The 104,306-nt window shown below is 45.2% G+C and overlaps 3 protein-coding genes across 3 annotated transcripts; 1 reads left to right on the top strand and 2 right to left on the bottom strand.

Annotated features, from left to right (window-relative positions):
• Positions 1–9,050: 9,050 nt before the first annotated feature.
• On the bottom strand, positions 9,051–42,360 carry LOC145351326 (SLAM family member 8-like). The gene is made up of 7 exons (XM_080200947.1): positions 42,205–42,360; positions 41,947–42,085; positions 35,574–35,681; positions 32,408–32,728; positions 16,434–16,718; positions 10,880–10,986; positions 9,051–9,089 (listed from the first exon to the last, which is right to left on the bottom strand). The coding sequence occupies exons 1-7, from the start codon at positions 42,358–42,360 to the stop codon at positions 9,051–9,053; spliced, it is 1,155 nt and encodes a 384-aa protein (XP_080057073.1).
• A 1,509-nt stretch (positions 42,361–43,869) lies between these two features.
• Positions 43,870–47,588, top strand: LOC145351325 (SLAM family member 8-like). The gene is made up of 4 exons (XM_080200946.1): positions 43,870–43,940; positions 44,622–44,942; positions 46,593–46,877; positions 47,479–47,588. Exons 1-4 carry the CDS (start codon positions 43,886–43,888, stop codon positions 47,586–47,588), a joined length of 771 nt encoding a protein of 256 aa, XP_080057072.1. The 5' UTR covers positions 43,870–43,885.
• A 14,097-nt stretch (positions 47,589–61,685) lies between these two features.
• Positions 61,686–93,626, bottom strand: LOC145351324 (SLAM family member 5-like). Its single transcript, XM_080200945.1, has 5 exons — positions 93,529–93,626; positions 88,109–88,429; positions 70,475–70,759; positions 63,596–63,702; positions 61,686–61,790 (listed from the first exon to the last, which is right to left on the bottom strand). Exons 1-5 carry the CDS (start codon positions 93,593–93,595, stop codon positions 61,686–61,688), a joined length of 885 nt encoding a protein of 294 aa, XP_080057071.1. The 5' UTR covers positions 93,596–93,626.
• Between the last annotated feature and the right edge of the window lie 10,680 nt (positions 93,627–104,306).

Genomic DNA, 104,306 nt, shown 5'->3' with positions numbered 1-104,306 from the left:
TCGCCAGTGACAGCCAGCATGAGGAGAGCCACCACACCCGAGAAGAAAGGAAGACCAGAGCCAGAGTGCCAGACCAGACAAAGGACCAGACGACGCAGAGGACGACCGAGACCAGTGCACAGGTAAAGGCCAATATCTGTTTGGGTATTTGCCAGTCATGCAAAGTTAAGTCAAGGTCTTGTATTGGACTTGAGCTCTTGTATTTTCTGTAAAGATAACTTATTGTTGGTTGGGTGGGTGATAATCGTGTGTCTTCAATAAATATTGGTTGTACTAACAAGACATCTACTCGTAGTTATTTGTCCACCCCATAAGGATTAAAGCAAACTGTGCGGCACGTACAACAGATACCTTGTTTGGCTCCTCAGACAGGTATTTTAACGGGACTAAACTAACTTGTTTTTATTGTGTGTTCTGTTCTTCATGCTCAGTTTTGCACCGTGCCTGTAAATGATCCCTCCTTTTTCAATGGAAACATACATAATTTCTACATTGTTTCCTGGGAGAGCTCTCTCCCCGACACCAATAACAAACATCCACCCCCAGTGCTGTACTACACCTCTCAGGCTCTGCTGCAACCTTACACGGGCTGTTCCTCACAGCAACCATTTCATGACACAGACAGTTCACTTCATTAGGCATGCCTTGTACTTCACTTGTGCCCTACTCAGCACATTCAGTCACCAAGGCCATTTCTATGGCATTTTCCAAAGAGATTTTAGTCTCAGCCAGCAGCTTGTTTTTTGTACTGTGAGGTTGTTAATCCCACAGACCAATTGGTCTCTTAACATTTCCCCAAAAGTTGGATTGAATTCACAGTGCTCTGCTACCCTTTCAATCTAGCCATGAACTCAGAGACTGTCTTCCACAAGACCCTCACTGCAGAGTGAAACACCTACCTCAACATGATGATTGAAAGTTGGGGGTTAAAATTATCTTTGACCAATTTTTGACCATCTGGTCAAAAGACTTTGCCAGAATTTTGCACCAGCCCAATAGAATCCAACCCTGTCTGGAGTGTCATGTGGTGTTAGACTTCTCACTAGGCTGTAGCTTCATGGGCTACAGACTGAGGGTAGTTTCAGCTTTTGTTTTTCCTCTGCTGTGATCTCATTGATTGCAAAGAAATAACATCACCTTTCAATATACTGCCTCTAGTTCTCAAAGTCTGGGTAATCCAGGTCAATTTTCTTCATTAAAGGCATTTTAAGGCCTTTTGGACCTGCTTTCTCTGAGCTTTGACAATCACTTCCCCTTCACCCCACAACTGTAAACTGTGATCTCCCAATAACTGATCTAGTTTTCCCTCATTGCCAGTGTAGTAAATTCAAAGCAAGATCCTGATTGTAACTGAGAATCCCTCACCCTGTTTGTTCCATAATTAAATGAGCCATATTGTTCCCCAGTGATACTCAAATCTCTCCCAATGAGGCATTGGCTTGGAATCTGTGAGGCGTTTGATACTTTCAGAGTGAGGTAAATGAAGAGTGCACAATTTGAAAAACTGTTTTGCTAATATTTCTTATACAACTTGAATAAGGATTAAATTTGCTTTTGTTAAACGTGTTCCCCCTTCTTTTAAATAACAGATTACCAACTGTAATGTGTCCAAAAGTAAGTCACATTTATTAATAATTTGTGACTAAAAATTATAAAACATTCTCAAAAAACAGCCAAAGCAATTCATGAGCTTTTGGACGTTGACATAACAAACTTTCCAGGAATGGGGGATGATCCTCTCTCCCGGTTGTTACTAAAAGGAAGTTGAGTTTTTCTTTTTAATACTGATTGACTCCACATTCAAAAGAAGCACACACTGTCTTAACTGAGCTGTGTGTTGCCTGTTCATCAGACAGCTCGACACACACATAATCACACGCAGAGTTTTCGGGGTGAATCCTGCTGATTCTCCCACTCCACTGTTTATTCCCTCAACTTCATCCTCATTAAAAGGAGAGGATTTTCCAATTCATGGTTTAAACTGACCCTGATCTGATCAAGTGGTTTCACCTAATTTTGCATATTGGTTCATAGGAAATAGGCACCATTGTCTCGGCCAGCATTTATTGCCCATTCCTAATTGCCCCCTGACAAGGTGGTGATGAGCTGCCTCCTTGACCTGCTGCAGTCCCTGTGGTGTAGGTACATGCACAGTGCTGTTAGGGAGGGAGTTGCAGGGTTTTGACCCAGCGACAGTGATGGGAAGGCGATATATTTCCAAGTCAAGTTGGCGAGTGGCTTGGAGGGGAACCTCCAGGTGATGGTAAAGGGTACCTGTTGCCCTAGTTCTTCTAGATGGAAGTGGTTGTGATTTGGAAGGTGCTGCCGAAGGAACCTTAGCGCGTTCCTGCAGTGCATTTTGTAGATGGTACACATGGCAGTTAGTGTGCATCGGTGGTGGAAGGAGTGAGTCTTTAAGGTGGTGGATGAGGTACCAATTAAGTGTGCTGCTTTGACCAGAATGGAGGCAAATGATACAATCTCAGTTGAATTTACTACTGGACAGGTCAGGTCCCAGGATAGGATCCCTGATCAATCCTAAATTTTTAATTGGACAAGTGGAAGAACAGGGTTACAGGACTGGCAATGAACTTTTAACAAAAGGATAAAACATTCAGTAATCAAAAAAGGTTTACTATGACACACTACCGTCTCATTCAACTTTACTTTTATGGATATATACAGATTTGTAAGGATAATACAAGTTACAAAATCTATCCGATACTCTAATGATCTCAGTAAATACACAGGCCACTTAAACAAATCGAAGAAATGTGGTCTCTCTGAAATCAACCACATATAGATTCTGTGGATTACTTATCAGTTTCAGCAGACCCCACCCACACCTTCACCCTCCTCCCCCAAGTCCACTCCATCCAAATAGCCGTCACACTGTGAATCAACTGGCCTCATTGAAACTCTTCGTCTTCCAATCTCTGCTCTTGAAGAACACAGTTTGGAATCTTCTTCAACACAACACAACTCCAGGGTTTTCAGCCTCCCCTTTTAGCTTCCCTTTTACATAGATCACCATTTGCTTTCCACAAACTCTCTCAGGGATTCAGTCTTGCCAACAAAAAGCCACTGCCTCACAGCTCCGTGAGGAACCACCAACATTTTGAGCCTGTCAGATATCTGGTTTCTCACATTGTCAACTTTAAATCTGCTTCTTTCAGCTGGGTCATTAGTTCAGAGCCCTCTCTCTCTCCTTTAATTTCACTGAACTGGATCTTGCTCAGATTCCTGTTCTTTGTTCCTTTTATTAGAGACTTTCCTTTTTCTCATTCTTTGGTTTCTGGAGCTTTATTTTGTTCTTTTGGCAAATCTGCCATCTGCAATAGCCTGTCTTGTACTTAGTTGCTCCTGGCACTAGATCACAATTAACTCAAAAGCTCTTGTGGTCTCAGTGTGGCCTCTGGTTGCTAAGCAACAACCTACATTTTCTTAGCTTTAACATCATAAAACAATCAATATTACAATGCAGGCATCTGAACAAAACTACAGATTGGCTTTCTTAGCACATAATTAAACACAAATTAAGCTGAAAATCTATGCCTTACTTCTGATATCTACAAACAAATAAAAATTATGTAAATCTACCTCGACTTCCTGACACACACTTGTTGAGTATTGTTGGAGTTGCACTCAACCAGACAAGTGGAGAGTGTTCCATCACACTCCTGACTTGTGGACAACTCAGCACTTCTGGATGAAGATGGTAGCAAGCGCCCTGCCTTTTGCACTGAAGTACTCTTTTGCTTTCAAACTTTCTCAGTCTCGAGGAAGTGGTCTTACTCTGCTACAGAAGAAGAAGCTAGTTATTGGCAACAAAACAGACTAAGATTCAATCTATTCCTATGGTTCAAAATAGTCCAGGGACTGGTGGTAAGGTTAATAAATGATATAAATTCAAAGTAAAATATATAATTAAATAAAGATAATTTAACAGTGAATTTACATACATTATGGATGGCAGTACACATGAGGTGTCACAGTTACAGCATGTAGGACTTACTGGATGCCAGTGAGGAAGAAAACATACAAGGGTTGGGCAACCATCCATGGTTAACCAGAAAGGTTAAAGTTCAAAATTAAAGAAAAACATATCATTGTGCAATTGCTCAGAAGATTGGACAGAATATAAAGAACAGCAAAAGATGACTAACAAATTATCAATGATGGAAAAATTGTATTACCAGAGAAAGCTAACCCGAAATATAAAAAACAGCTGGTAGGACTACTTACAAACATTTTAAAATTAAGGAGTTAACAAAGTGAATATTAGATGCATAGAAAGTGAGTCTGGGCATTTGATATTGGGAAACAAGGAAATAGCAGATGAATTGAACAGGTATTTTTCATCAGTCTTCATTATAGAGAATACAAGTAACATCCCATAAGCAGCAATAAACCAGGAAATAGGAGGGAGGGAGGAACTCAGGAACATTCTAATCACCAGAGAAGTGGCACTGAGTGAATTGTTGGGTCTGTGGGCTGACAAGAGCTCAGGTCCTGAACAAATTTATCCTAGGGTCTGACAGGAAGTGTCTGTTACGATAGTTGATGCACTGGTTTTAATTTTCCAAAACTCCCGAGATTCGGGGAAGGTCCCATTAGATTTGAAGACAGCAAATGTAACTCCATTGTTCAAAGAGGAAGCAGTCAGAAAGCAGGAAACTATAGGCCTGTTAGCCTAAAATCTATCACAGAGTAAACATTAGAAGTTAATATTAAAGATGTTACAGCAGGGCACATGGATAAGTTCAGATAATCAGGCAGAGTCAACATGGTTTTGTGGAAGGGAAATCCTGTTTAACCCATTTATTTGAAGAAGTAATGTGCTGTAGATAAAGGAGAATTGCTGTATTTAGATTTCCAGAAGACATTTGATAAAATGTCACATCAAAGGTTATGGTACAGTGATTAGCATTACTGCTCACAGCACCAGGGACCTGAGTTCGATTGCTGGCTTGGGTTACTGTCTGTGCTGGGTTTGCGTCGATTGCGTGGTTTCTGCCGGTGTTCCTGTTTCCTCCCACTGTCCAAAGATAAGCAGATTAGGTTGATTGACCATGCTAAATTGCCCCTTAGTGTCAGGGGGATTGGCACGGTATATATGTGTAGTCATAGGGATAGGACCTGGGTGAGATTGTTGTTGGTGCAGACTCAATTACATGAATCTAGCAAAGGGATTCTATGATTCTAGTATACAGGTATGGCAAGTTATTAGGAAAGCTAATTTTATCATTTATTGTGAGAAAAAATATAAATGCATTAGAAACAATTCAGAAAAAAGACTATTACCTGAAATGGGTGGGTGGTTTGATGAGAAAAGTTTGGAGAGCTCAGGTTATATCCATTGGAGTTTATAAGAGTAAGAGGCAACTCAATCGGAACCTTTAAGATCCTGAAGGCTAATGACAGGGTGGATGTGGAAAGGATTCACAACTGGAGTGAAAGGACTGCAGGGTTTAGATCAGATCCGTTACTTGTTAGATCATTTAGTTCTGCCTGTCACTGTTTGGCAGGTAGTCCCGTGTTGTAGCTTCACCAGCTTGAAGCTTCATTTTTATCTAAGCCTGGTGTTGTTCCTGACATGCCCTCCTGCACTCTTCATTGAACCAGAATTGATCATCTGGCTTGGTGATAGTGGTAGAGTGGGGAATATACTGGGCCCTGAGGTTACAGATTGTGGTTGAGGACAATTCTGCTGCAGCTAAAGGATCACAGCGCCTCATGGATGCCCAACCTTGAGTTGCTAGATCTGTTTGAAGTCTATCCCATTTAGCAAAGTGGTCATGCCACACAATGCAGTGGAGGGCATCCTCAATGTGAAGACGTGATTTTGTCTCCAGAAGGACTGTGCACTGGTCAATCCGACCGATACTGTTATCTGCAGCAGACAGGTTGGTGAGGATAAGGTCAAGTATGTTTTTCCACCATTGGTCACTTCATCACCTGCCGCAGTCCCAGCCGAGAAGCTCTGTCCTTCAGGACCCGGCCAGCTATGTCTGTGGTGGTATGATCATGACACAATTGGTGGTGGATATTGAAGTCCCCACCTCGAGTACATTCTGCAGTCCTACCACGCTCAATGCTTCCAAGTAGTTTTCAACATGGAGAAGTACTGGTTCATTAGCTGAGGAGGGACAGTATACAGTAATCAGCAGGAATTTCCCTTGCCCATGTTGAAGCTTCATGGGTCTCATAGTTCATGCTGAGAACTCCCAGGGCAACTCCTTCACCACTCTATACCATCGTGTCACCACCTGTGCTTGGCCTGTCCTTCTGGTGGGATAGGACATAGTGAGGAATGGTGATGGTGGTGTCTGGGATATTATTTGTAAGGTATAATTCCCTGAGCATGACTGTGTCAGACTGTTGCTTGATTAGTCTGTGAGACAGCTCCCCCAGCGTTGATATAAATGTTAGTAAGGAGGAATTTGCAGGGTGGACAGACCTGTGTTTGCTTTTCTCATTTTGATTCATCTGGTTTCATTCCTTTTTGACTACGTAGCAGTTTGGAATTATGGAGTGGGAAGGGCAAAATTTGTTGCCTATCCATAATTGCCCTTAACACAAGTGGCTTGAGGGCATTTCAGGGGAATTTAAGAGTCAACTACATTCCTGTGGATCTGATGTCGGCCAGACCAAGTAAGGATGGCAGATTTCCTTCCCTAACTGGACATTAGGGCTTATACAACAATCGGCAAGGTTTTGTGTGATCACAATTAGACTAACTTTTAATCCCAGGGTTTCATTAATTTAATCTAAATTCAGCAGTCACTGTGGTGGGACTTGAACTCAGATTCCCAGTACATTAGTCTGGGCCCCTGGATTATTAATCCAGTGACAATACCATTCATTCTGAAATTCTGAAGGGGTTTGACAGGTTAAATACTGAGAGGCTGTTTCCCACTGGCTGGAGAATCAAGAACATAGTTCCTACAGATTGGAGGGGGACTAATGTAAACTCATTATTTGAAAAGAGAGATAAATTCAGTGAACTGTAGGTCAGTGAGCCTGACGTCAGTACTGGGGAAGTTTCTAGAGTCTATTATCAAGGATTTCATAGCTCGGTATTTGAAAGGCAGAGGTATCATCAGACAACGCCAGCAAACATTTACACAAGGGAAATCATGCTTGATTAATCTATTGGAATTCTTTGAGGATGTAATTTGAAGAGTTGATGGAGGATTTGGTTTATTTAGATTTTCAGAGGCTTTCGAAAAGGTTTCATATTTCATATAAAGGTTAGGGGTAAGTTTTTCACTCAGAGTGAGTGGTGAGTGAACGGAATCGGCTGCCGTCGGTGGTGGTGGAGGCGAACTCGCTGGGGTCTTTTAAAAGACTTCTGGATGAGTATATGGGATCTAATGGGATTGGGGGTTATAGATAGGTCTATGGCTTAGTAGGTATAGATGTGATCGGCGCAACTTGTGGGCCGAAGGGCCTGTTTGTGCTGTAGTGTTCTATGTTCTATATAATAGGTCACTCTGTAAAGTTAAAGCACATGGGATTGCAGGTAATGTCTTGAAATAGATATAAAGCTGGTTAGCGGATAGGAAGCAAAGAGTTGGTATAAATGAGTCTTTTTCTGATTGGCAGTGAGTAACTAGTTGGGTTCCGCAGGGATCTGTGCTAGGATCCCAACTGTTCACATTATATATTTATGATTTGGAAGAGGGAATTGAATGTGCATGTATCATAGGTCATAGAATCCATACAGTGCAGAAGGAGGCCATTCGGCCCATCGAGTCTGCACCAACCACAATCTCATCCAGGCCCTATTCCCATAACCCCATGTATTTACCCTACTAATCCCCCGACACTATGCAGCAATTTAGCATGGTCAATCAAACTAACCCGCACATCTTTGGAGTGTGGGAGGAAACCCAGGGGGAGAACGTGCAAACTCCATACAGCCACCTGAATTGGAATCAAACCCGGGTCCCTGGCGCTGTGAGGCAGCAGGGCTAACCAATTTGATCTCCAAAATTATCTCCAAATTTGCAGATGATGCAAAGTTGAGTGGAGGGTGAGCTGTGAAGAGGATGCAGAGATGCTTCACTATGATTTAGACAGGCTGAGTGTGTGGGCATATGCATGGCAGATGCAGTATAATGTGGATAAATGTAAGATAATCTACTTTGGCAGCAATAATAGGAAGACAGATTATTACTTGAATGGGTGTAAATTGAGAGCGAGACCTTGGTGTCCTCGTGCATCAGTTGCTGAAAGTAAGCACGCAGGTGCAGCAGGCATTAAGGAAAGCAAATGGTATGTTCACCTTCATAGCAAGAGGAATTAAGTATAGGAATAGGGATGTTTTGCTGCAATTGCATAGGACATTGGTGAGGCCATCCCTGGAGCCTTGTGTGCAGTTTTGGCGTCCTTATCTGAGGAAGGATGTCCTTGCTGTAGAGGGAGTACAGTGAAGATTTACCAGGCTGATTCCTGGGATGGCAGGTCTGTCATATCAGGAGAGACCAAGTTGCTTCGGATTATATTCACTGGAGTTTAGAAGAGTGAGGGGGGGTCTTATAGAAACTTAGAAAATTCTAACAGGGTTGGACAGGGCAGATTCAGAAAGAATGTTCCCAATGATGAGGGAGTAACGAACTAGGGGCTCATACTTTGAGGATAAGGGATAAACATTTTAGAACTGGGGTGGGGAGAAATTTCATCACCCAGAGGGTGGTGAATGTGTGGAATTCATACAGAATGTAGCTGAGGCCAAAATATTGTCTGATTTCAAGAAGAAATTATATATAGCTCTCAGGGGATAAAGGGATCATGGGATAGGGAGGAACGGGGGAGGGTGTGGGAAACAGAATATCGAACTCGATGATCAATCATGATCAAAATGAATGGTGGAAGAGGCTCAAAGGGCTGAATGGCCTCTTCCTGCTTCTAGTTTCTATGTAACATAATGAGATGGTCTCAAAGGAGATTGTCATTAGGACTGAGATGAGGAGCAATTTTGTCACTCAGAAGGTTGTGAATCTTTGGAATACTGTACCCCAGGGGTTCTTGGATTGTATTGTAGATCATGAGTGGTATTCCGAGCTCTCTGCCGGCTTTGGAACCTAAGGAGAAAGCAGAAAAGTCTTTTTGAAAGAAGTAGTGAGCAAAATCAAATGGCCCCGTTATTCATGTGCACTAATGGCCGTTAAATCTCAGCGGGAGGTCAAAAACGGGATTTATGCCAGTGAGATCTCAGAGTGAGATCTTACCTCATCCTCTCTAATGGCACGATCAAGTTCACGCCTCGGAAGGGTGTGAGCCTCATTAGCATATATTATAGTACATTATAATATAACTTGTGGGCCTATTGCTGCTATTTCTGTCCTCATTGTAACTTCCCACCCAACTGGTGTGACGACATGTCAGCGCTAATCACTGCTGGTTTTCAAAATCAAAAAACAGTCGTGATGACCAGGCCCTGGTCCTTGTCAGTTCATCATTTATCCAAAGTTAACTAGTGCCCCCAGGTGGTAAGAGTGGCACGGGGGCTGGGATGGGAGCACACTGACACCTTGTGGGGAGGGCAGAGGGGGGAGGGTACTGCGGTGTGTCCTGATGGTTGTGGAGGAAGGGGGAGGAGGAGTGTGACATTGCTTGTCCTAGGGGTGGGTGGGTCACTCTGATCTCAGTGGGGAGGAGCTCCTTTTACTTTAACCAGTGATCGGAGATCTCGATATTCTTGGCCTTGCCATTTTCTTTTGCACCCAACTCCCCTCCAGGTGACTGCCTGGTTCTTGCTTCCCCTTTGATATTGCTGTGTTGTTCAATACAATGAGGAAAGCCAGCTGTGTAATTACAAGTTTCACACCAGCTTTCTCCCACTTTTGGGCAGATTCTGATTACAGATTTTTAACAATTGTTCATAGGGTGTGGGCTAGGCCAGCATTCATTGCCCATCCCTAATTACCCCTTGAGAAGGTGGTGGTGAACTGCTTTCTTGAACCACTTTAGTCCCTGAGGTGTAGGTACATTGTTAGGGAGGGTGTTCCAGGATATTGATCCAGCAACAATGAAGGGGTGGTGATATATTTCACGGTGAGTGACTTGGAGGGGAATCTCCAGGTGCTGGTGTTCCCAGGTATCTGCTGCTCTTGTCCTTCTCAAAGGTAGTGGTTGTGGGTTTGGAAGGTGCTGCCTAAGGAACCGTGGTGAGTTCCTGCAGTGCACTTTGTAGATGGTACACACGGCTGCCACTGTGTCTCGGCAGTGGACGGAGTGGACTTTTGTGGAAGGGATAGCAATCAAGTGGGGTTGCTTTATCCTGGATGGTGTCGAGCTTCTTGAGTGTTGTTGGAGCTGCATTATCCAGGCAAGTGGGGAGTATTCCATCACACTCCTGACTTGTAGATGGTGGACAGGTTTTAAGGAGTCAGAGGTGAGTTACTGCCGCAGGAATCTAAGTCTCCAGCCTGTTCTTGTAGCCTTAGTACCTTTACGGCTAGCTCAGTTCAGTTTCGGGTCAATGATAATCCCCAGGATGTTGGTAGTGGGAGATTCAGTGATGTAAATGCCATTGAACACCCCCCAGTGCTGTTTAGGAGGGAATTTGACTTAGTGACATTGAAGGAATTGTCGAATGCTATTCTGATCAGAATGATGTGTGTGTGCCTGAGAGATTTGGGATGGGATTTGGAGGTTTTGATATCCCCATGAAACCACCACCCTCACTATTATCAGTGGTGGAGGTTATTTTGAAAAATGAGGCAGCTGGTGTCCTCATTGAACACTGGGATCTTGCTGTGTGTGTATTTGAGTTCAGCAGGTGGGGTAATGTCAGGAGATGTAGTGAGAATCAGGGATCCAGGGAATGGTCAGGCTCTGGGGGTGGAACCTCTGCCCTATTTTCCATTACCATCTCATTTCCTTCTGGTGAAGGGCGTTTCTCTTGAGGTCTATTCACTCTCTGCACTTCAGAATAAATAGTCCGTGGATTATCCGTGTAATCCTGCCCATTCGAACCTTTGAAAGGGAAGAATGGACAACAGTGAGTGACGTGGGGATTTATCAATGCAACCTCATCATACATGTTCCTCTGATCAGCCTCTCCTCCCAAACGCCTCCTCTTGTCCATCCTCCCCCCGGCCACTCCTCCCTGGGCTCCACGTGAACCTCCTCCGCAGCTCTTCCTTTCTCCCCCCCTCCTCCTCACCTTCACCTCTCCTCCGTGACCCTCCTGCTTCCCACCTCCTCTCCGGCCACTCCTTCATTCGCCCAGCCCTCCTTGCCCCCCCCCCGCCCCTCCTACTGGCCCCTCCTCCCTGACCCTCTCTCCTCTCTGCTGACCCTCCTCCCCCTCCCAACCCTTCACCCCCTGCCCCTTCCCCCCTTTCCTTCTGAGTTGCCCCTTCCTTTCCTGTCCTCTCCTGTCCTGCCCCACAATTCATGCAGCGCATCACCTTCTCCTTTCTTCATGGCATCGAATCGAGAAATGTCCAGCCGCCTCTTGCCTCCTCTCTTGCCTCTCCTTCCTGGCCCCCTCCAGGGATGTCCACTTCTTCCCTCCCTTCCCAAGCTTCCACCTACCCTTCCTCCTTTGTCCCTTGCTTCCATGCTTACTGCTCCCTTGCCCCCTCATGCCCTACCTTCTCCTCCCCTGCCCCTCCCCTTTGCACCTTGTCTCTTGCCTTTCCTCACAATCCTTTCACTACCTCTGTATTCAGCCATGTTCACTCTTTCACTTCCCTATCACACCATCCCCCTCCTCCTGTCCCTGCCCTCTGCCTGCGTGGGTCTCCTCCAGGTGCTCCGGTTTCCTCCCACAATATAAAGATGTGTGGGTTCGGTTGATTGGCCATGCTAAATTGACCCTTAGTGTTGGGGGATTAACGGGGTAAATACATGGGGTTATGGGTTTTGGGCCTGGGTGGGATTCTTGTCAGTGCTGTCACTGCATTGTAGGGATTCTCTGATTCTTTCCCTCAATTCTGCTCCCAAACCAGACCCTTCCCCTCACTCCACCTTCACAGTTCCATCCATTTCAGTTAGCTCTGCCCCTTTACCTACATTCCACCTGATCCACACACACATGTATTATTTAATTATTTATTAGTGTCGCCAGTCGGCTTACATTAACACTGCAGTGAAGTTACTGTGAAAATCCCCAGTTGCCACGCTCCGGCACTTGTTTGGCTACACTGAGGGACAATTTAGCATGGCCAATGCACCCAACCAGCATGTCTTTCAGACTATAGGAGGAAACAGAGCACCGGAGGAAGCCCACGCAGACACGGGGAGAACGTGTAAACTCCACACAGACAGTGACCCAAGTCAGTGATCAAACACAGGTCTCTGATGCTGTGAGACAGCGATGCTAACCACTGTGCCATGAGTACCATGAGCTCCTTATACACATGCACGTGTTTGTGCAACTTGCCTACATTTGCCACGCGCTTTTTCCTTTTATTAATTATCCATATAATCAGCGCACAGATGATCATGAAGAGGATCATGATTCCAGCCCGTAAATATGTTAAATGGTTCTTTGCTGTTCTTTGCTCTGCAAAGTAGAAAGATAGATTTTCCAACAGCATCAAAACAATCATCTTTCAAACACAGCAGCACATGTTCCACTCTTCAGCCATATCCCTCATACTGTCACTCAGTAACAACTCTCCCAAAAACCCTGTGTTCCAGACTGTGTCTCTACTGATATGAATCCAGCTCCCTCACACTGTCACTCAGTCACCCCTCTCCACCAATACACTGTTTTAGTGACAGTATCTTTACTGATGTTGATCCAACTCATGTACACCATCGGTCACCACTCCCTCTGTATGTCTGATGGTATCCTTATTGATATTAATGCAGATCCCTCACTGGCACTCAATAACCACTATGCTCCAGTACTCTGTGTTGTTGACTGTATCTTTACTAATGGTAATCTAGCTCACTCACACTGTCATGCAGTAACCACTCTCCCCCAATACACAGTCTCACTCACTGCATCTGTACTGATGCTTATCAAGTTCCTTCACACTATCACTCAGAAACCCCTCTCCCCCAGCACCATGTTACTGACTGTATCACTACTGATGCTAACAAAAACAGACAATGCTGGAAAATCTCAGCAATCTGACAGCATCTTTGGAGAGAGAATAGAGCCAATGTTTCACGTCTGGATGACCCTTCATCAGAACAAAGAGCAAAGAAAGTCAGAAGAGATTTATACTATGAGGGTCAAGGGGATCTCTAATTGGACAAAGGAAATGTAAATGATGATGAAGAAGGCTGGGAAGGTATTGAAAGTGTCCATTAAGCAATCAGAATGTGTGAAAGGCAGTACAGAAGTGAGAGGGAAGGATGATAAAAATGGATGAGTGAGGCAAAAATAAAAATTTAATAAAATAATTGGAAACAGGGTGAAAGTGAAGGGGAGAGTTCATGCCGTCAATGTTGAACCTAATGTTCAGTCTGGAAGGCTGTCAAGTGCCCAATCGGATGTGCCGTTCCTCCAGTCTGCATTGAACTCACTAGAACATTGCAAAAGGCCAAGAACGGACATGTGGACAGGACAGCAGGGTGGTGTGTTCACGTGACAAGCACAGTAAAAAGTCTGACAACACCAGGTTTTAGTCCAACCGATTTATTTGACAGTAAACTCACAAGCTTTCGAGGGGACTCCCTCTTCGTCAGGTGAATGGAGAGTTCTGGTCTTGGACAGAGCATATAAAGCACAGACAGATGAGGCCAGAACTCTCCATTCACCTGACGAAGAGGGAGTCCCCTCGAAAGCTTGTGAGTTTACTGTCAAATAAATCGGTTGGACTAAAACCTGGTGTTGTCAGACTTTTTACTGTGTTTACCCCAGTCCAACACCGGCACATCCACATCACGGAGTGACAAGCTACAGGAAGGTCTCAGTCCTGCTTGTGGACAGGCTGAATGTGTTCAGCAGAGTAGTCACCCAGTCTATGTATTGTCTCTCTGATGTAGAGTAGACCACATTGGAGCAGTGAATGCAATAGCTCAGACTGAAGGAGATGCTTGTGAAGTGTTGCTGCATCTGAAAGGAGCGTTTAGGTCCTGGGTGATGAGCAGGGGGAAGGTAAACGGGCAGGTGTTACACCTTCTACGCTTGCATAGGAAGATGCCGTGGGCAGGGGGTGAGGTTAGGACATGATGAAGGAGTGGATCGATGTGTCCCGGAGAGAACGGATCCCTGTGGAAAGCTGACAGGGGGAGTGAGAAGATGTATTGAGTGGTGGCATCATGCTGGAGTTAGTGGAAGTGGCAGAGGATGATCCTTTGAATGTGAAGGCTGGTGGGGTGCAAACTGAGGACAAGAGGTACCCTATCTTGGTTCTGGATGGGGAGGGAGTGGCAGCAGTGGCCTAGGGGATGGTTCAGGCACAGGTGAGAGCCTTGTCAACCAGGGTGGGTGTTAATTCAGTTCCCTCAAAATGTCTGTAACCCCTCTACCTCTGCTTTCAGTGTTACTGACTGTATCTTTACTGATATGAATCCAGATCCCTCACACTGTCACTCAGTAACCCCTCTTCCCCCAGTGCCCTGTGTTACTGACTGTATCTCTACTGATGTTAATCCAGCTCCCTCACACTGTCACTCAGTAACCCCTCTCCCCCAGCAACTTGTGTCACTGACTGGATCTCTGCTGATGTTAATCCACCTCCCTCAGACTGTCATTCAGTAACCCCTCTCCCCCAGCACCCTGTGATACTGATTGTACTTCTGATGATAATGTAGCTCACTTACAATGTCACTCAAGAACCCTCATGCAGCAACTTGTACAAGAACAGATCTATCATTTTAATGATATCATTCTACTTTGTCCAACCAAACATTGCCGGGATACGAAAAGTAGAGTGTGTGATACAGAGTAAAGCTCCCTCTACCCTATTCCCATCAAACACTATCAGGACACGTACAGCACGAGGTTAGATACAGAGTAAAGCTCCCTCTACACTGTCCCCATCAAACACTCTCAGGACAGGTACAGCACGGGGTTAGATACAGAGTAAAGCTCCCTCTACACTGTCCCCATCAAACCCCCCCAGGACAGGTTCAGCACGGGGTTAGATACAGAGTAAAGCTCCCTCTACACTGTCCCCATCAAACACGATGTGGAGTTGCCGATATTGGACTGAGTAAAAGCTGAAAGTCTCACAACACCAGCTTAAAGTCCAACAGGTTTCTTTGTAGCAAATGCCACAAGCTTTTGGAACACACTATTCCTTCATCAGGTGGATGGAAGTTCTGATCACAAACAGGACACAAAGGCACTAACTCAATTTACATGAGTAATGATTGGAATATGAGTCTTTGCAGCTAATCAATTCTTAAAAGTACAGATAATGTGAGTGGAGAGAGCTTTAACACAGGTTAAAAGGATGTGTATTGTTTCCAGGCAGGAAAGTTAGTGAGATTTTGCAAGTCCAGGCAAGGTGTGGGGGTTACAAATAGTGTGACATGAACCCAAGATCCCGATTGAGGCCATCCTCATGTGTGCGGAACTTAGCTATCAGTCTCTGCTCAGCGACTCTGCGCTGTAGTGTGTCGTGAAGGCCGCCTTGGAGAATGCTTACCCAAAGATCAGAGGCCGAATGCCCGTGACCGCTGAGGTGTTACCCAACAGAAAGAACATAAGAACATAAGAAATAGGAGCAGGAGTAGGCCATCTAGCCCTTCGAGCCTGCCCCGACATTCAATAAGATCATGGCTGATCTGTCGTAGCTCAGTTCCACTTTCCCGCCCTCTCCCCATAACCCTTAATCCCCTCGCTTATCAAAAACCCATCAACCCGCGTCTTAAAAATATTTAGCGAGGCAGCCTCCACCACTTCAACGGGCAGAGAATTCCAGTGATTCACCACCCTTTGAGTGAAGAAGTTCCTCCTCAACTCCGTTCTAAACCGCCCCCCTTTTATCTTGAGGCTGTGCCCCCTAGTCCTATTCCTAGCCCCCTAGTCCCCCTAGAACAGTCTTGCCTGGTGATTGTCGAGCGGTGTTCATTCATCCGTTGTCGTAATGTCTGCATGGTCTCCCCAATGTATCAAGCCTCAGGACACTCCCAGGACAGGTACAGCACGGGGTTAGATACAGAATAAATCTCCCTCTACACTGTTCCCATCAAACACTCCCAGGACAGGTACAGCACGGGGTTAGACACAGAGTAAAGCTCCCTCTACACTGTTCTCATCAAACACTCCCAGGACAGCATAGCACGGGGTTATTACAGATTAAAGCTCCCTCTCACTGTTCCATCAAACACTCCCAGAAGAGGTAAAACATGGAGTCAGATACAAAGTATAATTCCTTGATATTATCCCCTTCAAACTTTCCCAAAGAGATCTAGCATCGTTTAGAAACAGAGTAAATCTTTCTCTACATTGTCCACATCAAACACTTGACTGTGTAATAACTAATTGCCAGTTTATTTGTGACACTCACCGTGTTTAGTTACATTACAGACATCACTCAGGTTGATGTGTGCAGTGTCTTCACTGACTGGGTTCCTGGTCTCACACTTGTACACATTGTCCTCGATCTGTGCTGTGAAATGAAGCTGTAACTCCTGTCCATTTTCAGAGAGATGATGGGTGCTGTCATTCCTCAATGCTTCTTGTCCCCTCCACCAACTGAAGCTGGTGTTGTCGCCTGTGTTCACTGAGCAGCTCAGGGTGATGTTACAGTTTTCCATGATCTGATAGCTGATCTTTGTTCCTGTCACAGGCTCTGACATTCAGATTGAAAGACAAAAGATACATGAGGAAGGAATATCGGCCCTTGTGAGTCACCTCAATATCCAGCACCCTCACAACCGCTTCAGAACCTCACAAGACAACTCTGAACCCCACTCAACCCTCCATCTGCCAGTTTAACCATTTGCCTCATCCCTCTGGGATCAAACAGGTCACATGTGTCAATATGACGGTGGATGGAACGCATGTAGATTGTAACACGGTCTTTCACGACAATCATAAACATTATTTATAGAATCTCTACCGTGCAGAAAGGTGCCACTTAGCCCATCGAGCCTGTTCTGACAACAATCCCATCCAGAGCCTATCCCCGTAACCACATGTATTTACCTGCTAATCCCCCAGACATTAAGGGGCAATTTAGCATGGCCAATCAACCTAACCTGCACATCATTGGAATGTGGGAGGAAATCGGAGCATCTGGAGGAAACCCACGCAGACATGGGGAGAATGTACAAACTCCACAAAGACAGTGAGCTGAGGTCGGAATTGAACCGGCAGCAGGGCTAACCACTGTGACTGTTCAGGCTTTGGAATTGTAGCCTGGGAATTCTCATTGGTGACTCTAGTAAGTGGACCTTTATTATCTGCAGCCTCTGTCTCTATTCTGTGTTTAGTTAATGTTTGTGGAGCCTCCGACATTGGGATAGACCTAGAATTACATTGACATTGTTTGTGGTGTTTCAGCATGTGTGTGTGTGAATGTGGGGAACATTGCTGTAAATCTCCAGTCACTCACAAAGTAGTGGATGAATAAGCGGAATGGGTGTGTAATTGAAATGAAAAGTTTAACTTTAATCAGAGGGAGCTGGTAGAAAGGAATGGTAGAAGAGAGACTGATACAGTTTTATATGCACCGGTGCTTGTTAGTAAGGCTGTGAACTTTTCAAACACAACAGGTGGGATTCTCCCAACAAAATTCTAAGTGCCGAATTTGTGTAAAAACAGAGTAAATTCCACTGGTTATTTCAGCAGGATTTTCAAAATTAATCTCCCACAATGTGCATCACAGAGAGACCCAGCATTAATCCCATTAGAAATCTGTGGGTGGGACTTCTTCCTGCTGGAGAGACCGACAGCATAGCACTGAGTGGGTCACTGTGCATGCACTGGTCTGTCAGTGCCAGGATCAGTGCATGCACAGGAGCCCCACACAGTCAGTCTCTGGTCAGCTCGATCACTGGTCAGACCCGTGGCCTGCTCCCCACCCCACCTCCCTCCCACTCCCCATCAAACCCCCCACCTCCCTCCCCCTCCCAATTCCCCCCTCCCCATCAATACCCCCCACCTCCCTCCCCCTCCCCATTCCCCCCTCCACATCAATACCCCCCACCTCACTCTCCCTCCCCATCCCCCCCTCCACATCAAAAGCCCCATCCCCCCCCACCTCCCTCCCCTCCCCATTCCCATCCCCGCCTCCACATCAATACCCGCCCTCCCCCCACCCTGGTCTCACAGACCTCCCTGACGTCTCTGGGCCAGCTCCAACACCCACCCCTACCTGGGCCGCCTTGGTCTCCCCTCCTTTCACCTTCCCTCTCCCCGATCCTAAACCCAACGGCCTCCCCACTGGTGGGGAGCTGGTATAAACCCCATTGGAGTGAAACACTTCTGGCTGGGGGTGGCGGTGGAGAGGATTACGGCCCAGAGACTTCAGTCCTGGGCCCGATAATGAAATGTAAATTATCATTTGCATCATTTATACACCACCCCACCGATTTCTGGTGCAGAGCTGACAATGCCTGAAATCCAGTGGTCGGAGACACTCGGAGGTCATGGTGCCCAGCAGGAAGCCTGCTACACACCCTCCGCGAAAGCAGTACAGCGAGCTGGGAGAATCGCCCCACATTGGAGTTTACTTGTTGAAATGTAATTGAAAATGAAAGAAGTTATGTTGAACTTTTATGAAACATTGCTTATTTTTATTATTATTATTATTGCAACTTTTATGAAACATTTGGAACACTGTGTACAATTCTGATCTCCATATCCCTCAGTTGTACCACATTTGGAGTGCAATTCACAGTGTTTAATAGGGTGGACAAACAGAAAATGTTTCCACTTATGGGTGAGACTAGAATCGGAACACAGGAATATAGGAATTAGGAGCAGAAGTAAGCAATTCAATTAGATTATAGCTGATCTCTCCCTGGTCTCAAATCCATCTCTTTGCCTGTCCATTTAACCTGTTGTTTCACAGAAACATATTTATCTCTTCTTGAAACCATTTAATAATTCAGACTCCGTGCTTTGGGGCAACGAGTTCCACAAATTCATCATCCTCTGCAAGGAGCAGTTCGTCCTCATCTCAGTTTTAAATCTACCACCTCTCAATCTATACCTGTGACCTTTTGATTTAGATTACCCCTACAAGGGGAAACATTTGGTCCATGCTTACTTTATCAGCCCCTTTTAGCATTACCTTGATCAGATCCCCTCTCAGCCTTCTAAACTCCAGTGAGTATGAATCCAAACTGTTTAATCTCTCCTCATATGTCAATCCTTTCATGCCTGGAATAGGGACTATAAATATAAGATTGTCACTGATTACTCCATTTGAGAATTCAGCGAGCTGTTGTTGTAAAAAATCCACGGAGATGAGTGTCCTGTCACCAAAAGTTTCTTTATTTGCAAGATATACTACACAACAGAGTGTTCCCTGTATACTTTCTGCTTCAGCAGGCAGAGAGGCTGACACCCCTGCTTTAAATAGGGAACATGAGACTCCATGATTGAGACCTAATTAATGGCCCAGAGAGTTCATGCTCTAGTAAGCCAACCTCATTAGCCTGACTGAACTCATCACACTCCTTCCCCCCCAAACTCTGAGGAATCCTCTCGGTTAACTTTCTTCAGGGGTCTTTTTCTCCACTGCAGTGCTGTGTTGGATCCTCCAGTTCAGCCTTTGATATCAGCGGGCTGTGTCAGTTGGGCACCCGTCTCTTCTGCAGCGAACGCCAGAGGGCTGGTTCCTCTTCCACTTCTGATAGTAAGGGAACTGCTGCAGCTTCGATCCCTGTTTCCATCTCTGATCAGATCCTCACTACTAGAGTGAAGGTACTGGCCTGTCCAGAAGGACTCTGCTAGTCCCTGGGACTGCAAGGCTGACTCAGCTCAGGAACGGGTGATGAGTTTGAGGCACGGACCCTCCAGGTGTTTCCTTAAGATGGTCTCGCCCACCAGTAGGATACTGATCCCAACCTGAACTCGACTTTTCCCATTATCCATGCGGGTCAATTTGCATAATTTCTTACCCAGACTTTGTCGCTGGATTCTAAGTGCCTCTCTTGGTGAGTGTTGTCATGGCTCCTGCAATGGGCTTCTTGGTGTTTTTCCACTTTCCCTCCCAGGTGTGGAAATAGCAGGCTCAGTCTGGTGTGGGATCGTCTGCCCATCAGTAATTCTGCTGAAGTTATTCCCATGGTGGTGTGTGGAGTTGTTCTATAGTCGAATAGCCAGCACGAGAGTTTAGTCTCTAATGAGGTCACTGGCTGTTTTTTCAACCCGGCTTTTAAGGTCTGCACTGATCTCTCCGCTCGCACAATTTGATGCCGGGTGATGAGGTGCCGTGCTGATGTGCTGAAACCCATTCCAATTCATGAATTTTGTGAACACTAGGCTGGTGAAAACTGATTCATTGTCGGAAACTAATACCTCTGGGATCCCATGCCTTGCAAACAAGGTGCACGGTTTCTCAACGGTTAGCGTTATGTTTTCCGAGTTCAGTTTATAGAAGTATAACCATTTGAATGGGCATCTACTATTACCAAAAACATGGACCCCATAAAAGGTTCTGCAATATCGACATGGAGTCGCGACCATGGTTGACACGGCCATTCCCACAGGTGTATCGGGTTACTGGTGGCGCCTTCTGCCCCTGTTGTCACTTCTGGCACTATCCCACCAATTCTGCTATGTCAGTATCCAGACCTGACCACCAGACATAAATCCTGGCCAGCATCTTCATTTTGAACATTCTGGGGTGCCCATGGTGGAGTTGAGCCAAGACAGCCTGACGGCTCTGACTTGGGACTATGACCCTTGCTCTCCCTAGCAGTATCTTGTCTTTCACAGTGATCTTAGAATCATAGAACCCCACAGTGCAGAAAGAGGCCCTTCGGCCCATCGAGTCTGCACTGACCAGAAACCCACCCAGGCCCTACACCTATATCCCTACACATTTTACCCACTAATCCCTCTAACCTAAGCATCCCAGGACACTAAGGGGCAATTTTAGCATGGCCAATCAACCTAACCCACACATCTTTGCACTGTGGGAGGAAACCAGAGCACCCAGAGAAAACCCAGTCAGACACGAGGAGAATGTGCAAACTCCACACAGACAGTGACCTCAGCTGGGAATCGAACCCAGGTCCCTGAAGCTGTGAAGCAGCAGTGCTAACCGCTGTGCTACCGTGCTGCCCATAAGACGGCCTGCTCTTTTCTGCTCCAATCGGCGTGGAACTATGGCTGGACTGGTGTTTCCAACTTCTCTGTTAGCAGCAGGTGCTTTACCTTTGCTAATACAGGGTCTTTTTGTGTCCACTGGCGTATGCTGTGTGCAGCCACCGGGAGGGTATCCAAGAGGTTTAGTGTCATCACCATTTCCTCTACTCTGGGTGCCAATGGCAGGGTGTCCGGTAATGGTAGTGTGCTTAGGGCATCGGTGTTTGCCACTCAAGTCCGCGGCCAGTATTGATATGCTGCCAGTAATAATGCCCAGTGCTGGATCCGGGCTGAAGCTATGAACTTTGTCCTCCTTGAGTAGGCTCAGCAAAGGTTTGTGATCAGTGATGATCGTGAATTTTCACCGATATAGGTCCTGGTGGGATTTTTTTACTGCGAAGATTACAGCCAGATCTTCTTTTCCACTTTGGGCGTATCTTTGCTCTGCTATTGCCAGGGTCCTGGAGGCAGACGCTATTGGCCACTCCTGTCTGTTTTGCCATCCACGTGCCAGGAATACGCCAACCCCATATGGGGACACATTGCAGGTGAGCACCAATTCTTTCTTGGGGTGATAATGCGCTAAAACATTTTCTGATGAGATGATAATTTTCTTGAAGGCCCAGTCTTGGAGGGCCAACCATTGCCAGGCTTGCCCCTTTTAAGGTAACTGGTGAAGGGGATCCTGTATGAATTTCTCGTAATATGTTACCAGCCCTAAAAATGACCGTAACTCCTGGATTGTGGTGAAGGCCAAAGCTTCTTTTATTGCTTGCACCCAATCCTCCACAGGATGTAAGCCTGACCTTTCTACTTTTTAACCCAGGTAAGTTACTTGCAACGCTAAAAAGACACATTTCTCTCTTTTCAAACACACACCCAAGGCTGCAAATCTCCTAAGGACTTCCTCCAGGCTCTGCAGGTGTTCCACCCTTGTTTTTCCGATAATGAGGACATTGTCCAGGTAAATGGCAACCTGTGGCAATCCCTGTAGTACACTCTTCATGGTTCTCTGGAATATGGCACAAGTTGATGATATCCCGAAAGGTAATTTTTTATACTGAGAAAGGTCTTTTGGTCTGTTTATTACTGCAAATTTTTGTGAATCTCTGTCCAGCTGCAGGTATGCGTGACTCATATCCAGTTTTCTCAATAAGAGACCTCCTGCCAGCTTTGGGTAAAGATCCTCGATCCGGGAATTAGGCTTTTATCCAGCTGAGAGTAACGATTTACCATCTGTTTGAAATCAAACAGACACAATGACACACTGAGCTTTCTGGCTTTAAGGTAGGAACTACTGATGCTGCCCATTCTGAAAACTGGACCCGTTTTATTATTCCTTCGTGCTCCAATCTTTTCATTTCCGCATCGATGTTTTCCCTTAAAGCAAATGGTCCGCTGGGCCTTGTAAAATTTTGGGACTGCCTCCAGGTCAACATGTAATTTCACTTTAGCTCCTTTAATTGTTCCTAGCCATTCCCGAGAAACCTCCGGGTATTTGCTCAGAACTTCACTCAGGCAACCATTTTCCAGCTGATAAATATTTGCCCAATCTAACTGGATCTCCTTCAGCTAATTTCATCCCAATAGGCTCGGTTCCAAGCCTTCCACTAACATCAATGGTAGCCTAACAAATCATTTTCCATAATTAACTGGCACATGGGTTGTATGATGTGGAGATGCCAGCATTGGATTGGGGAAAGCACGGTAAGAACTCTCACAGGACCAGGTTAAAGTCCAACGGGTTTATTTGGTAGCACAAGACACAAGCACTGCCCCTTCATCAGGGAAGTGGGAATCGTGTTCACAAACAGGGCATATAGACACAAACTCAATTTACAAGATAAATGGTTGGAATGTGAGTCTTTACAGGTAATCAAGTCTTAAAGGTACAGACAATGTGAGTGGAGAGATGTGTATTGTCTCCAGCCAGGAGTTAGTGAGATTTTGCAAACCCAGGCAAGTTGTGGGGGTTACAGATAGTGTGACATGAACCCAAGATCCCGATTAATGCCGTCCTCATGTATGCGTAACTTGGCTGTCAGTTTCTGCTTAGCAATTCAGCATTGTCGTATGTTGTGAAGGCTGCCTTGGAGAATGCTTACCCAAGATCAGAAGCCGAATGCACGTGACTGCTGAAGGGTTCCCCAACAGGAAGAGAACACTACTGTCTGATGACTGTTGAGCGGTGTTCACTCATCTGTTGTCGTAGTGTCTGCATGGTCTCCCCAATGTACCATGCTTCGGGACATCCTTTCCTGCAGTGTATCAGGTAGACAACGTTGGCCAAGTTGCAAGAGTATGTACCGTGTACCTGGTGGATGGTAGATCTCACGTGATGTGATGGCATCCATGTCGATGATCCAGCATGTCTTGCAGAGGTTGCTGTGACAGGGTTGTGTGGTGTTGTGGTCACTGTTCTCCTGAAGGCTGGGTAGTTTGCTGCGAACAATGGTCTGTTTGAGGTTGTGCGGTTGTTTGAAGGCAAGAAGTGGGAGCGTGAGGATGGTCTTGGCAAGATGTTTGTCTTCATCGATGACATGTTAAGGCGCCGAAGAAGATGTCGTAGCTTCTCCACTCCAGGGAAGTACTGGACAGTGAAGGGTAATCTGTACGCTGTGCGCCGTTTTTGTCTTCTGAGGAGGTCGGGGCGGTTTTTCGCTGTGGCGCGTTGAACTGTCAATCGATGAGCCGAATGCCATATCCTATTCTTATGAGGGCATCTTTCAGCGTCTGGAGGTGTCTGTTGTGATCCCTCTCATCTGAGCAGACCCTGTGTAAACGAAAGGCTTGTCCATAGGGGATGGCTTCTTTAATGTGATTAGGAATTTGGAGAAGTGGAGCACTGTGAGGTTATCTATGGACTTGCGGTACAGTGAAGTGCTGAGGTGACCGTCCCTAATGGAGATGCATGTGTCCAAGAATGCAACCAATTCTGGAGAGTAGTCCACGGTGAGTCTGATGGTGGCATGGAATTTGTTGATATCATCATATCGTTGTTTCAGTGATTGTTTGCCATGAGTCCAAAGGATCAAATGTATAGCATCAATTGAAGGTCCTGTGTGGTGAAGAGGTTTTTTTCAAACCTGTGCGTAAAGATGTTGGCCTACTGAGGTACAAATTTGGTCCCTGTGGTTGTTCTGTGTGTCTGGATGAAGAGCTGGTTGTTGAAGGTGAAGACATTGTGGTCCAGGATGAAGTGGATGAGTTGTAAAATTGCATCTAGACATTGGCAGTTGTCAGTATTGAGTGCTGAGGCAGTTGCAGCAGTGCCATTGTCATGGGGGATGTTGGTGTAGAGGGCCGAGACATCCATTGTGACGAGGAGTGCTCCTGGTTCAACTGCTCCATGTGTGCTGAGTTTCTGTAGGCAGTCTGTAGTGTTGCAACAAAAGCTGGGGTTCTTTGTACAATGGGTTTCAGGATGCCCTTGACGTAGCTGGAGAGGTTCAGTGGTCACGAGCTTCAGCCTCTAACCTTTGGATCTGTTCTCCAAGGAGGCCTTCATGACTCACGACAACGCAGAATCGCTCAGTAGAAACTGATAACCAAGTTCTGCACACATGAGGATGGCACACTATCTGTAACCCCACGACTTGCCTTGGCTTGCAAATTCTCACTTACTGTCCCGGCTGGAGACAGTACACATCTCCTTAACCTGTGCTTAACCCTTTCTCCAATCACATTGTCTGTACCTTTAAGACTTGATTACCTGTAAAGAATCTCATTCCAACCAATATTTTGTAAATTGAGTTTGTGCTTTATATGCCCTGTTTGTCAACAGAACTCCGAAAATTAGTGGCTTTTGCTACCAAATAAACCTGTTGGACATTAACCTGGTGTTGTGAGACTCTTTACATGGGTTGTACCCATCATTTTCATTGGTTCCCCTGTATAGGTCCTGAGCCTTGCCGATGTTTTGATCAGGGTTAAAGGTTGGAGTCCAGTGAGTATCTTGTTAAACACTGTTTCCCCTATGACTGATACAGCTGCGCCTGTGTCAACCTCCATTAAAATTGGATGTCCATTTAGTCTTGCTGACGATTTGATAGGTTCTGATTTTGTCATCGCTATGCACAGTAGCTGTTCCTCGTCAGGGGTAGGTAGAGCTTCCAGGTTATGCATTCTCCTGTCCCTCGGCCTATGTGTTCTTTTCAGAAATGTCAGTTTTGGAACCTTGCTTTTCTTTTGAGCCTCCTGACATTGGCATTCATTGCAATGTCGTGTCGGGTGGGGCTCTGCAGTGACTTCTGTTGTTCTGGGCTTAATTCGGTCTGAAGGGCTGTTCTGTAGGCGGACCTGGACTCCCTTGTATCCGAATGTTTCCTGAGGACTGCTATGTAGTGGCCAGCCCCATAGTGGTAGTCCCCTAATCCAGTTGCAGTGGTGTTGGTGTCTACATCCATCGGAATATCCTGTAGCTCATGCACTCCGCTTGCCAGTTTTTCTAAAGACAAAGTCAGCTGTAATACCTGTTTACAGTCCAGCTTGCCTCCGCCAGCAGATGTTTCTGTATGACCATATTATTTATTCCTCACGCCAATCGGTCTTGGAACGTCTCACTTAATGTCACCCCAAATTTGTAAGCCTCTGCTAATTGCCTTATTCTTGTCAGGAAACTAGTGACTCCCCTGTCTCGGAATGCCGAATAAAACCAGGGCCTTTGCAGGGTCAGAGGTGGCTTAGAGTCAGAAAAGCTTTTACTAAGTCCATCTACTCCTGGGAGGATTTTGTGTCCAATGCCTCTGGGAAAATTAAACTGTGCATAATAGTGAAAGCTGCTGGTCCACAAGCAGTCAGCAGAATAACCTGTTGCTTTTCATCTGAGACCATATCATTAGCTCTGAAGAAATACTTCATCTGTTCGGCAGACTGGGCCTAACTACCTGCACTAAATTTGCCTGTTTAAATCTGAAAAATCAAATGAAGACTCAGATTATGGTATTGAAAAGGAGGTGTCAAATATTTACAATTGTGCAAAATGTTGGTTGTTCCTAACTCCAGAATGAGAGGATCCTGAGGCCAGAATTACTTGTTGCTCAGGTGGGTGCGCACCCGATACAGAAGTGTGTGAAATCACAGAGAAGGAGACAGGCGTGCGTCCCAACATCGTTGTGCACTCGAGCAATATTTCAGTGGCTGGGCACACGTGAGGGTCGGAAGTGTCCCCATTGACAATCCAGCAGGTACTTTCGTTCATTGAGGGGTCAACGGAACAGAGTTTTATGTGGTCTACCTGCTTGTGGATGGACTAACTGAGCAGGCGGCCTTGACATTTTAGCTTCAATCCTGATCCGGGGAGAAATGTGCCAGAGCTGAAATAAAATTCAAATACGTCTGGGGATTGAGGTTTGTGTTTGATTGTGCTATCCAGACACTCTTTGCAGCTTTTGTCATCACTATTTGTTTTTCACAGGATCAGCAGCTCACTGAAAGTTTGCGGCTACGCCCAAGTAGCACATTGGAAATGCCAACCTCACATTCTCCCTTTTATCAGTGCCCGCCCTCTCGGTCTGTATTCAGCTTTTCACAGAGCATATTTCACGCTGGCTGCCTGTTAATTTGCCACCGAATGTGAAATTACGCTCCAGGGACATCTGCAGTGGGAACATGTTTCATCCCTGTTTCTGGGACTGCCAAATACATGCATCCGACATGTAAAAAACACATGCCTAAATCTCCTAAGACCCATATAGGTGCTGTCAATATCAGGTTATAAACTGTTGTGCTGGGATCTTTGTTCTAAGGTAAAAGCAGTGGTTATCAGAGATAACTGATTAACGTTTCTACTTGAATACACTGCGTTTCCCATTGCTATGGAAAGGAGGGTTGAGAAGCTAATTTTTACATCAGGTTACAGGCTTCCCTTTAAACCCAGACAAATCACAGACAGAAGTACAGTTGTAGTTTTGGTTTTGTCTAGTCTGCAACCATTTGGCAGTTGGAGCTCAAAACGGAGACAGATGTTAATCAAGGCTGCACCTTAATCAGGGAAAATATTGTTAATCTCCTTATGGAGCTTACACTCAATTTGTGAGGAGTTTAAACAAGGTTGGAAGGTTCACCTAACTGAAGCTAGAGCAAAAAGGGGACACGAGATTCTTTTGGCAAATAAGGCAAAGGAGAATCCAAAGAGATTCTACACATACATAAAGGGCAAAAGAGTAACAACGGAGAGAGTAGGGCCTCTTAGGGATTAACAAGGTACCTATGTGTGCATCCACAAGACATGGGTGAAATCCTAAATGAACATTTCTCATCAATGTTTACTGTTGAGAAAGGCATGGATGTTAGGGAACTTGGGGAATTAAGTAGTGATGTCTTGAGGAGTGTACATATTACACAGAAGGAAGTGCTGGAAGTCTTAAAGTGCATCAAGGTGGATTAATCCCCGGGACCTGATGAAGTGTATCCCAGGACATTGTGGGAGATTAGGGAGGAAATTGCAGGTTCCTAGCAGAGATATCATTGATAGCCACAGGTGTTAACTGGAGGGTGGCCTTTGTTTAAGAAGAGGGAAAAGCCTGAGAACTACAAGCCGGTGAGCCTAACATCTGTAGTGGGCAAGGTGCACTCACCAGCCTCCCATCCATTGACCCTGTCTATACTTCCCACTGTCTTGGCATAATTAAGGACTCCACCCATCCCGGACATTCTCTTCTACCTTCTTCAGTAAGGAAAAAGATACAGAAGTCTGAGGTCACATACCAACCAATTCAAGAACAGCTTCATCCCTGCTGCCATCAGACATTTAAATGGACCCATCTTGCATTAAGTTGATCTTTCCCTGCACCCTAAGGATGATTGTTGTACTACATTCTGCAGTCTCTCCGTTCCTTCTCTATGAACAGTATGCTTTGTCTGTATAGCATGCAAGAAACAATACTTTTCACTCTATACTAACACATGTGACAATAATAAATCAAATCAAATCAAAGCACACCAAAAAGTTGTGAGAAAGTATTCTGAGAGATAGAATCGACAGGCATTTAGACAGACAAGGACTGATTAGGGACAGTCAGCGGGACTTAGTGAGTGGAAGATCATATCTCAAATTTGATTGAGGTTTTTGAAGGGATAATCAAGAAGGTAGAACAGGACAATGCAGTTGATGTTGTCTACATGGACTTGAGAAAGATCTTTGACAAGATACTGTATGAAAGGTTGTTGCATGAAGTTAAATCTCTCGGAATCCAGGGTGAAGTAGCCAAATCGCTACAAAATTGGCTTCTTGACAGAAGGACGGTGGTTGTAGGGGTTTTTCAAACGAGAGGTCTGTGACCAGCAGTGGGTTTCAGACATCAGTGCTCGTTCCACTGTTATTTGTCATTTATATTAATGATTTGGATGAGAATTTAGGAGGCATGGTTAGTAAGTTTGTAAATGACATCAAGATTGGTGGCATAGTGGACAGTGAAGATTGTTATCTAGGATTGCACTGGAATCTTGATCAATTGAACCACTGGGTTGATGAATAGCAGATGGAGTTTAATTCAGATAAATGCAAGGTGATACATTTTTGTAGATCGAACCAGGGCAGGATTTATTCAGTTAACGGCAGCGCGTTGGGGAGAGTACAAAAAGATCTAGTGTACAGGTTCATAGCTCCTTGAAAGTGGAGTCACAGGTGAACAGGATGATGAAGAAGGCATTCAGCATGCTTTGTTTCATTGGTCAGAACACTGAATACAGGATTTGGGCCATCTTGTTGAAGTTGCACAAAACATTGGTAAGGTCACACTTGGAATATTGTGTACATTTCTGGTCACCCTATTATTGGATATTATTACTATAAAGGATATTATTGAACTAGAAAGAGTGCAGAAAAGATTTACCAGGATGCTACCTGGGCTTAAATCATTGGGAACTGTGAAACACATAGGATTAGTTCCATGAGATTGAATGTCCACTTATGAGACTGAATAAAAAAACAAAATTGGACTCTTCAATTGCAGTTCAAAGTTGAAAGGGCAAAACTGTTTGGTTTTCAAGTATGAACTCCCAATGAGATGGAAATAGTGTTTAATTCATGAAACATTTTTTTTAGCAGAGGGGTAGTGGCATAGTGATGTTGATAAACTAGTAATTCAGCGATTCATGATAATGCTCTGGGGACCTGGGTTGAAATCCCACCATGGCAGAAGGGGGAACTGAAATTAATAAAAAAAACCTGGAATTAAAATTCTAATGATGACAATGAAACCATTGTTGATTGCAGTAAAAACACATTTGGTTTAGGGACATGAGATACATGGTCCCTTAGAGACCATGCTGGTCCTCTCCTGGTCTGGCCTACATGTGACTCTTAATTGGCCTAGCCAGTGTTACAACACAGAGATTAACCCTCTTTACCTTGTGTCATAATCTGCTACAATTATTTGGGAAGCTGTTAACTGTTCTTAATTAACATTTAGAGGTTCATTGACATAAAGGCCTGACACTCGCTTTAAGTGAATAATTAGCTAGATAGTTTATTTAAATAACCAGGAACTTTAACTAAACAAGGAACATATTAATTAAGTTACGGTTCAACTGAAATGCTGTTCGAATAATATCGAAACATTCCTAACCAAAAACATAATAATGGAATTTTAGTCACTCTCAAATAAAACATGCAACCAGGCTTGATGGAATTTGGAAGTTTTTGGAGTTTTTCTGTAGTTGTCCACTGTCTGTCAGGTCTTTCTGACTTTGTTAGATAGCTGGTTAATTCTCTTCAGAGATATTTAAACCAGCACAGTGGAGAGCTGTTCTTAGAGATAAATGCTGGCTTTTATGACTGATTGCCCTGGCCTCTGGGGATGTTCTCCTTAGGAATGGCTGTTGCTTTGACCTTTATACCTATGAATGCCTCACAATTTTCTCACACCAGGATAGGCTAGATGCTGGCAACAATATCAGATTCAAATCTGATAGGCTCTTAATAGTTGGTCCTTTTTAAACAGATAAGCTGGCAGAATGCAAAAGCCTGTTAACAACTCAATCCTGATGCTTGGTCCTTTTGAAATAAATGTCGCCACCTGCAGTCTGTGTGTACTCTGAGTTTTCGCACAGAACCCAAAAACAGCTTTTAAAGGGGCCATGCACTGTTTTATTTCTCGCTGTCATTTTTTTTACAATATTTTTATACCTTTACAAACATTCTTTATATCTTACAACCTCAAATTCACTGACCTTCCTCATCGAGACAATTTGGGATGGGCAATAGATGTTGCCAGTGATGCCTACATCCCATGAACTAAAAATAATAATGTTTGAGTCAAGAAAAGTTGCTTGAAAATGTAAAATCTTGCAGGCCAGTCAACTGGAAATTATTATTTTTTAAACAATAATTGGTCTCTCCAGGGATGCATTTAAAAGAGGAGATGTAAAAACACACAGGGCTGGATTTTATGGCCTTGCTCGGGCAAGACTGGAAATTCCCGCCCGAGGTCAATGGAGAATTCCATACTGGATCCTCGCCCGCTCCTATTCTGTGGGGGGGTGAGGTGGGAGAAAGCAATAGTAAAGATATGTGAGTGGTAATGAGCTGGAACTTACTGAACACGAGGCTGGTGGAAGTGGAGACAGTGAATAATTTCAAAAAGAAACTGAATATGGACACTTGAGGGATTTAAACTGGCAGAGATATGGAGATAGAGTGGGGGAAATAGGACTGATTAGATTGCTGTATATGGAGCGGGCATGCTCTCAATGGGCTGAATGGCCTCCTGTGGTGGAAAGCCAATGTATGTCAACAGTCCATGGACTGGGATTGAGACAAGCATACTGCTGCTGTGTGTAACCAAACTGAACATTGACACACCAAGACATTGGAATGCTATCCTTTATTACAAGAGGAATTGAATATAAAAGTAAGGATGTTATGTTTCAGTTATGCAGAGTATTGGTGAGACCATGGGTCCAATTTTACCATTGTGTTGCGCTGGATTTAGGGTGCAAAAACTTGGTAAAGTCGAGCATGGGGTGACTACCCCAATCCAACCCGCCTCCTTGCTGGTTCCTTCTTTACCAAGGCCCGAAAACAGTTGTGGTTGGGACCGTGCCCAAAACAGACACGACGACCATTTAAATGCATGTGCATGCATTTAAATTGACTTAATGGGCGGTGCACCCAACTTTATTGGCACTTCTCCCTTTACCACTGCTTTCACCCATCCAGAGCCAGCGTGAAGCAGACATATTCCATAGAAGTCCGATTTGGGTGCTCCAGTTAGTGAGGAGATGGGTGCCTAATGTCCAACAGCTCTCTGCCGGAGATTGGTGGTGGTGGGGAGCAGGTGGTGGGGTGGTGGAGGTGGAAGGGAGGGTCCACTTCCGCTCTGACTGAGATCAGTGAGGGGAAGGTCATGGGAATGGGGGTAATATATTAGCATGGATAGAAGATTGGCTAATGCACAGGCGGCAGAGAGCGGGGATAAACCGGGCTTTTTCAGGTTGACAGGCTGTGACTCATAGAGAGCTGCAAGGATCAGTGTTCGGGCCTCAGCTATTAACTATCTACATTGATGACAACGAAACAGGGAACAATGTATCTAAGTTTGCTAATATGAAGGTAAGCTGTGGGGAGAATACAGAGAGGCTGCAAAGAGATAGAGACAAGTTAGATGAATGGGCAATAAGTTTGCAGATGGGGATTAATGTGGGGAACTGTGAGGTTGTTTAGGTCTGGAGAAATAGAAAAACTGAATGATTTTTTCAATGTTGAAAAGGATTCAGACACAGGATATATATGTATTTGTCTGTGAAACATATAAATTTAATATACAGGCCGCAGCCAACAAATTGGAATGCAAATGGTATTTTTCCCCTTCAAGACAAAGTGATTGGAGTATTCGAGTTGGGAAATCTTGCTGGAATTGTAAAGGAATTTGATAAAACCACCTGGAGTACAATATATAGTTTTGGTCTTTTTACCTAAGGGACTTTATAATGGCCAAGGAGTTGCAATGTATGTTTAACTGACTGATCCCTGGTATGAGGCAGAATTTAAATGAATGTGACATAATCTAATTGAAATATGAGATTCTGAGAGAGCTGTGGCAGCATTGATTCTGACAGATTGATTTCACTTTGCTGTCTATCCCAAACACAAGGGACATTGTATCAGGATAAGGAGGTCTGTTCTTTCGGACTGGTGAAGGTACATTTCTTCAATAATGACAGATCTTTCAGGATCTTTTGAAAACCAAGCACATCCAATGAGATCTCACTTACCGTACACATCCAGTTTGAATTCCGTTGCAATTTCCTTTCCTGAATTTCCTATTACAACCACTTCATAATCCCCAGTGTCCATTCTCTGTAAGTCACTGATATGCAGGCTGAAGTTTCCAGGATGAAGTTTTACCCGTTTCTTGTAATCCTCAGCACCAAAATAAACAACATGGCCCTCCATGTATCTTGCTATTCTAAGTCTGAGTGAAGGTCGTTTCCACATAACCTCTTTAATCTTCGATACATTTGGATTCTCCAGAGACAGGAAGACTGACTGATGCAGGGTTCCATTCACAGGGAGACGGGCAGCCTGATTCTGAACTGAGGTAACAAGAGGAAACAGTCAGTCTGTGTGGAACGAGATCAGCTCAGTGACTGGAGGGAGTATCACAAAGACAGAGAACACAGGATCAAGCCTGCAGAACAAGGCAACTAAAAGACAAACATTACTTTAGAAATTAAGTTATTTATAAGTGTAGGGAAGTATGAAAGGAAATTTCTGTTAGATTAAGATCCAGAATAAATCCCCCTCTACACTCCCCCATCAAACACTCTGTTATGATGGCTATAGGAGATTGTGAATTGACCTTCCTGTGGGCCTGGCCAAATGAATTCCTTATTGAGCAAGTGGACGCTGACCAATGGGAAAGGAGCAGCAGGAGTTTAAAATAAACTGTGCATTCCCAGACTGGGGACGGTAGGTCTCCGGACTTTGATTTGTGTACTGCAACCGCAGAAGTGGTGCTTTATTCACTGTATAAAGGAAGGATATTGGTGACAGAAGATTGGCCTCAGCGAGAGTTTCACATTGGCGATGAGGAGTAAAACAAGTTTTTCTTCCCTCTGGACAACCATTATTGTCCAAGACAAGTAAATCTCCTCTGGTAAGAGAAAATGTCTCTCTTTGATAAACTTGAAGCCTATGATGTAAGCATGGAAGACTGAGTCCCAACATTCAGCATGATAAAAATGTTGACATATCCAGATGCCCCTGACTCCAAAACCTTTAACGAGTTAGTTGACTTGGAAAAAGGCTACTCTGACCCAAAGCCCTCTATTATACCCCAGTGACCCTGCTTTAAAACAGCAGGGGGAGAGCCCTGGGAAATACGTCACTGAACTCTTGACCAGCTCATGCACATTTATAATGCATTGTCAATTTGGGCCATCCCTGAATGACATGTTGCGAGACAGATTGTTATGTGGAATTAATAAGGTGACAGCTGAAAAAAATTGGCAGAACCCAACCTGGATCTAAAACAAGTCCATTGAGATAGCTCTAGTACTCAAGAGAATGCAGAGCAAAGAGCTCTGGCAGACAAACAGCAGTGACCTCCGATTATAGGGGAGGAACCTTGTGCAATGTTCATTCCTCAACTGAGAGCATTTGTGTAAGTATCAGAGAATCCATTACAATGTTAGAGCCCAAGTTGTATCACTATGCAGCCAAAGAAAGGCAGGGACTGTCCTATGACTACTAGATGTTCCAGAAGATTGTAAATGCCAGAAAATGGACTGTTGCAAACACTGCAAAAGACATAACAAAAGCAAATTTATAGGGACAGGCAAAATGCATGCAGTTTATGAAAGAGGCCAAGGCCACTACAAGACCATACCTTGCAGGTATGTCCAGTCCCAGGAGATGGGCTGATGTAATTAAACCGCATCTCCACAGGGCTGTGGTCTCCTTTATCAGGCAGCAGACATATGATCGTCTGCAAATTGGTGTCAGCTTCTGAGCTTAGATGACACAAAGGCCAAGGAAACCCACATTTACAGGGGAACCATTACAAATGAGTGCCTCATGGTGACCCCAGTGACTTACAGGCAGCAGTCAGCTCGAGTTCCTCCCATTACTTTATGGAGACAAGGGCAAAACCTCATGGGGAGAGATTGGCTTCAGTACATCAGACTGAACTGGCTGGAAATCTTCAGGCTGGCCGTGGAGGAACTGTATGAAATTATTAACAAGCCTTGCAAAGTTTTCCAGGAAGGAGTCAGAAGAATAAGGGGATCCAAAGCCAAAATCCACGTCGACTATGATGCTACACCGAAGTATTTTAGGGCAATACCAGTTCCATACTCTTTGTTGGAAAATATGGAGATGGAATTTGAATGCCTGAAAAAGCTGGACATAATAAAGCCTATACAACTTGCAGAGTCTGCCGTAACTGTCATCCCTGTTCTTAACATCAAACAGAGAGAGATCGAATAGGTTAGGACTTTATTCCCTGGAGCGTAGAAGAATGAGGGGAGATTTGATAGAGGGTATTGATAGAGTGAATGCAAGCAGGCTTTTTCCACGAGGCTAGGGCACAAAAAATCCAGAGGGCATGGGTTAAGGGTGAAAGGAGAAAAGTTTAAAGGGAATATTAGGGGGGGCTTCTTCACGTAGAGTGGTGGGAGTGTGGAATGAGCTGCCAGATAAAGTGGTAAATGCGGGGTCACTTTTAACATTGAAGAAAAACTTGGACAGGTTCATGGATGTGAGGGGTGTGGAGGGATATGGTTCAAGTGCAAGTCAGTGGGATTAGGCAAAAAATTGGATCGGCAAAGACAAGAAGGGCCAAAAGGCCTGTTTCTGAGCTGTAATTTTCTATGGTTTTCTATGGTTCTATGTTCGAACAGCACCCGAACACCCAACATTGAAAGGGTTGGTTAACAGGCAGTGCAAACTTTTAAGCTCAGCATCAAGAAACAACTTACAGCATCCATGAAGACCAAATTGGCATGGTTTCTTTTTGACTACATGCCTACCCTTCACACAACAACAGGAATCCCTCCCCAGCAGAATTGGGGAGTGGCGGGGGGGGGGTTGTCATTAATGGCACAGGGGCTTCGAACAACGTTAATCCTACTGTTCACAAACCTGGCAGGTAGGGTGGAGTCCCAGCAGGAGAACCAGAGGAAGAACGGCAAAGGAAGAAAGAGTGTTCAAAATGGGTGGCCCAGTTCACATAAGGAAATTCCAAGATGGTCTCAGCTGCTCCCTGTGATCACAATGGAGAAAATGGGGCCTGTATCTTAAGTAAAAGGTGCAGGTTGAATTTATGAAGAAGCACTGATTCAGGAGTGGGGAGCCCATGCCAGTGTAGGTCTCATTACCAGCCATGGAGATAGCCACTGATTAAGTTGTGCCCTGACTTAAAGCTGACCTGATGCCTACTCATCCCTTTGATGAGGACACGGATTCCAAAGTGGAGGATGAAGACGCTGGTGCCCCAACTGAAGCAGAGGCCCAGGAGAACCTGCATCAGTGGCTTTACAATGTTCTCTTCAAGATCAAAAGTCTCCAATTCAGTTCACACAAACAGATCCAGTTCTGCCTTTGACCATCCCAGGTTGATCGTCAAGTAGGGGAAAGGCCTTCATGTAGTTGGGTGTTGGGGGACACACGGAACTAAGGGGAATTATGATGGATCCTGGGGATTGTCAGTCAATCTCCCTGTGAGCCTCAAGGAATAGGAATCTGACTAATGAGCAAGCGGCGCCTCGCCCAGTAGGAGTTTAAAACCAGCTGTGTCTACCTGGACCAGTGAATGCAGATCTCGGGGCCTTGACTTGTGTGCTGTAGCTGCAGAAGCGGTTTTTATTCACCATGTAAATAAAAGGTGTAAATGATCGAAGATTGGTCTTGGAGAGATTAACAAACACTCCCAGGACAGGTACAGCACGGGGTTAGATACAGAGTAAATCTCCCTCTACACTGTCCCCATCAAACACTCCCAGGACAGGTACAGCATGGGGTTAGATACAGAGTAAATCTCCCTCTACACTGTCCCCTTCAAACACTCCCAGGACAGGTACAGCACGGGGTTAGATACAGAGTAAATCTCCCTCTACACTGTCCCCATCAAACACTCCCAGGACAGGTACAGCACGGGGTTAGATACAGAGTAAATCTCCCTTTACACTGTCCCCATCAAACACTCCCAGGACAGGTACAGCATGGGGTTAGATACAGAGTAAAGCTCCCTCTACACTGTCCCCATCAAACACTCCCAGGACAGGTACAGCATGGGGTTAGATACAGAGTAAACCTCCCCTTCGACTGTCCCCATCAAACACTCCCAGAACAGGTACAGCACGGGGTTAGATACACAGTAAACCTCCCCTTACACTGTCCCCATCAAACACTCCCAGGACAGGTACAGCACGGGGTTAGATACAGAGTAAATCTCCCTCTACTCTGTCCTCATCAAACACTCCCAGGACAGGTACAGCATGGAGTTAGATACAGAGTAAAGCTCCCTCTACACTGTCCCCATCAAACACTCCCAGGACAGGTACATAAGAACATAAGAAATAGTAGCAGGAGTAGACCATCCAGCCCTTCGAGCCTGCCCCGCCATTCAATAAGATCATGGCTGATCTGTTGTGGCTCAGTTCCACATTCCCGCCCTCTCCCCATAACCCTTAATCCCTTCTCTTATCAAAAACCCATCAACCCGCGTCGTAAAAATATTTAGCGAGGCACCCTCCACCACTTCAACGGGCAGAGAATTCCAGAGATTCACCACCCTTTGAGTGAAGAAGTTCCTCCTCAACTCCGTTCGAAACCGCCCCCCCTTTATCTTGAGGCTGTGCCCCCTCGTCCTACTGTCCTTTCTGAGCGGGAAGAGCCTCTCCACCTCTATCCTATCCATTCCATTCATCATCTTATACGTCTCAATGAGATCTCCCCTCATTCTTCTAAACTCTAATGAGTACAAGCCTAGTTTATTCAGCCTCTCCTTATAGTTCAACCCCCTCAACTCATGTCTCAGCCTAGGTAAAGCACAGTGTTAGACACAGAGTAAAGCTCCTTCTACACTGTCCCCATCAAACACTCCCAGGACAGGTACAGCACGGGGTTAGATACAGAGTAAATCTCCCTCTACACTGTCCCCATCAAACATTCCCAGGACAGGTACAGCACGGGGTTAGACACAGAGTAAATCTCCCTCTGCACTGTCCCCATCAAACACTCCCAGGACAGGTACAGCACAGGGTTAGATAGAGAGTAAAGCTCCCTTTACACTGTCCCCATCAAACACTCCCAGGACAGGTACAGCATGAGGTTAGATACAGAGTAAATCTCCCTCTACACTGTCCCCTTCAATCACTCCCAGGACAGGTACAGCACGGGGTTCGATACAGAGTAAATCTCCCTCTACACTGTCCCCATCAAACACTCCCAGGACAGGTACAGCACGAGGTTAGATACAGCGTAAAGCTCCTTCTACACTGTCCCCATCAAACACTCCCAGGACAGGTACAGCACAGTGTTAGACACAGGATATTTATTTTGTGCATACAAACTTGATCAGCTTAATGGTCAAACAGAATCGGTTCTGATTTTACTGGTGTCGTTAAGTTTAACTATTAAGTACCAAAATGATCTGAACCAATGCGTGGTGCGGCGTTTAATCGTGGAACAAGAAATGACTAAGTCTGTCTGTAATGGCGGCACATTTTACAAAAGTTTCAGCAGTAAATGGAGGCAGGATATGGTCGAGACACGAGAATGTCTTGTAAAGGAGAAGTAGAGAATAACGCTTTGTCTAAAAAGAGAGGTGAGGGGAGAGAGGGAGAGAAAGAGAGAGAAAAACAGAGTGAGGGGGACACAGCGGATAGGGACAGAGAGAGAAAGAGACAGAGAGACTCGGATGAATGTGGCTCGTTTCAGGGTGCGGTCTAGTAGATTCTGTACTCAAGGCTGAATGTCCTTCACACACACTGGACACATTCACTGGTCCTACACTCTGCTCACTGCATTTAAAAATAGAATACAGTATAAAAGATATTTCTTACCCACACACAAAACAGAGATCAAGAGACAGAACAGGCTGAAGCCCCTTTTCACAGCAAAATTAAACATCTTGTTTTAGGCTGAAACGAATCAATTTGGCATGGTCAAAGTCAGGAAGCAGATACAAATGGAACTAAAACCTCAAATGTAGGACATCTGTGGGACATGTGCTAATAGGATGTATGACTCAGAATAGGCTGAGGTCAGCTGAAAATTTGCTGGAATTGTAATTCATAAAATCCCTACGTGCAGAAAGAGGCCATTCAGCCCATCAAGGCTAAAACCAACAACACCACCCAAGCCCTATCCCTGTGATTCCACATATTTACTCTGTTAATCCACTGACACCAAGGGGCAATTTAGCATGGCCAATCATCTAACCTTTTGGAGCGTGGGAGGAAACTGGACCACCCAGAGAAACCCACGCAGACATGGGGAGAATGTGTGAACTCCACACATTCATCCAAGCCGGGAATTGAACGCAGGTCCCTAAGTGCTGTGAGGCAGCAGTGCTAACCTCTGTGCCACCGTGCCACCCAGTAATTCCTCCTTCCCCAACTGGCAAATGAACCAGGGCCATTGTGGTGAGAAATGCTGAATCCCAACCACTAGACCATCAAGGAAGACACATCCAGAGGGTCAAATTCATGCTGTGAGGACAGGGGTTCAAATGTCATTGCAATTGGTAGAATTTAAATTCAATTAGTTATTCCAGAATATAAAGTAGTCTCAGTAATGAGGACCATCGATTACTGGAAAACCCAATCTGATTCACTAATGCCCTTTCAGGAAGGAAATCTCACATCCTTACAAAGTCTGGGCTACATGTGACTCCAGATCAACAGTCATCTGATGGTGACTATCCTCTGAAATGGCCAGGTAAGTGATTCAACTCAAGAAGGGATGAGCAATGAACATTGGCATTCTTAGTGTCAATAACCTCTGTAATAAGTCCTTGGAGGCACTTCATCAAAATCCCTTTGTTTACAAACCTAACAACAGAGTATAAAGCAGGGTTCAAAAATTCTTCAGTTTAAGTTATCTGGATGTTTCTGACCTAAGTTATTTGCAGATTTGGTCTTGTTGAAATGAATTTGTAATTCATGAGGGGAAAAGGAGCTGAAAGAATGGGAATAGGGGAGGAATTGCAAGTAACCCTCAGTGAAAGACTTTGTGGCAGGAAGCAGTTAGTCGAATAGTTACCTTAAAAGGAGCAGTAGAGATGCTATGGGAGTAGACTGGGGAAAACCAGTCTAACAGTCCATAGTCAGGGCAATGGAATCCTTGCTGGAAGAAGCTGCTTTGGATGTCTAAGTGTCAGAGTGTGAAACTGATGAGAAATCAAAGTGAATTCTGGAGGGTTGTGGCATACATTTGAGTTGCTTGGAGAAGAAATGAATTCATCTTCAGAATTTTGTGAGCTATCTCAGTACAAAGTAAAAATGTAGATTTGCAGCATGATTATAAAATATACAATGTCAAGTTTGTAGAACTTCCGTTATAAATTAAGGTTTGCTTTGCTTCAAAAAAGAGTAATCACGTGGGGTAGTTCTTAAATCCATGCCCCCGGATAATTGACTCCTCTGCTATGGAAAACAGGTCTTTCCTGTCCACTCTGTCTGGGTTCTTCTTAATTTGTTGACTTCAATTAGCCTCTACTGTTATAAGGATAACAATCTGAGCCTATCCAACCCTATCTCATAGCTACAATATTCAAACCCTGGTCACATTTTTGTGGATCTTCTTTGCACTCGCTCCAGAGCAATTATATCCTTCTTGCAATGTGTTGACCATAGCTGTACATAAAACTTCAGCTGTGGCCTAATCAGTGATATTTATAGTTTTCTGTCCTCCCAGGGTAGATACAAAATGGTGTTAAATACACAGTAAAGATCCTTCTACAAATCACACATCAAACACAGGTCAGGTACAGTCAGATACAGAGGAAATCTCCCCCTACACTGTCCTCATCAAACACTCCCAGGACAGGTACAGCACGGGGTTAGATACAGAGTAAATCTCCCTCTACACTGTCCCCATCAAACACTCCCAGGACAGGGACAGCACGGGGTTAGATACAGAATAAATCTCCCTCTACACTGTCCTCATCAAACACTCCCAGGACAGGTACAGCACGGGGTTAGATACAGAGTAAAGCTCCCTCTACACTGTCCCCATCAAACACTCCCAGGACAGGTACAGCACGGGGTTAGATACAGAGTAAATCTCCCTCTACACTGTCCCCATCAAACACTCCCAGGACAGGTACAGCATGGGATTAGATACAAAGTAAAGCTCCCTCTACACTGTCCCCATCAAACACTCCCAGGACAGGTACAGCACGGGGTTAGATACAGAGTAAATCTCCCTCTACACTGTCCCCATCAAACACTCCCAAGATAGGTACAGCACGGGATTAGATAGAGTAAATCTCCCTCTACACTGTCCCCATCAAACACTCCCAGGACAAGTACAGCACGGGGTTAGATACAGAGTAAAGCTCCCTCTACACTGTCCCCATCAAACACTCCCAGGATAGGTACAGCACGGGATTAGATACAGAGTAAATCTCCCTCTACACTGTCCCCATCAAACACTCCCAGGACAGGTACAGCATGGGGTTAGATGCAGAGTAAAGTTTATACAATCTGAAGAGAAAACACAAAAAGGTCCATTTACAGGACCCTCATTTTGGTCAGGAGACACATGACCTCCAGGATTGTTACAGAAATATTGATATTGAAAACTCAAAATGAGGAAGTCCACTTTAAACTGAGCCGGACTCAGCAATTTTCAAACTGCAGACAAACTGGAACAAATAGTCTTCATGCAGTCAAGGTATCAAATTCCCATTGAAACCAGACTGACCTGGTCAGATGCTAAAGGCCACCTGATTTCAGAATGAATGGCTCAGTAGCACAGTGGTTAGCACTGCTGCTTCACAGCTCCAGGGACCTGGGTCCGATTCCCGGCTTGGGATGCTCTCTGTGTCAAATTTGCACATTCTCCTCATGTCTGCGTGGGTTTCCTCCGGGTGCTCCGGTTTCCTCTCACAGTCCAAATATGTGCGGCTTAGGTTGATTGGCCATGCTAAAATTGTCCCTTATGGTCCTGAGATGCGTATGTTAGAGGGATTAGTGGGTAAATATGTTGGGATATGGGGGTAGGGCCTGGGTGGGATGGCCTGAATGGCCTCTTGCTGTACGATAGGATTTCTATGATTCCAAGGCTCAGCCCTGACACATCACATCCTGGACCACCCCAATCTCCAGTCCCCTTGCCCCAGCAGTGGAGATTTCCCCCACCCTCCCGCAGGCAGACCCCCCACCACCACTCCCCCTCCCATGGCTGACCCCCCAGCAGACTCCGCACCCCCTTAGCTGACTACCCCACCCAAGCCCACCCCAATCACTGACCACTCTCCAGCCCCCAATGATCCCTTTGTAGAGTGGCAGCGGGACCCCCCACCCCCCCCACGATAACTCCCTCGGCCCCATCCCCAATAGGCTCTGTCCACCTGGCACTGCATGCCCGATGGGCAGTGCCAAATGCCCCCAGGAATGTGCACTTTCTGCCTTGGGCAGTGCCAGGGGCCACAGGCTGCACGGCCAGGGTGATCATGCCTAGGGAGCACCACCCTCACAATAGAGCAACCCCCAGGGGGGACTCGATTATCCCCCGTTCACTCCAGCAGAATCAGGCCATTAACTCCCAGTGAGCTAGTCTGAACCCCACTGCAGTGAAATACTCCTGGTGGGGTGGGAGGTGATCGCGGGCGAAGAGGATTCAGTCCCGGGCCCACTAATAGCATTTAAATCGTAAAATACTGCTCGCCCTTTCTCCCGGCCAATTTCCAGTGCAGTGCAGATGCTGCCGGAAATATGGGCCTGGGAGATGCAAGTGCGATACAAATGGTCACAGGAATCCTGCAAATTGGCCAACGCCTGATTCTCCCGGCCTGCTGTGCATAAAGATTAGTGGAGCAGAAAGGGACAATCAAACCCACTGAGTTTATCGGGGGCTGGCAGTTTCGTAGAGATTGTTTCCTTGTTTCAGGAACCTTTTCCAGAGTAGTCTCCCGGGATTCTGGAAGATCCTGCTGTTCAGCATGAGGGTCCCCTTTCTGACGTTCCCCGGGTGGCTGGTGCCACAGATGCTGCATCCTCCCTTGGGCTAATCAACTCTGACTCTGAAATACTCGGCCTGGGCAAACCCTCTGGGGCCAATGTGGACGGTTCCATCATTTGTGGGACTTCCCACCTCTGATGCAGTGCTGTGACTAACAGATCCGCATGTCCTCCCCAAACCAATTCATCCCTGGTCTGTATGTTGAAGTGGAAATTTTCCTGCTTCTTGACTGTGATAGAGAGTCTCAACAAAATTCATTCCGACCAAATAACTAGTCTTTATTTACGAAAGACTGCATGCAGTATTGGCAGTAACTTGAGTTTGGAGAGCAGTTGTTACCACTTACTAATTCCTCCTCAAGCCCGTACTTATATAAAGAATCGGTTCAGTATTTATACATAATCATTATCAGTTTGCGTGACCAGAGCTTATTCAGGAATTTGATCAATAAGCAATGTCATCAATAATGGGACAACTTGCTGACCTCCTAAAACTCCTTGCTGACCTTCTAGAACTCTTTGTCTCATCATTCATAACTTTATCTTGTCCTTTTGATAGAACAAAAGAAGGCCGATGACTTCATCATCTCTGACCTTATCTTGTCTCACTCATACAGCCCTAGATCATGCAGAGTCAGCCTTGTCAGGTCATACAGAGATTAGGCACAGCTTGACCTTCTCTGCTCTTATTCATGTCTTAAGTTATGTGGAGTCAGCCTTATCAAGTCTTACAGGGTCTGGCATTTTGGAATAGCTTGATCAGCTTTCCTTATTTTGTACCAAATACTTGGCCAGTTTTCCCATAATGCCACTACTTGATTCGTACAACTTCACATTCCCTCCTTTTGACATATCATGGCAACTAGTTAAATAGGGAAATCCATGACTCGATTAAAAATGCATTTACACAAGCAACCAAGCAATCCTGTCCCCAGTAGCAAAATGAAGGCCTTAAAGATCCAATCAAATAATCCGTGACCCAGCCATCCTAACCAACCCGGTGGGTAGTAGTCACGAAATTCACGACCAACCTTTTGAATTTGATCAGCCTGTCCCTTAATATGGTCGGCCAGTTTGGTGATATTTTCAGAGACATCTGGGATATAAGTACAGCATTGCTGACCCACAATGGTACATGTTCCTCCCTGTGAGGCTAACAGATAATCCAAAGCTAATCACTTTCTTACTCAACAACTCTGACCAGTATGTACGGCTATCTAATTTTAGAATTACTTCCTCCCAGCCTGGCTTCCTGTCTTCGCCTAGTGTCTATCGTCTGCTTTACCCCATCTAATGACCGGACTGCTCTCCAATACTGACTGGATAGTGAGACCCTGTCAGATCTGAGTGCAGCCTCCCCTAGCACACCATCCAACCAAATCCCACTCCAACTATCGACCTCACTGTTAGCAGTCCAGCAGGGAGTAAAGGGAAAGTGGTGACTGGGCTGTTGGGTTCTGATCTGTCTCTCCTGTCCCATCGTCACATCCAAAACCCCCCTTCTCCCAAGATCGTCTCCAATCTCTCAGTGCCACCCCTCACTCCTGTTACTGAAGGAAGATGGAGTTCGGGAAATGGTTAATCTGCTGTTCGCTGGCTCTCTCCATATCAGTCTGTGAGTTTTATTCAGTGTTTGTGATTCTCTCTCTCTCTCTCAGTTCTGTTTTGCTTCCTCATTTGGGATTTTAATGTTGAAATTCCCCTGAGAACACTCTGAATACCTCGGAGAGGATGTGGAAAATTTACTGTAACAGGTCGAGGAAATCAGGGGCTTCAGTCAATGCAGAGAGACTGGGAGAAACTGGGATTATTCTCCTTAGAGCACAGAAGGTTAAGGGAAGATTGAATTGAGGTGTTCAAAATCAGGAAGTGTTTGGATGGAGTGAATGAGGAGAAAGTGTTTCCAGTGACAGGAGGGTCAGTAAAGACCCTCAGTAAAGAGACACAGATTGAAGAGAATCAGTAAAAGGAGCAGAGAGGAGGGTGAGGAGGAATGTTTTTACACAGCAAGTTCCTGTGATCTGGAAGGTGCTGCCTGAAAGGCAGTGGAAGCAGATTCAATAACAACTTTCAAATGGGGAATTGAAGAAAAATTTTGACGGGGGTAAATTTACAGGGAGATGGGAGAAGGAGAAGGGAATGAGATTAATAAGATCACTGTCATAGGACTAGCATGGGCACGATGGGTTGAATGGCCTCTTCCTGAACTGTGTTGTGCTCTGAATTGAAATATCCTCCAGGCACTGAGCTGGTCTCATTCTGCACTCACTGACTGTCTGCTCTTGTTAAACTTCAGTTCAGAATCAGGCTGCCCGTCTCCCTGTGAATGGATCCCTGGGTCAGTCAGTCTATCTGTCTCCGGAGAATCCACATGGATCGAAGATTGAAGAGGTTTTCTGGAAACGATCTTCACCCAGATTCAGAATAGCAAGATACATGAAGGGCGATGTTGAATATTTTGGTGCTGAGGATTACAGGAAACGGATAAAACTTCATCCTGGGAACTTCAGCCTGCAAATCAGTGACTTACAGAGAGCGGACACCGGGGATTATGAGATGGTTGTAACAGGAAATTCAGGAGAGGAAACTATGGAGAGATTCAAACTGGATGTGTACGGTGAGTGAGATTCTATTGGATGGACTGAGCTTCACTGCTCACTGAAAGATAGGAATAAGAAGAGGACATTCACCTCCTTGAGCCTGTTCCACCATTCAATAAGATCCTATAGGATCAGCTACATCAACTCCATCATCCCACCCAATTCCCAAATCCCTCAATCTCACTTCTGTCAAAACATCTCTCCATCTTGGTCTTGAATATCCTCATCGAGTGAGGAGCCCGAGCTCCCGAGGGGAGAGAATTCCGAATTTTCCAAACCCTGTGAGAAATCACTCCCTCCTCTTCTCAGTCTGGAATAGGCTGACCACAAGACCATGAGAAATAGCAACAGGAGTCAGTCGTTCAGCCCTTCAAGCCTGTTCCATCATCCACTGCAACATCGGTGACCTGATATTCCTCACAGCCACTTTCCTGTCCTTTTCTCATAACCCTCGATTCGCTTAATCAAGAATCGGTCTATTGCAGCGTTAGATATACACAAGGAATCTTTCCCCACAGCTCTCTGTGGCAAGGAGCTCCAAACACTCACAACCTTCTGAGAGCAGAAATTCCTCCTCACCTCAGTCTTAAATCGGTGATCCTTTATTCTGAGACGATGCCCTCTGGTCCTAGACTCTCCCATGAAGGGAAACGTACTCTCAGCATTTATCCTGTCAAGCCCCTTAAGTATCCTATAACACCCCTTACCCTGAAATTGTGACCCCCTCTAATTCTACTGTCTCCAAGCGGGGCAGGGAAGGGGAAACAGCCTCTCAGTATCTACCATATCAAACACACTAATGATTTTAACCGTCATGTATAATCCTTCCCCTGCCCCACGTAAATAAATGAATTGTTGCTTCAACCACCATCTCCTAGTCCAGATGTTACTGAGATCAGAGAGGACAGCCTCTAATATATTCCATTCGTCAGGAATATTTTATTCTTTCATGGGATGTGGGTGTCGTTGACAAGGCCAGACTATATTTCCCATCTTTCATTGCCCTTGAACTGTGCAGCTTGTTTGACAATTTCAGAGGGCAGTTAAAAGTCACCCACATTGCTTTGGATCTGGAGTCACATGTAGGTAAGGACAGCAGATTTCCTTCCCTAAAGGACATTATGAACTTGATGGGTTTTCGCAACAATCAATGGCAGTTTCATGTTCACCATTGCTGAGATAAGTTTTCAATTCCAGATTTTATAAATTGCATTTAATTTCTATTAGCTGCCATGGTGGGATTTGAACCAACATCAGCAGAGTTTTATTCTGGGTCTCTGGATTACTGATCCAGTGACATTACCACAATATCACTATCTCCCTGAACAGGGTTCACAGTGACAACTCTATCATAATTCTAGAGTCTCTCTATTGTGAGCCCAGACTGATCTTCTTTAACCAATTCCCCAGCAGATCCAGAGGGTGCCCTCCAGATAATAAGGATCACAGGGACTACATACTGGAGTCACCAATGAGACTGATCCAGAGAGAATTCCCAGGATACAATCCCACACTCTGAGCGGAATGGTTAAAATGGAGGGTTGAGTGGGGTTCAGAGTTGTCTTGTGACGTTCTGAAGCAGGCGTGAGGATGCTGGATATTGAGGTGACTCACAAGGGCCGACATTCCTTCCTCATGTATCTTTTGTCTTTCAATCTGAATGTCAGAGCCTGTGACAGGGACAAAGATCTGCCTTCAGATCACAGAGAACTGTAACATCACCCTGAGCTGCTCAGTGAACACAGGCGACAACACCAGCTTCAGTTGGTGGAGGGGACAAGAAGCATTGAGGAATGACAGCATCCATCATCTCTCTGAAAATGGACAGGAGTTACAGCTTCATTTCACAGCACAGATCGAGGACAATGTGTACAAATGTGAGACCAGGAACCCAGTCAGTGAAGACACTGCACACATCAACCTGAGTGATGTCTGCAATGGAAACAAACCTGGTGAGTCAGAGAAAGAGAAGAATGTAACTGTACTCAGTGAGTATCACAGCAAGAGAAAGAAGCAACTTCATTCAAATGTTAAATGGCTCGATTTTGTAACGTCCTGTGTGTGTTTGATGTGGACAGGATAGAGGGAGCTTTACTTTAAAATTCATTCATTAGTGTCACAAATAGGCTTACATTAACACTGCGATGAAGTTACTGTGAAAATTCCTTAGTCGCCACACTCCGACGCCTGTTTGGGTACACTGTGGGAATATTCAGTGTGGCCAATACACCTAATCAGTATATCTTTCAGACTGTGGGAGGAAACCGGAGCACCCGGAGTAAACTCACGCAGACATGGGGAAAATGTGCAAACTCCACCAAGTCATCTTAGCCGGGAATCAAACCCGGCTCCCTGGCACTGTGAGGCAGCAGTGGTAACCACTGTGCCACCATGCACCCACTGCTCTGTATCTCTGTGTCACTTTCTCTGCTTTTATTACTCTCAGACAGTGAGTGTGAAGTGATGGGCCGTGAATTGATGAACCATGAATAGTTTCACTGAGCTGTGAAATATGTCCCTTTAACGGTGATTGTTTCCCTTCTCCTTCTCCAGCTGAACCATCCTGCGGCTTTCCATGTACTGTGAAGATCATCAGCTCTGTCATCATTCTGACTATTCTTCTCTCGATCATTGTCATCGTCCACGTGATCAGCAAACGTTGAGTATTAGCAACTCATTCCTGAATCCTACTGTTACTCTTCAATATTTATGGATATTGTGATGGAGACAGAGGCAGAGAGAGATAAGATAGATACAGAATGATACAGCTAGAGAAAGAGTCAGAGATAAAAAACAGAATGAGAGTTAGAGGAAGGGAGAAGAGATAGAGACATAATACTGAGTGTTACTTTTCAATATTCATGGGTATGCTGATGGAGACAGAGGGAGAGAGAGAGGAACAAGGATTCATAGAGTCATAGAGGTTTACAGCATGGAAACAGGCCCTTTGCCCCAACATGTACATGTCACCCTTCTTTTTAACCACCAAGCTAGTCCCAATCGTCACTGTTTGGCTCATATCTCTCTTTACCCATCTTAACCATGTAACTGTCTAAATGCTTTTTAAAAGACAAAATTGTACCCACCTCTACTATTACCTCTGGCAGCTTGTTCCAGATGCTCGCCACCCTCTGTTTAAAAAAAATGCTACTCTGGACCCTTTTGTATCTCTCCCCTCTAATCTTAAACCTATGCCCTCCAGTTTTAGACTCTCCTACCTTTGGGAAGGATGTTGACTATCTATCTGACCTGCGCCCCCATTATTTTATAGACCGCTATAAGATCACCCCTTAAAGACAGAATGAGACAGAGCTAGAGAAAGACAGAGAGAGGTAAAGAGAGAGAGAGATAAAGAGAGAATAAGATGGAGTTAGTGGAAAGAGGAAGAGACAAAGAGAGATAAAGCGAGAGAGATTGTAATTGAAGGGGACAGAGAGAGGAAGAGATTGAGATGACTGAGAGAGATTGTGAATGATATAGAGGGGGAGGCAGAATGAGAGATTGAGTGGGTAAGAGAGCCAGAGTTAAAGAGTCAAAGACAGAGAGAGATTGAGATAGACAGGATTGGAGAGATAGAGACAGAAAGACCAAGATAGGAGAGACTTAGATGAGAATTTTCCAGCTGTCTGTGTCCCGCCGCTGCAGCAAGCAAAGACAAAGAATTTGGTGCTCAGCCAAAAAATTCAGACAGGAGGAGAGACAGAGAAAGAAAAAGAGAGACAGAAATTCAGGGAGAAAGAAAGGGAAACAAGGAGACAGAAAGAGAGAGGGAGATTGAGAGGGAAAGAGACTGTGAGATTGAGGGAGGCAGAGACAGGGAGAGATAGAATGAGACAGATAATGATTGACAGAGAATAATTGTGAGACAGGAAAGATAGAGCTAATAAATGAGTTTGATGGGGAGAGAAAGAGTGAGAGAGAGAGATAATGGTTGAGAGTTGGGGAATGAGAGGGTTTTTGAATGCAGAGCAAATGTTTGAGAGAGAGGATAAGAGAAAGAGAACAGACAGAAAGATAGAGACTGGGATCCAGCTCTATGTCAGGACTGGGATCACTGACCTCCATCCTTCTCTCTTCTATCAGGCACTGAGCTGGGGGCCAGGAAATCCCAGGGGCAAATTCAAAATGGTAGGTGATCCTTTCTGTAGACTCGTATCCCTCTCCCCCACATTGCTTCACTTTCCATCACCTTCAATTTCCCACATCCCTTTTCCTTTTGCCTGCTTCCTCCTGTCTTGACCCTCTGTTCCCATTCCCCTCCCTCCCTTTCTTCTCCTCTCCCTCCCCATATCAGAGAACCCTTCCCTTTCCTCATCTCCTCACTGCTCTGAACTTCCCTCCCCTACTGTTGGTCCTTCTTCTTCCCTCTCCATTTTCTTCATTCACTTCATCACCCTCTCATCTCCCTGCTCCCCTGCCCTCTCCTCTCCCTCTCTCTCTCACCCCCACTCCCTCCGTACAACCTCGCTGCTTGAAGCACCCAAAAACCAGCATCTGGATGCACAGTCATAACTTGTTGTGACTCCTGCCTCCCTCACAGAGCTTCGAGGAGGGACTGAGGGATCTGTCTCTGAGCTGGATGGATGAGGAAAAAGAGGAAACGGGCTGAGGAGGAGACAGAGGAGAAGAAGTGTGTGAGAGGAGGGAGAGGAGAGGTGTTTTCCAACAGTCTGAAAGACATTCTGATTCTGGGCCATTTCCAGAGAGTAGTCCATGACATCCCATTGGGAACATCACAGAATTCCCAGCTGCTCACAGCAAGATTGTAGCAGTCGCCAATCAGAGGACAATCACTGACAATCTGCCCTGTGACAAGCCTGAGAATGTCAGGAAGGTGACTTCATCAATTGGACATCCAGCCGCTTTGAATAAGAATTCAGCAGGACAAGGAACATATGTCCCATAAACAGTCCTGCAAAGTCTACGTGCAGCCGACGCGGCAACTCCCGTATGCTGGCAGTGACTGCTGGCTTTCACAACTCAGAGACTGCCTGAGCATCCTTTCAATGTCTTTATTGATGTAACTTTGGGCTTGTGTTTTCATCCTAATTTGCCTGGGCTTCACATTGTGCAATTCTTGTAATAAAAGTGGTCCCCCCTAGAGTGGACAATAACACAAGTCCCCCACAATAACACGCTGTCCTCACACTTTAGCTCCATATTATGCTGCAGGTAAGGTCCTATTGCTCTGACTTATTATTTTGCCAACCCTGTAACACCATCCTCTTAATTTTTAACAATATTAGATCCCTTTTAGTCCCGTTTTTCTATGGGCAGCTGCGGCAGGCAAAGTTTCGATCGGGTGCAGCACCAACGCTGTTTCTTGTGGCACAGGTGGTGATGGTACTGTCTGCAGCAGAAGAAGGCAGCTGAGTGCATCCACATTCGATATCTACACCCCTGGGCTACGTTGGAAAGAGTAGCTGTATGCAGCCAGCAATAAAGTCCATCCCTCTACCATCGCAGAGGTGACTGGTGGCAGTGGTTTATCCTCTCAGAATAAACCCAAAAACGGATTGTGATCTGATATTATGGTGAAATGTATGAATGAAACTTCTTCACTCCATAAATTATCTCCAATCTCTCTTTTGCCAATTTGAAAATACTTTTTCTCAATGTTTGATAAGGTTCTTGACACAAATATGACTGGCCTCTCCGTTCCATCTGATATCCTGTGGAACACGATTGCTCCCATGTCATATGATGATGTGTCAAAGGTAACGACCAATGGTTTGGTTGGATCAAAATGTACAAGCAGTGTTGATAACTGTAAGGCTTGCTTTACTTTTGCAATTGCCTATTTGAATGCCTCTCTCCATTTTCATCACCTATGCTTCTCAAAAGCTGGTGCAATGGGGCTAAGATTGTAAACATATTTTGTGGGAATCTGCCGTAATAATTTACCAACCCGAAGGACAATTTTTACTTCAGTACATTTTTAGGCCGTAGTACATTCTTTATCACTTTAACCTTGTCCTCCAAAGGATTTGGCATCTACCCTGAAGCTCAGGTAACCTCCTCCATCTGGAAAGTGCATTTCTCTTCTTTTAAATGGACATAAGCTTTTTAAAATCTTTTTAGGGCCTCTTCTGGGTTTGCCCTGTGCTCCTCAGGGGAAGCTTCCATAACTAGGACATCACTACTTTGAGAATGTCTTGCAATAAACTTTCTATGTACACTGGAAAACAGCACAGGTCAAAGAGATTCCAAAGGACATAAGCATGTACTGGTATAACTGGTTGTGAGTGTTGATGGTAACTAACTGCTGGGAATCTTCATTCAACTCCAGCTGTTGACAGTCATGAACTAAGATCTAACTTAGTGTACTTAAAGTCCCCTGCTAATTTTGTGTAGAGGTCCTTGATTCTTGAAATGAAGAATCTGTCTATCTGAGCTCATCACTTTACAGTTAACTTATAATCACCAAGATTGTTGAAATGTGATCTGGCTTCAAAATAAGGACAATAGGCACAGCCCATTCAGAGAACTGTATAGTTCTTATGACAGCCAAGATTTCCAATCATCCTAGCTCCATTTCTACTTTATGATGGGGTGCATAAAGCACGTTGCAGACTTGAAAGAATTTAGGCATTGCCTCAGGGTGAAAGAAAAAATTGGCTTTAGCACTTTTTTTCATCCTGGTTCCTTCTGGAAAATCTCAGAGTTTCTGCACAATAACTCTTGAAATCCTACATCCCAATATGCAATCTCTCCAGCCAGTCCAATTTTATCTGTTTCAACCCAGTTTTCACCCATGAGACAAGGTCTGTGTCCCTCAATCATTAGAACTGGTAACTGTGCTGTTTGTTTTCTGTTATAACTGACCCTACTTTCTGCAGCATCTCTCCAGTATATGTAGACAAAATAGCATCCGAATTACTCAACCTCAATGATTACAAACCTTTCTAGAAGCAGTTGAATGCATCTTCCCCGATGACTGTGGCTGTGGCTCCAGTGCTAACCTCCATTTTAAGAATTCTGCCATTGATCATCAAAGCTAATTCTATAGGTGACACCTTGCTGAGTTGGACCTGATTTAAAGTATTAGTTTCGGATCTGTGGCCAAACAGGCCATCTAAAATGGTGATTTGTAAAGTGCCCTGGGACAATCGGGCAAGAACTAAAGCGACAGGCTGCAGCCTAAAAGACAGAGATAAACAGGCTGCAACTTAGACCAGTGAATAAACAGGGTATGGGTCATCTCCAGGACAAAAGAGACTTTCTGGTCAAACAGGGTTGTTTACCAGACATAAGGGCACCGTAACTCCTTATTTGGGAGGGTGGTGTGAACCCTGCGTGCCCCCAGCACCTACAGACATGGCCATTGGGGACACACTGAGAGATTGGTGTGGCAGCACCTGATTGGACTTAATCGATCAGGGGGAATCAAGTCCTGATCGATTGATTGGTAATGGCCAAAAGGAGCATGAGAGCCAACGGAGTATAAAGAGTGCTGCACAACCAAGAATCTCTTTCTCTCTCTCTGACCCCACGAACAAGCTACAGCACCAGTGACCATCGCCAGTGACAGCCAGCATGAGGAGAGCCACCACACCCGAGAAGAAAGGAAGACCAGAGCCAGAGTGCCAGACCAGACAAAGGACCAGACGACGCAGAGGACGACCGAGACCAGCGCACAGGTAAAGGCCAATATCTGTTTGGGTATTTGCCAATCATGCAAAGTTAAGTCAAGGTCTTGTATTGGACTTCAGCTCTCGTATTTTCTGTAAAGATAACTTATTGTTGGTTGGGTGGGTGATAATCGTGTGTTTTCAGTAAATATTGGTTGTACTAACAAGACATCTACTCGTAGTTATTTGTCCACCCCATAAGGATTAAAGCAAACTGTGCAGCACGGACAACAGATACTTTGTTAGGCTCCTCAGACAGGTATTTTAACGGGACTAAACTAACTTGTTTTTATTGTGTGTTCTGTTCTTCATGCTCAGTTTTGCACCGTGCCTGTAAATGATCCCTCCTTTTTCAATGGAAACATACATAATTTCTACATTGTTTCCTGGGAGAGCTCTCTCCCCGACACCAATAACAAACATCCACCCCCAGTGCTGTACTACACCTCTCAGGCTCTGCTGCAACCTTACACGGGCTGTTCCTCACAGCAACCATTTCATGACACAGATAGTTCACTTCATTAGGCATGCCGTGTACTTCACTTGTGCCCTACTCAGCACATTCAGTCACCAAGGCCATTTCTATGGCATTTTCCAAAGAGATCTTAGTCTCAGCCAGCAGCTTGTTTTTTGTACTGTGAGGCTGTTAATCCCACAGACCAATTGGTCTCTTAACATCTCCCCGAAAGTTGGATTGAATTCACAGTGCTCTGCTAACCCTTTCAATCTAGCCATGAACCCAGAGACTGTCTTCCACAAGACCCTCACAGCAGAGTGAAACATCGACCTCAACATGATGACTGAAGGTTGGGGGTTAAAATTATCTTTGACCAATTTTTGACCATCTGGTCAAAAGATTTTGCCAGAATTTTGCATCAGCCCAAGTAGAATCCGACCCTGTCTGGAGTGTCATGTGGTGTTAGACTCCTCATTAGGCTGTAGCTTCATGGGCTACAGACTGAGGGTCGTTTCAGCTTTTGTTTTTCCTCTGCTGTGATCTCATTGATTGCAAAGAAATAGCATCACCTTTCAATATACTGCCTCAAGTTCTCAAAGTCTGGGTAATACAGGTCAATCTTCTTCATTAAAGGCACTTTAAGGCCTTTTGGACCTGCTTTCTCTGAGCTTTGACAATCACTTCCCCTTCACCCCACAACTGTAAACTGTGATCTCCCAATAACTGATCTAGTTTTGCCTCATTGCCAGTGTAGTAAATTCAAAGCAAGATCCTGATTGCAACTGAGAAGCCCTCATTCTGTTTGTTCCATAATTAAATTATCCATATTGTTCCCCAGTGATACTCAAATCTCTCCCAAGGAGGCATTGGCTTGGAATCTGTGAGGCATTTGATACTTTCAGAGTGAGGTAAATGAAGAGTGCACAATTTGAAAAACTGTTTTGCAAATATTTCTTATACAACTTGAATAAGGATTAAATTTGCTTTTGTTAAACTTGTTCCCCCTTCTTTTAAATAACAGATTACCAACTGTAATGTATCCAAAAGTAAGTCACATTTATTAATAATTTGTGAAAAAAAAATTATGAAACATTCACGAAAAACAGCCAAAGCAATTCATGAGCTTTTGGACTTTGACATAACAAACTTTCCAGGAATGAGGGACGATCCTCTCTTCCGGTTGTTACTAAAAGGAAGTTGAGTTTTTCTTTTTAATACTGATTGACTCCACATTCAAAAGAAGCACACACTGTCTTAACTGAGCTGTGTGTTGCCTGTTCATCAGACAGCTCAACACACACATAATCACACGCAGAGTTATCGGGGTGAATCCTGCTGATTCTCCCACTCCACTGTTTATTCCCTCAACTTCATCCTCATTAAAAGGAGAGGATTTTCCAATTCATGGTTTAAACTGATCCTGATCTGATCAAGTGGTTCCACCTAATTTTGCATATTGGTTCATAGGAAATAGACACCATTGTCTCGGCCAGCATTTATTGCCCATTCCTCATTGCGCCCTGACAAGGTGGTGATGAGCTGCCTCCTTGATCTGCTGCAGTCCTTGTGGTGTAGGTACACACACGGTGCTGTTAGGGAGGGAGTTGCAGGATTTTGACCCAGCGACAGTGATGGGAAGGCGATATATTTCCAAGTCAAGTTGGCGAGTGGCTTGGAGGGAAACCTCCAGGTGGTGGTGTTCCCAGGTACCTGTTGCCCTAGTTCTTCTAGATGGAAGTGGTTGTGATTTGGAAGGTGCTGCCGAAGGAACCTTAGCGCGATCCTGCAGTGCATTTTGTAGATGGTACAGATGGTGCATCGGTGGTGGAAGGAGTGAGTCTTTAAGGTGGTGGATGAGGTACCAATTAAGTGTGCTGCTTTGACCAGAATGGAGTCAAATGATACAATCATTACTACTGGACAGGTCAGGTCCCAGGATAGGATCCCTGATCAATCCTAAATTTTTAATTGGACATGTGGAAGAACAGGGTTACAGGACTGGCAATGAACTTTTAACAAAAGGATAAAACATTCAGTAATCTAAAAAGGTTTACTATGACACAGTACCGTCTCATTCAACTTTACTTTTATGGATATATACAGATTTGTAAGGATAATACAAGTTATAAAATCTATCCGATACTCTAATGATCTCAGTAAATACACAGGCCACTTAAACAAATCGAAGAAATGTGGTCTCTCTGAAATCAACCACATATAGATTCTGTGGATTATTTATCAGTTTCAGCAGACCCCACCCACCCCTTCACCCTCCTCCCCCAAGTCCATTCCATCCAAACAGCCATTACACTGTGAATCAACTGGCCTCATTGAAACTCTTTGTCTTCCAATCTCTGCCCTTGAAGAACACAGTTTGGAATCTTCTTCAACACAACACAACTCCAGGGTTTTCAGCCTCCCCTTTTAGCTTCCCTTTTACATACATCACCATTTGTTTTCCACAAACTCTCTCAGGGATTCAGTCTTGCCGACAAAAAGCCACTGCCTCACAGCTCCATGAGGAACCACCAATATTTTGAGCCTCTCAGATATCTGGTTTCTCACATCGTCAACTTTAAATCTGCTTATTTCAGCTGGGTCATTAGTTCAGAGCCCTCTCTCTCTCCTTTAATTTCACTGAACTGGATCTTGCTCAGATTCCTGTTCTTTGTTCCTTTTATTAGAGACTTTCCTTTTTCTCATTCTTTGGTTTCTGGAGTTTTATTTTGTTCTTTTGGCAAATCTGCCATCTGCAATAGCCTGTCTTGTACTTAGTTGCTCCTGGCACTAGATCACAATTAACTCAAAAGCCCTTATGGTCTCAGTGTGGCCTCTGGTTGCTAAGCAACAACCTACATTTTCTTAGCTTTAACATCATAAAACAATCAATATTACAATACAGGCATCTGAACAAAACTACAGATTGGCTTTCTTAGCACATAATTAAACACAAATTAAGCTGAAAATCTATGCCTTACTTCTGATATCTACAAACAAATAAAAATTATGTAAATCTACCTCGACTTCCTGACACATACTTCTTGAGTATTGTTGGAGTTGCTCTCAACCAGACAAGTGGAGAGTATTCCATCACACTCCTGACTTGTGGACAACTCAGCACTTCTGGATGAAGATGGTAGCAAGCGCCCTGCCTTTTGCACTGAAGTACTCTTTTGCTTTCAAACTTTCTCAGTCTCGAGGAAGTGGTCTTACTCTGCTACACAAGAAGCTAGTTATTGGCAACATAACAGACTAAGATTCAATCTATTCCTATGGTTCAAAATAGTCTAGGGACTGGTGGTAAGGTTAATAAATGATATAAAATTCAAAGTAAAATATATAATTAAATAAAGATAATTAAACAGTGAATTTACATACATTATGGATGGCAGTACACATGAGGTGTCACAGTTACAGCATGTACGACTTACTGGATGTCAGTAAGGAAGAAAACATACAAGGGTTGGGCAACCATCCATGGTTAACCAGAAAGGTTAAAGTTCAAAATTAAAGAAAAACATATAATTGTGCAATTGCTCAGAAGATTGGACAGAATATAAAGAACAGCAAAAGATGACTAACAAATTATCAATGATGGAAAAATTGGATTACCAGAGAAAGCTGACCCGAAATATAAATAACAGCTGGTAGGAGTACTTACAAACATTTTAAAATTAAGGAGTTAACAAAGTGAATATTAGATGCATAGAAAGTGAGTCTGGACATTTGATATTGGGAAACAAGGAAATAGCAGATGAATTGAACAGGTATTTTGCATCAGTCTTCACTATAGAGAATACAAGTAACATTCTGTAAGCAGCAATAAACCAGGAAATAGGAGGGAGGGAGGAACTCAGGAACATTCTAATCACCAGAGAAGTGGCACTGAGTGAATTGTTGGGTCTATGGGCTGACAAGAGCTCAGGTCCTGAACAAATTTATCCTCGGGTCTGACAGGAAGTGTCTGTTACGATAGTTGATGCACTGGTTTTAATTTTCCAAAACTCCCGAGATTCGGGGAAGGTCCCATTAGATTGGAAGACAGCAAATGTAACTCCATTGTTCAAAGAGGAAGCAGTCAAAAAGCAGGAAACTATAGGCCTGTTAGCCTAAAATCTATCACAGAGTAAACATTAGAAGTTAATATTAAAGATGTTATAGCAGGGCACATGGATAAGTTCAGATAATCAGGCAGAGTCAACATGGTTTTGTGGAAGGGAAATCCTGGTTAACCCATTTATTTGAAGGAGTAATGTGCTGTAGATAAAGGAGAATGGGTGGATGTACTGTATTTAGATTTCCAGAAGACATTTGATAAAATGTCACATCAAAGGTTATGGTACAGTGATTAGCACTACTGCTCACAGCACCAGGGACCTGAGTTCGATTGCTGGCTTGGGTTACTGTCTGTGCTGAGTTTGCGTTGATTGCGTGGTTTCTGCCGGTGTTCCTGTTTCCTCCCACTGTCCAAAGATAAGCAGGTTAGGTTGATTGACCATGCTAAATTGCCCCTTAGTGTCAGGGGGATTGGCACCGTATATATGTGTAGTCATAGGGATAGGACCTGGGTGAGATTGTTGTTGGTGCAGACTCAATTACATGAATCTAGCAAAGGGATTCTATGATTCTAGTGTACAGGCACGGCAAGTTATTAGGAAAGTTAATTTTATCATTTATTGTGAGAAAAAATATAAATGCATTAGAAACAATTCAGAAAAAAGACTATTACCTGAAATGGGTGGGTGGTTTGATGAGAAAAGTTTGGAGAGCTCAGGTTATATCCATTGGAGTTTATAAGAGTAAGAGGCAACTCAATCGGAACCTTTAAGATCCTGACGGCTAATGACAGGGTGGATGTGGAAAGGATTCACAACTGGAGTGAAAGGACTGCAGGGTTTAGATCAGATCCGTTACTTGTTCGATCATTTAGCTCTGCCTGTCACTATTTGGCAGGTAGTCCCGTGTTGTAGCTTCACCAGCTTGAAGCTTCATTTTTATCTAAGCCTGGTGTTGTTCCTGACATGCCCTCCTGCACTCTCCATTGAACCAGAATTGATCATCTGGCTTGGTGATAGTGGTAGAGTGGGGAATATACTGGGCCCTGAGGTTACAGATTGTGGTTGAGGACAATTCTGCTGCAGCTAAAGGATCACAGCGCCTCATGGATGCCCAACCTTGAGTTGCTAGATCTGTTTGAAGTCTATCCCATTTAGCAAAGTGGTCATGCCACACAATGCAGAGGAGGGCATCCTCAATGTGAAGACGTGATTTTGTCTCCAGAAGGACTGTGCACTGGTCAATCCTACCAATACTGTTATCTGCAGCAGACAGGTTGGTGAGGATAAGGTCAAGTATGTTTTTCCACCATTGGTCACTTCATCACCTGCCGCAGTCCCAGCCTAGAAGCTCTGTCCTTTAGGACCCGGCCAGCTATGTCTGTGGTGGTATGATCATGACACAATTGGTGGTGGATATTGAAGTCCCCAGCTAGAGTACATTCTGCAGTCCTACCACGCTCAATGCTTCCAAGTAGTTTTCAACATGGAGAAGTAGTGGTTCATTAGCTGAGGAGGGACAGTATACAGTAATCAGCTGGAATTTTCCTTACCCATGTTGAAGCTTCACGGGTTCCATAGTTCGTGCTGAGAACTCCCAGGGCAACTCCTTCACCACTCCATACCATCGTGTCACTACCTGTGCTTGGCCTGTCCTTCTGGTGGGATAGGACATAGTGAGGAGTGGTGATGGTGGTGTCTGGGATATTATTTGTAAGTTATAATTCTCTGAGCATGACTGTCAGACTGTTGCTTGATTAGTCTGTGAGACAGCTCCCCCAGCGTTGATATAAATGTTAGTAAGGAGGACTTTGCAGGGTGGACAGACCTGCGTTTGCTTTTCTCATTTTGATTCATCCGGTTTCATTCCTTTTTGACTCCATAGCAGTTCGGAATTATGGAGTGGGAAGGGCAAAGTTTGTTGCCTATCCATAATTGCCCTTAATGCAAGTGGCTTGAGGGCATTTCAGGGGAATTTAAGAGTCAACTACATTGCTGTGGATCTGATGTCAGCCAGACCAAGTAAGGATGGCAGATTTCCTTCCCTAACTGGACATTAGGGCTTATACAACAATCGGCAAGGTTTTGTGTGATCACAATTAGACTAGCTTTTAATCCCAGAGTTTCATTAATTTAATCTAAATTCAGCAGTCACTGTGGTGGGACTTGAACTCAGATTCCCAGTACATTATTCTGGTCCCCTGGATTATTAATCCAGTGACAATACCATTCATTCTGAAATTCTGAAGGGGTTTGACAGGTTAAATACTGAGAGGCTGTTTCCCACTGGCTGGAGAATCAAGAACATAGTTCCTACAGATTGGAGGGGGACGAATGTAAACACATTATTTGAAAAGAGAGATAAATTCAGTGAACTGTAGGCCAGACTTTTAAAAGACTTCTGGATGAGTATATGGGATCTAATGGGATTGGGGGTTATAGATAGGTCTATGGCTTAGTAGGTATAGATGTGATCGGCGCAACTTGTGGGCCGAAGGTCCTGTTTGTGCTGTAGTGTTCTATGTTCTATATAATAGGTCACTATGTAAAGTTAAAGCACATGGGATTGCAGGTAATGTCTTGATATGGATAGAAAGCTGGTTAGCAGATAGGAAGCAAAGAGTTGGTATAAATGGGTCTTTTTCTGATTGGCAGTGAGTAACTAGTTGGGCTCCGCAGGGATCTGTGCTAGGATCCCAACTGTTCACATTATATATTTATGATTTGGAAGAGGGAATTGAATGTGCATGTATCGTGGGTCATAGAATCCATACAGTGTAGAAGGAGGCCATTCGGCCCATCGAGTCTGCACCAACCACAATCTCATCCAGGCCCTATTCCCATAACCCCATGTATTTACCCTACTAATCCCCCGACACTATGCAGCAATTTAGCATGGTCAATCAAACTAGCCCACACATCTTTGGAGTGTGGGAGGAAACCCAGGGGGAGAAGGTGCAAACTCCGTACAGCCACCTGAATTGGAATCAAACCCGGGTCCCTGGCGCTGTGAGGCAGCAGGGCTAACCAATTTGATCTCCAAAATTATCTCCAAATTTGCAGATGATGCAAAGTTGAGTGGAGGGTGAGCTGTGAAGAGGATGCAGAGATGCTTCACTATGATTTAGACAGGCTGAGTGTGCAGGCATATGCATGGCAGATGCAGTATAATGTGGATAAATGTAAGATAATCTACTTTGGTCGCAATAATAGGAAGACAGATTATTACTTGAATGTGTGTAAATTGAGAGTGAGACCTTGGTGTCCTCGTGCATCAGTGGCTGAAAGTAAGCACACAGGTGCAGCAGGCATTAAGGAAAGCAAATGGTATGTTCACCTTCATAGCAAGAGGAATTAAGTATAGGGATATGGATGTTTTGCTGCAATTGTATAGGACATTGGTGAGGCCATCCCTGGAGCCTTGTGAGCAGTTTTGGCGTCCTTATCTGAGGAAGGATGTCCTTGCTGTCGAGGGAGTACAGTGAAGATTTACCAGGCTGATTCCTGGGATGGCAGGTCTGTCATATGAGGAGAAACCATATTGGTTAGGATTATATTCACTGGAGTTTAGAAGAGTGAGGGGGCTCTTATAGAAACTTAGAAAATTCTAACAGGGTTGGGCAGGGCAGATTCAGAAAGAATGTTCCCAATGATGAGGGAGTAACGAACTAGGGGGTCATACTTTGAGGATAAGGGATAAACATTTTAGAACTGGGGTGGGGAGAAATTTCTTCACCCAGAGGGTGGTGAATGTGTGGAATTCATACAGAATGTAGCTGAGGCCAAAATATTGTCTGATTTCAAGAAGAAATTATATATAGCTCTCAGGGGATAAAGGGATCAAGGGATAGTGGGGAACGGGGGAGGGTGTGGGAAACAGAATATCGAACTTGATCATCAATCATGATCAAAATGAATGGTGGAAGAGGCTCAAAGGGCTGAATGGCCTCTTCCTGCTTCTAGTTTCTATGTAACATAATGAGACGGTCTCAAAGGAGATTGTCATTTAGGACTGAGATGAGGAGCAATTTTGTCACTCAGAGGGTTGTGAATCTTTGGAATACTGTACCCCAGGGGTTTTTGGATGGACCATCACTGAATATATTTAAGGATGAGACAGACAGATTAGTGATCTCTCAAACTGGGTAGATCTGTGATAAAAATTCAGCAATGATCATGTGGAATGGTGGGGCAAGTTTGAGGGGGCTGTGTGGTTCTCTCTCGTTCTAATTCCTTGTGTCCTTATGTCATTTGTTACTAATTAAAGTCAATATAAAGATATATCTATATTCTTGTGTCATTCTGTTATACATGCATTTGATTACACTGGGCGGCATTTTCCAGCTATTCCCGGTGGTTTGATATTCTGTTCCTGCTGAAGGAGATCACCACGGCAGTTTCCCTGTAACAGCCAGAGAGGCGGTGGTGAGAGGATGTCAGAAGCAAATTGAAAGATCGTATGAAATAATTCATTAAAAAAATCTGGCACAGATGAGATGTGTCTGCTATATTCTGGGAACAAAGTCGAGTGGTACCCTTGCTTCCTATTGGGGTAGGCTTGGTTCAGTTCACACAACACAGGCAGAAATCTGAACCTGATTTGAACTGGGTTAGAATTTAATCATGTTGTTTATCCAGCGGTTCAGCGACTGGTGCTCCAGGGCCCTTGATTGTATCGTAGACCGTGAGTGGTGACCCCGAGTTCTCTGCCGGCTTTGGATCCTAAGGAGAAAGCAGAAAAGTCTTTTTGAAAGAAGTAGTGAGCAAAATCAAATGGCCCCGTTATTCGTGTGCACTAATGGCCATTAAATCTCAGCGAGAGGTCAAAAACGGGATTTGTGCCAGTGAGATCTCAGAATGAGATCTTACTTCATCCCCTCTAATGGCATGATCAAGTTCATGCCTCGGAAGGGTGCAAGCCTCATTAGCATATATTATAGTACATTATACTATAACTTGTGGGCCTACTGCTGCTATTTCTGTCCTCATTGTAACTTCCCACCCAACTGGTGTGACAACATGTCAGCGCTAATCACTGCTGGTTTTCAAAATCAAAAAACAGTCGTGATGACCAGGCCCTGGTCCTTGTCAGCTCATCATTTATCCAAAGTTAAGTAGTGCCCCCAGGTGGTAAGAGTGGCAGGGAGTGGGATGGGAGCACACTGACGCCTTGTGAGGAGGGCGGTGAGGGAGGGTACTGTGGTGTGCCCTGATGGTTGTGGAGGGAGAGGGTGGGGGAGTGTGACATTGCTTGTCCTAGGGGTGGGTGGGTCACTCATCTCAGTGGGGAGGGGCTCCTTTTACTTTAACCAGAGATCGGAGATCTCGATATTCCCAGCCTTGCCATTTTCTCTTGTACCCAACTCCCCTCCAGGTGACTGCCTGGTTCTTGCTTCCCCTTTGATATTGCTGTGTTGTTCAATACAATGAGGAAAGCCAGCTGTGTAATTACAAGTTTCACACCAGCTTTCTTCCACTTTTGGGCAGATTCTGATCACAGATTTTTAACAATTGTTCATAGGATGTGGGCTAGGCCAGCATTCATTGCCCATCCCTAATTACCCCTTGAGAAGGTGGTGGTGAGCTGCTTTCTTGAGCCACTTTAGTCCCTGAGGTGTAGGTACATTGTTAGGGAGGGTGTTCCAGGATATTGATCCAGCAACAATGAAGGGGTGGTGATATATTTCATGGTGAGTGACTTGGAGGGGAATCTCCAGGTGCTGGTGTTCCCAGGTATCTGCTGCTCTTGTCCTTCTCGAAGGTAGTGGGTGTGGGTTTGGAAGGTGCTGTGTAAGGAACCTTGGTGAGATCCTGCAGTGCACTTTGTAGATGGTACACACGGCTGCCACTATGTTTTGGCAGTGGAGGGAGTGCACTTTTGTGGAAGGGATAGCAATCAAGTGGGGTTGCTTTGTCTTGGATGGTGTCGAGCTTCTTGAGTGTTGTTGGAGCTGCATTATCCAGGCAAGTGGGGAGTATTCCATCACACTCCTGACTTGTGCCTTGTAGATGGTGGACAGGTTTTAAGGGGTCAGGAGGTGAGTTACTGCCGCAGGAATCTAAGCCTCCAGCCTGTTCTTGTAGCCTTAGTACTTATACGGCTAGCTCAGTTCAGTTTCGGGTCAATGATAATCCCCAGGATGTTGGTAGTGGGGGATTTAGCGATGTAAATGCCATCAAACACCCCCCAGTGCTGTTTAGGAAGGAATTTGACTTAGTGACAGTGAAGGAATTGTCGAATGCTATTCTGATTAGAATGATGTGTGTGTGCCTGAGAGATTTGGGATGGGATTTGGAGGTTTTGATATCCCCATGAAACCACCACCCTCACTATTATCAGTGGTGGAGGTTATTTTGAAAAATGAGGCAGCTGGTGTTCTCATTGAACACTGGGATCTTGCTGTGTGTGTATTTGAGTTCAGCAGGTAGGGTACCGATGAGGAGACTGTCAGGAGATGTAGTGAGAATCAGGGATCCAGGGAATGGACAGGCTCTGGGGGTGGAACCTCTGTCCTATTTTCCATTACCATCTCATTTCCTTCTGGTGAAGGGCGTTTCTCTTGAGGTCTATTCACTCTCTGCACTTCAGAATAAACAGTCAGTGGATTATCCGTGCAATCCTGCCCATTCGAACCTTTGAAAGGAAAGAATGGATAACAGTGAGTGATGTGGGGATTTATAAATGCAACCTCATCATACATGTTCCTCTTATCAGCCTCTCCTCCCAAACGCCTCCTCCTGTCCCTCCTTCCCCCGACCACTCCTCCCTGGGCTCCACGTGAACCTCCTCCGCAGCCCTTCCTTTCTCCCCTGCTCCTCCTCACCTTCACCTCTTCCCCATGACCTTCCTGCTTTCCACCTCCTCTCTGGCCACTCCCTCATCCGCCCGGCCCTCCGCATCCCCCGGCCCTCCTACTGGCCCCTCCTCAAAGAACAAAGAACAAAAACAGCCCGGGAAACAGGCCCTTCGGCCCAACGAGCCCGCGCCGCCATCTCATCACCACCAGTCCCCCTCTCCACCCACGACCCTTGTCTAATGTTTTATGGCCATCCACATTGAGGGAACCTGATTTAGGGACAATTTATTCCTGCCAATCAGCCTAACAGCACATCTTTGGGGTGTGGGAGGAAACCGGAGTGCCCGGAGAAAACCCACACAAGCACGGGGAGAATGCGCAAACTCCCACAGACACCGGCCCAAATCCATGTGTCTGCACAGCAATCAGCGATAGTCACTGAGCTGTCGTCTTGCCCAGTATCTGGTCCAGTTTAGGCATCACGCAGACCCTCCCTAACCCTCCCCCTCCTCTGTTGACCCTCCTCCCCCTCCCAGCCCTTCATCCCCTGCCCCTTCTCCCCTTTCCTCCTGAGTTGCCCCTTCCTTTCCTGTCCTCTCCTCTCCTGCCCCACAATTCATGCAGCGCATCACCTTCTCCTTTCTTCATGTCATCGAATCAAGAAATGTCCAGCCGCCCCTTGTCTCCTCTCTTGCCCCTCCTTCCTGGCCCCCTCCAGGGATGCCCACTTCTTCCCTCTCTTCCCAAGCTTCCAACCTCCCCTTCCTCCTTTGTCCCTTGCTCCCATGCTTACTGCTCCCCTGCCCCCTCATGCCCTACCTTGTCTCTTGCCTTTCAGGTGAGAACCTTCCTCACAATCCTTTCACTACCTCTGTATTCAGCCATGTTCACTCTTTCACTTCCCTATCACACCATCCCCCTCCTCCTGTCCCTGCCCTCTGCCTGTGTGGGTCTCCTCCAGGTGCTCCGGTTTCCTCCCACAATATAAAGATGTGTGGGTTCGGTTGATTGGCCATGCTAAATTGACCCTTAGTGTTGGGGGATTAACGGGGTAAATACATGGGGTTATGGGTTTCGGGCCTGGGTGGGATTCTTGTCAGTGCTGTCACTGCACCGTAGGGATTCTCTGATTCTTTCCCTCAATTCTGCTCCCAAACCAGACCCTTCCCCTCACTCCACCTTCACAGTTCCATCCATTTTAGTTAGCCCTGCCCTTTTAGATACATTGCACCTGATCCACACACACATGTATTATTTATTTATTTAGTGTCACCAGTAGGCTTACGTTAACACTGCAATGAAGTTACTTTGAAAATCCACAAGTCGCCACCTATTCGGGTACATGGAGGAAGAATTTAGCATGGCCAATGCACCAAACACCACAACTTTCAGACTACAGGAGGAAATCGGAGCACCCAGAGGAAATCCACACAGTCATGGGGAGAAGGTGTAAACTCCACACAGACAGTGACCCTAGCCAGGGATCAAACACAAGTCTGTGGTGCTGTGATGCAGTGGTGCTAACCACTGTGCCATGAGTACCATGAGTTCCTTATACACATGCATGTGTTTGTGAAACTTGCCTAAATTTGCCACCCGCTTTTTCCTTCTATGAATTTTCCATATAATCAGCACACAGGGTATGATTCCAAACAATAAAAATGTTAAATATCCAGCGGCAAATGTTCTTGGCTCTGCAAAATAGAAAAACTTTTCAACAGCATCAAAACAATCATCAATCAAACACAGCAGCACATGTTCCACTCTTCAGCCATATCCTTCACACTGTCACTCAGTAACCCCTCTCCCCCAGCACCCTGTATCACTGACTGTATCTCTACTGATGTTAATCCAGCTCCCTCACACTGTCACTCAGTAACCCCTCTCCCCCAGCACCCTGTGTTACTGACTGTGTCTCTACTGATGTTAATCCAGCTCCCTCACAGTGTCACTCAGTAACCCCTCTCCCCCAGCACCCTGTATCACTGACTGTACCTCTACTGATGTTAATCCAGCTCCCTCACACTGTCACTCAGTAACCCCTCTCCCCCAGCACCCTGTATCACTGACTGTATCTCTACTGATGTTAATCCAGCTCCTTCACAGTGTCACTCAGTAACCCCTCTCCCCCAGCACCCTGTATCACTGACTGTACCTCTACTGATGTTAATCCAGTTCACTCGCACTGTCACTCAGTAACCCCTCTCCCCCAGTACCCTGTATCACTGACTGTATCTCTACTGATGTTAATCCAGCTCCCTCGCACTGTCACTCAGTAACCCCTCTCCCCCAGCACCGTGTGATACTGACTGTATCTCTACTGATGTTAATCCAGCTCCCTCACACTGTCACTCAGTAACCCCTCTCCCCCAGCACCCTGTGATACTGACTGTATCTCTACTGATGTTAATCCAGCTCCCTCACACTGTCACTCAGTAACCCCTCTCCCCCAGCACCCTGTGTTACTGTCTGTATCTCTACTGATGTTAATCCAGCTCCCTCACACTGTCACTCAGTAACCCCTCTCCCCCAGCAACTAATCTTACAGATTTAAGTGGAGGCATTGGCCTCCTGATTTTATCTCTGAGCTATTAATCTAGGAACTCAATCAATGTTCTGGGGACCTGGGTTTGAATCCCACTACAACAGATGGTGGAATTTGAATTCAATAAAAATACCTGGAATTAAGAATCCACTGGTGACCATGAAACTGTTGTGGGCTGTTGGAAAAATGCATCTGGTTCTCTGACATCCACAGTAAAAAGTCTGACATATCCTTCAGAGAAGGAAATCTGCCACCCTTATTTGCTCTGGGCTACATGTGACTCCACACCACAGCAATGTGGTTTACACTCAACTGCCTTCCAAGAGCAACTAGGGATGGACAATAAATGCTAGCCAGTCAGTGATGCCCATGACCTATGAGTGAATTTTAAAACAACTTATCTCTACTGATGATGATACAGTACCCTCACAATGTCATTCAGTAACCACTCACCCTGGGCAACTAGTGTTACTGATGACATCTCTAATGACATTAATCCAGCCCCCTCACACTATCATTCAGTAATCCCACTCCCCCAGCACCCTGTGTTACTGTCTGTATCTCTACTGATGTTAATCCAGCTCCCTCACACTGTCACTCAGTAACCCCTCTCCCCCAGCACCCTGTATCACTGACTGTATCTCTACTGATGTTAATCCAGCTCCCTCACACTGTCACTCAGTAACCCCTCTCCCCCAGCACCCTGTGATACTGACTGTATCTCTACTAATGTTAATCCAGCTCCCTCACACTGTCACTCAGTAACCCCTCTCCCCCAGCACCCTGTGATACTGACTGTATCTCTACTGATGTTAACCCAGCTCCCTCACACTGTCACTCAGTAACCCCTCTCCCCCAGCACCCTGTGTTACTGTCTGTATCTCTACTGATGTTAATCCAGCTCCCTCACACTGTCACTCAGTAACCCCTGTCCCCAGCACCCTGTGTTACTGACTGTATCTCTACTGATGTTAATCCAGCTCCCTCACACTGTCACTCAGTAACCCCTCTCCCCCAGCACCCTGTGTTACTGACTGTACCTCTGCTGATGTTAATCCAGCTCCCTCAGGCTGTCACTCAGTAACCCCTCTCCCCAGCACCATGTTACTGACTGTACCTCTGCTGATGTTAATCCAGCACTCTTAGTCTGTCACTCAGTAAACCCTCTCCCCAGCACATTACGTTATGACAATACCTTTACTGATGTTAATCCAGCTCCTTCACACTGTCACTCAGTACCCCTCTCCCCCACCAAAATGTTACTATCTTATCTGTACTGATATTAATCTAGCTCCCTCACACTGTCACTCAGCAATTCCACTCCCTCAATACAGTGTTACTGTTAGTATCCCTACTTATGTTAATCCAGCTTTCTCACAATGTTACTGAGTAACCACTATTTCTCATGACCCTGTGTTCCTGACTGTATTTCTACTGATGTTTAATCCAATTGCCTCACACTGTCACTCAGTAACCACTTTCCACCAATACACTGTTTTACTGACAGTATCTTTACTGTTGTTAATCCAACTGACACTATTGGTCACCCCTCCCTCCAGCAGTCTGTATGTCTGATGGTATCCTTATTGATGTTAATGCAGCTCCCTCACACTGGCACTCAATAACCACTATGCTCCAGTACTCCGTGTTGCTGACTGTATCTCTACCGCTGGTAAACCAGCTCCCTCACACTGTCATGTAGTAACCACTCTCCCACAATAAACTGTCTTAACCCAAAAGAGCCCCCCCACCCCCGCCAAAATACACTGTCTTACTCACTGTATCTCTGCTGATGTTTATCAAGTTCCTTCACACTATCACTCAGAAACCCCTCTCCCCCAGCACCATGTTACTGACTGTATCACTACTGATGCTAACAAAAACAGACAATGCTGGAAAATCTCAGCAATCTGACAGCATCTTTGGAGAGAGAATAGAGCCAATGTTTTGAGTTGAGTGACCCTTCATCAGGACAAAGAGCAAAGAAAGTCAGAAGAGCAAAGAAAGTCATACTATGAGGGTCAAGGAGGTCTATAATTGGACAAAGGAAATGTAAATGATGAAGAAGGCTGGGAAGGTACTGAAAGTGTCCATTAAGCAATCAGAATGTGTGAAAGGCAGTACAGATGTGAGAGTGAAGGATGATAAAAATAGATGAGTGAGGCTAAAAGAAAAAATGAAATAATTGGAAACAGGGTGAAAGTGAAGAGGAAACTTCATGCTGTCAATGTTAAACCTAATATTCAGTCTGGAAGGCTGTCAAGTGCCCATTCGGAAGATGAGGTGCTGTTCCTCCAGTCTGCGTTGAGTTCACGAGATCATTGCAAAAGGCCAAGGACGGACATGTGGACAGGACAGCAGGGTGGTGTGTTGAAGTGACAAACTACAGGAAGGTCTCAGTCCTGCTTGTGGACAGACTGAATGTGTTCAGCAGAGTGGTCACCCAGTCTATGTATTGTCTCTCTGATGTAGAGTAGACCACATTGGAGCAGTGAATGCAATAGCTCAGACTGAAGGAGATGCTTGTGAAGTGCTGCTTCATCTGAAAGGAGTGTTTAGGTCCTGGGTGACGAGCAGGGGGAAGGTAAAGGGGGAGGTGTTACACCTTCTACACTTGCATAGGAAGATGCCATGGGCAGGGGGTGAGGTGTTGGATATGATGAAGGAGTGGATCGATGTGTCCCGGAGAGAACGGATCCCAGTGGAAAGCTGACAGGGGGAGTGAGGAGAAGATGTATTGAGTGACGGCATCATGCTGGAGTTGGTGGAAATGGCAGAGGATGATCCTTTGAATATGAAGGCTGGTGGGATGCAAACTGAGGACAAGGGGGACCCTATCCTGGTTGGGGGAGGGAGGGGAGGGAGTGACAGCAGTGGCCCAGGGGATGGTTCAGGCACAGTTGAGAGTCTTGTCAACCATGGTGGTGTTAATTCAGCTCCCTCAAAATGTCTGTAACTGCTCTACCTCTGCTTTCAGTGTTACTGACTGTATCTCTACTGATGTTAATCCAGCTCTTTCAAACTGTCACTCAGTAACCCCTCTCCCACAGCGCACTGTGTTACTGATTGTACCTCTGATAATGTTAAGGCAGCTCACTTATAGCGTCACTTAAGAAGCCTCATGCAGCAACTTGTACAAGAACAGGAACTGAGTTATTTTAATGATATTATTCTAATTTGTCGAATCAAACATTGCCAGGATACGAAAAGTACAGTGTGAGATACAGAGTAACTCTCCCTCGACACTGTCCCCATCAAACACTCCCAGGACAGGCACAGCACAGTGTTAGATACTGAGTAAAGCTCCCTCTACACTGTCCCCATCAAACTCTCCCAGGACAGGTACAGCATGGGGTTAGATACAGAGTAAATCTCCCCTCTACACTGTCCCCATCAAACACTCCCAGGACAGGTACAGCACGGGGTTAGATACAGAGTAAAGCTCCCTCTACACTGTCCCCCATCAAACTCTCCCAGGACAGGTACAGCACAGGGTTAGATACAGAGTAAATCTCCCTCTACACTGTCCCCATCAAACACTCCCAGGACAGGTACAGCACGGGGTTAGATACAGAGTAAATCTCCCTCTACACTGTCCCCATCAAACACTCCCAGGACAGGTACAGCACGGGGTTAGATACAGAGTAAATCTCCATCGACACTGTCCCCATCAAACACTCCCAGGACAGATACAGCACGGGGTTAGATACAGAGTAAAGCTCCCTCTACACTGTCCCCATCAAACACTCCCAGGACAGATACAGCACGGGGTTAGATACAGAGTAAAGCTCCCTCTACACTGTCCCCATCAAACACTCCCAGGACAGGTACAGCACGGGGTTAGATACAGAGTAAAGCTCCCTGTACACCGTGCCCAACAAACACTCCCAGGACAGGTACAGCACGGGGTTAGATACAAAGTATAATTCCTCGATATTATCCCCTTCAAACATTCCCAAAGAGATCTAGCACGGTTTAGAAACAGAGTAAATCTTTCTCTACATTGTCCCCATCAAACACTTGGCTGTGTAATAACAAATTGCTAATTTATTTCTGACACTCACTAGATTTGTTTCCATTGCAGACGTCAGTCAGGTTGATGTGTGCAGTGTCTTCACTGACTGGGTTCCTGGCCTCACATTTGAACACGGTGTCATTGGTCTCCAGTGTGAAATAAAGCTGTAACTCCTGTCCATTTTCAGAGAGATGATGGATACTGTCATCCCTCAATGCTTCTTGTCCCCTCCACCAACTGAAGCTGGTGTTGTCGCCTGTGTTCACTGAGCAGCTCAGGGTGATGTTACAGTTCTCTGTGATCTGATAGCTGATCTTTGTTCCTGTCACAGGCTCTGACATTCAGATTGAAAGACAAAAGATACATGAGGACGGAATGTCGGCCCTTGTGAGTCACCTCAATATCCAGCATCCTCACACCCGCTTCAGAACCTCACAAGACAACTCTGAACCCCGCTCAACCCTCCATCTGCCAGTTTAACCATTTGCCTCATCCCTCTGGGATCAAACAGGTAACATGTGTCAATATGACAGATGGATGGAATGCATTTAGATTGTAACACAGTCTTTCACTACCATCACAAATATTAATTTATAGAATCGCTATCGTGCAGAAGGGTGCCATTTAGCCCATAGAGTCTGCTCTGACAACAATCCCACCCAGGCCCAATCCCCGTAACCACATGTATTTAGAATCATAGAAACCCTACAGTGCAGAAAGAGGCCATTTGGCCCATCGAATCTGCACCAACCACAATCCCACCCAGCCCTACCCCCTTATCCCTATATATTTACCCACTAATCCCTCTAACCTTCACATCTCAGGAAACTGAGGGCAATTTTAGCATGGCCAATCAACCTAACCCGCACATCTTTGGGCTGTGTGGGGGAAACCGGAGCACCCGGAGGAAACCCACGCAGTCATGAGGAGAATGTGCAAAGAATGTGCAAGCTCCACACAGGCAGGAATAGAACCCAGGTCTCTGGAGCTGTGAAGCAGCAGTACTAACCACTCTGCTACTGTGCCACCCACATTTACCCTGCTAATCCCCCTGACACTAAGAGGCAATTTAGCACAGCCAATCACCCTAACCCAAACATCTTTGGAATGTGGGAGGAAACCGGAGCACCCGGAGGAAACCCACGCAGACATGGGGAGAATGTGCAAACTCCACAAAGACAGTGACCTGAGGCTGTAATTGAACCGGCAGCAGGGCTAACCACTGTGACTGTCCAGGCTTTGGAATTGTAGCCTGGGAATTCTCATTAGAACATAGAACATTACAGCGCAGTACAGGCCCTTCGGCCCTCAATGTTGTGCCGACCAGTGGAACCAATCTAATGACCCTCTGACCTAAACTATTCCAATGTTATTTACATGCCTATCCACTGATCATTTGAACACCCTTAAAGTTGGCGAGTCCACAACTGCGGCAGGCAGGGCATTCCACGACCTTACTACCCTCTGAGTAAAGAACCTACCTCTGACATCCGTCCTATAACTCCCACTCCTTAATTTAAAGCTATGTCCCCTTGTGTTAGCCATCACCATCCAAGGAAAAAGGCTCTCACTGTCCACCCTATCCAATCCTTTGATCATCTTGTATGCCTCAATCAGATCACCTCGTAACCTTCTTCTCTCCAATGAAAATAACCTCAAGTCCCTCAGCCTTTCCTCATAAGACCTTCCCACCATACCAGGCAACATCCTGGTAAACCTCCTCCGCACCCTTTCCAATGCCTCCACATCTTTCTTATAATGCGGCGACCAGAACTGTACGCAATATTCCAAGTGCGGCCGCACCAGAGTTTTGTACAGTTGTAACATGACCTCACGGTTCCGACATTCAATCCCTCTACCAATAAAAGCTAACACACCGTACGCCTTCTTAACAACCTTATCAACCTGGGTGCCAACTTTCAGGGAGCTATGCACATCTACCCCAAGATCTCTCTGCTCGTCAACACTACTAATAGTCCTTCCATTAGCCCTATATTCTGTACTCCTGTTACTCTTACCAAAGTGAATCACCTCACACTTTTCCGTATTAAACTCCATTTGCCACCTCTCGGCCCAGCTCTGCAGCTTATCCATGTCCGTCTGCAAACTGTAACATCCATCCTCACTGTCTACAACTCCTCCAACTTTGGTGTCGTCAGCAAATTTACTAATCCATCCTTCTACACCCTCATCTAGGTCATTTATAAAAATGACAAACAGCAGTGGCCCCAAAACAGATCCTTGAGGTACACCACTTGTAACTGCACTCCAGGTTGAATATTTCCCATCAACCACCGCCCTCTGTCTTCTATCAGCTAGCCAATTCCTGATCCAACCAGCTAAATCACCCTCAATCCCATGCATCTGCATTTTCTGCAGTAGCCTACCATGGGGAACCTTATCAAACGCTTTGCTAAAATCCATATACACCACGTCAACTGCCTTACCCTTAACCACCTCTTTGGTCACCTTTTCAAAAAACTTGATAAGGTTTGTGAGGCACGACCTACCCTTCATAAAACCATTTTGACTATCCCTAATCAATTTATTTCCCTCTAGTTGATTATAAATCCTATCCCTTATAATTCTTTCCAAAACTTTGCCCACAACAGAAGTAAGGCTCACCGGTCTACAATTCCCAGGATGGTCTCTACTCCCCTTTTTGAACAAGAGGATAACATTTGCTATCCTCCAGTCTTCTAGCACTATACCTGTAGCCAATGACGACATGAAGATCAAAGCCAAAGGCTCTGCAATCTCCTCCCTAGCCTCCCAGAGAATCCTAAGGTAAATCCCATCCAGCCCAGGGGACTTATCTACTTTCATACTCTCAAGAATTGCTAACACCTCCTCCTTATGTACCTCAATCCCGTCTAGTCTACTACCTGGTATCTCAGTATTCTCCTCGACTACGCTTTTTCCTGCGTGAATACGGACGAAAAATATTCATTCAGTGCCTCTCCTATCTCTTCAGGCTCCACGCACAACTTCCCACTGCTGTCTCTGACTAGCCCTAATCTTGCCCTAACCAATCTTTTATTCTTGACATACCAGTAGAAAGCTTTAGGATTTTCCTTGATCCTATCCGCCAAAGTCTTCTCATGTCCTCTTCTGGCTCTTCTTAACTCTCTCTTTAGCTCCTTCCTGGCTAATTTATAACTCCCCAGTTATACTTATTGGTGACTCCAGTAAGTGGACCTTTATTATCTGGAGTCCAGCCTCTGTCTCTATTCTGTGTTTAGTTCATGTTTGTGGAGCCTCCGACATTGGGATAGACCCAGAATTACATTGACATTGTTTCTGGTATTTCAGCATGTGTGTGTGTGAATGTGGGGAACATTGCTGTAAATCTCCAGTCACTCACAAAGTAGTGGATAAGTAAGCGGAATGGGTGTGTAATTGCAATGATAAGTTTAACTTTAATCAGAGGGAGCTGGTAGAAAGGAATGGTAGAAGAGAGACTGATACAGTTTTATATGCACCAGTGCTTGTTAGTAAGGCTGTGAACTTTTCAAACACAACGGGTGGGATTCTCCCAACAAAATTCTAAGTGCTGAATTTGCCTAAAAACAGAGTAAATTCCACTGGTTATTTCAGCACGATTTTCAAAATTAATCTCCCACACTGCATCACAGAGAGACCCAGCATTAATCCCATTAGAAATCTGTGGGTGGGACTTCTTCCTGCTGGAGAGACTGGCAGCATAGCACTGAGTGGGTCACTGTGCGTGCACTGGTCTGTCAGCCCCAGGATCAGTGCATGCACAGGAGCCCCACACAGTCAGTCTCTGGTCAGCTCGGTCACTGGTCAGACCCGTAGCCTGCTCCCCATCCCCACGTCACCCCGCCCTCCCCTCACCCCGGTCTCGCTGACCTCCCTGATGAGTCCAGGCCAGCTCCAACACCCACCCCCACCTGGACTGCCTCGATCTACTCTGCTTCCTCCTCTTCCCTCCTTGATCCTAAACCCCAACCCCCTCCCCACTGGTGGGGAGCTGGTATAAACCCCGTTGGAGTGAAACACTCCTGGCTGGGGGTTGGGGGGCGGCTGGTGGAGAGGATTAAGGCCGAGAGACTTCAGTCCCAGGCCCGCTAATGAAATGCAAATTATCATTTGCATCATTTATACACCACCCCCCCCCGATTTCTGGCACAGAGCTGACAATGCCTGAAATCCAGTGGTCGGAGACACTCGGAGGTCATGGTGCCCAGCAGGAAGCCTGCTACACACCCTCCGCGAAAGCAGCACAGTGAGCTGGGAGAATCACCCCGCATTGGAGTTTACTTGTTGAGATATAATTGAAAATAAAAGGAGTTATGTTAAACTTTTATGAAAACTTGGTTGTAGTGCATTTGGAACACTGTGTACAGTTCTGGTCGCTATATCCCTCAGTTATACCACATTTGGAGCACGATTCACAGTGTTTAATAGGATGGACAAACAGATAATGTTTCCACTTATGGGTGAGACTGGAATCGGAACACAGGGATATAGGAATTAGGAGCAGAAGTAAGCAATTCAATTAGATTATAGCTGATCTCTCCCTGGTCTCAAATCCCTCTCTTTGCCTATCCATTTAACCTGTTGTTTCACAGAAACATATCTATCTCTTCTTGAAACCATTTAATAATTCAGACTCCACCATGCTTTGGGGCAACGAGTTCCACAAATTCATCATCCTCTGCAAGAAGCAGTTCGTCCTCATCTCAGTTTTAAATCTACCACCTCTCAATCTATACCTGTGACCTTTTGTTTTAGATTACCCCTACAAGGGGAAACATTTGGTCCATGCTTACTTTATCAACCTCTTTTAACATTACCTTGATCAGATCCCCTCTCAGCCTTCTAAACTCCAGCAAGTATAAATCCAAACTGTTTAATCTCTCCTCATGTGTCAAACTTTTCATCCCTGGAAGAGGGACTATAAATATTAGATTGTCACTGATTACTCCATTTGAGAATTTAGGAAAATGTTGTGTAAAATATCCATGGAGGCAAATGTCCCGTCACCAAAAGTTCCTTTATTTACAAGATATACTACACAACAGAGTGTTCCCTGTGTGCTTCCTGCTTCAGCAGGCAGAGAGATTGACACCCCTGCTTTAAATAGGGAACATGAGACTCCATGATTGAGACCTAATTAATGGCCCAGAGAGTTCATACTCTAGTAAGCCAACCTCATTAGCCTGACTGAACTCATCACACTCCTTCCCCCCACACTCTGAGGAATCCTCTCCGTTAACTTTCTTCAGGGGTCTTTTCCTCCGCTGGAATGCTACGTTTGGATCCTCCAGCTCAGCCTCTGATATCGGCGGGGTGTGTCAGTTGGGCACCCAACTCTTCCGCAGCGAACGCCAGAGGGCTGGTTCCTCTTCCATTTCTGATAGTAAGGGAACTGCTGCAGCTTCGTTCCCTGTTTCCATCTTGGACTCTGAAGTCCTCACCACCAGAGAGACGGTACTGGCCCGCCAAGTAGGACTCTGCTAGTCCCTCGGACTGCAAGGCTGATTCAGCTCAGGAATGGGTGATGAGTTTGAGGCACGGACCCTCCAGGTGTTTCCTTAAGACGGCCTCGCTCACCGGTAGGATACTGATCCCATCCTGAACTCGACTTTTCCCATTATCCATGTGGGTCAATTTGCATAATTTCTTACCCAGACTTTGTCACTGGATTCTAAGTGCCTCTCTTGGTGAGTGTTGTCATGGCTCCTGCAATGGACTTCTTGGTGTTTTTCCACTTTCCCTCCCAGGTGTGGAAATAGCAGGCTCAGTCTGGTGTGGGACCGTCTGCCCATCAGTAATTCTGCTGAAGTTATTCCCATGGTGGTGTGTGGAGTTGTTCTATAGTCGAATAGCCAGCGCTAGAGTGTAGTCTCTAATGAGGTCACTGGTTGTTTTTTCAACCCGGCTTTTAAGGTCTGCACTGATCTCTCCGCTCGCACAATTTGATGCTGGGTGATGAGGTGCCGTGCTGATGTGCTGAAACTCATTCCAATTCATGAACTTTGTGAACACTAGGCTGGTGAAAACTGATTCATTGTCGGAAACTAATACGTCTGGGATCCCATGCCTTGCAAACAAGGTGCACGGTTTCTCAACGGTTAGCGTTATGTTTTCCGAGTTCAGTTTATAGAAGTATAACCATTTGGAATGGGCATCTACTATTACTAAAATCATGGACCCCATAAAAGGTCCTGCAATATCGACATGGAGTCATGACCATGGTTGACACGGCCATTCCCACAGGTGTGTCAGGTTATTGGTAGCACCTTCTGCCCTTGTTGGCATTTCTGGCACTGTCCCACCAATTCTGCTATGTCAGTATCCAGACCTGACCACCAGACATAAATCCTGGCCAGCATCTTCATTTTGGACACTCCAGGGTGCCCGTGGTGGAGTTCGGCCAGGATGGCCCGATGGCTATGACTTGGGATTATGATCCTTGCTCTCCCTAGGAGTATCTTGTCTTCCACAGTCATCTGCTGTCTTCTGCTCCAATCGGCGTGGAACTATGGCTGGACTGGTGTTTCCAACTCCTCTGTTAGCAGCAGGTGCTTTACCTTTGCTAATACGGGGTCTTTTTGTATCCACTGGTGTATGCTGTGTGCAGCCACCGAGAGGGTATCCAAGAGGTTTAGTGTCATCACCATATCCTTTACGCTGGGTGCCAATGGCAGGGTGTCCGGTAATGGTAGTGCGCTTAGGGCATTGGTGTTTGCCACTCAAGTCCGCAGCCAGTATTGATATGCTGCCAGTAATAATGCCCAGTGCTGGATCCGGGCTGAAGCTATGAACTTTGTCCTCCTTGAGTAGGCTCAGCAAAGGTTTGTGATCAGTGATGATCGTGAATTTTCACCGATATAGGTCCTGGTGGGATTTTTTTACTGCGAAGATTACAGCCAGATCTTCTTTTCCACTTTGGGCATATCTTTGCTCTGCCATTGCCAGGGTCCTGGAGGCAGACGCTATTGGCCACTCCTGTCTGTTTTGCCATCCCTGTGCCAGGACTACACCAATCCCATATGGGGACACATTGCAGGTGAGCACCAATTCTTTCTTGGGGTGATAATGCGCTAAAACATTTTCTGATGAGATGATAATTTTCTTGAAGGCCCAGTCTTGGAGGGCCAACCATTCCCAGGCTTGCCCCTTTTAAGGTAACTGGTGAAGGGGATCCTGTATGAATTTCCCGTAATATGTCACCAGTCCTAAAAATGACAGTAACTCCTGGATTGTGGTGAGGGATAAAGCTTCTTTTATTGCTTGCATCTGATCCTCCAGAGGATGTAAGCCCGATCTTTCTACTTTTTAACCCAGGTAAGTTACTTGCAACGCTAAAAAGACACATTTCTCTCTTTTCAAACACACACCCAAGGCTGCAAATCTCCTAAGGACTTCCTCCAGTCTCTGCAGGTGTTCCACTCTTGTTTTTCCTACAATGAGGATATTGTCCAGGTAAATGGCAACCTGTGGCAATCCCTGTAGTACGCTCTTCATGGTTCTCTGGAATATGGCACAAGTTGATGATATCCCGAAAGGTAATTTTTTATACTGAAAAAGTTCTTTTGGTCTGTTTATTACTGCAAATTTTTGTGAATCTCTGTCCAGCTGCAGGTATGCGAGACTCATATCCAGTTTTCTCAATAAGAGACCTCCTGCCAGCTTTGCATAAAGATCCCCAATCCGGGAATTAGGTTTTTATCCAGCTGAGAGTAACGACTTATCATCTGTTTGAAATCAAACAGACGCAAAGACACACTGAGCTTTCTGGCTTTAAGATAGGAACTACTGATGCTGCCCATTCTGAAAACTGGACCCGTTTTATTGTTCCTTCGTGCTCCAATCTTTTCATTTCCGCATCGATGTTTTCCCTTAAAGCAAATGGTACTGCCGGGCTTTGTAAAATTTTGGGATTGCCTCCAGGTCAACATGTAATTTCACTTTAGCTTCTTTAATTGTTCCTAGCCATTCCCGAGAAACCTCCGGGTATTTGCTCAGAACTTCACTCAGGCAACCATTTTCCAGCTGATAAATATTTGCCCAATCTAACTGGATCTCCTTCAGCTAATTTCATCCCAATAGACTTGGTTCCAAGCCTTCCACTACCATCAATGGTAGCCTAATAAATCGTTTTCCATAATTAACTGGCACATAAGTGGTATGATGTGGAGATGCCAGCATTGGATTGGGGTAAACATGGTAAGAAGTCTCACAACACCAGGTTAAAATCCAACAGGTTTATTCGGTAGCACAAGACACAAGCACTGCCCCTTCATCAGGGAAGTGGGAATTGTGTTCACAAACAGGGCATAAAGACACAAACTCAATTTACAAGATAAATGGTTGGAATGTGAGTCTTTACAGGTAATCAAGTCTTAAAGGTACAGACAATGTGAGTGAAGAGATGTGTATTGTCTCCAGCCAGGAGTTAGTGAGATTTTGCAAACCCAGGCAAGTTGTGGGTGTTTACAGATAGTGTGACATGAACCCAAGATCCCGATTAATGCCGTCCTCATGTATGCGGAACTTGGCTGTCAGTTTCTGCTCAGCGATTCTGCACTGTCGTATGTTGTGAAGGCTGCCTTGGAGAATGCTAACCCAAGATCAGAAGCTGAATGCCCGTGACTGCTGAAGGGTTCCCCAACAGGAAGAGAACACTACTGTCTGATGACTGTCGAGCGGTGTTCACTCATCTGTTGTCGTAGTGTCTGCATGGTCTCCCCAATGTACCATGCCTCAGGACATCCTTTCCTGCAGTGTATCAGGTAGACAACGTTGGCCAAGTTGCAAGAGTATGTACCGTGTACCTGGTGGATGGTAGATCTCACGTGAGATGATGGCATCCATGTCGATGATCCGGCATGTCTTGCAGAGGTTGCTGTGGCAGGGTTGTGTGGCGTTGTGGTCACTGTTCTCCTGAAGGCTGGGTAGTTTGCTGCAGACAATGGTCTGTTTGAGGTTGTGCGGTTGTTTGAAGGCAAGAAGTGGGAGCGTGAGGATGGTCTTGGCAAGATGTTTGTCTTCATCGATGACATGTTAAGGCGCCGAAGAAGATGTCGTAGCTTCTCCACTCCAGGGAAGTACTGGACAGTGAAGGGTAATCTGTACGCTGTGCGCCGTTTTTGTCTTCTGAGGAGGTCGGGGCGGTTTTTCGCTGTGGCACGTTGAACTGTCAATCGATGAGCCGAATGCCATATCCTATTCTTATGAGGGCATCTTTCAGCGTCTGGAGGTGTCTGTTGTGATCCCTCTCATCTGAGCAGACCCTGTGTAAACGAAAGGCTTGTCCATAGGGGATGGCTTCTTTAATGTGATTAGGAATTTGGAGAAGTGGAGCACTGAGGTTATCTATGGACTTGCGGTACAGTGAAGTGCTGAGGTGACCGTCCCTAATGGAGATGCATGTGTCCAAGAATGCAACCAATTCTGGAGAGTAGTCCACGGTGAGTCTGATGGTGGCATGGAATTTGTTGATATCATCATATCGTTGTTTCAGTGATTGTTTGCCATGAGTCCAAAGGATCAAATGTATAGCATCAATTGAAGGTCCTGTGTGGTGAAGAGGTTTTTTTCAAACCTGTGCGTAAAGATGTTGGCCTACTGAGGTACAAATTTGGTCCCTGTGGTTGTTCTGTGTGTCTGGATGAAGAGCTGGTTGTTGAAGGTGAAGACATTGTGGTCCAGGATGAAGTGGATGAGTTGTAAAATTGCATCTAGACATTGGCAGTTGTCAGTATTGAGTGCTGAGGCAGTTGCAGCAGTGCCATTGTCATGGGGGATGTTGGTGTAGAGGGCCGAGACATCCATTGTGACGAGGAGTGCTCCTGGTTCAACTGCTCCATGTGTGCTGAGTTTCTGTAGGCAGTCTGTAGTGTTGCAACAAAAGCTGGGGTTCTTTGTACAATGGGTTTCAGGATGCCCTTGACGTAGCTGGAGAGGTTCAGTGGTCACGAGCTTCAGCCTCTAACCTTTGGATCTGTTCTCCAAGGAGGCCTTCATGACTCACGACAACGCAGAATCGCTCAGTAGAAACTGATAACCAAGTTCTGCACACATGAGGATGGCACACTATCTGTAACCCCACGACTTGCCTTGGCTTGCAAATTCTCACTTACTGTCCCGGCTGGAGACAGTACACATCTCCTTAACCTGTGCTTAACCCTTTCTCCAATCACATTGTCTGTACCTTTAAGACTTGATTACCTGTAAAGAATCTCATTCCAACCAATATTTTGTAAATTGAGTTTGTGCTTTATATGCCCTGTTTGTCAACAGAACTCCGAAAATTAGTGGCTTTTGCTACCAAATAAACCTGTTGGACATTAACCTGGTGTTGTGAGACTCTTTACATGGGTTGTACCCATCATTTTCATTGGTTCCCCTGTATAGGTCCTGAGCCTTGCCGATGTTTTGATCAGGGTTAAAGGTTGGAGTCCAGTGAGTATCTTGTTAAACACTGTTTCCCCTATGACTGATACAGCTGCGCCTGTGTCAACCTCCATTAAAATTGGATGTCCATTTAGTCTTGCTGACGATTTGATAGGTTCTGATTTTGTCATCGCTATGCACAGTAGCTGTTCCTCGTCAGGGGTAGGTAGAGCTTCCAGGTTATGCATTCTCCTGTCCCTCGGCCTATGTGTTCTTTTCAGAAATGTCAGTTTTGGAACCTTGCTTTTCTTTTGAGCCTCCTGACATTGGCATTCATTGCAATGTCGTGTCGGGTGGGGCTCTGCAGTGACTTCTGTTGTTCTGGGCTTAATTCGGTCTGAAGGGCTGTTCTGTAGGCGGACCTGGACTCCCTTGTATCCGAATGTTTCCTGAGGACTGCTATGTAGTGGCCAGCCCCATAGTGGTAGTCCCCTAATCCAGTTGCAGTGGTGTTGGTGTCTACATCCATCGGAATATCCTGTAGCTCATGCACTCCGCTTGCCAGTTTTTCTAAAGACAAAGTCAGCTGTAATACCTGTTTACAGTCCAGCTTGCCTCCGCCAGCAGATGTTTCTGTATGACCATATTATTTATTCCTCACGCCAATCGGTCTTGGAACGTCTCACTTAATGTCACCCCAAATTTGTAAGCCTCTGCTAATTGCCTTATTCTTGTCAGGAAACTAGTGACTCCCCTGTCTCGGAATGCCGAATAAAACCAGGGCCTTTGCAGGGTCAGAGGTGGCTTAGAGTCAGAAAAGCTTTTACTAAGTCCATCTACTCCTGGGAGGATTTTGTGTCCAATGCCTCTGGGAAAATTAAACTGTGCATAATAGCGAAAGCTGCTGGTCCACAAGCAGTCAGCAGAATAACCTGTTGCTTTTCATCTGAGACCATATCATTAGCTCTGAAGAAATACTTCATCTGTTCGGCAGACTGGGCCTAACTACCTGCACTAAATTTGCCTGTTTAAATCTGAAAAATCAAATGAAGACTCAGATTATGGTATTGAAAAGGGGGTGTCAGATATTTACAATTGTGGAAAATGTTGGTTGTTCCTAACTCCAGAATGAGAGGATCCTGAGGCCAGAATTACACGTTGCTCAGGTGGGTGCGCACCCAACACAGAAGTGTGTGAAATCACAGAGAAGAAGACAGGCGTGCGTCCCAACATCGTTGTGCACTCGAGCAATATTTCAGTGGCTGGGCACGCGTGAGGGTCGGAAGTGTCCCCACTGACAATCCAGCAGGTACTTTCGTTCATTGAGGGGTCAACGGAACAGAGTTTTATGTGGTCTACCTGCTTGTGGATGGACTAACTGAGCAGGCGGCCTTGACATTTTAGCTTCAATCCTGATCCGGGGAGAAACGTGCCAGAGCTGAAATAAAATTCAAATACATCTGGGGATTGAGGTTTGTGTTTGATTGTGCTATCCAGACACTCTTTGCAGCTTTTGTCATCACTATTTGTTTTTCACAGGATCAGCAGCTCACTGAAAGTTTGCGGCTACGCCCAAGTAGCACATTGGAAATGCCAACCTCACATTCTTCCTTTTATCAGTGCCCGCCCTCTCGGGCTGTACTCAGCTTTTCACAGAGCATATTTCACGCTGGCTGCCTGTTAATTTGCCACCGAATGTGAAATTACGCTCCAGGGACATCTGCAGTGGGAACATGTTTCATCCCTGTTTCTGGGACTGCCAAATACATGCATCCGACATGTAAAAAACACATGCCTAAATCTCCTAAGACCCATATAGGTGCTGTCAATATCAGGTTATAAACTGTTGTGCTGGGATCTTTGTTCGAAGGTAAAAGCAGTGGTTATCAGAGATAACTGATTAACGTTTCTACTTGAATACACTGCGTTTCCCATTGCTATGGAAAGGAGGGTTGAGAAGCTAATTTTTACATCAGGTTACAGGCTTCCATTTAAACCCAGACAAATCACAGACAGAAGTACAGTTGTAGTTTTGGTTTTGTCTAGTCTGCAACCATTTGGCAGTTGGAGCTCAAAACGGAGACAGATGTTAATCAAGGCTGCACCTTAATCAGGGAAAATATTGTTAATCTCCTTATGGAGCTTACACTCAATTTGTGAGGAGTTTAAACAAGGTTGGAAGGTTCACCTAACTGAAGCTAGAGCAAAAAGGGGACACGAGATTCTTTTGGCAGATAAGGCAAAGGAGAATCCAAAGAGATTCTACACATACATAAAGGGCAAAAGAGTAACAACGGAGAGAGTAGGGCCTCTTAGGGATTAACAAGGTACCTATGTGTGCATCCACAAGACATGGGTGAAATCCTAAATGAACATTTCTCATCAATGTTTACTGTTGAGAAAGGCATGGATGTTAGGGAACTTGGGGAATTAAGTAGTGATGTCTTGAGGAGTGTACATATTACAGAGAAGGAAGTGCTGGAAGTCTTAAAGTGCATCAAGGTGGATTAATCCCCGGGACCTGATGAAGTGTATCCCAGGACATTGTGGGAGATTAGGGAGGAAATTGCAGGTTCCTAGCAGAGATAACATTGATAGCCACAGGTGTTAACTGGAGGGTGGCCTTTGTTTAAGAAGAGGGAAAAGCCTGAGAACTACAAGCCGGTGAGCCTAACATCTGTAGTGGGCGAGGTGCACCCACCAGCCTCCCATCCATTGACCCTGTCTATACTTCCCACTGTTTTGGCATAATTAAGGACTCCACCCATCCCGGACATTCTCTTCGACCTTCTTCAGTAAGGGAAAAGATACAAAAGTCTGAGGTCACATACCAACCAATTCAAGAACAGCTTCATCCCTGCTGCCATCAGACATTTAAATGGACCCATCTTGCATTAAGTTGATCTTTCCCTGCACCCTAAGGATGATTGTTATACTACATTCTGCAGTCTCTCAGTTCCTTCTCTATGAACAGTATGCTTTGTCTATAGCATGCAAGAAACAATACTTTTCACTCTATACTAACACGTGTGACAATAATAAATCAAATCAAATCAAAGCACACCAAAAAGTTGTGAGAAAGTATTCTGAGAGATAGAATCGACAGGCATTTAGACAGACAAGGACTGATTAGGGACAGTCAGCGTGACTTAGTGAGTGGAAGATCATATCTCAAATTTGATTGAGGTTTTTGAAGGGATAATCAAGAAAGTAGAACAGGACAGTGCAGCTGATGTTGTCTACATGGACTTGAGAAAGACCTTTGACAAGATACTGTATGAAAGGTTGTTCCATGAAGCTAAATCTTATGGAATCCAGGTGAGGTAGCCAAATCGATACAAAATTGGCTTCTTGACAGAAGGAGGGTGGTTGCAGGGGTTTTTCAAATGAGAGGTCTGTGACCAGCAGTGGGTTTCAGACATCAGTGCTCGTTCCACTGTTATTTGTCATTTATATTAATGATTTGGATGAGAATTTAGGAGGCATGGTTAGTAAGTTTGTAGATGACATCAAGATTGGTGGCATAGTAGACAGTGAAGGTGGTTATCTAGGATTGCAGTGGAATCTTGATCAATTGAACCATTGGGTTGATGAATAGCTGATGGAGTTTAATTCAGATAAATGCAAGGTGATGCATTTTTGTAGATCGAACCAGGGCAGGATTTACTCAGTTAACGGCAGCACATTGGGGAGAGTACAAAAAGATCTAGTGTACAGGTTCATAGCTCCTTGAAAGTGGAGTCACAGGTGGACAGGATGGTGAAGAAGGCATTCATCATGCTTTGCTTCATTGGTCAGAACACTGAATACAGGATTTGGGACATCTTGTTGAAGTTGTACAAAACATTGGTAAGGTCACACTTGGAATATTGTGTACACTTCTGGTCACCCTATTATAGAAAGGATATTATTGAACTAGAAAGAGTGCAGAAAAGATTTACTGGGATGCTACCTGGGCTTAAATCATTGGGAACTGTGAAACACATAGGATTGGTTCCATGAGATTGAATGTCCACTTATGAGACTGAATAAAAAAACAAAATTGGACTCTTCAATTGCAGTTCAAAGTTGAAAGGGCCAAACTGTTTGGTTTTCAAATATGAACTCCCAATGAGATGGAAATAGTGTTTAATTCATGAAACTTTTTTTTTAGCAGAGGGGTAGTGGCATAGTGATGTTGATAAACTAGTAATTCAGCGATTCATGATAATGCTCTGGGGACCTGGGTTGAAATCTCACCACGGCAGAAGGGGGAACTGAAATTAATAAAAAAAACCTGGAATTAAAATTCTAATGATGACAATGAAACCATTGTTGATTGCAGTAAAAACACATTTGGTTTAGGGACATGAGATACATGGTCCGTTAGAGACCATGCTGGTCCTCTCCTGGTCTGGCCTACATGTGACTCTTAATTGGCCTAGCCAGTGTTACAACACAGAGATTAACCCTCTTTACCTTGTGTCATAATCTGCTACAATTATTTGGGAAGCTGTTAACTGTTCTTAATTAACATTTAGAGGTTCATTGACATAAAGGCCTGACACTCGCTTTAAGTGAATAATTAGCTAGATAGTTTATTTAAATAACCTGGAACTTTAACTAAACAAGGAACGTATTAATTAAGTTACGGTTCAACTGAAATGCTGTTCGAATAATATCGAAACATTCCTTACCAAAAACATAATAATGGAATTTTAGTCACTCTCAAATAAAACATGCAACCAGGCTTGATGGAATTTGGAAGTTTTTGGAGTTTTTCTGTAGTTGTCCACTGTCTGTCAGGTCTTTCTGACTTTGTTAGATAGCTGGTTAATTCTCTTCAGAGATATTTAATCCAGCACAGTGGAGAGCTGTTCTTAGAGATAAATGCTGGCTTTTATGACTGATTGCCCTGGCCTCTGGGGATGTTCTCCTTAGGAATGGCTGTTGCTTTGACCTTTATACCTATGAATGCCTCACAATTTTCTCACACCAGGATAGGCTAGATGCTGGCAACAATATCAGATTCAAATCTGATAGGCTCTTAATAGTTGGTCCTTTTTAAACAGATAAGCTGGCAGAATGCAAAAGCCTGTTAACAACTCAATCCTGATGCTTGGTCCTTTTGAAATAAATGTCGCCACCTGCAGTCTGTGTGTACTCTGAGTTTTCACACAGAACCCAAAAACAGCTTTTAAAGGGGCCATGCACTGTTTTATTTCTCGCTGTCATTTTTTTTTACAATATTTTTATACCTTTACAAACATTCTTTATATCTTACAACCTCAAATTCACTGACCTTCCTCATCGAGACAATTTGGGATGGGCAATAGATGTTGCCAGTGATGCCTACATCCCATGAACTAAAAATAATAATGTTTGAGTCAAGAAAAGTTGCTTGAAAATGTAAAATCTTGCAGGCCAGTCAACTGGAAATTATTATTTTTTAAACAATAATTGGTCTCTCCAGGGATGCATTTAAAAACACACAGGGCTGGATTTTATGGCCTTGCTCGGGCAAGACTGGAAATTCCCGCCCAAGGTCAATGGAGAATTCCATACTGGATCCTCGCCCGCTCCTATTCTGTGGGGGGGTGAGGTGGGAGAAAGCAATAGTAAAGATATGTGAGTGGTAATGAGCTGGAACTTACTGAACACGAGGCTGGTGGAAGTAGAGACAGTGAATAATTTCAGAAAGAAACTGAATATGGACACTTGAGGGATTTAAACTCACAGAGATATGGAGATAGAGTGAGGGAAATAGGACTGAATAGATTGCTGTATATGGAGCGGGCATGCTCTCAATGGGCTGAATGGCCTCCTGTGGTGGAAAGCCAATGTATGTCAACAGTCCATGGACTGGGATTGAGACAAGCATACTGCTGCTGTGTGTAACCAAACTGAACATTGACACACCAAGACATTGGAATGCTATCCTTTATTACAAGAGGAATTGAATATAAAAGTAAGGATGTTATGTTTCAGTTATGCAGAGTATTGGTGAGACCATGGGTCCAATTTTACCATTGTGTTGCGCTGGATTTAGGGTGCAAAAACTTGGTAAAGTCGAGCATGAGGTGACTACCCCAATCCAACCCGCCTCCTTGCTGGTTCCCTCTTTACCAAGGCCCGAAAACGGTTGTGGTTGGGACCGTGCCCAAAACAGACACGACGACCATTTAAATGCATGTGCATGCATTTAAATTGACTTAATGGGCGGTGCACCCAACTTTATTGGCACTTCCCCCTTTACCACTGCTTTCACCCATCCAGAGCCAGCGTGAAGCAGACATATTCCATAGAAGTCCGATTTGGGTGCTCCAGTTAGTGAGGAGATGGGTGCCTAATGTCCAACAGCTCTCTGCCGGAGATTGGTGGTGGTGGGGAGCAGGTGGTGGGGTGGTGGAGGTGGAAGGGAGGGTCCACTTCCGCTCTGACTGAGATCAGTGAGGGGAAGGGGGGGGTCATGGGAATGGGGGTAATATATTAGCATGGATAGAAGATTGGCTAATGCACAGGTGGCAGAGAGCGGGGATAAACCGGGCTTTTTCAGGTTGACAGGCTGTGACTCATAGAGAGCTGCAAGGATCAGTGTTCGGGCCTCAGCTATTAACTATCTACATTGATGACAACGAAACAGGGAACAATGTATCTAAGTTTGCTAATATGAAGGTAAGCTGTGGGGAGAATACAGAGAGGCTGCAAAGAGATAGAGACAAGTTAGATGAATGGGCAATAAGTTTGCAGATGGGGATTAATGTGGGGAACTGTGAGGTTGTTTAGGTCTGGAGAAATAGAAAAACTGAATGATTTTTCAATGTTGAAAAGGATTCAGACACAGGATATATATGTATTTGTCTGTGAAACATATAAATTTAATATACAGGCCGCAGCCAACAAATTGGAATGCAAATGGTATTTTTCCCCTTCAAGACAAAGTGATTGGAGTATTCGAGTTGGGAAATCTTGCTGGAATTGTAAAGGAATTTGATAAAACCACCTGGAGTACAATATATAGTTTTGGTCTTTTTACCTAAGGGACTTTATAATGGCCAAGGAGTTGCAATGTATGTTTAACTGACTGATCCCTGGTATGAGGCAGAATTTAAATGAATGTGACATAATCTAATTGAAATATGAGATTCTGAGAGAGCTGTGGCAGCATTGATTCTGACAGATTGATTTCACTTTGCTGTCTATCCCAAACACAAGGGACATTGTATCAGGATAAGGAGGTCTGTTCTTTCGGACTGGTGAAGGTACATTTCTTCAATAATGACAGATCTTTCAGGATCTTTTGAAAACCAAGCACATCCAATGAGATCTCACTTACCGTACACATCCAGTTTGAATTTCGTTGCAATTTCCTTTCCTGAATTTCCTATTACAACCACTTCATAATCCCCAGTGTCCATTCTCTGTAAGTCACTGATTTGCAGGCTGAAGTTTCCAGGATGAAGTTTTATCCGTTTCTTGTAATCCTCAGCACCAAAGTAATCAACATCGCCCTTCGCGTGTTTTGCTATTCTGAGACTGAGTGAAGATCGTTTCCAGACAACCTCTTCAATCTTCGATACATTTGGATTCTCCAGAGACAGATAGACTGACTGACCCAGGGATCCATTCACAGGGAGACGGGCAGCCTGATTCTGAACTAAGGTAACAAGAGGAAACAGTCAGTCTGTGTGGAACGAGAGCAGCTCAATGACTGGAGGGAGTATCACAATGATAAAAGAACCTGGTGGACTAAAACCTGGTGTTGTCAGACTTTTTACTGTAGGGAAGTATGACAGGAAATTTCTGTTAGATTAAGATCCAGAATAAATCCCTCTCTACACTCCCCCATCAAACACACTGTTATGATGGCTATAGGAGATTGTGAATCGACTTTCCCGTGGGCCTGGCCAAATGAATTCCTTATTGAGCAAGTGGACGCTGACCAATGGGAAAGGAGCAGCAGGAGTTTAAAATAAACTGTGCATTCCCAGACTGAGGACTGTAGGTCTCCGGACTTTGATTTGTGTACTGCAACCGCAGACATGGTGCTTTATTCACTGTGTAAATGAAGGGTGTTGGTGATAGAAGACTGACCTCAGCGAGAGTTTCACATTGGCAATGAGGAGTAAAACAAGTTTTTCTTCCCTCTGGACAACCATTATTATCCAAGACAAGTAAATCTCCTCTGGTAAGAGAAAATGTCTCTCTTTGATAAACTTGAAGCCTATGATGTAAGCATGGAAGACTGAGTCCCAACATTCAGCATGATAAAAATGTTGACATATACAGATGCCCCTGACTCCAAAACCTTTAACGAGTTAGTTGACTTGGAAAAAGGCTACTCTGACCCAAAGCCCTCTATTATACTCCAGTGACTCTGCTTTAAAACAGCAGGGGGAGAGCCCTGGGAAATATGTCACTGAACTCTTGACCAGCTCATGCACATTTATAATGCATTGTGAATTTGGGCCATCCCTGAATGACATGTTGCGAGACAGATTGTTATGTGGAATTAATAAGGTGACAGCTCAAAAAAATTGGCAGAACCCAACCTGGATCTAAAACAAGTCCATTGAGATAGCTCTAGTACTCAAGAGAATGCAGAGCAAAGAGCTCTGGCAGACAAACAGCAGTGCCCTCCGATTATAGGGGAGGAACCTTGTGCAATGTTCATTCCTCAACTGAGAGCATTTGTGTAAGTATCAGAGAATCCATTACAATGTTAGAGCCCAAGTTGTATCACTATGCAGCCAAAGAAAGGCAGGGACTGTCCTATGACTACTAGATGTTCCAGAAGATTGTAAATGCCAGAAAATGGACTGTTGCAAACACTGCAAAAGACATAATCAAAGCAAATTTATAGGGACAGGCCAAAATGCATGCAGTTTATGAAAGAAGCCAAGGCCACTACAAGACCATACCTTGCAGGTATGTCCAGTCCCAGGAGATGGGCTGATGTAATTAAACCGCATCTCCACAGGGCTCTGGTCTCCTTTATCAGGCAGCAGACATATGATCGTCTCCAAGCTGGTATTCAGCTTCTGAGTTTAGATGACATAAAGGCCAAGGAAACCCACATTTACAGGGGAACCATAACAAATGAGTGCATCATGGTGACCCCAGTGACTTACAGGCAGCAGTCAGCTCGAGTTCCTCCCATTACTTTATGGAGACAAGGGCAAAACCTCATGGGGAGAGATTGGCTTCAGTACATCAGACTGAACTGGCTGGAAATCTTCAGGCTGGCCGTGGAGGAACTGTATGAAATTATTAACAAGCCTTGCAAAGTTTTCCAGGAAGGAGTCAGAAGAATAAGGGGATCCAAAGCCAAAATCCACGTCGACTATGATGCTACACCAAAGTATTTTAGGGCAAGACCTGTTCCATACTCTTTGTTGGAAAATATGGAGATGGAATTTGAATGCCTGAAAAAGCTGGACATAATAAAGCCTATACAACTTGCAGAGTCTGCCGTAACTGTCATCCCCATTCTTAACATCAAACAGAGAGAGATCGAATAGGTTAGGACTTTATTCCCTGGAGCGTAGAAGAATGAGGGGAGATTTGATAGAGGGTATTGATAGAGTGAATGCAAGCAGGCTTTTTCCACGAGGCTAGGGCACAAAAAATCCAGAGGGCATGGGTTAAGGGTGAAAGGAGAAAAGTTTAAAGGGAATATTAGGGGGGGCTTCTTCACGTAGAGTGGTGGGAGTGTGGAATGAGCTGCCAGATAAAGTGGTAAATGCGGGGTCACTTTTAACATTGAAGAAAAACTTGGACAGGTTCATGGATGTGAGGGGTGTGGAGGGATATGGTTCAAGTGCAAGTCAGTGGGATTAGGCAAAAAAATGGATCGGCAAAGACAAGAAGGGCCAAAAGGCCTGTTTCTGAGCTGTAATTTTCTATGGTTTTCTATGGTTCTATGTTCGAACAGCACCTGAACACCCAACATTGAAAGGGTTGGTTAACAGGCAGTACAGACTTTTAAGCTCAGCATCAAGAAACAACTTATAGCATCCATGAAGACCAAATTGGCATGGTTTCTTTTTGACTACATGCCTACCCTTCACACAACAACAGAAATCCCTCCCCAGCAGAATTGGGGAGTGGGGGGAGGGGGGTTGTCATTAATGGCACAGGGGCTTCGAACAACGTTAATCCTACTGTTCACAAACCTGGCAGGTAGGGTGGAATCCCAGCAGGAGAACCAGAGGAAGAACGGCAAAGGAAGAAAGAGTGTTCAAAATGAGTGGCCCAGTTCACATAAGGAAATTCCAAGATGGTCTTAGCTGCTCCCTGTGATCACAGTGGAGAAAATGGGGCCTGTATCTTAAGTAAAAGGTGCAGGTTGAATTTATGGAGAAGCACTGACTCAGGAGTGGGGAGCCCATGCCAGTGTAGGTCTCATTACCAGCCATGGAGACGGCCACTGATTAAGTTGTGCCCTGACTTAAAGCTGACCTGATGCCTACTCATCCCTTTGATGAGGACACGGATTCCAAAGTGGAGGATGAAGACGCTGGTGCCCCAACTGAAGCAGAGGCCCAGGAGAACCTGCATCAGTGGCTTTACAATGTTCTCTTCAAGATCAAAAGTCTCCAATTCAGTTCACACAAACAGATCCAGTTCTGCCTTTGACCATCCCAGATTGATCGTCAAGTAGGGGAAAGGCCTTCACGTGGTTGGGTGTTGGGGGACACGCGGAACTAAGGGGAATTATGATGGATCCTGGGGATTGTCAGTCAATCTCCCTGTGAGCCTCAAGGAATAGGAATCTGACTAATGAGCAAGCGGGGCCTCACCCAGTAGGAGTTTAAAACCAGCTGTGTCTACCTGGACCAGTGAATGCAGATCTCGGGGCCTTGACTTGTGTGCTGTAGCTGCAGAAGCGGCTTTTATTCACCATGTAAATAAAAGGTGTAAATGATCGAAGATTGGTCTTGGAGAGATTAACAAACACTCCCAGGACAGGTACAGCACGGGGTTAGATACAGAGTAAATCTCCCTCTACACTGTCCCCATCAAACACTCCCAGGACAGGTACAGCACAGGGTTAGATACAGAGTAAATCTCCCTCTACACTGTCCCTTTCAAACACTCCCAGGACAGGTACAGCATGGGGTTAGATACAGAGTAAAGCTCCCTTGAAACTGTCCCCATCAAACACTCCCAGGACAGGTACAGCACGGGGTTAGATACAGAGTAAAGCTCCCTCTACACTGTCCCCATCAAACACTCCCAGGACAGGTACAGCATGGGGTTAGATACAGAGTAAACCTCCCCTTCGACTGTCCCCATCAAACACTCCCAGAACAGGTACAGCACGGGGTTAGGTACAGAGTAAATCTCCCTCTACTCTGTCCTCATCAAACACTCCCAGGACAGGTACAGCACGGGGTTAGATACAGAGTAAATCTCCCTCTACACTGTCCCCATCAAACACTCCCAGGACAGGTACATAAGAACATAAGAAATAGTAGCAGGAGTAGACCATCCAGCCCTTCGAGCCTGCCCCGCCATTCAATAAGATCATGGCTGATCTGTCGTGGCTCAGTTCCACATTCCCGCCCTCTCCCCATAACCCTTAATCCCTTATCTTATCAAAAACCCATCAACCCGTGTCTTAAAAATATTTAGCGAGGCAGCCTCCACCACTTCAACGGGCAGAGAATTCCAGAGATTCACCACCCTTTGAGTGAAGAAGTTCCTCCTCAACTCCGTTCGAAACCGCCCCCCCTTTATCTTGAGGCTGTGCCCCCTCGTCCTACTGTCCTTTCTGAGCGGGAAGAGCCTCTCCACCTCTATCCTATCCATTCCATTCATCATCTAATACGTCTCAATGAGATCTCCCCTCATTCTTCTAAACCCTAGCGAGTACAAGCCTAGTTTATTCAGCCTCTCCTTATAGTTCAACCCCCTCAACTCATGTCTCAGCCTAGGTAAAGCACAGTGTTAGACACAGAGTAAAGCTCCTTCTACACTGTCCCCATCAAACACTCCCAGGACAGGTACAGCACGGGGTTAGATACAGAGTAAATCTCCCTCTACACTGTCCCCATCAAACACTCCCAGGACAGGTACAGCATGGGGTTAGGTACAGAGTAAATCTCCCTTTACACTGTCACCCATCAAACACTCCCAGGACAGGTACAGTACGAGGTTAGATACAGCGTAAAGCTCCTTCTACACTGTCCCCATCAAACACTCCCAGGACAGGTACAGCACAGTGTTAGACACAGGATATTTATTTTGTGCATACAAACTTGATCAGCTTAATGGTCAAACAGAATCGGTTCTGATTTTACTGGCGTCATTAAGTTTAACTATTAAGTACCAAAATGATCTGAACCAATGCGTGGTGCGGCGTTTAATCGTGGAACAAGAAATGACTAAGTCTGTCTGTAATGGCGGCACATTTTACAAAAGTTTCAGCAGTAAATGGAGGCAGGATATGGTCGAGACACGAGAACGTCTTGTAAAGGAGAAGTAGAGAATAACACTTTGTCTAAAAAGAGAGGTGAGGGGAGAGAGGGAGTGAAAGACAGAGAGTAAAACAGAGTGAGGGGGATACAGCGGACAGGGACAGAGAGAGAAAGAGACAGAGAGACTCGGATGAATGTGGCTCGTTTCAGGGTGCGGTCTATTAGATTCTGTACTCAAGGCTGAATGGCCTTCACACACACTGGACACATTCACTGTCCTAGACTCTGCTCACTGCATTTAAAAACAGAATACAGTATAAAAGATATTTCTTACCCACACACAAAACAGAGATCAAGAGACAGAACAGGCTGAAGCCCCTTTTCACAGCAAAATTAAACATCTTGTTTTAGGCTGAAACGAATCAATTTGGCATGGTCAAAGTCAGGAAGCAGATACAAATGGAACTAAAACCTCAAATGTAGGACATCTGTGGGACATGTGCTAATAGGATGTATGACTCAGAATAGGCTGAGGTCAGCTGAAAATTTGCTGGAATTGTAATTCATAAAATCCCTACGTGCAAAAAGAGGCCATTCAGCCCATCAAGGCTAAAGCCAACAACACCACCCAAGCCCTATCCCTGTGATTCCACATATTTACTCTGTTAATCCACTGACACCAAGGGGCAATTTAGCATGGCCAATCATCTAACCTTTTGGAGCGTGGGAGGAAACTGGACCACCCAGAGAAACCCACGCAGACACGGGGAGAATGTGTGAACTCCACACATTCATCCGAGCCGGGAATTGAACGCAGGTCCCTAAGTGCTGTGAGGCAGCAGTGCTAACCACTGTGCCACCGTGCCACCCAGTAATTCCTCCTTCCCCAACTGGCAAATGAACCAGGGCCATTGCGGTTAAAATGCTGAATCCTAACCACTAGACCATCAAGGAAGACACATCCAGAGGGTCAAATCCATGCTGTGAGGACAGGGGTTCAAATGTCATTGCAATTGGTAGAATTTAAATTCAATTAGTTATTCCAGAATATAAAGTAGTCTCAGTAATGAGGACCATCGATTACTGGAAAACCCAATCTGATTCACTAATGCCCTTTCAGGAAGGAAATCTCACATCCTTACCTGGTCTGGACTACATGTGACTCCAGATCAACAGTCATCTGATGGTGACTATCCTCTGAAATGGCCAAGTAAGTGATTCAATTCAAGAAGGGATGAGCAATGAACATTGGCATTCTTAGTGTCAATAACCTCTGTAATAAGTCCTTGGAGGCACTTCATCAAAATCCCTTTGTTTACAAACCTGACAACAGCACATAATGTGGGTATGCCGGCGTTGGACTGGCGTAAACACAGTAAAAAGTCTGACAACACCAGGTTTTAGTCCAACCTATTTATTTGATAATATTCTCACAAGCTTTCGAGGGGTTACCCTATTCACCTGACGAAGAGGGTAACCCCTCGAAAGCTTGTGAGAATATTATCAAATAAATAGGTTGGACTAAAACCTGGTGTTGTCAGACTTTTAACAGCACATAAAGCAGGGTTCAAAAATTCTTCAGTTTAAGATATCTGGATGTTTCTGACCTAAGTTATTTGCAGATTTGGTCTTGTTGAAATGAATTTGTAATTCATGAGGGGAAAAGGAGCTGAAAGAATGGGAATAGGGGAGGAATTGCAAGTAACCCTCAGTGAAAGACTTTGTGGCAGGAAGCAGTTAGTCGAATAGTTACCTTAAAAGGAGCAGTAGAGAAGCTATGGGAGTAGACTGGGGAAAACCAGTCTAACAGTCCATAGTCAGGGCAATGGAATCCTTACTGGAAGAAGCTGCTTTGGATGTCTAAGTGTCAGAGTGTGAGACTGATGAGAAATCAAAGTGAATTCTGGAGGGTTGTGGCATACATTTGAGTTGCTTGGAGAAGAAATGAATTAATCTTCAGAATTTTGTGAGCTATCTCAGTACAAAGTAAAAATGTAGATTTGCAGCATGATTATAAAATATACAATGTCAAGTTTGTAGAACTTCCATTATAAATTAAAGTTTGCTTTGCTTCAAAAAAGAGTAATCACGTGGGGTAGTTCTTAAATCCATGCCCCCGGATAATTGACTCCTCTGCTATGGGAAACAGGTCTTTCCTGTCCACTCTGTCTGGGTTCTTCTTAATTTGTTGACTTCAATTAGCCTCTACTGTTATAAGGGTAACAATCTGAGCCTATCCAACCCTATCTCATAGCTACAATATTCAAACCCTGGTCACATTTTTGTGGATCTTCTTTGCACTCGCTCCGGACCAATTATATCCTTCTTGCAATGTGTTGACCATAGCTGTACATAAAACTTCAGCTGTGGCCTAAACAGTGATATTTATAGTTTTCTGTCCTCCCAGGGTAGATACAAAATGGTGTTAAATACACAGTAAAGATTCCTCTACAAATCACACATCAAACACAGGTCAGGTACAGTCAGATACAGAGTACACTTTCTCTACTCTCCCAGGACAGGTATGGCACAGGGTGAGATACAGAGGAAAGCTCCCTCTACACTGTCCTCATCAAATACCCCCAGGACAGGTACAGCACGGGGTTAGATACAGAGTAAATCTCCCTCTACACTGTCCTCATCAAACACTCCCAGGACAGGTACAGCACGGGGTTAGATACAGAGTAAATCTCCCTCTACACTGTCCCCATCAAACACTCCCAGGACAGGTACAGCACGGGGTTAGATACAGAGTAAATCTCCCTCTACACTGTCCCCATCAAACACTCCCAGGACAGGTACAGCACGGGGTTAGATACAGAGTAAAGCTCCCTCTACACTGTCCCCATCAAACACTCCCAGGACAGGTACAGCACGGGATTAGATACAGAGTAAATCTCCCTCTACACTGTCCCCATCAAACACTCCCAGGACAGGTACAGCATGGGGTGAGATACAGACTAAAGTACCCTCTACTCTGGCCCAGTCAAACTCTCCAGCCAGGTACAGCACGGGGTTAGATGCAGAGTAAAGTTTATACAATCTGAAGAGAAAACACAAAAAGGTCCATTTACAGGACCCTCATTTTGGTCAGGAGACACATGACCTCCAGGATTGTTACAGAAATATTGATATTGAAAACTCAAAATGAGGAAGTCCACTTTAAACTGAGCTGGACTCAGCAATTTTCAAACTGCAGACAAACTGGAACAAATAGTCTTCATGCAGTCAAGATATCAAATTCCCATTGAAACCAGACTGACCTGGTCAGATGCTATAGGCCACCTTATTTCAGAATGAATAGCTCAGTAGCACAGTGGTCAGCACTGCTGCTTCACAGCTCCAGGGACCTGGGTTTGATTCCCGGCTTGGGATGCTCTCTGTGTCAAATTTGCACATTCTCCTCATGTCTGCGTGGGTTTCCTCCGGGTGCTCCGGTTTCCTCTCACAGTCCAAATATGTGCGGCTTAGGTTGATTGGCCATGCTAAAATTGTCCCTTACTGTCCTGAGATGCGTAGGTTAGAGGGATTAGTGGGTAAATATGTTGGGATATGGGGGTAGGGCCTGGGTGGGATGGCCTGAATGGCCTCTTGCTGTACTATAGGATTTCTATGATTCCGAGGCTCAGCCCTGACACATCACATCCTGGACCACCCCAATCTCCAGTCCCCTTGCCCCAGCAGTGGAGATTTCCCCCACCCTCCCGCAGGCAGACCCCCCACCACCACTCCCCCTCCCATGGCTGACCCCCCAGCAGACTCCGCACCCCCTTAGCTGACTACCCCACCCAAGCCCACCCCAATCACTGACCACTCTCCAGCCCCCAATGATCCCTTTGTAGAGTGGCAGCGGGACCCCCCACCCCCCCACCACGATAACTCCCTCGGCCCCATCCCCAATAGGCTCTGTCCACCTGGCACTGCATGCCCGATGGGCAGTGCCAAATGCCCCCAGGAATGTGCACTTTCTGCCTTGGGCAGTGCCAGGGGCCACAGGCTGCACGGCCAGGGTGATCATGCCTAGGGAGCACCACCCTCACAATAGAGCAACCCCCAGGGGGGACTCGATTATCCCCCGTTCACTCCAGCAGAATCAGGCCATTAACTCCCAGTGAGCTCGTCTGAACCCCACTGCAGTGAAATACTCCTGGTGGGGTGGGAGATGATCGCGGGCGAAGAGGATTCAGTCCCGGGCCCACTAATAGCATTTAAATAGTAAAATACTGCTCGCCCTTTCTCCCGGCCAATTTCCAGTGCAGTGCAGATGCTGCCGGAAATACAGGCCTGGGAGATGCAAGTGCGGTACGAATGCTCACAGGAATCCTGCAAATTGGCCAACGCCTGATTCTCCTGGCCTGCTGTGCAGAAAGATTAGTGGAGCAGAAAGGGAAAATCAAACCCACTGAGTTTATCGGGGGCTGGCAGTTTCGTAGAGATTGTTTCCTTGTTTCAGGAACCTTTTCCAGAGTAGTCTCCCGGGATTCTGGAAGATCCTGCTGTTCAGCATGAGGGTCCCCTTTCTGACGTTCCCCGGGTGGCTGGTGCCACAGATGCTGCATCCTCCCTTGGGCTAATCAACTCTGACTCTGAAATACTCGGCCTGGGCAAACCCTCTGGGGCCAATGTGGACGGTTCCATCATTTGTGGGACTTCCCATCTCTGATGCAGTGCTGTGACTAACAGATCCGCATGTCCTCCCCAAACCAATTCATCCCTGGTCTGTATGTTGAAGTGGAAATTTTTCTGCTTCTTGACTGTGATAGAGAGACTCAACAAAATTCATTCCGACCAAATAACTAGTCTTTATTTACGAAAGACTGCATGCAGTATTGGCAGTAACTTGAGTTTGGAGAGCAGTTGTTACCACTTGCTAATTCCTCCTCAAGCCCATACTTATATAAAGAATCGGTTCAGTATTTATACATAATCATTATCAGTTTGCGTGACCAGAGCTTATTCAGGAATTTGATCAATAAGCAATGTCATCAATAATGGGACAACTTGCTGACCTCCTAAAACTCCTTGCTGACCTCCGAGAACTCTTTGTCTCATCATTCATAACTTTATCTTGTTCTTTTGATAGAACAAAAGAAGGCCGGTGACTTCATCATCTCTGACCTTATCTTGTCTCACTCATACAGCCCTAGATCATGCAGAGTCAGCCTTGTCAGGTCTTACAGAGATTAGGCACAGCTTGACCTTCTCTGCTCTTATTCATGTCTTAAGTTATGTGGAGTCAGCCTTATCAAGTCTTACAGGGTCTGGCATTTTGGAATAGCTTGATCAGCTTTCCTTATTTTGTACCAAATACTTGACCAATTTTCCCATAATGCCACTACTTGATTCGTACAACTTCACATTCCCTCCTTTTGACATATCATGGCAACTAGTTAAATAGGGAAATCCATGATTTCCTAGTTTGGGGGCGTTTAAGAGGTCTGTGGACAGGTTTATGGACGAAAAGGGATTGGTTTAGGTTAGTGGGTCGTTGTTGTTTTTTTTTAACTGGTCGGCGCAACATCATGGGCCGAAGGGCCTGTTCTGCGCTGTAATGTTCTATGTTCTATGTTCTATGACTCGATTAAAAATGCATTTACACAAGCAACCAAGCAATCCCGTCCCCAGTAGCAAAATGAAGGCCTTAAAGATCCAATCAAATAATCCGTGACCCAGCCATCCTAACCAACCCGGTGGGTAGTAGTCACGAAATTCACGACCAATCTTTTGAATTTGATCAGCTTGTCTCTTAATATGGTCGGCCAGGTTGGTGATATTTTCAGAGGCATCTGGGATATAAGTACAGCATTGCTGACCCACAATGCTACACGTTCCTCCCTGTGAGGGTAACAGATAATCCAAAGCTAATCACTTTCTTACTCAACAACTCTGACCAGTATGTACGGCTATCTAATTTTAGAATTACTTCCTCCCAGCCTGGCTTCCTGTCTTCGCCTAGTGTCTATCATCTGCTTTACCCCATCTAATGACCGGACTGCTCTCCAATACTGACTGGATACTGAGACCCTGTCAGATCTGAGTGCAGCCTCCCCTAGCCCACCATCCAACCAAATCCCACTCCAACTATCTACCTCACTGTTAGCAGACCAGTAGGGAGTAAAGGGAAAGTGGTGACTGGGCTGTTGGATTCTGATCTGTCTCTCCTGTCCCATCGTCACATCCAAAACCCCCCTTCTCCCAAGATCGTCTCCAATCTCTCAGAGCCACCCCTCACTCCTGTTACTGAAGGAAGATGGAGTTCGGGAAATGGTTAATCTGCTGTTCGCTGGCTCTCTCCATATCAGTCTGTGAGTTTTATTCAGTGTTTGTGATTCTCTCTCTCTCTCTCAGTTCTGTTTTGCTTCCTCATTTGGGATTTTAATGTCCAAATTCTCCTTAGAACACTCTGAAATCCTCGGAGAGGATGTGGAAAATTTACTGTAACAGGTCGAGGAAATCAGGGGCTTCAGTCAATGCAGAGAGACTGGGAGAAACTGGGATTATTCTCCTGAGAGCACAGAAGGTTAAGGGAAGATTGAATTGAGGTGTTCAAAATCAGCAAGTGTTTGGATGGAGTGAATGAGGAGAAAGTGTTTCCAGTGACAGGAGGTTCAGTAAACACAAAGAGACACAGATTGAAGAGAATCAGTAAAAGAAGCAGAGAGGAGGGTGAGGAGGAATGTTTTTACACAGCAAGTTCCTGTGATCTGGAAGGTGCTGCCTGAAAGGCAGTGGAAGCAGATTCAATAACAACTTTCAAATGGGGGAATTGGAGAAAAACTGTGAAGGGGGTAAATTTGACGGGAGATGGAAGAAGTAGAAAGGAATGAGATTAATAAGATCACTGTCATAGGACTAGCATGGGCACGATGGGTTGAATGGCCTCTTCCTGAACTGTGTTGTGCTCTGAATTGAAATGCCCTCCAGGCACTGAGCTGGTCTCGTTCTGCACTCACTGACTGTCTGCTCTTGTTAAACTTCAGTTCAGAATCAGGCTGCCCGTCTCCCTGTGAATGGATCCCTGGGTCAGTCAGTCTATCTGTCTCCGGAGAATCCACATGGATCGAAGATTGAAGAGGTTATCTGGAGGCAATCTTCACTCAGTCTCAGAATAGCAAGATACATGGAGGGTCATGTTGTTTATTTTGGTGCTGAGGATTACAGGAAACGGATAAAACTTCATCCTGGGAACTTCAGCCTGCAAATCAGTGACTTACAGAGAGTGGACACCAGAGATTATGAGGTGCTTATAACAGGAAATTCAGGAGAGGAAACTATGGAGAGATTCAAACTGGATGTGTACGGTAAGTGAGATTCTATTGGATGGACGGAGCTTCACTGCTCACTGAAAGATAGGAATAAGAGGAGGACATTCACCTCCTTGAGCCTGTTCCACCATTCAATAAGATCCTGTCGGATCAGCTACATCAACTCCATCATCTCCTCCCTCCACTCCCCATGTCCTTCCCTCTGTTTCCCATTCATCCCTTCCCCACCCCTTCCCTCTCTTCCCATTCCCCCTCTCCATCTTCCTCCCTCCCTTCCCACCTCCCTTGTTCTCCTTCCCCTCTGTACCCCACTCCCCATCCCCTCCCTCCGCAACCCTCTCCATTCCCTTTCCACACGCCTTCCCCTTCCCTCAACTTCCCTCCATTCCCTCCCTTTCTCCTCTCCCTCCCCTCCCCGCACTCTTCCCTCCTCTCTCTCCCCCTCTCCTCTCTCTCTTATTCTCCTTCAGTTCCTTCAACACTTGAACTCACCATTCTCTCCCTCCCCTCCCCCTCCTGCCCTTTCCCTCCCCTCCCCTCTCCTCCTCCCCACCTTCACTCTCTTCTCTCTCACTCCGTACAGCCCCTCAGCCGCATACAGAAACCAGCTTCTGGGGGTGCGCTGCCATAACTTGTTGTGACTCCTGTCTCTCTGACAGAGTTTTGAGGAGGGACAGAGGGACCTGCCCATGAGCTGGATGGATGAGGAGAAGGAGGAAACAAACTTCGGAGGAGGAGAAGGAAGGAGAGAAGTGTTTTCCAACAGCCGCTGAAAGTATTCCGGGATATTTTCAAGGAGCAGTCTACACCCATCAGCAAAATACGGAATGCCCAGACATGCACAGCAAGATCCCAACAGCAGACAACAGGGGGAATGACAGGAAGGTGGAACAAAACGTCTGGTTGGGTATTCCAAGAGGGGCCATCCCATATTGAGGAAGAAAAATTGTGGGCGGGATTTTCCGATCTCGCTTGCCCCAAAACCGGAAATTGCCACCCACGGTCAATGGACCTTTGCCCCTCCCCCGCTCCAATTCCTGAGGCGGGCGGGATGGGAAAATTCCCCCCTTGTGTTTTCCTGGTGGGATGCTCACTGGAATCTCCACACAGACTGAATTTCAGAGCTCTCAGAGATCTGGGATATAGAGGGGACTCTGGGTCACTCGCCATGTTCAATCTGAGCCTTTCTTTCAAATGTAGGAGTTATATAATTCTTGAAGTGATTTTTTTTTGCTGAAACTGCAACCCGTGGTCACTGTCACTCCCAGACTCGATTATTCCAAAGCTCACCCGACTGCACCTTCTGTAAACTACAGCTCGTTCAAAACTGATGTCACCATGTTCTGAGCTCACATTGACTCCCATTCACCCATCACCCCCTGTGCTCACTCACCTACATTATCCCCTTGTCCAATCTTACACCTCACTCAACCTCCTGTACAAATCCCAGCATGACTTTGTCCCTCCCTCTGGAACCTCCTCCAGCCCTCCCTATCTCTGTAACCCCTCCTGGGATGTCTTTGTCCGTTGACCAGTTGAAGTGTGACACAGTTCCTGTTTCCCAGTGAGATGCCAGCTCATGCTGCTCTTAAACCCCACCTGATGCCTCAAAGGTTCTCAAAGCTTGTTCAGATAAGCAAAGGAAAGTCACCGAATTCCCACTGAATATCTGATACCTTTCATCAATCCTCCCTCTGCCATTACATTAGGGCAAGCATTTTCCAGCATCTGCCAATCAGTGGATTGCAATTAAACTCTGACTGACCTTGGAACTTACCTGTTTGCCGCACTTCCCTCCTCCAACTTCTGCATCATCCCTTTAATTATTGAATACAGATCCCCCATGACATTGCTCAAAGAACAACACAGCATGGGAAACAGGCCCTTCGGCCCAACGAGCCCGTGCCGCCATTTTAACATTGTGAGTTCCCTCTAACGCCCATGACCTTTGTCTACGCTTATGGCACTCCACATCGGAAACCAGATTGCTCCTTGTTAGTGTTGTGGTGAACATTAGGAATGATGTAGCAAATCTGTTGTTTCCTTATTCATATCCTTCAAGACGTAGCTTAATTTTGATGTGGATAAATGGGAAAGCAAGATTAAGAAACTGGTGAATAACCCAAATATAAATGAAAGTCAAGCCTGTCTGGATTAATGGAAGTTACAAGGTAATCGAAGTTTACATTATCCTGTTGGTGAGTATACTGTGAAAACTTAAACAAGAGTCTTAGAGATATACAGTACAGAAACAGGCCCTTCGGCCCAATTCAGCCATACTGACCAGGTTTCCTTAACAAAAACTAATCCCATCTGCCTGTGTTTGGCCCATATCCTCTAAACGTTTCCTATCCACGTAGCTGCCCAAACGTATTTTAAATGTCCTTCCTCTGGCAGCTCATTCCATATACACACCACCCTGTGTGTGAAAAAGATACCACTCAGGCCCTGTTTAAATCTTTCCCCTCTCACCTTAGGCCTTTGCCCTCTAGTTTTGGACTGCCCTACTCTGGGGAAAAGATCTTGGCTATTTACCTTATCAATGCCCCTCATGATTTTATAAACCTCGATAAGGTTACCCCCACATCCTCCTACGCTCCAGGGAGAGAAAGTCCCAGCCTATCCAACCTCTCCTAATAATGCAAACCTTCCATTCCTGGTAACATCCTTGTAAATCTTTTTCACACCCTTTCCAGTTTAATAACATCCTTCCTAGAGCAAGGCAACTAAAATTGTACCCCGTACTCCAAATGTGGCCTTACAAATGTCTTGTGTAGTTGTTACATAAAGTCTCAACTCCTGGACTCAGTGTTCTGACCAATGAAGAGAAGTGTGCCAAACAGTTTCTGTGACGTCACTTTCAAGGAATGATGTACCTACACCTCTAGGTCTCTCTGTTCAACAACACTCCCCAGGCCCTTCCATTAACTGTGTAAGTCCTGTCCTGGTTTGTCTTATCAAAATGCAACAGCTTGCATTTATCTGAATTAAACTCCATCTACCATTCCTTGGCCCACTGGCCCAAATGATAAAGATCCCATCGTAATCTTAGATAACTAGTGCCGTGATGTTTTCCCAAATCAAAAACACAACTCCACCGCTTTACTTGCCTCCCCTTCTAGCCTTCCTATAGCATTTGTACCCCAGAACATTGAGCTGCCAGTCCTGTCTCTCCCTCAGCCATGTTTTTATAATCACTATGATATTCCAGTTCCATGTCCCCATCTGGGCCCTGAGTTCATCTGCCTTACCTGTCAGATGTCTTATATCAAAATAATTGTAGTTAATTCATCAATCTTCCCTTGTTTCCCACAATGTTCCTGCTTGTCTTGTCTATTTAACTTGCCCTCTGTATGAGCCTCAGTGTCCCATCTTCGTCTCACTACTCTTTAGTGTTCCACCACCCTGCCAGACTAGTTTAAACCCTCACAAATAGATGTAGCAAATCTTCCCATCAGTATATCGGTCCCTCTCTAGTTCAGGTGCAACCCATTCCCCGACCCCAAAACAGTTCCCAATGCTCCAAACATCTGAATCACTGCCCCCTGCACCAGCTGCTCAACCACTTATTCATCTGCTCTATCCTCCTAATCCTATTCTCATTAGCACATGGCATTGTGAGTAATCCAGGAATTACTACGCCTGAGGTCCTCCTGCGTATGGAGTTATAAAATCTACAATGTCAAGTTTGTAGGATTCCATTTTTTTAAGTCTTTTCTTAATAAAACAAATTTTGTTTTTGTTTCAAAAAAGTGAAACCTTTGAACTGATTTTGAAATCTACATACCTTGGAACATAACCTCACCCTACCCAATCCCTCCTCATAGCTGAAATTTTTCCACCCCAG

The sequence above is a fragment of the Carcharhinus amblyrhynchos genome, chromosome 13 (assembly GCF_965287045.1).
Source record: "Carcharhinus amblyrhynchos chromosome 13, sCarAmb.v2.hapA, whole genome shotgun sequence".
Taxonomy (NCBI): domain Eukaryota; kingdom Metazoa; phylum Chordata; class Chondrichthyes; order Carcharhiniformes; family Carcharhinidae; genus Carcharhinus; species Carcharhinus amblyrhynchos.
The sequence above is the reverse complement of the archived record's forward strand: the minus strand, read 5'-3'. Positions and strand labels throughout refer to the sequence as shown.

Excerpts from the sequence above, each read along its gene's own strand:
- LOC145351325 (XM_080200946.1), top strand. The coding sequence starts at position 43,886 with ATGGAGTTCGGGAAATGGTTAATCTGCTGTTCGCTGGCTCTCTCCATA. Across the intron at positions 43,941-44,621 it reads GGCTCTCTCCATATCAGTCT|TTCAGAATCAGGCTGCCCGT; the intron begins GTGAGTTTTATT and ends GTTAAACTTCAG. Across the intron at positions 44,943-46,592 it reads ATTCAAACTGGATGTGTACG|AGCCTGTGACAGGGACAAAG; the intron begins GTGAGTGAGATT and ends TCTGAATGTCAG.
- LOC145351324 (XM_080200945.1), bottom strand. The coding sequence starts at position 93,595 with ATGTTTAATTTTGCTGTGAAAAGGGGCTTCAGCCTGTTCTGTCTCTTG. Across the intron at positions 63,703-70,474 it reads CTGCAATGGAAACAAATCTA|GTTCGAATGGGCAGGATTGC; the intron begins GTGAGTGTCAGA and ends TTCCTTTCAAAG. Across the intron at positions 61,791-63,595 it reads CACCAGAAGGAAATGAGATG|GATCCAAAGCCGGCAGAGAA; the intron begins GTAATGGAAAAT and ends CTTTCTCCTTAG.
- LOC145351326 (XM_080200947.1), bottom strand. The coding sequence starts at position 42,360 with ATGCAGCATCTGTGGCACCAGCCACCCGGGGAACGTCAGAAAGGGGAC. Across the intron at positions 42,086-42,204 it reads GCCAGCCCCCGATAAACTCA|GCCCATATTTCCGGCAGCAT; the intron begins GTGGGTTTGATT and ends TGCATCTCCCAG. Across the intron at positions 35,682-41,946 it reads CACCTCCCACCCCACCAGGA|AGAACATTGTAAAGCCACTG; the intron begins GTATTTCACTGC and ends TTGATCTTGAAG.